At 32.4% G+C, this 142,405-nt stretch overlaps 14 protein-coding genes and 2 non-coding genes across 19 annotated transcripts in view; 12 read left to right on the top strand and 4 right to left on the bottom strand.

The window, feature by feature from the left end:
* The window catches only part of LOC145759367 (ovochymase-2-like), a 9,850-nt gene extending 1,439 nt beyond the window's left edge, over window positions 1-8,411 (bottom strand). The window contains exons 1-16 of one of the 2 annotated variants that reach the window (XM_082573182.1): window positions 8,273-8,411; window positions 8,005-8,170; window positions 7,728-7,825; window positions 7,421-7,579; window positions 6,671-6,800; window positions 5,854-6,014; window positions 5,487-5,525; window positions 5,292-5,407; window positions 4,750-4,842; window positions 3,868-3,994; window positions 3,194-3,303; window positions 2,502-2,588; window positions 1,973-2,099; window positions 959-1,279; window positions 721-836; window positions 143-232 (exon numbers count right to left, since the gene is read on the bottom strand). In XM_082573182.1, the coding sequence (XP_082429308.1) occupies window positions 143-232; window positions 721-836; window positions 959-1,279; window positions 1,973-2,099; window positions 2,502-2,588; window positions 3,194-3,303; window positions 3,868-3,994; window positions 4,750-4,842; window positions 5,292-5,407; window positions 5,487-5,525; window positions 5,854-6,014; window positions 6,671-6,800; window positions 7,421-7,579; window positions 7,728-7,825; window positions 8,005-8,170; window positions 8,273-8,360 (2,028 nt within the window). In that variant the 5' untranslated portion in view covers window positions 8,361-8,411. Of the gene's footprint in view, window positions 1-142; window positions 233-720; window positions 837-958; window positions 1,280-1,972; window positions 2,100-2,501; window positions 2,589-3,193; window positions 3,304-3,867; window positions 3,995-4,749; window positions 4,843-5,291; window positions 5,408-5,486; window positions 5,526-5,853; window positions 6,015-6,670; window positions 6,801-7,420; window positions 7,594-7,727; window positions 7,826-8,004; window positions 8,171-8,272 lie in introns of those variants that run through there. The other variant, XM_082573183.1, reaches the window with a different exon arrangement.
* A 1,558-nt stretch (window positions 8,412-9,969) lies between these two features.
* On the top strand, window positions 9,970-11,418 carry LOC145759137 (uncharacterized). The gene is made up of 2 exons (XM_082572892.1): window positions 9,970-10,310; window positions 10,523-11,418. Exons 1-2 carry the CDS (start codon window positions 9,992-9,994, stop codon window positions 11,002-11,004), a joined length of 801 nt encoding a protein of 266 aa, XP_082429018.1. The 5' UTR covers window positions 9,970-9,991; the 3' UTR covers window positions 11,005-11,418.
* Window positions 11,293-20,881, bottom strand: LOC145759135 (protein CFAP20DC-like). The gene is made up of 10 exons (XM_082572891.1): window positions 20,651-20,881; window positions 19,151-19,413; window positions 18,335-18,480; window positions 16,278-16,347; window positions 15,480-15,571; window positions 14,459-15,319; window positions 14,231-14,335; window positions 13,922-14,110; window positions 12,561-12,692; window positions 11,293-11,982 (listed from the first exon to the last, which is right to left on the bottom strand). Exons 1-10 carry the CDS (start codon window positions 20,860-20,862, stop codon window positions 11,779-11,781), a joined length of 2,274 nt encoding a protein of 757 aa, XP_082429017.1. The 5' UTR covers window positions 20,863-20,881; the 3' UTR covers window positions 11,293-11,778.
* Window positions 20,882-23,696: 2,815 nt separating this feature from the next.
* Window positions 23,697-25,643, top strand: LOC145760170 (uncharacterized). The gene has a single exon (XM_082574050.1). It carries the CDS (start codon window positions 23,697-23,699, stop codon window positions 25,641-25,643), a length of 1,947 nt encoding a protein of 648 aa, XP_082430176.1.
* Window positions 25,644-29,864: 4,221 nt separating this feature from the next.
* Window positions 29,865-30,728, top strand: LOC145760169 (uncharacterized). The gene has a single exon (XM_082574049.1). The coding sequence runs from the start codon at window positions 29,865-29,867 to the stop codon at window positions 30,726-30,728; it is 864 nt and encodes a 287-aa protein (XP_082430175.1).
* A 93-nt stretch (window positions 30,729-30,821) lies between these two features.
* LOC145760168 (uncharacterized) lies at window positions 30,822-31,439 on the top strand. Its single transcript, XM_082574048.1, has one exon. It carries the CDS (start codon window positions 30,822-30,824, stop codon window positions 31,437-31,439), a length of 618 nt encoding a protein of 205 aa, XP_082430174.1.
* A 290-nt stretch (window positions 31,440-31,729) lies between these two features.
* LOC145760167 (uncharacterized) lies at window positions 31,730-32,413 on the top strand. Its single transcript, XM_082574047.1, has 2 exons — window positions 31,730-32,072; window positions 32,178-32,413. The coding sequence occupies exons 1-2, from the start codon at window positions 31,730-31,732 to the stop codon at window positions 32,411-32,413; spliced, it is 579 nt and encodes a 192-aa protein (XP_082430173.1).
* A 13,369-nt stretch (window positions 32,414-45,782) lies between these two features.
* Window positions 45,783-49,078, bottom strand: LOC145759242 (growth/differentiation factor 8-like). Its single transcript, XM_082573018.1, has 3 exons — window positions 48,249-49,078; window positions 47,451-47,824; window positions 45,783-47,333 (listed from the first exon to the last, which is right to left on the bottom strand). The coding sequence occupies exons 1-3, from the start codon at window positions 48,904-48,906 to the stop codon at window positions 46,935-46,937; spliced, it is 1,431 nt and encodes a 476-aa protein (XP_082429144.1). The 5' UTR covers window positions 48,907-49,078; the 3' UTR covers window positions 45,783-46,934.
* Window positions 49,079-53,677: 4,599 nt separating this feature from the next.
* LOC145758985 (autophagy-related protein 9A-like) lies at window positions 53,678-73,567 on the top strand. The gene is made up of 19 exons (XM_082572696.1): window positions 53,678-53,831; window positions 54,858-54,966; window positions 56,077-56,238; window positions 56,841-56,982; window positions 57,525-57,640; window positions 58,202-58,379; window positions 58,937-59,148; window positions 59,482-59,592; window positions 59,934-60,084; window positions 60,868-61,002; window positions 63,101-63,280; window positions 64,380-64,523; window positions 64,992-65,090; window positions 66,188-66,296; window positions 69,874-69,987; window positions 70,552-70,685; window positions 71,061-71,399; window positions 71,869-71,943; window positions 73,355-73,567. The coding sequence occupies exons 1-19, from the start codon at window positions 53,723-53,725 to the stop codon at window positions 73,358-73,360; spliced, it is 2,625 nt and encodes an 874-aa protein (XP_082428822.1). The 5' UTR covers window positions 53,678-53,722; the 3' UTR covers window positions 73,361-73,567.
* A 7,199-nt stretch (window positions 73,568-80,766) lies between these two features.
* On the top strand, window positions 80,767-80,839 carry Trnav-aac (transfer RNA valine (anticodon AAC)). The gene has a single exon. It is a non-coding gene; the product is annotated as a tRNA-Val (tRNA).
* A 249-nt stretch (window positions 80,840-81,088) lies between these two features.
* On the top strand, window positions 81,089-81,161 carry Trnav-aac (transfer RNA valine (anticodon AAC)). Its single transcript has one exon. It is a non-coding gene; the product is annotated as a tRNA-Val (tRNA).
* Window positions 81,162-85,724: 4,563 nt separating this feature from the next.
* Window positions 85,725-98,582, top strand: LOC145759691 (uncharacterized). 2 transcript variants are annotated; one of them, XM_082573541.1, is made up of 7 exons: window positions 85,725-86,321; window positions 91,082-91,129; window positions 93,160-93,245; window positions 94,223-94,297; window positions 96,831-96,947; window positions 97,685-97,798; window positions 97,890-98,582. In XM_082573541.1, the coding sequence occupies exons 1-7, from the start codon at window positions 85,900-85,902 to the stop codon at window positions 98,237-98,239; spliced, it is 1,212 nt and encodes a 403-aa protein (XP_082429667.1). In that variant the 5' UTR covers window positions 85,725-85,899; the 3' UTR covers window positions 98,240-98,582. The 2 variants fall into 2 exon arrangements, with proteins under 2 accessions (XP_082429667.1, XP_082429666.1); XM_082573540.1 differs by having other exon boundaries at window positions 97,872-98,582.
* A 1,018-nt stretch (window positions 98,583-99,600) lies between these two features.
* Window positions 99,601-104,288, top strand: LOC145760166 (uncharacterized). Its single transcript, XM_082574046.1, has 12 exons — window positions 99,601-100,058; window positions 100,145-100,373; window positions 100,460-100,611; window positions 100,852-100,959; window positions 101,072-101,246; window positions 101,463-101,612; window positions 101,803-101,864; window positions 102,037-102,305; window positions 102,733-102,911; window positions 103,065-103,179; window positions 103,472-103,555; window positions 103,876-104,288. The coding sequence occupies exons 1-12, from the start codon at window positions 99,601-99,603 to the stop codon at window positions 104,286-104,288; spliced, it is 2,394 nt and encodes a 797-aa protein (XP_082430172.1).
* A 2,802-nt stretch (window positions 104,289-107,090) lies between these two features.
* LOC145759645 (uncharacterized) lies at window positions 107,091-116,236 on the top strand. 2 transcript variants are annotated; one of them, XM_082573492.1, is made up of 10 exons: window positions 107,091-107,178; window positions 107,987-108,373; window positions 109,078-109,270; window positions 109,872-110,148; window positions 110,670-110,803; window positions 111,338-111,488; window positions 112,321-112,506; window positions 113,512-113,759; window positions 115,058-115,234; window positions 115,939-116,236. In XM_082573492.1, the coding sequence occupies exons 1-10, from the start codon at window positions 107,156-107,158 to the stop codon at window positions 116,095-116,097; spliced, it is 1,935 nt and encodes a 644-aa protein (XP_082429618.1). In that variant the 5' UTR covers window positions 107,091-107,155; the 3' UTR covers window positions 116,098-116,236. The 2 variants fall into 2 exon arrangements, with proteins under 2 accessions (XP_082429618.1, XP_082429617.1); XM_082573491.1 differs by having other exon boundaries at window positions 112,321-112,527.
* A 703-nt stretch (window positions 116,237-116,939) lies between these two features.
* LOC145759128 (cytochrome b-c1 complex subunit Rieske, mitochondrial-like) lies at window positions 116,940-119,749 on the bottom strand. Its single transcript, XM_082572880.1, has 5 exons — window positions 119,612-119,749; window positions 119,390-119,531; window positions 118,611-118,766; window positions 117,789-117,963; window positions 116,940-117,354 (listed from the first exon to the last, which is right to left on the bottom strand). Exons 1-5 carry the CDS (start codon window positions 119,663-119,665, stop codon window positions 117,060-117,062), a joined length of 822 nt encoding a protein of 273 aa, XP_082429006.1. The 5' UTR covers window positions 119,666-119,749; the 3' UTR covers window positions 116,940-117,059.
* Window positions 119,750-120,622: 873 nt separating this feature from the next.
* Window positions 120,623-141,720, top strand: LOC145760063 (protein flightless-1 homolog). The gene is made up of 27 exons (XM_082573928.1): window positions 120,623-120,831; window positions 121,345-121,608; window positions 122,030-122,115; window positions 122,383-122,544; window positions 123,164-123,384; window positions 124,127-124,185; window positions 124,396-124,553; window positions 125,359-125,498; window positions 127,091-127,195; window positions 127,502-127,641; window positions 128,089-128,298; window positions 129,034-129,213; window positions 129,771-129,853; window positions 130,222-130,380; window positions 131,457-131,628; window positions 132,302-132,458; window positions 133,413-133,552; window positions 134,023-134,187; window positions 135,095-135,234; window positions 136,687-136,777; window positions 136,963-137,073; window positions 137,407-137,502; window positions 138,131-138,244; window positions 138,802-138,930; window positions 138,997-139,212; window positions 140,003-140,068; window positions 140,798-141,720. Exons 1-27 carry the CDS (start codon window positions 120,772-120,774, stop codon window positions 140,924-140,926), a joined length of 3,753 nt encoding a protein of 1,250 aa, XP_082430054.1. The 5' UTR covers window positions 120,623-120,771; the 3' UTR covers window positions 140,927-141,720.
* Window positions 141,721-142,405: the final 685 nt, after the last annotated feature.

Here is a 142,405-nt window from a genome sequence, read left to right as displayed (position 1 = left end):
AGGAATAAATAAATATATCAAATTAGCCTCTATTTCTACGAGACACAAAAAAAACTGAAAAAAATTATAAAATAGGTTTTCGCTACATGGTTTAATTAATAAAGAAATCTGTATTTACTTAAAACAAGACACCGAAACTTACTTGATCATTATCGGCAATAATCAAAAAATCGTAGGAACAAAAAGGGTGACTTTCAAGGTTGAATGCAGTGAAAATTAAGTCAACTTTTTTCTAGAATTGAAAAAAAAAGGTGTATTGCTTTTTACAAAATCATTTTTTTTAAAATTTAACTATGTACAAAAACAACAAGGTTTTTTTTTCAAATATATCTTTATCCTCAAAGTGGAAAAGTCAAATGCGCAACCTAAATATAGAGTAACAACTGCTACTCTGACCCAGTCTCGAGTTGCTTTTAAAAGTTTGGGATATTATAGATTATAATTGCCCGATAATTGAGCTGCTAATTAGGTGCTGGCTCATCAGGAGTTTATACCGTTTATAGCACCTTACTTTCGAGCACTACAGCATGAGATAACTGGGGATCCAACCCAAGACCCCAGGTAATGTAGAAAGTGTTTTTGCCACTATGCCACAGTGCTAGTTGATTTTAATAAAGTATTATTAAAAAGTGCTAATACTATTATGAAATTCTACTTTAAATATTTTTTTTTTAATTATGTTAAGCAATAGGTTTATTTATTTAAAATAACTCCACATACATTTGGCTCAGAAACTTGAATAATCCAATCACAACGAGCATTATTGGGATAATTTGACGGGTAACCAGGTGAGGTTATAACTCCTGTTGGTGAAGTTTGTATGCTTACACCACAAGCTACGTGCAAAAATATAGAAACTTAAAAAAAATAATCATAGGCATATTCTTTTTTTGGGTTTTACTAAACCCATTTAACTGCCAAACCAAATAAATAAAAGTTAAATTTTATTTTAAATTACTAATTTTAGAAGTTTCTGTTGTAGTTGTTAATGTCGTTGTAGTAGTTGTTGTAGTCGGTAATGTTGTTGTAGTCGGTGATGTTGTTGTAGTTGGTGATGTTGTTGTAGTCGGTGATGTTGTTGTAGTTGGTGATGTTGTTGTAGTCGGTGATGTTGTTGTAGTCGGTGATGTTGTTGTAGTTGGTGATGTTGTTGTAGTCGGTGATGTTGTTGTAGTTGGTGATGTTGTTGTAGTCGGTGATGTTGTTGTAGTCGGTAATGTTGTTGTAGTCGGTGATGTTGTTGTAGTTGGTGATGTTGTTGTAGTAGTTATTGTTGAGGCTTTAACAAAAAAGTGACGTCTATTACAAGTGGCACGATTCATTAATTATAATATTCGATTTCATCATATAAAGTCATGTGACTCTATGTCATTGCCAAATATTTTTTTTGTATATATCTTTATCCTCAATGTGGAAAAGTCGAATGCGTGACTTAAACATAGAGTAACATTAGTTACTTCAACCCAGTCTCGAGTTGCCTGTGGCAGTTTGGGATATTATGGATTATAATTGCCCAGAAATTATGCTGCTGATTAAGTGCTGGCTCAGCAGGAGTTTATACCGTTTAAAGCACCTTACTCAAGAGCGCCACAACATGAGATCAGTGGGGATTGAACTCACGACCTTATATGTGGTGTAGCAAGTGTTCTTATCACTACATCACGCTGCAGGTTTTAAGGCATTATACATGCTTTATAACATAAGCAGAGTGTTAAGTTGGCAGTTGGTAGTGTGATATATCAGTCATGGCAGCCAATTATGAGCCAAAAGGTCTCGGGTTCAAGTCGATACAATGTCACACTATTTGCCCTTAAGTCACATCAGCACACTTATAAACAATAAAAATACCTATCCCCTTTAAGTGATACAAAAAAGTGCAATTTACTGATTAAAATATACTAGTAACAAAAAAACACAAAAGGCCGTAAATTTATATTTAAAAAAAAATAAATCAATATAAGTGTATATTTACCAGGCAATGATTTCCAAAACACTTTGAATCCTGTCGCAGTAGTTTCAGAGTCTGTTACAAAACTTAAGTATATAATATTGGTTGAGTAAGTCATTGCACTTATTGTGCCTCCACAATATGATGTATTCTAAAGTATATAACAAAAATGAATTGGATCAATAAAGTTATACATATTATGTTATATTTTCAGAATTTAACATGCCAATAGTTTAACAATCAGCAGGTGGTGTGGTGGTCAGAATACTTTCTACACTACATAACTTTTTGGGTTTGATTCCCAGTGATCTCATGCTGTAGCGCCTTCAAGAAAGCCGCTATAAACGGTATGAACTCCTGCTGAGCCAGCACCTAATCAGCAGTTCAATCATTGGGCAATTATAATCTATAATATCCAAACTGTGACAGGCAATTCAAAACTGGGTCAGAGTAACTGTTGTTACTCTATGTTTAGGTTGCACATTCTACCTTTCCACGTCAAGAATAAAGATATACAAAAAAAAGTCTAGAATATTTTTAACATATCACTTACACTGCTACGGTCTGATATAGTTAAATAATCGGACAAACAGTTGGTTGTGGATTGCACATCAAATGCTGTAAAGTTTAGTTGTATTACCTGTAAGAAAAAAACCAACATATTTGTAAATTATCAAAATATATTTTATACATTTTTGGGAGGAGAACATAGAAAAGAAAAATAACATAAAAGCTAAAAGAACAATCAGTTAAGCAAGAACGCCTATGCCAAAACAAACCCATTTTTGTAAATTCGTTTACCCCTAATGCAGAAAGGCCGGCCTGATGCTCTAAACATAGAGTAACATTTGTTACCCTGGCCCAGTCTAAAGTTGCCTTTGCCAGTTTGGGATCTTATTGATTGTAATTGCCCGGTTATTATAAGCTGTTGATTAAGTGCTGGCTCAGCAGAAGTCAATACCCATTATGGCACCTTACCTAAGGGTGCTACAGCATGAGAGCAGTAGGGATCAAACCCAGTACCTAATGCAGTAAAGACAAGTTTTTTGACCACCACACCATGCTGCTAGTCAGTCATAAGACAATAATGCAATTTCTTAACAGTAAGTGATAACCATTTAAAAATGTACAACCTCATTAGATTTTTGTTACTTTAACCTAGACTTCAGTTTTAATTCATTAATTAAATAAAATAAATTTAAAAAAAATTTAAGTTAAAAAAATGATTTTGTTCTTGTAAATTACCATCTCTGAATCGATCGTTATAGTCCAAGCACAGGAATGGTCGTTTCGATAATTAGAAGGAAATTGAATAGAAGACACATTTCCTGCTGCATCCGTGTATTCAGAACAGACTATAAAAAATAAAAAATCTTTGGACTGCTTGTACTTTATAGTTATCAAAAAAACTTTCAGGGTCAGGTTGTCCAGCTCTCGACAAAACAACATGTTGTTTACTATAGGAGAGAATCCATAATTCGTAGGTAATAATTCTCTCGCAAAGGTAATCCAGACGAGAGAATTTAGAAGAGCCGTAGTGTAATTATGTTTTGTCTAGAACCGGACAACATACGTGATCCACCTTTCATACTTTACACTCCCAACTAATTTTCCCTCTTATTTTGGGGTCCTTGCTAATTTTTTTCTTGTACCTAACGGTTCCACCTAATCCACTCTTGTACTTTATGGTCCTATTTCCTTTTTAAACCTACTGTTTTTAGCTTATTCTCTCTTATATTTTGCGGTCTTAGTTTATTTTTTCTAAAACTTTACAATTCTTCCCACGTAAGGTCAAAAAAATAAGTAAAAAACCCTTCATTATTACCAGATGCAATGTGAATAGTTAAAAATATGCAAATAAATTGTTTATGAAAAAAGTGTTATAACAGTTAACTGTTTTTATAAACTGTTATAAATACCTGGGACAAATTGCCAGTTAATTTCAAAGCCAGATTTTCCTAATGTGGCATCAGTTGTAAAATTTATTACAATTTGATTTGTTGTTGGGTAGTAAGTAGGTAATGTTGACCCACAATATACAGTGTTCTGTAAGGTACAGAAAAATTATTAAAGTGTTATATTAGAGAGTTTTGCAATTTTGTTAGTAATGTATATAGCACGTTGGTATAGTTGACACTGAATCAACGAAATGCCTTTAGACCTTTAAAAATGTCTGTGGTACTTACAATTTAATTTTCAAAAAATATTGAAAATAATGAACACCAAAAACAGGTTACCATATTTTATCGTGTGATGTAGAGTGTACTAAGTTAGCATAGTAAGTGTAAACAAGCTAGTACCTTCTACGTCATCACAAACAAGGCTTCCCTTTTTTTAAGTTGTATAACTTAAAAAGTAAGTAAAATTATTTGAAGTTAAAACCATTTTTGTATACAGTAAAACAAACTTTATCATTTTTTGAGTAACAAAAATTACCAATAAAATACTTTAAAAAAATAATTATTTTTTTAAATGCTTTAGAGCAGTTTTAATTATATAGTGATACCACGCAATAAAATCTTTATTGCTGTAGTTTTAAAAAAGAAATTAAATCACATTTTTCCATTGATTTAGCCCCTACAAATCTATATTTAATGAAGCTTGGAGGAAACATATATATTATGCATTCCCAATTTATAGACATTAATATAAATGCCATATGTGGTATGCAGGTGAATTATTTGATTATTGTGGGCATGTGTTAGTTTGAAGTTGCGACCATATTTAAACAATTAAAATGCCGACTGTAGAGTGGGCTATCGACTTAATAAAACAAAGGTTGTTTTCTCATTATAAACTACCTTGCCATCCTCTGTAATAGTTAGAGCATCATAACCACAATGTTCAACTGGATTTTCTTCCACATTGAACGATACAAAACGAAGGTTTATCCGCTAAACAATAAATTAATAAACAATGCTAAAAATTGTGTAAAATAATTGTATATCTTTATCTTCGATGTGGTAAGGTCAATTGTGCGACCTGAACATAGAGTAACAATAGTTACTCTGACCCAGTCTCGTATTGCCTGTCGCAGTTTGGGATATTATAGATTATAATTGCCTGATAATTACACTGCTAATCAAGTGCTGCCTCAGTATAGTTTATACCATTTAAAGCAAATACTTAGGGGCGCTACAGCATGAGATTACTGGGAATCAAACCCAGGAACGCATGTAGTGTAGGAAGTGTAATGACCACTACACCACGCTGCCATTAAATTGCATTTGCCTAAAAAATATTTAGAGTAGAGCCTACACATTTTACTGAAAACTTACTATACCTAAATTAAAATATTCAGTTAATAACAAGAGTTTCTTTATTAAATTTTCAACTGTCCTACCTGGTAATGTGAGGCACTTAAACTCCAAGAGCAGTCCACATTGTTTGGATAATTTTCTGGGTGAGAAGGAGACAAAATTATACCCGAAGTAGCCCCTGATGTTATACCAATACATGCTAAAATTGAAAAATTAAGGTATTTTAAATATTAGTAAAAAAACAACAATTTTTAAGCGGAGATTTTAAATGTATTTACTTGTAGGAGTTGAAACCAAATTTCCTGCTTCTTCTGTTTCTGCAAAATAAAATCATTTCATTAAATTAAAACAAAATGTTTTATGAATTTCTCGATATTTTGAATTATCCTCTATGTAGCAAGTTCGACTTATAAACTAAACATAAAGTAACATCAGTTACATCAACCAAGTTTCAAGTTGCCCTTGCCAGTTTGGGTGTAATAATTGTCCGATAACTGAACTGAGGATTATTTGTTAGCTCTGCAAAAGTTCATACTGATGGTGGGAATTGAACCTAGGGCCTTATATAGTAAAGGTGGTGTTTTAACCCAAACACAATGCTACCGGTTGTTATAAACAGATTTTAATACAATCTTAAAAACACACCTTTTATCCATGTTACAAACTCAGAAACACGAGTGTAAACCCCTGGATAGTTTTCTCTAGCACAACCAATACCAAAACTTGTAACACCTTGCAACACATCGTTGCAGTACAGTGGCCCACCACTGTCGCCTTGACAAGTATCTATTTGTCCAGTCTGAAAGCTAAATTTAAAATTAATTAAAATAAATAAGTCAAAGATGAAATTTTAAAGTGATACAAGTGATAAAACGTATACATACTTTTTTTATTGTTAAGGAAACTTCTTAGCCTAAACTAAAAGTATTGCTGGATAGTTGTAACTATAATATTTTAATAGTGCCTTTGTTAATAGGGCCTTAATTAAGTGGGCTACAACATGGTAGCAGCAGAAATCACGCCTAGGACCTTGTGGAGTAGAGACCCTTTTATTATAACCACTACATCATGCCGCTGGTGTATAGGTTTACATAATAAGATTGGTTTTCTGAGGAGACTTTTTATTACAAATATAACAGTCACTGATGAAACACTTTTTTTTTAGTGCGAAGTTTGACCGGCAGCGTGATATAGTGGTAAGAACACTTGCTACACCACCATAAGGTCATGGGTTCAATCCCACTGCTCTCATGCCCTTGAATATAAACGGTATGAACTCCTCCTAAGCAAGCACTTAATCTGTAGTGTAGTTATCGGGCAATTATAATCTATATAATATCCCAAACTGCTAAAGGCAACTCTTTGTGTTTGCGCATTCGACCTTCCCACATCAAAGATAAAGATACAAAAAAACAAACATGCTGAACCAAAAAAAATTTAACAAAAATGATTAGCCTTTTACCCAGCACAAACTTGTGAAGACAAAATTGTAGCTGTTCCAGCATTACCATTATTATACCAAGTCTGGCAGTTTACATTGCTGACGATTGGTACAATTGCATCCATTAATTCATTTGATGAAGTCCCACTCTCTAAATTGAACAGATACATTAAAAAAGAAGAGTTTCTATTGAGATAAAAATTGTTCGCTTGATTTATTTCTGGTAAATACACATAACAAGCAACACACAAACTAAAATAGATGTAAAAAGATAAAGTATCCAATATTGGTTTGCAAAATATTTAAGGCTAATATTTATTTAACTTTTTTTACCTTGAAGTTTTGTTTTTACATTTTAGCATTGTTTATGGTAACAATAAAAAATTAACTAAATTATTATATATCATCATAAAATGCAACTTAAATAAACCGAAATGATCGAAAGAGCTTATTTATGGTTACTATTAATTGTAACAGAAAGCAAACAGGTTACCAGAAATATTGCCGTCAAAAAGTGTTGTCAATTATTTATTTAATTAAATTTTTTTTAACAAATAACATTTGTTCGCACCAAAGTCATCCTCAAGAGAGCTGGTGGTATTTAATTTGTTAATTTTGACACCAAACAGAAAGGTAATAATCACGTAAAAAATAAAAAAGGTAACTCGAGACTGAACCAAGGTAACAAAAGTATCCTACTCAATATTCTGCAAAATCATCCTCTTCACATCGGAGATAAATCAACATAATTTAAAATAATGAATTACTAACCCATGGTGTCACCCCAACCTACGATAATACAGTCGGTTCCAACAACCTCGTTTTGACTCTGGATAGGCAATAAGACCGGCTGTACGTTCGTCGTAAATGTTACACTTTCAGTGAACTTAAGCAAGCTGATGTCGTTTTCAAATGTAGTTGAATCGTAATCTGTTATAATAAAACTAAGGGCCATTAAATCTAGCACTACTTCGGTCAAAAATTGTGATTAGTAATTACACTTTTTTATATATGCTAAGACTTAACAGAAATGATTATAAAAAAACTAATAAATCCATTTTTTAATTTTATTTTTTACTTTCGTGATCTAGTATAAGCTGTACACTATATTGATCAAATGTGGTAGAACTAACTTCTATTAATCCAAATCGAACGAAAAGATCTGACGCTGTTCTTCTACAAACAAAATTAACGCAGTTTAGGTACAAGTCTCATAAGGTTTTGATTTAAAAGAAGCAACCAAAATGATTTAAATATGGCAACCAAAGCTACTCTTTGAAAGCTTAACATTTAAAAAGACAACGAAGCTACCCCCAAAATTAAAATGCAACAATGGTGAATAACTAAAACAATACCCCTCTGTACAATGGGCTGCTGTGACTGCATATTTACTGTCAAGCAGTGTACAGGCACAACTTGCTGCTAGCGAACCACCACTAGAAAATAATAGCAATCCAATAGACTTATATTGGCCCAGACTAGTGATAGAACCTCCAACGATCCGTAAATGTTTGGAGTTGCCTATAACAAGTAAAAACTCAAGCAATAATTTACCTTGGTTCTGCGTTGTTTAGTCCGTATTTTTACATTAACAATAAAAACGTTTTAATACATTCTACTTACCTTTAATTTGAACTATTTCTTTTCCTGCTGCGAAACAAAGTATTTCAAAAAATGCGACTAATATAACGATTTTAATTCTTAAACTCATTGCTTTTTTAAACAGACTTGCGCTAATTATTTCACTTAGTATTTAAACAAATGAAGTTAGTGGCAAAAACGTTGTTGGAATGAAGAAAGGGTATTTAAATTAAACAATAAGTGACTTTACTACACAAGACAATGGTACCCTAGTTTTATTTCACAAGAATGGTAATTCGATTTCATGAAGTGGCGTTTGTTAGTTTGTTTTTATACTTACGTATTCCCAGTATCTTGCGTAGGTCTATATATAGAGCAATTGTTCGTTCGAAATCTACAAAAAGCAAAACACATTAATAAAAGAGGTGTCGTGTTTTGAAAAAGACAATGAATCCACCACGCAAACTGTGTCGCGACAACGCTTTACGAACATTGAATATAGTTACAGTTGCCAATGCAAAAAATAACAACCTAAAAAATGGATCATGGATCTAGTGTAGCCTGTATTCTGTGTACTCCGTTTTTTATTACAAAAAAAACGTTTATAACTTCTTTTAGACCCTCCAAATGTTTAATATACAAATCCTAATATTTAATTTAGACTTTACACATATTTAATTACCTAGGGTATTTAATTTAAATCAAAACCAATAAACTTGATAACACTGTTTGATTTTAAATTTCGAACACAATTTCGAACAAAGACTTAACATACCCTTTTTTTTAAGAAGGGCTTTATCGCAAACAAAATGGATAAAATATGTCATTTGCACTGGGCTTTGTTGATAACAAAATAAATATCAAACTAAAGCCAACTCACGCATTTACTTAAAGTATTTTTGAAAACAAAAATAACGAATCAAAAGAAAGACACCCTGTTGGGGTAAAGTTAAAGTCGGCATTTTACAAACAGACATACTAAGAATGCTTTTTTAGTTGCGTTGTTACAATAGAGAAGGAAAACAAGAAAGGTTTCGGTTTACGAGTTGACCTAATAACATTTGCAGTCAGGCTGTGTTGGTTATTTATTGTAATTATTATGACTTGAATTCCGGAAATATTTGCTTCAAGTAAGTTTTATGTGCGCAATTGTGGTAAAATTGGTGCTAGCCTGCTGAAAGTAATTAAACTGTTTTCTAAATATTGCAACAATTGGATTTCATCAGAACTTGCGACGTTCCTAAAACGAACTTTAAGAGCTGCGACGCATGTTTTTATAAAAAAATCAGAAAAGGAGAAATTTGACATTTAACAAAAGCGCGTCTGGCTGGCTGCAAAACTTGCAGGTGCAGTAATATATATGTCGCATTTCTCGATTAATAAAGAGAAAACAATTTTGGTTTGTTATATTAAAAATCTATTTTTTTTTAATAATTGAAATAAAACCTAGGGTAGATACTTAGGAACAAGTAAATTTAAAAAGAAAATATAAAAAGTCAAACCTTAGTTTTTTTATTAAATAATTGAGCTATAAAACAGTTCTATACGAAAAACTTAGACGTATCCTAAGTTAAATATTCGTTGGCATTAATTGTTAGGTTTATGTGACTATTTAATTTGATTAACAATAGTTTAAACTGGCACAAGCAACTGGACTAATTATGTAGTTTTGGCAACATTAAAATACCAAATTAAAACAAAACTTATTTATCAACTCCATTCTGTTGCATCTTAGAGTTAATAATATAATAATATACACATATGTGCAAAATGCGCTTTACTCTTTTGTTGATTTGTGTCGTCTGCCTGCTGGCATTTACTGTGGAAGCAGGCCGCAAAGGCAGGCGTGAACGAGTCGACAGAAAGCGGGGTGCTGGCCGGCAAAGCAAACGTCGAAACATGAATCAGCGTGAACAACTAGCTAGAAAAATAGTCAAACTGCAAAAACGACTAAAAAATATAATTAACTCTGACCCAGAAGATCGCATGGAAAGTATGTGTACTGACCAGTGCAAAACGGAGTGCTCTGGTATTCGAATATGCAAGCAAGATTGCAAGCGGTCATGTAGATTCGAACCACGTAAGATTTTTATATTTTAAAATTGAAACACTTTTATGGAAATACTAATTTGTTTGGAGGTAAACTTTACGTCTTTATCGCAAAAATAACTTTGCTAACCACAAATCCAGTCTAGACTTTCCATTGCCAGTTAAAATATTATTGACCTTTTAATTGGAATTTTCCATTTGATTTATGTTTTCCTATTAATTTTATATTGCGTTTTCTGACAGGCAAAAGGCTAAAAAGTGCATGCAAATCCAAATGTTTTCTGGACTGCAACGTGACGCGGTGCGTGAATTGCCGAAAAGATTGCCACAACGAAGCGGAGGCCAACATACAGCAATGTAAGATCAAAAACTGTGCAAACAAGTGTCAACTCCCAGGCATTGGCCGTTACAGTCGTTCCCGTTTAAGTCGCCTAAATCGCGATTGCGGGCAATGTGTATTGACGAACTGTACGCAGCCTCACCGTGTAGCAAGAATGATCAAACCAAATGATATCGTTTTGGTGGGACAAGCGTACGACGACAACAGTCTTTATTTACATAGTGACAACGCTCGTAACATAAAAAGCAAAACAAACGATCTTTCCCGTATTTTAAAAAGTTGGGAATTTGCAACAAACGACAATGGCGTCGCTGAAACCGGATTGGATGGTTTTGATTTGAAAATGGCGGTAAAGGAACCAGTTGCTCCAGGGGATGGGTATTAAACTGATTTTGAAACATTAAAACTCCCCAAATATTGTGGTAAAAAGGTATAAAAAGTTATCATCGACAAGGACAGCTAATTTTAAAGACAATTAATAGTACCTGCCAAGAGATTGCATTTTTTAACTTTTGTAAATATAAAAGTGAATTACACACATAAAATATTTTCACTAACTTCATACAAATTAATTCATCTTTTAATCTTACTTAATTTTTAGGCTAAATATTAAACAATGGTCGACAAAATGTATATAAAAATAGTTTTATTTAAAAATAAAAAGTATGTGTAGCACAGTAGTTCAATTGCAAATGCAAAATACGATTTTGAAAAATAGAAAAAAAAATAATAGTTTAACAACGATAATACAAAGTAACAAATGTAAAAGTTACAAAAGCTGATAAACTTTATCTAGGGGGTTACTCTTTGCATACTGTTATCATTAAAAATATAGTTTACTATAAATTATGTATAATAAATGGCTTTTTGCTAGTATTTTACAAAGGGTTACATATAAACCCATTTAAGGCACAAAAATATATTTTGTTTAATAATGAACTAAAACAGATTTAAGACTCTGTAAAGCATATATGCAAAATATGTTAAAATATATAAAAGAAATATAAATAAATGAATCCAATAAACTATTACTTTTTTTTAATTAAATATAAAAAACAACTAAAAAATATTAAAACATCTTTATTTTTTTGGTTCACGTTAATGTTTGTAAGGGTGTTTAAATTTAAACATTTTTTTATTTTTTTTCATGTCAAAAAAATTAATTTCTTAGCTCATAATATTTTCCAGTCTTCGGATCAAAATAGCAGTTGAGGCACGGATCATACATTAGCTCCAGCATTTCCTCCTCCTCTGCATCGGTGGTAGCTGAACTCTTCATACTTGCTGTGCTGCTTCCATCCGAGAGTCCCATGATGTCCAACTCGTTTCCCATTGAGTCGCTTCCAGAGAGACTCTCCTTGTTCTAAAAAAAAAATTTTAAATTTGGTCTTGGTGTAGCACTAAAGTTATTTTCTACTGCTAAGAAATCGCATTTATAGGTATAAAAAACATTATCAATTGACATCAATTTTACCAAACCAAGAAACAAATATTCAGTTTAGTTATTGAATAACTAGGAAAATAGACAATGCAGCTTAAAACTAATATAGGTCTAAAAAAGTAACTCTATGATTCTACAAGATATATCTTTAATCCTTGATTTTAAAAGGCCAACTTTATGGGTTAACAAAGAAAAGCAATTGTTACCCCATTGCAGAAGTGGCTACTACCGTTTATGGCACCTTATTTAAGGCTGCTACAGCATGGTAGCAGTGGAAATCGAACCGAGATCTTATGTTGTAAAGTTTTTTAATCACCTTACCATATTTTAATTACTATACCATGATACTACCAGCACTCATTCTGGTCTACATATACAGTTTTTTTTAAATTAAAAGTATACAACAAAAGTTTTTAACTTTTATTAAAAAAAAGATTGTAATTGTTTCTTTAAAAACTATTTAAAATTAAAAAAAAACACCAAAATTGTAATTAATTTACCTGCCGTGTGCGCTCAGATGGTAAAACAGTTGGTGGACTCAACAAGTTAGCCCAGTCTCGAGGATTTGAACAATCCAACAATGAGTTGTTATTTATGGTAGCCGGATCATTTAGCATTTCATTCTCATATGCCTAGAAAATAAATATACATTACAAAATATGTATTAAGATTGAAAAAGATAACGCTTTCAAGAATTTTTGTAAAAATTATCAATTTTAAATATTTTAAGTGTTGTTATCTTTAACCACTATAAAATCATAGTTTTATGCAACTTTTAGTCAATATTTCAGAAATATTAACAGACTAATTAAAAAAAAGTTATTAGGGTAGTCAAATTTAAACGGGATTATTAATAGACAATCAAGATTTTAACTGACGTAATATGGTTGCAACTTTCAACTAATATTTGTTGGCAAAATTTACTCATGCACCACAATCAGCAGTTTTATTTGTTTTGTAGGGCGGGAAAGTGAACATACACATATATATAGTTCACTAAGCTTTATTTTTTAAAGATTTTGGATTTGAGCCGCACCAATGCCACACTATTCGCCCTTGAGTCCAGCGTTTACGGATAGCTCAGACATGCCCCCAAACCGCACACCCTTACCCGATAAAAATATCAAAAAACCTATCCCGTTAAGGGAATATGGAAAAAAAAGATGATAATTGTAAATGCAGTTTTGCTAACGATTTCAACGCTAGCTAATCAAATAAATTAAAAGTAAACTCTATGTGTGTGGCTATGTAATTAAATTTAAAGTGCCATGTTAATTAATACAGAGGTTAAGTACTTGTTTTCAGGGTGCGAACAGTGTCATAAAGCAAACATTTTATGCACAATCACTATTTAACAAATTAAACAAGACTAAAGAGATTTAACTTTCAAGGTGTGCTGCTATCCAATACCTCACAAAGCTACTATTTTATTTATTATTTATGGAGAACTTTGGCACTGTGCCTATTTTTGAGCCTTTCGAATATCTCTTACTTTTTTAATGTTGTTACTAATATTACCAAGCTAGTTTTTAAAAACAATAATCGATAGCTGGTCGCAATTTTAATTGTCGTAGTATAGACGCAACTATCAACAAATATTTGCCCGCAATAATTAAACCTAGTGCTTAGTGAACTCCTACATAACAACAGAAAAAGATAATTTAGGGCAACTTTCATTTGCAACAACTAAAAACGTTTAAAAAAAACATTCTTCCTACATGTAATATTAATCTACATGCTATTAAAAATGAACTTGTTGACAAATATTTACTAATTTATTTGTTTTTATTTGTGTTGTCGAACACATGGTTTACAAAACTTTATTATATATCGACTTGGTTTGAATTCAAAATAAGCTTACCTGTAATGGCATAGGAGGAGGATTCTTATAGGTGCTCCAACTTGCTCCGAAGCTCTCATCCATGCTGTCCTGGAACTCAATGTTTAATCCCATCCGCTTCTCCTGTTCCTCTCTCTTCATCTCCTCCTCGTTTTCCCGCTTCATACTCTCCAACATCTCCTTTTCAAACGATTCACTCCAAGTACCAACCTGGTCATAAAAAAAGTTTTATGAAAATCTTAACACACATTTAAATGGATGCAGCAAAGCTTTTTACTATAATTTCTTTCTTTCAATTAAAAAATTGTCTCTTCCAGATGAAAAATGTACCTGAAATCCATTGGATTCAGGAAGAGTCAGAGTAGGATTGGGTATCGACTTGATGTTCCTTCTTTTTAAAACAACACTTTGCGTACTTGTATTCATTGATTGTTCCTAATAAATTTTAAACTAATTATTACGATAGGAATTTTGATTAAAAACTTCACTATAAACATAACTTTATTTAATTTAATAAGAAAAATATTTTTAAATTTTTGCACAAAACGTTGTGATCACCTGAGAGACATTAAGGCATGGAGAACTTGTGTCATTGGCTATTAGAGGAGCAGAATCGAGGTCGTCTTCGCACGATAGAACGCTTGAGTGCTGCACAAGCGTGTCCATGGATGCGGTAAGAGTCGCATCGGAGCTGCGCAAAGATTTACGGAATATGGGAGGTTTCTGAGACAGGGTTGAAGTGGAGTTCGCAGGAGGGTCTGCATAGTTGGAGCTAATGTACGCCTGATGTGGAGGAGATTGGAAGCGGGAAATATCAGGAGAAAAAGAAGATTGAGGTTTGGAAAGGTCTCGAGAATTCAGAGCTGCCGAACGAATTCTTGGAGAACGGGAGCCTCTCGGACTAGGAGTGTTCCTTATTACTTTATATTGCGCATTGTCATCCGAATCGGAGGAGGATGACCTGATAAAGTCATGCTCTTTGTCATTTTGGGAGTAAACAGATCCAGAGTCTGTTCTTATTCGTGGAACAGAGTGAGGCTGGGAGGAAAATGTAAAGCAAGTTAAAGTGGGGTCATCTTCCGGAACATAGTCCTCAATATCATCAACCAAACTCAATAATGAAGGTGGAAGATCCGCATCCGGGTTGGGAGATGAAGATGCCTCATTGGACTTCGTCTTTTTTGAGACTGTGGTTATTGGTTTAACTTTGTGTTTGGTAACTCGCGGAATAATAATCGGTCCTCGGAGGTTGGTCTCCTCAATGTTGTTATGGGAACGACCAGTCAGTCTCGGATTTCCGGAGCGTACTTTTCTTGCAGTGACAACTTCTGTTGAGGAGTCAGCTAGGCCACTCAGTTCACGTCGTGCAGTAATCGATCCACTCTTTGATCTGGAACTTTTTATAGGTTCGATAGGGACCTACAAAAACACATTTATTTAGAAAAAAAAAGGATTTTGGTAATAATAATCAAAAAACCAAAGCGTTTTTGAAACCAAAATACTTTAAAAGATTTTATTTAAATAATTGCCCAAATCTTAATATTTGTTCTAAGGAAAAAAAAATAATTTAAAAAAATACTTTTGTGCCAAAAGCGATGTGGGTTGGCAGTTTTTCTCTTGCCGAAAACCTTCGACTTGACCCCAGCTCTTCACTCGACGACGACCAATACCCTAAAATTTTTATATATTAAAAAAATATAACCCCCAAATAGTATATTAAGAGAAAATATTGGTGCAGATTCAAACTTTAAAATTTAATTTTAAGTGTTTTGTTTCCAATTTTATTGTAGATATGTTAAGTACTAGTACTGTAACTCAGTTTGAAAAGTATAAAGAATAAAAATATATTACTAATATAGTGTACAGCATAATACTGAACAAAAAAAACACATAAAAAATTCAAGAATCGATTTTTACATTCCTAATTTTCTACTAGAGATGAACGAATTTACCAAACATAAAATATTTTGCACACTTAAAATAGTGGTTCCATTTTTTTGTATTATCTTTATCCTTGATGTGGGAAGGTCGAATGCGCGACCTAAACATAGAGTAACATCAGTTACTCCGACCCAGTCTCGAGTTGCCTGTGACAGTTTGGGATATTATATCGATTATAATTGCCCGGTAACTTTGTCGCTGATTTAGTGCTGGCCCAGCAGGAGTTTATACTGTTTAAAGCGCCTCACTCAAGGGTGCTACAGCATGAGAGCAGTGGGGCTTAAACCCACAACCTCATGATGGTAAAGCAAGTGTTCTTACCACTACACCATGTTGCCAGTCAAATCACTTATCTACTACTCAATAATTATCATTGTATTTTATGGCTAATGAATTAAAGAGTTTGTAAAATATGCGACAAATCACGAAAAAATACCTGAAGTATCTCTTTCACTTCTCATTGATCTTGCCCCCAATCTTTGACGTATTTTTTCGACATTTATAACCTCAAATTAAAAAATAAATAAATAAAGTTATATATATCCATATAAAAACACTTTTAAATACATGAGTAATCTATTTATAATAAAGCTTTAGAGAATGGTATATCAATATAAAGTATAAAATAAATAAAACTGCCTTTCGTAGACTATGGTAAAATATCGTCGTCAAATATTAGTTACAAGTGGAAATATTTCAATAAATAGAAAAAAACAGTCATTGAGTGTGCATTCAATTGGTGGTTCTTAAAATTAGTAAATGGGCAATTCTTCGGTAACGGAATTACAATTACTGTGGTTTACAAACTTATAATTATTATTTTTAATATATTGAAATCATTATTCAAGTTAAAACAACCCATATATTGCCATTCTAAATTTTTATAAGCATAGAAGTTCAGTTCGAACTTCTATGCTTCATAAAAATTTAAAAATGTTTGGTAACGGAATTACGCCAATAAATTAGATATAAAAAGTTTGGTAATACTTAATCCCAATTTGTCTGAATTTTATAAAAATTTACTTAAATTAAACATGTGTAAATAATTGTCCTTATTAAAAGCAACAAAAAGATACCAAATTTTTTTAGTTGAGGTTTAAAAAATATTTTTATTTATTGACAAATTAACTTAAAAAAACCTGGTAACGGAATTACACTTTAAGTAACAGAATGACACTGTCTAATTTTGGCATGTAACTTTAGTCTTAAATCTACTCAATTTTAGATAAAATTTTAAAAAATGGTTTTAGGTACTGTTAAAATAAGAAACAAACCTAACTAAAAACTTTAAAAAAAATCCTGGTAACGGAATTACAAAACTAAAAACTACTAGTTTTTTTTTTAAATAAACTCTAAAACAGAACAAAACAAACCAAATTTTAAAAACTCTAACTACCATTTTAACAAAAACTATAAACATAATTGCAAAAACAAAATTAACAAACAAACATAACATGTTTAAAATTCTAAATGGCTAAATTCTAAATTAGTAATAAAATTGATGTCGCAGAAACAATTTGTTACACCTAAATAAAATGGATAATTATACAAAAACAATAAGTCTAGTGGGTAAAATAGTTTATAATATTGTTTGAATATGCCAAATATCAGTTAAAAATCAACTTGTTAACTATGAATATTTTTACTTAATTTTATTTAGTAATATATGTACCCATAAAACAAATTTATAAATTTCAAAACTACCTTCTCACAAAATTTAAAAAAACAGATATTATATTACAATGCCATTTCATTTTTTTACTAACAAAAATAATTATATTATTTTAAATCATTTAAACCAGGCAGAATAAGCATTTCTACAAAATTCCTGATGTTGTAATTCCGTTACCCGTAATTCCGTTACCATTATTATAGATAAAATTGATAAGGAATATTAAAGTTTAGTTTTTATTTATACTTAATAACTAAAATCAGAGAATTAAAAATATTAAAAGTCGTATTGGATTAAAATTTAAGTTATAAAACTTTTCATGTAATTTCGGTAACGGAATTACCTATATTTTACAAGTTAAAAACTTAAAAATTGCTGATTTTTAAATTGTAATATAGAATTTGTTGTTGAACTTATGTTAAGCATATGTTTGAACCTCTTATACTAACACATTACAAATCTGTTGTAATCTGTTTTGTAACTTTTATATTAACTTAATATTATTGCCTAAAATAGCCATAAAAGTGTAAAAAAATTTGTACATTTTAAATTTAAAAATAAAATCACTTATAAAAAATTATTTGCCTAAATTTTTTTAAATTTAAACTTTAAATATCAAAACCAAAGAAACAGGTAAGTTAATTAAACAAATAATTTAAATTGATTTTTTTTTAAAAAACACTTTCCCAATAAGAATTGCCCAAATAAATTATGGTAAAAACTAATATTTAAAAGATATTTATTGGAATCTTTAATAAATATTTTTTAGCGTCGCATGTGATATTTTGCTTTTTAAAGTACAAATATGCTTTTATATTTACCTGTGTTTCATAGGGCACAATCGAAGAAAACTGTAAAGAAATTGGAATGTTTACGCATTTGATAGTGAAATGGTTTGAGTTGTTGGAATTGGTTGAGTCACGGGGCTGGTCCTTTAAGGTAAAAACACGCCGCACTTTAAAATTACCTAAAAAATTAAAATATAAAATTTTTTTTTCAAATGAATTTTATTTTCTGGTTCGCTTAGCTGTTAATGGAAAACCAAATGCAAAGTAGCCAAAAGCAAAGGACTCGAGCGTTCAAATTATAAGCTAAGTTTTTAAATATAATTATTTTGCATTGTCCCGAAATGAAAGAATAGGCTACTTCACAGTCTAATCATAGGGAGACTAAAGTCAAATTATAGGGTATACAAATATAGGTCCCAAGTCTCTAACAACCCTTATGTATTCATATCATAAAAATTGATTTTTAACTTGCTAAATGTTTTTTAAAAGTGGTAGTTTATGATAATGCAATACTTAAAAAAGAAGTTTAAACTTTTGTGCAAGTCTGGTAATTATGGTAAAAACAACAATTTACTTTTGACTTTGTAGGTTACATGCGAAGTAAAATTTTAGGTATATGCCAAAAAAATACCAATATAAAAAAATCTGGTGTAAAAAGTATAAAAAAAAATGTCGAAAAATATTTTTTACAGCAAAAAAGAGTGCTGAGACTGAAATATCCTACAGAAATTGAAAGAAAGGTACAAAGCAATGATATACAAAAAGGGGGGTTGTTATTACTTAAAAACAATTGCATAGCCTAATTAAAAGTAAGCTAAAAGCTAAATGTCAACATTTTTATCCACGAACCTTGTATTGTGAAGGAGTCCAAAGATTTGTAAGTCTGGCTGCTAAAAACATCTGAAATCAAGGAAACGAGATCAAAACACAGATTCAACCAGGTATCACGTTTAAGTATGGATAAAGGAAGTTTTGCATGTAAGGGCGAAGAGGAAATATCTTTTACGGAAGTCGACATTAGAACACGACGTTTGTTGTTGTTTATGTCCGACATGTTAAGCTCCACAGCGAAATCTCTGGATAAGGGAATGTAAACTTGCAACACAAGGTACCTGAAATATACAAGAAAAATTAGTGAAAAACATTGTGTAGAATTGTTACCATAAATTATGTGTATATTATAGCCCATAGAAAAAAAAAGTTTAATTTTAAATTATCAATTTTTTTTGTTTCAATGGGTCGTCATTTGTCTTTATTATCAAATTCGAAGTTATGGCTTTAAAAAACTCAAAATACAAATGAATAGCTTTAAGGTAAATGCAATAGTATGAAACTAAATACCAGCAAAAGGCTACAAACAAACCCGCTAAAACCTACATTACCGCCAGCGTGGTGTAATGGTAAGAACAGTTGTTCACCACTATGAGGTCGTGGGTTCATTCCCCACTGCTCTTAAGCTGTAGCACCTTTAAGTAAGGCGCTATAAACGGTAAAAACTCTTGCTGTGCCAGCACTTAATCAGCAGCATAATTACCGAGCACCTATAAACTCTATAATATCCCAAACTGCTAAAAGGCAACTCGAGACTGGGTCGAAGTAACTGATGTTACTCTATGTTTAGGTCACGCATTCAACCTTCCCACATCGAGGATAAAAATTTATACAAAAAAAAAAAAAGTTAAAATAACTCTGAAACCTGTACAACTTTAGCAACACTTGAGACACAAAATATGCGACAAAAATTCCTATGACAAAAAATCATTTTCACAACAGAATATTTTAAACTTTACTATTTTTAAAGCAGTATATTTGTTTTTAAACCTTAAAACATCTCAAACTAGTGGATTGGACATTTTACACTTTGTTTTAATACAAAAATTGCCATATTATATCGGAACTGCTTCCATAATGATACTTACTTCTTTAAAGCTAAAAACCAATTTGCAGGTTCATAATCAAAAAGTATCATCAGAAAAATAATATCAAAAATTGTTAAAGGCATTTATAGAGAATGCAAAAGGCAACTAGAGAAAGTTATATTTATATATATTTGAGGCATACTCTATTCACAAACAGAATATAGACAAAAAAACAACCAAAAATTTTTTTAACTTTTTTTTGAACAAAACGCACAAGCAAACTGAAATAATAATTGGATACATTAAATGGATTGCATGGATCAAATAAAACAATTGAATGGAAAACATTAAATAAAACAAAAGTATCGCATGGATTAAACCCGAACTCAAACCCTCGCCGATTTAAAATATACTTAATCTTTCAACCCTTTTAATTCTGTATATTTTATAGGTACTGTATCATTTATTTAAAAAAAAAAAACATAATTACCTTTGAATTAAACACAAGTTTTGTTTGTTATCTTTGATTGGAAAAGAAAGCTTAGCAGTAGCAGTGCTGCCCTCTAAATTGTAAATATATCCTTTTACTTCCTTTTCAAATATTCTATGCACTGCCGGGTTTTTCCATTTGTTCAGCGGGTCTTTTCCGTTAGCCCCAAATACATCGACAGCCGGTCCACCTTGAAACTCATTCTTAAACATTTTTATATTATCGTAAAAATGCAAACTGCAAATATAAGATAAAAAAAGTGAAATTACATTTTTCTTGACATTATTTTTTGCACATGTATTTATCCTTAAAGTTTTTTTTGTATATCTTTATCCTCGATGTGGTAAGGTCTAATGCGCGACATAAACAAACAGTAACATCAGTTACTTCGACTTACAGACTTCGTCTGAATTGTTTTACAAATTATAATTGCCCGAGAATTAAACTGCTTATTGAGTGCTGGTCCAGCAGGAGTTTATAACGTTTATAGCGCTTTACTCAAAGGCGTTACAGCATAAGTGCAGTGGGGATTGAACCCACGACGTCATGGTGGTGTAGCAAGTGTTCTTACCACTACACCACGCTACCGGTAAAGTCAGTCGAAGGGCCGGAAAAAAACACACAATGCGGCGCCGCTGGTCAAAACAAACTTATTAGATAAACATACAATTCTTTACAGGTTTGGTACAAGTTATACCTATGCACATATGCCAAAATAAATGTTGTTTTGCGAGTTCGTAAAGAAATATTTCAAAGCGAACCTTTAATTTACGAATCATAACAAAACACAACAGAACAAATATCGTGGCCTAGCGATGCATAAACAATTTCACCCACCATGTGGCGCTACCAATTTTTTATTTTTTTATTTTTTTTATTTTGGTTTTTCGCACATTGATAAAACTAAATAATAAATACAATATACAATTAATATTACAACAATGCGACGGAAAAAAATAACAAAATCAATTTAATGATTTAAAATATGCCAAAAGTATTAATGTTTATATAAAGATTTTAAGTACGTTTACATAAAGATTTTAAGTATGCATGGTCACCAAACGCAATATAAATTAATTCAATATTAATCACGATACAATAATACACATAAAAAAAATAAAAATGAGATAAAATAAAGAAGTGAATAAATTTTTAAAATCATCCGCCCATATTACTGAAAACTATTTAACAAAATAAACATATTCCTAAAAAGTAAAACTTTAAAAACACTTCATGCTAAAATTTAGGTAGTTTTCTAAAAGTAGAGTAGGGTTAAGTTGAATGGAAATATTAAAAAAAACATCTGAATGTAGGTAAAATAACCTTTTCAATAAAACGTTTTTTCCGCTAACTAGTTTTCGGTAATATGTAAGTAAACTAATTATAAACGTTAACACTTTTTTCTATAGAATTGAAAAAATATCGCAAATGAAAAAATATTTAAAAATTGTTAAATTAATTTTATTTTAGGTGATTGTTGTTGATCGTGATAATCAGTATTAGTTTGCCTAGTTTACATAAAATATTAAAATTTAGTCATTGTTAAGTTAGTATTGTTTTAATATTTTTGGTTTATTAAATTTAAAAATTAAAGATATCTTTTAAATATGCGTTTTATATTTTTACATTTGGCAACCCTGAGGTTTGATAATCAGCCGTGCGTTTCACTTGATTGAAAGGTTTTTTAATACTTACCGTAATTTTCATGGCTATTTTTTTATCGTTATGAATCTAGACTGATAGGCTATTTAAAAGTGATTTAAAGTGTTATATGTAATTACTGCCTTCCCTACTGTGAAACTATTTGGAGTAGTGAACTGATACGAACGTTTTTTGATCCATAATTCGGGCTTGTAAATTTTCGGGTAATTACATTTTGCATTATTACTAAGTTATTCTGTGTTCATGTTTTGACTTATTCTAGAGATTATTATGTTTTGTCATTTATACTAAGTGTCTCTTTTACCTTTATCAGGAACTTATTAGGTAGTTTTATCGTCTGTGCCGTATATTTTCATGTGCCAGTACCTGCCATTTATTAGGTATTTATTCTTTTTATTGTTAATGTGCTTAATAGGGCTTTGCTAATATAGCCTTTTTCATTACCTTACCTTATCAATTGCTAATTACAGATTGCTTGAATTAACCACGATTACACAAGTTGACCTTTGTATCCATTGTATAAGTGGCTTGCTAAACGTGTCGGTAAGATGTGTTTTGGCTTTAATATTTTCTGTATTATGTTTTTTATTATGTGGTAACAATTAGTTATATTGTGATCGCTTATTTTTCTATAGCATTATTGACTATAGATGATTTATTTTTTGTAGAAACTGTGTGTGTGTGAATTGAATAAAATTGTTTATTCATGTGTGCGACTAAAAGCGGGGTCAACTTTATTAAAGCAAAAAATAGTTCAATCAGTACATATAGTCTTATGCTAAATACCCTCAGTGCATGGCAACTTAGCACTAGAAAAAAGGGCATTTAACATCGTTTCGACACGAGCATTTTAAATTTTTGTTTATCTGCTCGTTACTGAGTAATCAATTAAAATCATGACTGAACAAGAACAGTTTAATAGTGCTGCCGCCATATGCAGGCTTAAGGCACTATATACTCGGGCAGAAAGTATTATGTTAAGATCTGATGGAAAAGGGGATTTAGAATTGCTATTACCCGAAATTGACAAAGCATACCATGATATTCATAAGCTGTGTGTTGATTTGGAGGAATCTGCTTTAGTGCCGGACAGTCAGTTGCTATTTGTTGATTGGGCAACTGCCAAAACTGAGTTTGATACACGTGTAAATGAGTGGCTCGAGCAATGTCAAATTCAAGCAAAGGAGCTTGTTTTTTGTTGGGCCTGGTCCATCCGGGATAAAACCCCACTTGCAAAGTGGGGGGAGTCAAGTGTCATCTATTTTATTTAAGGGCAAGAGACTTAAAACTCAAGAAGAGGCTAAAAGAGGCTCAAATGGATGCTTGAAAGGCACAAGAAGAGGCTAAAAGAGAAGCCTATGAGGCTGAGCAAAGAAATATTGAAATGCGCAATGAGCGAAAGAGACAGCTAGCATTACAGGAAGCTACAAATGAGTATCTAGATGAGTTGTCAAATGCATCAGGTAGCATAGGATGTGATGTTGTTTCGAAGAAGAATGCGGTTGATGTGCCCTGTTCTGTGAAAGAAATGACCTACCAAATGAAGGTCGAGCCAAGTTTATCTTTTTTGCAGTCCAAGAAAGATGTTGTAAGGGACAATTTAAATGAAAATTTCTATGAGCCTGTTTCACTTCATGGATTAGATGAGAAGAAAAGGTTGCGGGAAAAAGCTCAATTAAATTGGTCGCCACCACAAATCTTAAAAGGGCGTTGCAAAGAAGAGTTTGGTGAGAGGTTTTTGCCAAAACCGAAGTTAGAAATGTTTACTGGAGATCCTTTGGAATACAGGACCTTTATAATGAAGTTTGATGTTCATATTGCTGTTAATGTAAATAGTAATGCTCTTAGGCTTGTGTACTTAATGCAGCACTGCAGTGAAGAAGTAAGAAGTGGGATTAAGCACTTTGTTGATGAGCCAAATGATGGGTATGTTAAAGAAAGGAGATACATGGAAAATGAATATGGGGCACCACATCGTATTGCATGTGCACGTGAATCAAGTCTGCTTACAAACCCAAATGTGCCAAGAAATAATCCAAAGGCACTTAGAGACTTTGCTATAAAAGTTGGAAAATGTGTAACTGCTCTACAGAATTACAAATACGCTACAGTATTAGACTCAGTAAAGTTTATTACATCCATTGCCAAGAAACTGCCAGAACCTCTACAAGCTCAGTGGGTTGCATATTCTGCCAGGATTGAAAAACGAGATGGCAGGTATGCCATGTTCGAATTTTTAAATGAATTTGTTGGAGAGGCTGCCGATGTAGCCAATTCAACATTTGGTCGAACAATGTTGTTATCCACAACATCCAGGAAGTCGAATGATGCTGTTGTAACGACAGTGCGAGTTCACAATGTAATGGTTTCAGATTCGGGAACGAAAATCGGTTCAAATGTTGCTAGTTCATTGAAAGCTAACAGCAGGACTTGTCATTATTGTTCAAAGGAACATTATTTGAGCCAGTGCAATAGTTTCATTGACTTGAGTCCGGAAGATCGAAGGGACTTTGTTCGTAAAAAACGTTTGTGCTTAAGTTACTTTAGTTCCTTACATTTTCAAGGGGATTGTACGAAGAAGAAGGCATGTGCTGAACCAGGCTGTGGCAGTGACAGGCATCATAGGTTGCTGCATCTGTTCAGCCAAAGGTCTCCTCGAAGTGATGCTAAAGAGGTTACAGCAAACACCATGACTGTCCAAGGGGTAGCATGTTATTTGAATGTGGTTCCTGTGACTTTATCTTATGGTGAGAAACGCTTTAGCACCTATGCTCTAATTGATTCAGGGTCCACTGGGACCTTTCCTTCGTGTGAGGTTGCGAACAACCTTGGTTTAACTGGAAAGGCAGTGGAGATCATGCTGTCCTCATTTTTTGGGAGAGAAAGAAGGAAAACTTATTCCTATTCATTCACTGTGCAACCTTTCAAGGAGCAATTGCCGGTTTATCGTGTTAAGGAGGTAATGTTGACCGATGTTATACCTGCAAAACCTAACAACCTTTCAGAGGCAAAGAGGAATTATGCATATTTGCGTGACTTTGAATTTAAGCATATTGAAGGGGGAAGAGTAACAATGTTAATTGGTACAAATGTTCCTGCTATACACATATGCGAAGTTTTGGCTCAAGGTGTAAGCCAAGAGGATCCTATGGTGGTTAAAACTTCGCTAGGGATATCGTTGCTGGGTGGTAGATCGAACACGCTTTCAATGCAGGCGAATAATGCTGTGCTGGAAGAACTGGAGTCTAAAGTCATGTGCCCAGATGAAAGTTTTAATGTTGTGGCGGAAATAGGAAGAAACCAATCACGGGAAGATCGAAAGGTTTTGTAAGGGTTTAGTAAATTCAGTGAAACTGAAAGATGGTCATTACTGTTTACTGTAACGGGTTTTGTTATAAAATCACTCAGTTTTATTATGTAATCACAGTTGTATTAACTTAATTGTCCTTATTCAAATAGAATCAAGGTTAAACACAATACATATATACAATAACGCAATATAATATAATATCCCTATTCCAAATTTAACTAAAAGATTATACTAAACTATCAGATCAAAAGCATACACTAAAAGTACCAACACTTTACAAAAACGATAAGAAAAGTGGCTCATAGATAAGGTAAATCAGAGCCACAAGGTAAGTTAGAGCCCCCGAGGAAGTGTTAGCGTCAAAAAGCGCACAAAGTTCGCTACATTCCTCCCTTCCCAATATTTAAATAAGAAGATAATCAATACAATACATAAGCGATATACATTAAAACTACATAAACATTAACACGCACCACATAATACAAATACTAAAACGATAATCAAAATGCGAACTTTATAAAGACGAAACAACAACCATTTAACGAAGAGAAATAATGATATATACAACGATAATAATAACAATGAAGTAAATACGATAACAATATTAAATATATATTTATAAAGGAAAGTACGGTAGGTTTTTAACGATAACGATGTGGTATATTAATGTTGCGGCCTCTGCGCGAGGTTGGTAATTTAATACCATCAGATAGGATGTCTGTGTTTTCAATTTGTGGAATAATAGTTTGTACCGGTGTATTGCTTTGGCCATTATTGTTTCGATACCAGTTGGTTGGCAACTTTAAACTATAACGCCATAACCGGTTTCGATTCACGACTTTTGATTGATGTTTTGGTGAACGTCTGATCCGGTACACCACGTAGTTAATACTCTTAATTATCTTAAATGGACCTTGCCACGGCGACGACAGTTTTGGGGATAGACCCTTTTTTCTTTGGGGGCAATGCAGCCATACAGGTTCCTGTTCGTTTAGTAACTTTGTCGCAGTTGAACGATCGTAATACTTCTTCATTTTTTGGCCGGATAAATGTAGTTTTGTTCGAGCAAATTCGTGAGCTTCATCAATGTTGATTTGAGCTTTCTTGGCAAATTCCCACGCTGAATATTTAGTGATTTCCGGTCGACCGAATATAAAGTCTGTAGGTAAATTTATTTCCCTGCCAAACATTAGTTTGGCGGGGGTATGCTCTGTACTTTCATGTACTGCTGTACGATATGCCATTAATATATATGGCAATTGTTGATCCCAATCGCGTTGGCCTTTTTCTACGGACATTGCTAACGGAGCCTCCAAAGTTCGATTAAATCGTTCGACCATTCCGTCTGCTTGCGGCCAATATGGTGTAGTTCTGGTCTTTACAATGTCAAAAGCTTTCATCATCTCTTTAAACAGGTGGGACTCGAAGTTGGAACCTTGATCGCTTATAATTTCGCAAGGCACTCCGAACCGTAGAAAGAATTGCTCTATAAGTAGTTTAGCCACCGTAGCAGTTTCTTGGTTCGGCATCGGGTATGCTTCTGGCCACTTTGTGAAATAATCCATTACCACAAGAATGTATCGATTACCCAAATAAGATGTCGGTAATGGCCCCAATACGTCAATGGCTACTCTTTCTAATGGATAGCCCACCTGGTGTAATTTCATTGGCTCTTTTTGTTTATTCAAAGGTCCTTTTCTTGAAGCACACTTGTAACAGGTTTTGCAATGAGCTGCAACATCCGTCTGGCTATTATTCCAATGAAATTTTCTCCGCAATCGTTCTTTTGTTTTTTTGATACCAAAATTTCCGGAGCTTGCATTTCCGTGCATTAAACCCAAAATAAGTTGTTGGTGGCACTTGGGCACAATTAGCTGCATTGTTGTTTCTGTACCACTGGAGTTTTCCCATGCCCGATACAATATACCGTTTTTTACGACAAGCGAAGCCCATTGATGGTAATATGATTTAGCTGTTTGGCTTAAGGGTGACACTTGGCACCAGTCGGGTCGAACATCGCTGGCTTCCTTCCACAGCAGAATACATTTTATGTCAGGGTCGCCTAGCTGAGCCTCACGCAGATCAGTGTCGGAAACGGTGTTTGATATACACGAATAAACACAAGTGTCAATTGGTAAAAATTTACTTTCTGCTCGATTACAGTAGTTGCAGTTATCAGCTATGCACGGTCTGCGCGACAATGCATCTGCATTATTATGTTGCATACCAGGACGATGAAAGATTTTTATGTCGTATTGCTCCAGCCTTTCAAGCCAGCGAGCCATTTGACCATCTGGATTTTTAAAATTCAAAAGCCATTTTAGGGAACCATGGTCACTCCTTATGTGCACTGTTCGACCGTAAATATAAAAATGAAAATGTTCTACGGCCCTAACTATTGCCAAAAGCTCTTTCCGGGTTGTGCAGTAGTTTCTTTCTTGTCTTGAAAAGGCTTTTGCATAATATTCAATAACACACTCGTTACCGGTTTCGTTGCGTTGGCTCAACGCAGCTCCTATGGCGCTGTCACTAGCGTCAGCGTCAATTATAAACTGACCGTTAGGGGTTGCAAAGCTTCAAACTGGTGCTGTGATAAGTCCAAGCTTTAAGTTTTTGAAAGAATTTGTGCAATCCCGCGTCCAAACAAACTTTTTATCTTTTTCCAAAAGACCATACAACGGTTGAGCTAAATCCGCAAAATTTTGTATAAATTTTCTATAGTAGGATGCTAATCCCAGAAAGCTCTGCAATTGCTTAAGACTGGTAGGTTGTGGCCATTCCTTAACAGCTTTTACTTTTTCTGGTGATGTTGATATTCCACTGGCCGAAATGACGTGTCCCAGGTATTCTACTTTATTGCAAAATAAGTTACACTTTGCTGAATTTAGCATGAGGTTAGCGTTCATTAGACGTTTAAAAACTACTTCCAGGTTTTCATAAAGTTGTTAAACGTTTTAGCGTGAATTAATATATCATCCAAGTATACGAGACAAACAGAGGATGTTATACCTTGCAACACTTGTTCCATCAATCTCTCAAACGTACTTGGACTACCACAAAGTGCAAATGGCATTACGTTAAAATGATATAATCCATTTCCAGTTGAGAAGGCTGTTTTTTCTTTGTCAACTGGGTCAACCAGCACCTGCCAATAACCGCACTTCAAGTCAAGCGTGGCAAACCATTTTGACCTACTGACTGCATCTAATATAACTGGCGGTAATCCACACAGAACCGAGTTGTGCCATCTTTTTTCTTCACCAATACCACTGGTGAGCACCAAGGACTAAAAGACGGAGAAATTATTCCGTCTTCTAGCATTTTTTTTACAAGCTTGTCAGCTTCTACTTGCTTGGATTGCGGCAACCTTCGCGGCCTTTGTTTAATTGTACATTAACTTCTTCTAATTGTACATTAATTTCTTCTATTATTTTTTTGTGTATTTCATTAGTCTTTTCCTGAAGCAAATTTTCTATTTCTTCGTGCAATTTAAAAGAAATTTCCGAATCGTCCAACACATTTTCTTGAGATCTCGGCAGGACCTCCATTGTAACGGGTTTTGTTATAAAATCACTCAATTTTATTATGTAATCACAGTTGTATTAACTTAATTGTCCTTATTCAAATAGAATCAAGGTTAAACACAATACATATATACAATAACACAATATAATATAATATCCCTATTCCAAATTTAACTAAAAGATTATACTAAACTATCAGATCAAAAGCATACACTAAAAGTACCAACACTTTACAAAAACGATAAGAAAAGTGGCTCATAGATAAGGTAAATCAGAGCCACAAGGTAAGTTAGTGCCCCCGAGGAAGTGTTAGCGTCAAAAAGCGCACAAAGTTCGCTACATTACCATTGCCTTGGCGTAATAATGAAGTTGTTTTACCGGACAATAAAATTTCTGCTCTCAGCCGTCTAAAATCTCTGGCCCGACGATTTTATAAGGATGACAAGTTGAAGAGAAAGTATGTGGAGAAGATGCAGCTTTACATTGATAGCAGGCATGCGGAAGTCGTTCCTGATGATGAGCTTATCTTCCACATCATCCAGTAGTGAACCCGCACAAACCAGAGAAGCTTAGAATAGTTTTTGACTGTGCGGCAGTGTGCCACGGTGTATCGTTAAATGATGAACTTTTGCAAGGACCGGACTTGATAAATTCTTTAGTTGGCGTGCTGTTGAGGTTTTGTCGTGATAGAATTGCTATTGCTGGTGACATTCGCCAAATGTTCCACCAGGGGTGTGTAAACAAGGAAGATTGTGATGTGTTTCGCTTTCTTTGGTGGCCGAATGGGGACATTAGGAAGGAGCCAGTCCCTCATCGTATGTTGGTGCATATTTTTGGAAGCAGAAGCTCACCCTGTATAGCAGCTTTCAGTTTGTTGCAGAGCGCAAAGGATTTTGCCTCACTTTATAAACATGATGTAGCTGATGCTGGGAGGCATAGCTTTTATGTCGATGATTGTCTGATTTCGATGAAGGACGAGAACGAGGCAATACAACTTGTTAAAGGGTTAAGAGAAATGCTTCAACGTGCTGGGTTTAAGTTAACCAAGTTCATATCGAATAGTTCTTCAGTGTTGAATTCCATTCCAGTGGAAGATAGAGTAACTAGTCCTGGCGAACAGGAGCTAGAGCATAATATGGATGAAAGAATCCTTGGAGTGAACTGGAATGTTCAGGATGATGCATTTAAGTTCAAGGTTCAGTTAAAGGAGAACAGCTACACATGTCGTGGAATTTTATCAACATTAAATTCACTGTTTGATCCGTTAGGCTTTGTGGCGCCTGTGACGTTGGAAGCAAAAATTATTTTGAGGGATTTTGTGGATCAGAACCTTGGATGGGACGACCCGATTGGTGAGCAAGAAGCTACAAGATGGGAAAAATGGCTTCTTCAATTACCCAATTTAGATAAAGTTAGTCTGGAACGGTGTGTTAAACCAAATAATGACATAAAAGTTGCCAGGCGGGAGCTACATGTTTTCTCTGATGCCTCTAGTGATGGTTATGGCGCTGTGTCTTATCTCAGGTTGATTGATGTTGAGGAAAATGTGTTCTGTTCATTTCTAATGGGAAAGCTTTACTAACAATTCCACGCTTTGGAGTTGCTAACAATTCCACACTTGGAGTTAATTGCTGCTGTGGTCGCTGCTCGAATGCACAGTTTTCTAAAATGTGAGATGAAATTAGGCGACTGTGATACAACCGTTTGGTGTGACTCACAAGCGGTGTTACATTGCATTCGTAACAACAAGAAAAGATTCAAGATATTTTTCGCTTACCTGTTAAGTGAAATTGAAGAAACAACTGACATAAATGCATGGAGATTTGTGGCAGGAAAGTTGAACCCGGCAGATCAAGCATCTCGTGGCATGACAGCTGTGTCATTTCTTAAATCGGAAATCTGGTTGTCTGGTCCATCATTCTTAAAGCTTAGTTCAGATGCTTGGCCTGAAAGAATGGCAAGTACAGTTGATGCATTGAATGATAGTTGTGTCATTAGATCTGAAGTTTTATGTCAAGTGGGGGTTGAGCTGTTGGCTCCTATGGATTGTTTGATCGACCGTTACTCTTCTTTGCATGCTCTGTTGAAGTCTACAGTGTGGTTGACTAGAGCCTGCCAATTTCTGTTGGATCGTTGTCATGAAAGAAGAGTCAGTTCAATAAATTTGAGTTCAATTTCTAAGGTGGAGCTGGATAAAGTTGAGGTTTTACTGGTGCAGTATGTTCAACGTCAATGTTACTCTGCCATGATGGACAGGGATTTCAAGATGCAAGGACTATGCCTTTGTCTTTGAGAAAGTGTTTTCCAATAATTCAAAATGGGGTTATTCTAGAAGGGGGTAGACTGGATTTGGCTCCAATCCCTTATGAACAAAGGCACCCTGCTATTCTTCCTAGAGACTCAAATTTGACAAGACTTATTGTCATAAAATATCATTGTGAGACCGGCCACGCTGGATTAAATCATACTGGCTGTGCTTTACGTCAAAGATACTGGATTGAAAATGGCAGTTCTGCCATTCACTACGTCTTAGATAACTGCCTTTATTGTCGTAGGAAGTTCGGGAGGCCTGGGCAGTAGTACATGGCGGATTTGCCGCCTGTGAGAGTCCAAGTGGGTGAACCACCTTTCACCCATACGGGGGTTAATTGTTTTGGTCCCAATGCGGTTCAGACAGGACGCAGTTCAATTAAACGATGGGAAGTCATATTTACGTGTATGACGTCACGTGCAATACATTTGGAAGTCGCCTATGATCTGACAACGGATTCCTTTATTATGTGTTTTCGTCGTTTTGTGCTAAGAAGGGGTTCTGTATCGCATATGTATTCCGACAGTGATACGAATTTTGTTGGAGCTGAAAGAGTGTTACGAGAAGCTGTTGCATCTTGGAACAAGATGTCTGGTGGCAAAAAGTGTGAACAAAGTCATTTAATTTGGCACTTTAACCCGCCTGGAGCCAGCCACTTTGGTGGAGCTTGGGAGAGGCTTATTCGGTCTGTACGACGTGTTTTGACATCCACATGAATAGGAAAATCACATACTGATGGGACGTTGTCATCTTTGTTTGTGGAAGTGGAAGCTATTATCAATTCAAGGCCACTTACTCCAGTTTCGTTTGTGTCGGGAAATCAAAAACCAATAACTCCCAATAATCTGCTGATGGTAAATCCAGACAGGAATTTGCCAATAGTTTGTTCCTCCGAGAAGGATTCCTATGTTGTGCAGCGGTGGAAGCAAATACAATTTTTAGCTGATAATTTCTAGAAAAGATTTGTTAGTGAATACTTACCTACAATAAATCATCGAAGCAAGTGGCTTTTTGGTCGAAGAAATTTTTAATACAATGATATTGTTCTGGTAATCGACAACACGATGCCGCGTTTGCAGTGGCCACTAAGTAGAGTGGTAGAAGTCTATCCTGACAAACATGGTGTTGTACGAGCAGTTCAGTTACGAACACAAAATTCCTACATAAAAAGGCTTATTGCAAAGCTGTGCCTTCAGGCCGAGTCCAAGAAGGGTGTTTCCTGTGATCGAGGAGCAGCGGAAGATGATGATAGCAGTGAGGGAGACTGCCCGGATGATGATCCTAGAGTTCGAGTCGAGATTCTAGTAAACGAAGATCCAGAGGATGTCCAGAAAGAGAACAGTCCCAGTAAAGGGGCTGCTGAGTCGCCTTAAAGCGGCGCTAAATAACTTTTGTGTTTAAACGCATATGTGTTTTGTAAATATGTACTCCTTTCTTTCGTTCATATTTGGGGGGATTGTTAAATATGCATTTTATATTTTTACATTTGGCAACCCTGAGGTTTGATAATCAGCCGTGCGTTTCACTTGATTGAAAGGTTTTTTAATACTTACCGTAATTTTCATGGCTATTTTTTTATCGTTATGAATCTAGACTGATAGGCTATTTAATAGTGATTTGAACTGTTATATGTAATTACTGCCTTCCCTACTGTGAAACTATTTGGAGTAGTGAACTGATACGAACGTTTTTTGATCCATAACTCGGGCTTGTGAATTTTCGGGTAATTACATTTTGCATTATTATTAAGTTATTCTGTGTTCATGTTTTGACTTATTCTAGAGATTATTATGTTTTGTCATTTATACTAAGTGTCTCTTTTACCTTTATCAGGAACTTATTGGGTAGTTTTATCGTCTGTGCCGTATATTTTCATGAGCCAATACCTGCCATTTATTAGGTATTTATGCTTTTTATTGTTAATGTGCTTAATAGGGCTTTGCTAATATAGCCTTTTTTATTACCTTACCTTATCAATTGCTAATTACAGATTGCTTGAATTAACCACGATGTAGACTTATGAACGACTTCTGAACGACAAGGTAAAATGTGATAACTAAATTTTTTTTAAATATGACACAGATAACTTTCAGCTTTCTTTCTAAGGTTTCAAAGGCGATCTCGTGAACCTGGGGGATCCCGTGATCAATAGAAGAACATCTGGAGGATCTGATGATGATCTGATAAAGAAATGATGATCTGATGAGGAAATGAGAAAGATAAGTAACATATAGTCTTCTTAACGACAAGGTAATATGTTAACTAAATTTTTTTTTTGTAATTAGAATTGATAACTGCTTTCCAGCTTTCTTTTTAAGGTTTCAGATGACTATCTCGTGAACCTGGAGGATCTGATGGGGAACAAAGGAACATCTGGGAGATCTAATGATGATTAGATGAAGAATGTTGGAACATCTGGAGGATCTGATGAGGAATCGAGAAAGATAGGTAACATATAGTCTTTTGAACGACAAGGTAAAAAGTTAACTATTTTTTTTAATTAGACATAGATAACTGCTTTTCAGCTTTCTTTTTAAGGTTTCAGATGATGATCTCGTGAACCTGGAGGATTTGGTGATCAATAGAAGAACATCTGAAGGATCTGATAATGATGTGATAAAGAATTGGTGATCTAATGAGGAAATGAGAAAGATAGGTAACATATAGTCTTCTAAACGACAAGGTAAAATGTTAGCTAATTTTTTTTTAATAAGACATAGATAACCGTCTTTCAGCTTTCTTATTTAAGGTTTCAGATGACGATCTTGTGACCCTGGAGGATCTGGTGATTAATAGAAGAACATTTGGACGATCTGATGATGATCTGACATAGAATGGATGATCTCATGAGGAATCGAGAAAGATAGGTAACATATAGTCTTCTGAACGACAAGGTAAATGTGTTAAATAAATTTTTTTAAAAACTAGACATAGATAACTGCCTTTCAGCTTTCTTTATGCAAGTTCGTTATTGCGGATGTTCTTAGGCCACTTCTTGGTGCAGATTTTTTGCGTAAAATCTCCTTCCTAGTAGACATAAACGGCCAAAAGCTTTTGCTAAAACCAGTTTTAAAAAACGATCCTCAGCAATAATCGGTATTGCAAGTCAATTCAACATATACATCGTTATTGCATCAGTTTCCAGAGCTAACGTTGCCACGTTTTGATCAAAAGGCCACTAAGCACAATATCATGCATTACATTCCTACCATCGGTCCACCTGTTCACGCACGAGCTCGTCGATTGCCACCCGAGAGGCTTATTATTGCCAAAAGGGAGTTTACAAATATGTTGGAAATGGGCATAATTCAACGCTCCTCTAGTCCTTGGTCTTCACCTCACATTTGGTGCCCAAAGCTTCTGGAGGTTGGAGACCGCGCGGTGATTATTGCCGTATAAAAAGGGTTAAAAATGCTGCACAAGCTTTCCAGCGACTCATGGACAGTGTATGTCAAGGTCTTAATTTCGTGTTCGTCTATCTGGATGACATGTTGGTAGCAAGCAAATCTCAGAAAGAGCACTTTGAACACTTAAAAAGTCTCTTTGAAATTCTGTCACTAAACGGCTTAGTCGTTAACATTGACAAATGTCGATTTGGCAAATCAGAACTCAACTTTCTAGGGCATTTGGTTAACAAAGCTGAAATAATTTCTTTACCGGATAAAGTAAAAGCTATTACGCAAATGCAGCCCCCTAAAACTGTTAAAGGACTACAGGAGTTTGCCGGAATGATCAATTTTTATTTTCGTTTTATTCCTAATGCCGCACGCAATTTATAAAAGTTTGTCAGGAAAGCCAAAAAAGTTGATCTGGAATAAGGACACGCAATTCGCCTTTGACAAGGCAAAATTATCACTTGCTAATTGTACCATGCTTTATTACCCCAAGCACATGCCACAACAGCCTTATATGACTGATATTCAACATATTAATGGAAAAGAAAATTATGTCGCAGACGCATTGTCACGGGCTATTATTTCTTGCATTGAAAATAACGTTATTGACCTCGATTTTGAGATTTTTGCCGCAGACCTACTTGTACCGGAAGTACAAGCATATCGTACCGCAGAAACTAATCTGAAAATTGCTGATGTAAATATGGGCATCAAGACCGCAACTGTTTTGTGTGATGTCTCAACTGGTAAGCCTCGTCCCATTGTTCCTTTGTCATGAAGAAAGAAAATATTTTATAATTTGCACGACTTATCACATCCTTCAATCCGAACTACCCGCAAATTAATTGCTTTAAAATTTGTTTGGTCGGGTCTCAAAAAGGATGTTGGCACATGGGCAAGGCAATGTTTTCCTTGTCAGAAATCGAAAATTCAACGGCAGTGCAAACTCCCTTATCTAGATATCCAGACGCAAAAGCTCGTTTTACCGATATAAACATTGATATTGTCGGCCCTCTTTCCCTATCAGACGGTTACACGTATTTGCTAACCATAGTCGATCGTTTTACCAGATGGCCAGAAGCAACTCCGATGAGAAATTCAACGACAGATACATGTGCAAAAGCGTTTTATACAATTGGATATCGCGATTTGGTGTTCCTTTAAATATGCCGTCTGATCGAGGATCGCAATTTATCTCTAGTGTCTGGAGATCTATAAACGCCTCACTCGGCAATCAATTACACCTTACATGCGCTTTCAGGCCGCAATCTAATGGTTTGGTTGAGCGATTACATCGCTACCTTAAAAGTTCGTTAATGGCGCGGATGACTGGACCCAACTGGACAAATTAACTTCCGTGGGTGCTTCTAGGTATAAGAACCGTTCCTAAAGAAGATTTAAAGGTGTCGTCGGCGGAGCTAGTATACGGCGCTCCAATTACTGTCCCAGGGGATTTTATTTTTCATGACCCCGACAAAACAAACAGCGAACAAAAATTAAAGCTTATACGCGAAAAAATCAGCCAGTTTATGCCACAACCCATGTCACGCCACGCAAATCAAACTACATATGTCCCTCAAACTTTACAAACTTGTAAATATGTTTTTATTCGAAAATATGCTCTTCGCCCTCCACTGACAGCACCTTATGAAGGACCATATTATGAAATAAAGCGTGATATAAAAACTTTTATTTTGGATATTGGTGGTACCAAACAAACTTTGTCCGTTGATCGTTTGAAACCAGCCAACGTTGATTTGACGCAGCCTGTTTAAGTGGCAATACCCAATAAACGTGGAAGACCAAAAACGAAACAAAATCAATTGATTTTCTTGTAATTTTTACTACGCTTCTGGGGGGGGGGGCTTTATTGACATACGAAGCGTAGTATGTGTGTGTACGTTATACGCATATTGTTATTGCCATTTTCCTAATTACTTTAGCGTCCCACTGTTATCTTATCTTTCATTCATTCTGTAAATCACCGTTAAACTAGTAAGACGCTTTCTCACTTCTATTTAACTGCTACCATACTAAATTTTTTTTAATAAACAAACAAAAATTAAATTTTTAATCCATTTTCGAGTTGTTAATATTAGGATATATAACTGACCAAAATTTGAAAACCCATTAACGATCTTTAAATTTTAATAAATAAACAAGCAATTAGTAATAATTAAATTATGAAAAAGGGTGGATTGGAACACAATAATATTATAAACAACGTACTAAAATTTTAGAACTTTATATACTCAAGATCAAAAATTATTTTGAATCAAAATTCGGATAAGTAAGAAAAATAAAAACTAGATTTATCTGATAAATAAAATATGGTTCGAAATTTTTCGATTATTTATCATAAGTTTTTATAAATAAAAAAAGATAGCCTATGCATAAACATTAACTAAGAATATTACATATCTTTAATTTTCAATTAACAAACAAGCATTTATTTACATTATACAAACAAAAATTAATATTTAACCTAGTTTTACTTATATTATCAAATACATCATACCAAATTTTTAATGCTTAATATCAGACTTTTAATTTTTAATAAACATACAAGCATTTAAATATAATAAACAAACAAAAATTAAATTTTTTATTTATTTTTGAGTTATAAATATTATAATATATAACTGACCAAAATTTAAAAATCTAATATCAATTTTTAAATTTTAATAAACAAACACCTATTAATCGGTAATTAATAACAAATATTAGAATTTTAATTCATATTTGAGTTACTAATATCATGATATACAATTAACCAAGATTTGAAAAATTTAGAACAATTTTTAAATTTTAATAAACAAACACCTATTAATTAGTAATTAGTGATAATTAAATATTGTGATTAGGAGGCCTGAAAGGCAATATGATATTATACAACATATTAAAATTTTAGACTTTTAAACTTTAAAAAACAAAAGTTATCTTCTTTCAAATTGGGACTAGTAAGAATGAAAATAATAATAATAAATACACTGACAATAACAATATGTTCCGAAATCTAAGATTTCGAACCATAACTAGATTTATTTGATAAATAAAATATGGTTCGAAATCATTTGATTATTTTTAAAATTAATCTCTATTAGTAAATAAAGTTATGCATAATCATTACTTTATCAAGATTATTAACTAAATAAATAAACCAAATATTACGTATTTAATTGTTGTTAGACTAAAAACGTATTAAATTATTAAACTAAGAAAATTTTAGAACAAAATTATTTTAAAAGTTTTAAAATATCAATCTTTAACTTTTTAAACAACAAACAAAGTAATTAATTAAATATACTTAACAAACAAAAATTATTTTTTTTTACCCAGTTTTAAGTTGTTGATATCTAAATATACATTAGACCAAGTTTTGAATGCCTAAAATAGATTTTTGATTTTTAATAAATAAACAAGCATTTAAATATAATAAATAAACAAAAACTATTTTTTAAATATGTTTTTTAATTACTGAAATTATGAAGTACATTATACTAAATTTTAAATGTTTAATATTAAGCTTTAATTTTTAATAAACAAACAAGAATTTAAATATAATAAACACATAAAAATTAAATTTTTAATCCATTTTTGACTTTATAATATTATAGTATATACCTGACCAAAATTTGAAAACCTAATAACGATTCCTAAATTTTAATAAATAAACACCTATTAATAAGTAATTAGTAATATTTAAATTATCAAAATAGGAGGGTTGGAACACGATATGATAATAAACAACATATTAAAATTTTGAAGATTTATATACACAAAATCAAAAGTTATTCGATTTCAAAATTCGGATTAGTAAGAATAAAAATAAAAATACGGACAATAACAATATGTTTCGAAATCTAAGATTTCGAACCATAATAATAAATATACGGACAATAACAATATGTTTCGAAATCTAAGATTTCGAACCATAATAATAATAAATATAATGACAATAACAATATGTTTCGAAATCTAAGATTTCGAACTATAACTAGATTTATTTGATAAATAAAATATGGTTCGAAATTATTTGATTATTTTTAACATAAAATTTTATAAATAAAAAATATATGCATAAACATTAACCAAGAATATTACATACCTTTGATTTTTAATAAACAAACCAGCATTTAAATATAACAAACAAACAAGAATTATTTTTTGATTTCCTTCAAATTATAAATATTATAAGATATAACCGACCAAATTTTAAAAACCTAATAACAATCTTTAAATTTGAATAAACAAACACCTATTCATTAGTAATTAGTGAAAAAAATTAAAATTTTAATTCATTTTTAAGTTACCAATATCATGATAAACAAATGGCCAAGATTTAAAGTATAAATAACAATCTTTAAATTTTAATAAATAAACACCTATTAGTTAGTAATTAGTGATAAAAATTAAAATTTTAATTTATTTTTGAGTTACTAATATCATAATGTACAAATGGCCAAGATTTAAAGTATAAATAACAATCTTTAAATTTTATTAAATAAACACCTATTAATTAGTAATTAGTAAAAAAAATTAAAATTTTAATTCATTTTTGAGTTACCAATATCATGATAAACAAATGGCCAAGATTTAAAAAATAAATAACAATCTTTAAATTTTAATAAATAAACACCTATTAATTAGTAATTAGTAATAATTAAATGTTGTAAATAGAAAAATGAAAACACAATCTGATAATAAACAACCTACTAAAATTTCAAAACTGTGAATGTTCACAAACAAAAGTTATTTTAACTCAAAATTTACAGCTTATAAGACACTGGAAAAGAATAATCTGAAGAATAATAATACTGACAATAACAATATGTTTCAAAATCTAAGATTTCGAACCATAATAAAAAAATGGCTGACTAGTGAGAGATTATGTGGTTATTGTGATTCTATAGTGCGTAATACAATTTAGATATTAATTAAATTTATATGAGAGGCTGGGTTTTTAATAAAATAGTGTGAGGGCCTAACCAACGTTTTGCAAATCATTCATATTATATCTGGGTTTGTTGACCATGTTGTATTATATTTAAAATCATTATGCAAACCATTAAAACCTATGGCATGTTTTAAATCACAAAATTGTTTTTGTAATTTTGCATAGGCTAGGTATAATTAGATTGTACACATTTTTTTAATTTTATTAATGCGCGATAAACCTAAAAAATTGATATATAAAACTTCATTTTAAAAACTCGTAAACAATTTCTTATGATTTATCCTAAACGGCTTAATAGGATATTTATAAACTAATTTTCGATTTCAGGAACCAACACAGAGCTGTAGCCTTTTGTTTTATTTTCAAGAAATGTCTTTTAAATATTGCTTTATCTTTTGACTGTACCATTTTTGATTTTCTTTATTTTTTTAAGTTAATGTAGAATAACAACGTAAAAAAAGCTAGTTTCCGTTTTTTAATACAGATTTAAATGTAAAATTGTTTTTAATGTGAATATTTGTAGTAAATATTTGATAAATCAGTGATCATCCGCAAACATAATCCGCTTTACCAATGTTTCTGAATACAACTTTAAGCGCACTTGAAAATATTGCGTGCATAACATACAAAACTACATAAAGTTCACTAGCTACGTCAATGCACCTACTCAGATCTCATGCGAAGATATTTAAAGCTATAATTACCCAGGTTTAAGGCGTCTGTGGTTAGACTTAATGTAGATTTTCCTTGCCACGGCTGTGTGTGTTTTTGCAAGATGTTGGCCTTACGAACAAAGTGTTTTTGTTTCAACTAGGCTCGTTACATTTTAATCCCATGTAATCTGGTCCGAAGCCTATACTTCGGGTCAAACTTCGGCGGCTAATTATAACTTTGGACTGTCTGCCGATTTCAAAGCAGATGTTCTGTTGACAGATAGTCACCAAAAATTACAAAGCACCATTCTGAATATACATGTCAGATACATTGACAGTTTTAATTGCATACCGGAACAAAAAAGCAGCAATCTTCATTTACATTAAAGTATTTCCCGTTGGTTTTTCGTCTTAAAACCTGAAAAATTTCATGCCGTTTTTTTCCATTTTTCAAACTTGATTAAGTTATACCTACTTTAAATATACCTACTTTAAAAAATTTTCTATTTCAGAGTTCGGCCTTATATTCTGTTTATGTCTAGCGTCGGCAAATCATAACAGTACTGTATGACTTTGTTTAAATATTATTCGTAACAAATGTTAATACATTACAATGATATAGTTGTATTTATTTATGGCTAGTCACCAAGAAATATATATCTGCCAAATAATTTTAAACTATAGATTTAAACAACTGCATGATTTTGTAACTTTTATTGTAACCAATTTAGATTAAAATTAATGGCGGATTTTGGTAAAACTATAGTTCTTAGAATTAGATTTCATAAAAGACATCAATAGACAATAACTTTGGCTTCACTAAAATTTCAATTAGAAGAAACAAAAAAGGCCATTGTTTGAAATAAAATAATTTTTTTAATAATCCGCGCAAAAATTTTGCATTAGTATTTCAAGAATCCACGATTTGACCAAGTTCAAGATGGCTGTGGTTTAAAAATTAAGAATACAACGTACAAGATGCGTTTGAACTCTATCAAATCAAAGATTAAGTTTTAAAAGTGCGCGTATTTTTAATCCGATTGATTGATAATTAAAACAAGAAATCGTCGAAAAGCCTTTCGTCGCGCGACGAAAAAAAGCTTATTTTCAAGTGTAATCAATTTCACATTTCTGTGGCTAATTTGGGAATTGCCCGAGCCGCCGGCAAAATTTTAAAATATGTGGCACAACACAACTCCGATATCTTATTTGAAAAATCCCAGCCGTAAATTTTGCTTCTAATTCGTAAATTGCTTTAACCTATTTCCTCAATAAAATAAAATTTGATAAACGACAATTGTACAGATATGTATCTTAAATTCTGTCAAAAGATCAATGAAAATAGGTCTTAAGAACCAAAGTTTATGGAAATATATAAAAGCGTAAAGGCATGAAAATGGTAAAAGCATAAAAATGCATTTTTAGCTTATTTGCCAACTAAAATTCAGTAAATTTTTTTAAAAACTATTTTTAAACGGTACACAATAATAATTTGTATTTTTAGAAATTTCAAGGGTGTTTTTAATGTGTTGGACACGACCGGCCAAATTATGTAAACATTACTATCTGGAATCGTAGGACTGGCCGCTAATTTAGTTCGGGGACAACTATTTTTAAAAAGAAATTAAAATTTCGTCACGCAAGATCGCGATTAAAATGACGTAATATATATAGAGGGGGGCGTGACCAGCACGTTAATGAAGATCGTGCACAGGTGACGTCATGACCCTGTAGTTAAGGTTAATCTGCGTTAATATTAACATTATTTCTGATCTGTCGCACCACATAGTAGACTGTGACCGGGAAAATATCCAATTATGTAGGTAATATAATCAACCTAAACATAAACGTTTTTGTATTACAGATGTCTATATTTTTAGCTAATTTAATTATTAAATTTATGTAGTTTACCGAACTAGAAGAATGCTTGTACATCATGCTCTTTTGACCGTCCCACTTCATGCAAACTAACCCGGTTAGAATGTCAAACATTAAGGCCTGACTGTTAAAACAGTAGGCAACGTAATTAAAAAACTGAAGGTAAATATTTTAAACCGGTTCGTGGCAAGGCTTTCTACGAAGGCTGACTTTGTGATATTTAAATCACGTTTAAGCATGCCTATACATTTTATCTTAAAAACAACATACGTATTCGTTTTTAACGCATAAGTTTATTTAACGTAAAAGTTGATCTGTAAACTTTATATAATATTATGTTTTCTAGCAAAGTAATTTGATATTGGTAGTAGCCGCCTCAGCTGACATTTTAGGGTTGGCTAACGTGTTTGTTTATTTGCTAATGGGAAGCTTTGTTCCGGTACAGCAACCAGTAGGTGCCACTAAACCTGGGTTGGGTGACGTTGCACGTTTGATAGATGTGCTTGTGGTCAGTTGGTGACCAACCCTATGTGAAGCGAGGGCAGTGATGTTAAGGATATTAAAACAGTTTAACGCGAGCCGTCAACAGAGAAAACGTGTTCGCAGGCTACTAAATTTGGAAAAAGTGCCGACGCATGCCTAATCTCTCCTTAAGCACATCGTTAATTTGTTTCGTTTCGAGGGCAAAGCCGGTTCGTGAAAAATTAGCCGAGCGGCCGGAAAAAACAACAATGGGTCGAGCTAATTAAATTGCGAGCGCATGCCCCAAAGAATGCAAGACATTTTAACCCGTGTTAACGAAAACAACTATGCTTGATTGACACATGCTGTACCGCTACGGGCCCCATATAGGCGCTGCACCAGTTTCAGTATAAACCCGCGGTGAACTATATTTTGTTTAGCCTTGCTTGACTATAATTTGCAAATTTACATTGCTGCATTAAAAATCATTTGTCAGTAATAACACTTTATTTGTCGCTACGTATTGGGTGGGTCGTGTTACTTTAGTATACGCATTCGCTTGGTAGCAAGGTAGCAACACATCCATGGTTGGTAGCAACGGTTCACCTACTGCCAGGCGATATGAACAGATTCTCGTCACGTTTGGCCCCAATATGACTTAAGCCTAATTTTCTCACGGTTAGGTCGCAATCATTAAATGTACACATATGTCCTTATTGCCGGCATGCTCTTCAAAATAACCGCACACTTAACAAGCTTCCTACGTTACATAAATTCGCTGTATGCCCGTAAGACTCGATGCTATTAGGGCGTTTGATTTGCATCTTTAGCTGAACAGGTATGTCATTAAAGAGTTGCGCAACAAGAATAAACTATCAAAGAAAGCCTTTAATATCTGTAATTTTTAAACTGCATGACACGGCATAGACTTTTATTGTGCCAGTTAACACGACATTGTTTAGGGTAAACAGTTACTTGAAAAAAATGCGGTATTCCGTTAGCCTGAACGCTCTGACCTCATTACACGGGTCATAATTTTGCCTTGCTTCCACTCCTGTTACCCAGCATAAATTCAGGGCACATGATCCCTTTTGCTTGTTTCTTTTATTGGCTGCTGGTCAAACGAAATAACAGTATTTAAATCGTGCGGTGCTGGGCATTCCATAAAAGGCCAAAATATTTACGTGTCAGATTGCTCAAAACTTAAATTCAACTAAACTTGTAAAGTTATAAACGTTTGCTATTGCATAATTAAATAAATTTAGAAATAAAACAAATTCGGTAAAATTCATAAAACACTTATTTTAGTTCATTTATGTTTGGTGTTTTTATTTCAATATCTTTTTGTTTAAACTAAGCGGCGCAATAAAAGAAACCCCCTTATTGCGTCACAAAGCGTTTTCGCCATTTTGTGTGCAACTTTCAAACCGCAATTGTAGCGAGTTAACAGCCTTAAATATTAGCTGATGTTGAATGTTTTAGTAATAATGCTTTAATAGTAATTTTTTTAAAGGACACAAATTAATATGTTAACTTTGTTAAGTTATTAGTCCTGAAAATAAATATATTACCTACAAAAAAATATTTTTTTATTTGTTTATAAAGTTTTTAACATGTCATTTTACATAACTAAAGATTTTAATTATAAAATACTTTATTTTTGTTGTTGATTTAATGCCTGATAATGTTTTATCATTGCAAAAATTGGATTAAAATTTATTTTAAGACAATTTAAATGACAGTCAATTCTCAAAGAGGTTTATATTATAAGCTGTAAGAGATTAAACTACAAATCTTTTTACAGTTTATTTTGATTATATTTTTCAAAATGACAAATACGTCTTATTGAATCATTTAAATTTCCAAAATGAACATTTTTTAAAATATTAAGCAGTTAAATTTCAAAAGGTCTTGTTAACTGAAATTATTTATTACAATTTTTTTTATAAATTTAGCAAATGCAAAAAGTAAAAATACACTTTGTAATATACATGTTGTTAGTCTTGTTAAAAATGTTTTTAACATGCTAAATTTATAATATTTATAGATATATAAAGTTAATCATTTATAAACAACCTAAAACATATTCGACACAGACAACTATATATTGCTTGATGTGCAGTTCATATAAACTCCCGCTGAAAACTGTCTAAAAATCCATGTACAACAATATTATGCTGTTAGTTTAACTACGCCTATCAAGGGTGATGTTATCAGGCAAAATTTCCACATTTCATTGGCATAAATATTTGGATTAAAGAAAACCAAAGTACAGACACAACATTGCAGCATGCCTGAAAAGGTATAATCTTTTAGCCTAGCCGCAAAACGGGTACACCTTCTCTGCTGGTGCCAATTACTTTGTGGCTTTGGTTTTTTGGTTCCGATTTTTTGTAAAGCTAAATATGTAAATCCAATAAAAATTTACACAATATACATTCTCTAGTTCGGCTCATTAAATTATCTATTTTTACTACGACAGCCTAGAACTGATTTCTTCAAGATTGCGAAGTAGTTTTGCGTTGAATCATCAGCAGGTTCTATCTATGATCAAGATTGTACCTGGTAGGGTAAACTACGCTCATGTTTTGTCAATATGTTACTCTGTCATCATTGCTAGGTTTATTAATATAATGACCATTTATTAGGGGATTAGAAGCGTACTGATCTTTTTGTTAAAATATTCAAAATCGGCCATTTTAGAATTTTTTCAAATAAAAAAATTGGCAATCAAAATATAAGTGTGAATAATTTAGTTTGTTTTGTGTTGTGCAATGTAGGTTTGTTGTACTTTGTAAAAACTTACAAAAAATCATCTCAATATTGTATAATTTGCATAAACTAAACAGTTAGCCTTTAATGACCTTACTAGAGCATAGACAAATGTGTATTATTCGCAAATATTTAACCTACATTAGGTTGCACAGCCTTGGGCTACAAGGTAAAAACCTAAACAACTCAATAAGTTATGTGTTGACACACGCATCACTGCTTTTTAACTTTATTTAAAAATGTTTTATAATATTTTTGTGTTATTGAACTTTAAAAGGAATTCAAAATCAGTAATAACAAGTAAAAACGTAGACGGATAAATATAATAAAAAAAAACTAGACAAACAAACATGCAATTCGAATCGCTTTACGAAATAAAATACATACTTGTAGATCAAAGTAATATAAGAAAAGCTGTAATCTGGCAATTTGTTCTTAGTGGGAGTTACGAGTTTTTGATTTACCAACATGTGGTGAACTTGTATAAATTACTAGGCTTGTTTAAATTCGTCACATATGAGAAAAAGGCTGACTTGTTCTTAGTAAAAATACTTTGGTTTCAGAAAAATGTCAACATTGCGAAATGAAGTTATTTGCCAAATAGGACAATTAAATACATGCATGAGTTTAAATAAACAAAATGAACGTGTAATTACAGGTTTCAATGCTGTTTGTTTTACATAATATTTGCATTCCTAATGAAACTGGTGATAAAACGATAATTATGTATTGCATAGACGCTGGGAAAGCAATCACTACCTAGTAAAGGTCATGTCAACGCAGTTGTAAGTAAATAGAAACTGACACAACGACGCAAACACTTGATATTTTTTCAAAATCGTATACAAAAAACTTGGTTGGATTGCCAGCCGTTCTAAGCAGTGATTAAACAATTCGAAAAAAGAAATGAACACTATAACGCGATGAAGGATTTGAAAGAAAATAATAAAACAATAAAAAAAGAGATTTATATAATTTAAAAAAAGCACAACGAACTGCACTCACTCTACAGTGTTACACATTTTGGCAAGCTATTACTGCGCCCAGCTCTATGACGTCATAAAAAATTAAAATTAATAACCATATTGATTACAGAAAAAAATTAAGCACTTCGAAAACTATGCAGAACTAAATAGAGAAAAGTAATAAATATTGGAAAAAGCACCTTGTGTGTTTAAATAGAAAGTGGCCGTTTTAAAATAACCAGTGAATTTAACATTTGCCTACCTTGCAAAGTAGGATGCAATCAGCTTCAACCGTTCAAAATCTTTGGCTTACTGTATTCACGCACATGAACCTTGAAGTGCTTGCTGCGCCACGGCGAATTTTTTTCTATGGCCAGGGTTATATGCATTTCGGGCTACATACAGTCGCACCTTCTTATCTGCATGTCGGGCACGCTGCTGTAAACAACAGTTTCCGACTCGTCGAAATACAAAAGACTTACTGCGACCAGCTTTTTCGGGACGCAGCAATTCGAAGTCTTGTTCTGTCTGTTGAAGTTTGCTTGCCGTATTAGCTTACTGCGCATCGAGCCAAGTTGCAAAAACGCACATTCGCCCGAACAGTAACGCGCATTGTACGTGACTGGGTATATAATCCAATCCCATCCTATCTGTTCAAAGTTTACGCGAAGGTCGTACATGCAGCACCGCGTCTCGTCTTGGTTTCGCTCCGCGTCACAATAGAGACCTGAATGAGCATCCCGCTTATGTCGTCTTCGGTGTCCGGACTTCAGCGCCACGTCCAGAACAGGTGTCTGTAATAAACAAAAATTTAGCTGTTGTCAAATCGCGTGGTAATTAAATAATCTTTTTATGGTATTGAAAAGTTAAACGACCCAAAATATGGGAGAAAATTTGTACAAGACACTTACATAATCCGAACTCGGGTCATCGGTCATAATCAAATCCGGAATTTCTCTAGAAATAATATCCAGTCCATAGTTGTCCTCTGGATGAAGAAACCAGTGCCTGACGATATCCAAATTTACCTGCAGCCAGTAGCCGTGCGTGATTTGCAGAACCCTTAACATTTTTATCTTTTGAAACGGAGGTGGGCTGGCTGGGTCGAGGGGACGTAAATATCTCCGTATAATAACCAAGCTACTTCTATGGCTTAGGTTTGAATCAAGGGGTAGAGGTCGTACGTAGAGCATAAGGTGGGCGGAGGTAACGTCGTATTGTAGTTCGTCTTCTGTAAAGCTGAACGAACAGCATTTAGTTGTTTGATTTGGCCGCTGCAATTCAGCTGCGTTAAAAAAAGTTACGTAAGCAAAAGATTTTTTGAAAAAGGTTGCCACTGAAATAATTTTTTTTTATAATTACGACAAAAATAACTTTACCCTATGATCTTTTGAAATTAAAAAAATTCGTGAACTACAAAGCATTTTAACAATTTTTGGCTGTATGCTTTTTTTTCTGGGAACTTATGGGAAAACTACCAAAATATGCTTTGCGTCATAAAAAAAATTTCTTTAATTTAAACAATTGCGTCATTGAAATTTTTCGCTTATTATAATAGCTCCCGCAAAAACTGGTCTGTTGCTATTTAAAAATACGTGCCAATCTAGTGTTGTCAGAAACTGGTATTACTTAAAAGCCGAGTTCCTTTAAACATTAGGGTACACACTGTAGCCTTGGGCAACACTATTCTAAATCGTCAAAAAACTTACGCGCTTTTGCAATTTTCATAATCCTCTTGTTGCTGACTTCGTCGTCATAAAAGTCGTCCGTGTTGTCGTCAAGCATTTCTTGATCATCGCGTATGTTGTATCTCCTTAACCAATGCTTGATTGATGACGAGTTTAAATTAGGTCTTGTCACATTTGGAGGGGCTACCATGTTGAGCTTTTTAAGAATATCTCGCTTTAGCATTTCCACGCGCATGGCTCGCGAAGTTTCTCGAATGGCACATGCTTTATGTCTTCCACACTCTGACCCCTCTTCGGAAACCATTTCGTGGACCGGCCCCCCGGTTTCAACCACGGCGCTGATTTGCCTACTTTGCGCCGGCCGACTTGAGAGATTTGCCGTAGACGGGTTTTCAGATCGCTGGGATTTTTGCGACTTGGCAGCTGCCAGACTGGTGGGGACGTTTGAATAATATTCATCTTCATCAAAACTCGCAACTGTTTTTTTTCTTAGACTTACAGTAGGCACTGATAGCGCGGTAAGATTACCTTGTGTTTTACCCCCGCCGTGTCTTCGATTAGATGATATTAAGGCGGACACTGTTCTACTTTCGGTAAAATTAATAAAATATGTTGCGACGATTAGTATTGTCAGAACGGTTGTAATCTCCCTTGCTGAACTTTTCATATTTAATTTCATTGTGCCAAATTTTGAACCCTAAACACTTGTGATGGCGTGCCTGCAACAATATCAAAAATGTAAGAAAATACCCCGGTTAAATTTTTAAACGACGTTGCTAAAATTTCGTCTCGTTGGCGCTGCGGCTTAAGTGTTTCTCCAAATAAACGAGAACCACTGAGTTTTCGAAAAAACCGACTGCGAAAAAACTATTTTTTTCTATCGCCCTGCGATCTTTATACCTAACTACATGCAAGAAACAGATACCATCATGAACATGGCATATTTAACGTATGCTGATTTTCGCTGTAGTCAAACATTTACTAAAATTCTGCTGAAGTAATAGTTTAAATACTAACAATATATTGAATGATTCAGCGCATGTCGGATCGCTGGCTAAGTGTGAACTTGAAAAATATTAAACCTAGGAATTTATACGAATAAATTCGGCCTACGGCATCGTCCTTGACGTTTTCTTATCTGACATCATTATAATATTAGACTAAAATAAAGGCGTTGTTACTAGCCTTAATTACAAGCTTGTAGGAAGCGTTTTCACAAAACACAGAGCAGTAATAAATAATAGCTGATTATGTTCCACCCCTTAATTCTGTCATAAACGAAAATAAAAAACTATTTTTGACAAGTACGCCTTAACTAATTTAAAAACGAAGCTTATCTAACGTTATATGCAATACACACATAGTAACTGACACACGAAATGGGCAACAATTCTCGCTTAAATTTCGATTCTCACAACCAACTTTTCAGCAATTGTTTATAGTTAAAATTTGGGCGGGGATTTTTGCTTTTTTTAACGCGGCCGCCACCTTAAAAATCGTGAATTTAGACGTGGGCGTCCGGTCTACACGATTATAATTAGACCGATCCAATGTCTGATTCGACCGCTGCCCAATATAATTAGACGCTCATCAAAGCATATATAACGTTTACTTACGTATATTCACAGCATGTCTATGCGTTGGCCTGTGTAATAGAACAAGCAATAAACATATAAATGTCCTTATTTGAGGCGGGACGTGTTATTTCGCCTTACACGATCGAAAATTTATTTCGCTTGGTAAAGTTAAAGCCTACTTACTACGTCATTAAAAGCATTTTAAAAATCTATCTCAAACTTTTTTATTTAAATTAAATTAGAACAACCCACGTTTAATGTGGCCTTTAAAATACGTCTAGGACAACAATTAGAACTCACTTAAAACGTTTTCGATAAGTTTTTTCTGGTAATCGAAATTGCTATTGGAATGAATAATAAAAACGATATTATGTATGTCTAAGGTGTTATCTATCTAATCTTACGTTTTAAAGGCCAATTAAATGGCTTTAAAGCCACGAAAAAAACGAAAATGTAAAGGCCACAGTTAGATAAAACAGGTGTATTTGCAAATTCTCCCAAATTTAATAAAATACCTGGAATTTTATTATCCGACTCTTAACAATATTTCGAATAATTACAATAAAAAAATTCCTAAGCAAATAGCAATCTACTTACGACATAACTTTTATATTTAATTTGAACTCTGAAAAAATGTGCGCCCTATTATTTCAAGGCTGCGTAATAGCACGCAATATGCTTACGCAAGAACTTGATACTGATTCACTATTTTGGTCCTGACTTTACAAAATCTGTTTAAAAAAACAGAATTTATAGCATAGCACCGCATAAGTGCCTTTCTTCGCAAATTTTTGTATTTTTTGGTTTTATAGGCCAAGGCATTGCGCAAGTCAGCCTTTATTTCTTTCTTGACTCGTACCCACTTCAAATCGAAATACAGCAAGGGAGGGGCCGGCACCGTTTTGCTACTGACTGACAGTTTAAGGCTGTTGGATTATTTTCCGGTTAACCTAAAGCGGGGAAACGCATACGTCAAATACGTAACCACAAGTAAGCTATTTAAGGTTTCATAACAAAAATTCACCTCGCCCAATTGGCCTTGTCTCGCAGAAACCCTAAAATAGTTAAAAAATCCCATTTAAGCCATCGTTGCCTAATTTTAGATGACTAATCGTTACGAGGTTAGGCTTATGAGTGGCTTGGGTAATATAGGGCGGCTTGACTGTATAACGTAATAACGGTTTGTGCTTTTCTTGGAACAGCATTAGTCGGGAGTTCATGTCGAGTTTCAGACCCGAGCTGTGTTTGCGTATCATAAAAAAGCCCTAAACACTTTCGTTTTACATGTTGATGTAAGAGGTTAGAGCGGGCTTTAGAGCGGGTGCTGATTTGCGGTCACGGTTCGAAGGCATCGGTCTCAATACGACGTTTGACAGGCGCCACACTTCGCTAATACAACACACTTAAGCCCCCAAACGATCGATCCTAAACATAGTTACATACCCAGCGAACTGTGCATACTTAAAATTGCTAGATTGAGCGAAAACCCATTACTCAACTTAATAGGTACAAAACCTAATTAGCTGTTATGTAAACTTGGTTAGTTAGATTCTAGCAGTTCATCTTCGAGCTGTTAAAGCATGAATCAATTAAAATGTTTGAAAAATTTCGAGCAATATAATTTATGTAAAAAGCGTGTTTTTTCGTTTGCCAAAAATGGTAACACTTGTTTTAAATTTTCATTCCTAAAAAGTTGTTCGTGGAATTTATTCAACAAATAGTTTAAGATTTTGAAAGCATTTGGCGTGATTACGCTTTTAAATTACGCATATATTAATTTAAAATTAGCAATTTAGTCTTCTGTAACAATGGCTATGATTGGCGAAACAATGACCAACTAAAATACTTCTTATCAAAAAAAATCAAATCAATTATTTTCTTTAATAAAATTATAATTAAAAAACTGACAGTGAGCGTCTGAAAAAAAAATACCAAATGATTTTATTTAAACCAATTGATCTTTAACGAAATGTTGTTTTTATTTATCCTTATTGTATGTGGGCCAACTTTATAGCTTTAACTTATAGTCACACTTTTACCTTGACCCAGACTCAAGTTAACTTCCGCAGTTTAAAATATTTTTAATCATAATTGTTTAATAATTTTTAATTGTTTTTTTTTGTTAACAGGAATTCATACAGTATAGATCGCCTTACTTAAGAGTTCTGTAGCATGGTAATTGAGGGTTAAAGTCTTTGTTACATCGGTTCAGATAGCATTACCTAAAGTTAAAAATGCTTACCTGGTTTCGAATAGACTGTTTTAGATTTTAATATTTGGTTAACTATGTAACATTACTTAGATGTTTTAAAAAACTGAAACCACATAAAGCATTTAGTGTAATTATTGTGACTTAATATAAGAAACAACATACAGACGTATAAATAATGTCTTACACAACACGACCTGGAGATTAAAGTAAAACAAATATAAGTTAATTTTAGAAACAAAAAACAATTGACAACATTTTAAGGTATAGCGTGTAATAATTCACGGGCACCGTGGTGTAGTGGTCAGAACATTTCCTACGCTACATGAGGTGTTGTTACTTTATATTTAGGTGGCGCATTCGTCTTTTCTACATTGAGGATAAAGATAATATACAAAAAAAATTGATACGCTTGAAGAAATAAAAAATCAAAACAAAGCAAATAAACAGCTGATCAAGGGCGATCAACCGACCAAGAACCAAACAAAAGTACAACTAGGGAAGTAGTAGTAAACAAATGAAATAGAATATTGCAAGGTTAAATATCATCATTTAACAACAGTTCATTTAAATATTGCTTTTCTAAGGACATTTAAATTCGTTTTTTTAGCAGATTAAAATATATAAAAAACTTACTACGGACAAAACTTTATTTTTTAATAAAATGTTACTTTTTTTTTAATAAGTTGTGTTTGTTAAGTAAACTAATTTTAAAAGATTTATTATTTGATTATTATTTTACTGACAAACAACACTTAACAACAAACGCATTTAAATAATTATAACATTTTGGGTTATACTAAAATATGGAATACAGGATCAAAGATAGTGGCATATGTAAATGTTAAATAAACTTTTTTTTGTATATATCTTTTATCCTTGATGTGAGAAGGTCCTATGCACAACCTAAACATAAAGTAACAACTGTTACCCTTACCCAGTCTCAGGTGGCCTGTGGCAGTTTGGAATATTAAATAGATTATATTTGCTCGGTAATTATGCTGCTGATTAAGTGCCGGCTGAGCAGGAGTTTATACCGTTTATAGCGCCTAACCTAAGGGGCTACAGCATATGAGCAGTGGGGATTGAACCCTCGACCTCATATGATGTAGCGAGTGTTCTTACCACTATACCACACTGCCAAAATGTAGAACAGAATAAAGTTTTTATACTTTGCTGTGGGGTGTGGAAAACGGGAAAAGTTGTATTTATTTACCTAAAATGACAAAGTGTGATCGACTTCAACGGTTGACAAATTATGTTGAATTAACTTTAAAGCACAAGGAATAATGTGAAAAAATATAGAAAGGGTTTCTCTTTCCACATTTTGCGAAATTTTTGTTACATTTATATACAGTCATGTTTGTTTTCGCGTCCATTACTTCAGTAGTATTTTAGGATGTGAAAAATGCGGTTTTTACCTTAAATGACAAGGGATAATGTGGGATTGACTTTAAAGGTTATGGCATGTTGCAGGTTTAACTTAAAAGATAAGGGCAATAAATACGAATTTTTTTTCTTGCTGTATTCTGTAAATTTTTGTAAATGTTTACTTGCTGTCCTACAATTTACCATACCCACAGGTTTCTGAAAAAAGTATTTATTTGACATATTTGTCACCATAAAGTTCTTATTACCTATCCTATTTCTATAGATATATTTGACTTACTAAAACTGTCTGTTGGTAACTTGAAACTTGTTTTTGTTTAATGATGAGTGAATATCAAACAAGTTATTATAAGTTTGATTCTCCAAGTGATGAAGACCAGCCACAAAATGAAGAGGCTTATTTAATGCACGTTCCTGACAAAAACAAAGGTAACAAAGTTGATTTTAAATTTTGCATATTATGTTAAAAGCATGATGTTGTGGTAAAAACACTGGACTTTTAACATGAAGTCATAGGATCAATCCCCACTGCTACCATGTTGTAGTACCCTCGTTAAGGCGCTTTAAACGTTTTACACTTTTGCTGAGCCCAAAACCAATTAGCAGATTATTTATTGGTCACCATTTTCAATAACCTCTAAAACTGCCTAATGCAACTTAAGACTTGGTTAGGGTTACAAATGTAACCCTTTATTTAAGCTGTTCGGTCGGCTATCCCACAATAAGAAGCTACCCAAAAATAGGGGAATTTACATTAAAATTATTTAAAGGGTCTTACCTTTTAATATGTTAATAGTTGTTCTTAGAGTTAAGTACCATTTGACATTTTGGATCATCTTGTTTTTTTTGCTACCAATTATTTTTTTTGTATATATCTTTATCCTCAATGTGGAAAGGTCGAATGTGCGACCTAAACATAGAGTAACATCAGTTGCCCCGAACTAGTCTCGAGTTGTCTTCGGCTGTTTGGAATATTAGAGATTATAATTGCCTGATAATTAAGCTGCTGATTAAGTGCTGGCTCAGCAGAAGTTTGTACCGTTTATAATGCCTTACTTAAGAGCACTACAGCATGAGATCACTGGGGTTCGAACCCAGGATCTTGTGTATGGTAAGAGAGTGTTCTGACCACTACACCACGCTGCCGGCTTTTTGTAAACTTTAATATTAAGTAGATTATTTCATTTCTGACAATATTAGTTAACTAGCTTTTTTTTGAATTGCTGATTACTCCTTTTTAAACAGTAAACTTTAGTGTTATTAAAGCAAATATTATGATTAGTATATTGAAAACTGGGCCGGGATAACATATGTTATTCTATGTTAATACTGTGTAAACAGTCTTTTTAAAAAAGGAGTAAAATGAATATCATAAACTCATTTTAAATTAGAATATGACTACGTGTTTTTTTAATTGACGTTATATTTAATACCTATATGTTTTTTTTTATTTAGCTCACTGGCATCATATTGAAGACTTGGATGGATTTTTTGCACGAGTTTATCAATATCATCAGAATCACGGATTCTCTTGTATTTTTTTACAACAATGTTTTGAACTAATGTAAGTATTTTAATATTGCTGAAATTCTTTCAATAAATTTTATTAATTAACTTTCTTGCTATAGTTTGTTAAGGTTTATCCTAAATTTTGATTTAAAGTTTAAGATTTTTTAGTAAAATTGTCTAAATAACCTAGCTCAGTGAATGATATATTATATATAGAGTTTTTTTGTATATATCTTTATCCCCGATGTGGGAAGGTTGAATACCCAACCTAAACATAGAGTAACATCAGTTACTACGACTCAGTCTCGAGTTGCCTGTGGCAAATTGGAGTATTAAATAGATTATATTTGCTCGATAATTATGCCGCTGATTAAGTGCTGGCTCAGCAGGAGTTCATATCGTTTATAGCGACTTACTCAAGGGCGCTACAGCATGAGAGCAGTGGGGATTAAACCCACAACCTCGTGTGTGGTGTAGCAAGTGTTCTACTACTACACCACGCTGCCGATTTAATGTTTAATAATGGTTATAATTTATTGGCCTTTAAAATAACAAAAAACTGCTTTTTGTATTGTGCAAGTAAAATTGTGATCGACATAAGAAAAACAGCTAAAATGCAGCCCATTAGCCGGGCAGTTGATTAGTTTTATTAATAATGTTTAGCTTACAATTTCTTGTTTAATTGTGTTGCAAAAACTTGTTGTAATACAATTCATGATTTTTAATTATGTTACTTGTTAATCTGCTTTTTTTATTAGGTGTTAGTTTTGTGTTATTGTTAAATTTTTTGTTTTTATAAGGCTGTTATCACTAACAGGATATTACAATATACACATAACAAATGTTAAATTAATTATGCAATTTAAAAAAACACTATGAATGAGTTGTTTTAAGAATGTTTATAAATGAAAAAAAGTAATTAAATAAATAGATTTTTTAATAATTTTTTGTATGTAAGTTAAAAGCATAATTATATATAGGCTATATATATAAGCGGTATAATTTTTTTAAATTTTTGCTTACTTCTGGTTGTTTTCCAATGTGATAAATTAAACAATATTTTTTTGCGTTAACTTGTTTTATTAGAATCTGTCAAATGTGGGAGATTTTTAATATTTATTCATTGAAGTGCATTTAAAATTAACTTGATTGCATTGTTTTTTAGACAATTCGTATTCATCGTTGCATTTGCAACATTTCTTTTTATTTGCGTCGATTACGACATCTTATTCGCGAACAAGTTACCAGAGGGGTTCGACGGTTACAACAGAACTGAGAAAGTTACGCTCAGTGATGCAGTTCTGTCAGCATCGGTCTGTTCTGCAAAGTAAGTTTTTTTTCTTTTCTTTGATGTAAGAAGATTGTGGCAGTTTTTGGTCACCTACTAAAATTTCCTGATTTTACATCTGGATAGAGTATTGGGCTTTGCAGGAGTCAATACTGTTTAAAGCCTTTTTATTAAAGGATGTTGTGACTTGAAATGATTAAGAACAAACTCAGGTCCTAGACATGTCTACTTTGTTGTTCTGTTGGCGTGTGAATGGCAGGAATTCCTAGATATTTTCTTACAATATAAAGTGTATTTCTACAGTAAAATACCATTTATTCAAAATTAACTCAAAACTTTGTTCAACAATACATCGTATGTTACACTGTTTTACATTGTCATCTAAACAGGTCTAACAAAAATAAAACAGCGTGGTGTAGTGGTAAGAAAACTTGCTACACCACCATGAGGTTGTGGGTTTAATCCCCACTGCTCTCATGCTGTAGCGCCATTGAGTAAGGCAATATAAATGGTACGAACTTCTGCTGAGCCAGCACTTAATCAGTGGCCTTTCCACATCAAGGATAAATTTACAAAAACAAAAAAAACATGTTTATTCTGTTGGGTGTTTCGTTTTTAACGTTATTTGTATACTTAAACAGGGTTGGTGAAAATGGCCTTATTGTAGTTTTTATTTTAATTGCATCATGCTTCTGGGTGCTACGGGCTATAAAAGTGTTTTACAACGTTTTCAAACTTTTGGAGATCAGAAGGTTTTATCATTTGGCGTTAAAGGTACAAAAGGTGAGAGAAAATTTAAATAATTTGTAGTTTTTTGAATATTTTTATACAGATAGGTTTTTATTCCTAAATTTGCTGTTGCAAATTTTAAATTGATAAGTTAATAACTTTATTAGATTTTATAAAAAAAATTGAGTTTCTTTTTGTGATGGTTTTTTAAACACTTTTATAACTTGTATATAAATATTTATATTTATTTCAACCTTTTTAAAGTTTGAAAGATTATTGCATTATTTTCTTACTTTTTCTGTCTAACACTATTAAACCCAACTTGTATACCCTAGTCCTATATTGGATCTAAGTTCTATGTTAATTTTATGTGAACGTACATGGCTAATTTAATGGGCTTTAATATAGTAGCATATACCTTAAAATGTTTTTGTAAATTTTTAGAAATTTTACATAACTTTGTATAGGGTGTAAAACTTATTATTGTTGAATTTTTAATATAAACTAATAGGCCAGTGCACATTTGCTTTGGTTGAGGTGACAAAAAAATTTCTGGCAAATTCATTTGGTTTTCTAAAATGTAATTTTTTTTTGAGGATGAAATTGATAATTTAACCTGGCATGAGGTCCAACAACGTTTAATGATTGTACAAGAAGAACAACAAATGTGTATACACAAGCAACAAATTACTGAACTTGATATTTATAACAGGTAATATTAAGAAACTTTTAGAATGATTTTTTATAAGGTTTCATCTTTATAATGACAGTTTTAGGACTTTTAAATTTCTTACATCTAAATATGTTAGAATTAAACCTCTTAGTTTAAATCTTTTTAATTTAAACTTTGTTTTTGTGCTTCTTTATTCACATTTGGACACCATACAACTGAACCCTTTATTTAAATTCTTTTTTTTTAAATTTTTTTTATTTGATCTCCTATTATTTAAATAGCCTACATCTAAAGTTTTTTTATTTAAATTTCTTTTATTTGAACTCTTTTCAAATGAGCCCCTTTATTTAGAACTTTTTACATTTTACCCCTCACAAATGAACACTTTAAAACTTTTTAGATTGAAGTCTTTTACATCTAAAATTTTTTTTTAACCCCTTAGAACTTAACCCCCACCATTTAAGCCTCCTAACAATTATTAAAAAAAAAACTTGAAAAAAAAAATTATTTACAAAATCTTGTAAAGTCACTTAAAATCTTTGTAAAATTTTCTAATTGTCAGTAAGATTTCATTTCAACAAGTTGTATAATCTTTTTTAGAATCCTAAGATTCAAAAACTATATGGTAGCTATGGTTAACAAAGGTTTGCTCCCTCCAAAATTTTGCGTACCCTTTGCTGGCGATGTCGTCTTTTTCACACAAGGATTAAAATATAATATCGAACTTATTTTTTTCTGGGGGCCAAGAGCAGTTTTTGCAAACAGTTACCACATGAAGGTGAAACAATTTTTAATGTTTATAAATAAGTAATATGTATTGATTTTTTCTGTGCATGTTGTAATGGAAGACTAAATGATGTTTTGATTATTTTTAACACTGTTGTGAAGTGGGGAAACTTAACAAATACGGAACTTGGTTTGATTCCCACTGCGTCGTTGTAGATGTGTTTTAAAAATATATGTATAAAAGCATTTTTTATAACTTTTTAACTGGAACTTAATTACATTTTTTGCTTAGTTTAATTTTTGTATACTTTTATTTTTGATGTGGAAAGGAGGACTTTATTATCTAAAGGTTGGGTTAGTTGTTATACAGACCCAGTCTTGGGTTCTTTTAGCGAAGTTTTATTATTATTGAGAATGTTAACTGATTAATTAGTCTACTGTTTCATTTCCAGCTCGACTGGAATTTGTAAAACATGAAAGCAATGGGGATTAAAACTTTGACTTCATGGTGTAAAGTCAAGTTTTCTAACCACTACATTATTTTTTTATTGACATTAAAGTTAACAAAAATGCCAAAAACATTACGCTATCATATTTGTGTCATTTTAGGATCAATTCAAGTCCAAAGCTCGGAGAGAAGCATTGGCACACCAGCTGTCGAACGACTTTTTGTTGCTTGGAATAATAAATCTTGTTCTGTCTCCAATTATTTTGGTTTGGCAGATTTTGTACTCCTTTTTTAGTTATGGTGAGGTGTTAAAACGAGAACCTGGAAGTTTTGGGGCGAGAAAATGGTCGATGTATTCAAGGCTTTACCTCAGGTCTGATAAAGTTTTACATTTTGTAAATGAATTTTTAAATAGGTTATCTTTTATAAACTAATTTATAGTATTGAGTATTTCTGTTTTCTATTTTTGATAATAATTTGCTAAAATAAATATTACTGGAATGTCAATTTTAGCAATTTTTTGAAGAAAATAACATTAGTAAGATTTAATTGGTGATATACAGTACTTCTAAGGTTTAAACCCAAGACACCTGGCATTTAAAAGACTCGCAGCGTTTATTTCTGCAGTCTGACTTTAGGGTTATTAAACATTGTTTTTTTTTTAAATTTAATCAAAAGTTGTTTTTTTTTTAATTTTTTCGTTTAGACATTTTAATGAACTACCACATGAATTTCAAGCAAGATTAAATAGAGGATACAAGCCTGCTACTAGTTACATGAACTCATTTAATTCACCTATAATGACTGTACTAGCTAAGTAAGTTCAAAATTTAAATTTTTGTTTGTCATAAAATGTTTTTCTCAAACAAAGTTATTTAAAAAATATTCTTTAACAAAATTTATTTAAAAAAATGTTACTAAATATTTTTATTAAAATCTAAATTTTAGCTAAATTTTAAATTTTATTTTTTTAAATTTTTTTGATTTGTTTTTGGGTAGCCTATTTAATTATTTGGTTTAAATTTGTCAAAAACATTTTTAAGCGTGTTATTTTTTTTTTGTAAAAACGTGTTTTTTTTAACATTTTTAAAAAAAAAAAGGTTTTTCAATTTTTGTTATTATTTTTTTTTTGTAAAAAAGGATTTCTCTTTTTTTCAGGAATGTCACCTTTTTTGTTGGTTCTCTTCTAGCTGTGTTGTTGGTTTTAACAGTCTGGGATGAAGATGTACTAAGTGTTGAACATGTTTTAAGTGCAATTACATTGTTTACAATTATCATAACGATATGCAAGTCTTTTATTCCTGATGAGGTAAAAATAAATTTATATTTATATAACAAAATAAATATACTATTCACACAAGTTGTTATAATGTTCTAAAATCAGCATTTTTATTTATTTTTTTTTCTTAATTTTTTTGTATATATCTTTATTCTCGATGTGGGAAAGTCGAATGCGCGACCTAAACATAGAGTAACATCAGTTACTCCGACCCAGTCTCGAGTTGCTTGTGACAGTTTGGAATATTAGATTATAATTGCCCGATAATTAAGCTGCTGATTAAGTGCTGGCTCAGTAGGAGTTTGTACCATTTATAATGCCTTACTCAAGGGCGCTACAGCATGAGATCACTGGGGATCGAACCCAGGACCTTGTGTATTGTAGGAGAGTGTTCTGACCACTACACCACGCTGCCGGTTTATTGTTATAATATGGTCATAACTCTCAACTAATTTTTGCCCTTGATAATTTACAGGCGCCCCACAAATGGCAGTTTTATTTGTATTTATTTTAAAGGCATATAGATTGGACATAAATGTATAAATATGTATATATATCATCCACTACGCTTCATTATATATAAATTCTATATGTTGTTTAAAAAACAAAAACGTTTTTTAAATTAGGGAAATTTTAAAATGTTATTAAAATTGTTTAAACAAGTGCATTTTAAATAAATTAGTTTTTTGGGGTTGGATAGGTATTTTTCATTTTATTAAAGTTTTTTTTAATATATTTCTATTTTTTTTAATGTTTCTTTTAAAAAAAATTTTTTTTGGTTATATTTATTTTTATTTTTTAAAATTTTTTTAGCACACTGTTTCATGTCCAGAGCAATTGATGCGTCATGTTATCGCTCAGGTTCATTATGCGCCAGATTCTTGGAGAAACCAGGCTCATACTTATCAAGTGATGGATCAATTTGCACAACTATTTCAATTTAAGGCTGTAAGTAGATAAAACTTTAATTTATATGCTTTTATTAAACAAAAGTGAAGCATTTTGCAGTGGTTAGAACACTTACCTTTTCTAGGTGAGGTTTTGTGTTTAATTCTTAACCTTTTTCTGATATGACACTCTTAAAAGTGCTATGAAAGGTACAATTCTATGCCAAGTCAATAATCAATCGGCAGCATAATTACCGGGCAATTATAGTCTCTATAATATCTCGAACTGCAGGCAACTCGAGACTGGTTCAGAGTAACTAATGTTACTCTATGTTGAGGTCGCGCATTCGACCTTCTCACATCGAGGATAAAGATATACAAAAAAAATAAATAAAAATTGTCAAAGCCAACTTATGACTGGGTCAAGGTAGCAAAAGTTACTCCATGTTTAAGTTGTGAATTCACTCTTCTTACATTAAGAATAAATAAATCAAAATAATATTGTACTGCTGTTACTTACAGGCTAGAGTGGTCTTTGTGTATTTTTTTTTACTTCCAATTAGTAGTCGATTTGCTATAGTTATATAAAACTAATAAATGAAAGGTAAAAGTACCATTTGCAATAAGCAATTAAAAATTGTCTTTTGTTTGTGGAATTGACTTTTATTTTGCGATATTTTATCTCAAACAGCTTGTGCAAAAATGATCAAAAAATTAAATTTATTAGAATGAAAATTAAATTAGAGTTTTTATAAGAATTAACAATTTAATAGTTTAAACAATTTCAAAAAAGATCTGTAAAGTTTATCCCCTTTTAAAAAAAGAAGGACAACAGTAAAAATTTGTTGATAAATTTTGTTGGTTTAACATTTTTACAAAAAGGAATTTACCAGAATTGTGAAAATAGTTTCACTGTTCCTTTTTTCCGATTTTTTGTTGTTCTAAATGTAACCTGTTAATATTTTGATATCTGATACTTTGTTTTTAAACAACATTCTGTTCCCCTATTCTCTTATTTATACTTGTATCTCCAAACTCACTGATTTTTTAAACAAAATTATCCTTGACGTAAATGCTGGGGTGTGGTATTCAATGGGTCAAAGATAAACTGTAATAATTTTACTAATTCTTAAAAGCAAATCGGTTTGGGTTTTTGAAAATCGCCGAGGCTAAATCTAACAGAACAAAACATTGGGTACAATCGTTTGATGTTGGGATATTACAGCAAAAAATTGTTACGCGCCTCGTAAAACTATTTTGGGGGTTCAACAAATTTCTGTGCACATTTGTTATGCTTTATTTGTAAAACAGGTGTTACTAGAAAATAAACTTTTTTTCTACTTAACTACTTGGTGCTTATGGTTAGGAAAAGAGGTTTACAAAATAAATAAATGATCAAGCTACCCGTGTTGTTAAAAATATTTTATTAAATCCTTTTTTTAACTTTTTTTTAAAAACACTATATTGTAAACATTACCTTAAATTAAATTTGGAATTCAAATTTTTTAGATTTTTTTTGTTTAAAAAATTTTATTATTTTTAATTTTCAAGTAAGTAAAGCATTAATTGGGATAATTTATGGGTTAGGGTGAGTTTGTTGTTAAGATACAAAAAAGGGGTAAATTGTAGATTGGGTACCAAACAGGGTAAATTTGTTTTTTTAAACATCAGATGAGGGTAATTTTTTTTGTGGGGGCTGATGTCCTTTCGACGCGGGACATTTTTAGGGGTTACACACTAGTTTTTGCTGTTTTATAAAACCGGTCGATTCTTCGCTCTACGAACTGCATTATAATTGTCGAAATTTGGTTGCAACTCACAACTAATATTTTTCCGCCATAATGTAACCCCGCACCGCAAATGGCAATATTTTTATTTTAAAAACTTGTAAATACATTCATTTTATGTGTATATATCTTCCATTAACTTTTATTATTAATGGATTTTATATATAGACTAGTCGAAAGCCAGCTTTACTGTCGACATTTGTCGGAATAAGGTCGAATTTCCAACTGATATTTGATCGTGACAATTTACCTGCACACCACAAACGGGAGTTTAGCTGAATTAAACACCTATAAATTGGACATCCATGTGCTCCATTATATATAAATGCAGCCTATTTTAGTGACTATTTTAGTGTTCTTATTTTTAATTAGGTTTATATTCTCGAAGAACTCTTGTCTCCAATCGTGACACCGTTCTTATTAATGTTTTGGATGAGACGACACTCTCTAGAAATCGTCGACTTCTTTCGAAACTTCACTGTTGACATAGCAGGAGTAGGAGACGTTTGTTCGTTTGCACAACTCAATATTAATAGACACGGTGATCCAAAGGTACGATTTAATAAAGAATATTTTTCATGACTGATTATGCCACGTTAAATTAATTGACCGTTTAGTATTTACATTTTTATTGTGTTTTAATTTTTTAAAGTTTTTTTTTAAATAAGCTGATTTTTTACGAATAGATTTTTATGTACTAAATTCTCACAAAAAATGTTAAAAAATTAAAAGGTGATAATAGATTTAATTATATTTTACACAGTTTGTTTCCTGTTAAATATATATACTTAGTTTTTATATAACTTTTTGGATGTTACTACAATCTAAATAAGCTTAAATAATTTTTGATTTGATAATATGCATTTATTTAGACAATCGTTTTTGCAAAATAATTTTTTTCTTTAAAAAAAATACACCAAAGGATTACTTGTACTTCACCAACCTTGATAAAATTAGAACTGTAATTTACAAAAGAAAATTAGCGAAAACAGTAAGTTACGTGAGAGAATCAGCGGGGACCATAAAATACAAGAGACAATTAGCGAGAATCGTAAAATACAAAAAAAGTTAGCGGGAACCGTAAAATACTTGTGTGCGAGGACCGTAAAATAAGGGAGAGATTTAGCTAGAGCCGTATAGTACGAGAGAGTTATCAGGGACTGTAAGGTACGAGAGAAAATTAGTAAGGACCGTAGAATAAGGAAGATATTAAGCTAGGACCGTAAGGTACGAGAGAGTCATCAAGGACTTTAAGGTACGAAAGGAACTTAGCGAGGACCGTAATATACATGAGAAAATTAGCGAAGATCGTAAAATGTGGGAGAGACTTTGTGAGAACCGTAAAATGTGGGAAAGACTTAGTGAGAACCGTAAAGTACGAGAGAGTCATCAAGGACCTTAACGTACGATAGAAACTTAGCGAGGACCGTAAAGTACAAGAGAAAATTAGCGAGGACCGTAAAATAAGGAAGATATTTAGCTAGGACCGTAAAATGCAATAGAAAACTTAGCGAGGACCGTAAAGTGCGATAGAAACTTAGCGAGGACCGTAAAATACAAGTGATTTATGCCACTCGTAAAAATTAACCTTTATATGTTGGCAAGGCCACATAACTTTAAAAGATATTTTTAAAATGTTACATTTATTTAGTGGCATGATACTGTGAAACAGGAGCCCAGCTGTTCGCAGCAAGCTGACCAAGGAAAAACGGAGCTTTCTTTAATGCATTTTGCTGTCACTAATCCAAAATGGACGCCACCTCAACATGAAAATCAGTTTCTTGTCAGCCTTAAGGTAGTTTTAGTTTTACTTTTTTTAAATTTAGTTTAAAAAAGGTCAACTTTATTGATTGAATAGGGGGTTAATTTTCTAGGTCTAATGGTTTGAACTTTTTTTAATTTTTAAAAAGTTTGGTAACTAAAAAAATTTTATTATTGGTAAAAAATGTTTTTTTTTTTAAAGAAAAATTGACATTTTTTAATGACAATCTGTTTTATATATTATTGTTATTAAACACTTTTCTTTTGCCTTTTGTTGGTTAAAAAAAATCAATTTTTGATTCATAATTTTAAAAATAAAAATTGCAAATATTTCACACTTTTACCAAAATTTTATTCAATGCCGTTTAGTATCATTATCTAAATTTGAAAATATATAAAAATGCATGTTTTTTCTAATTCAAAAAATGCCCTAAAATAAGGGAATTTAAAACTCAATAAAATTTACACAAAAAAAAAAGCTTTTTTATTGTTTTTTTTCAAGGTGCAAGCACAAAAAGACGTAAACACAGTTTACGAAAAACAAGCCACCCAAAATCCCCTTCTGGCATCTCTTAACTCACTCGGATCGGTCGATATGCTGGTAAAAAAATTATCTTAAAAAATAATCAAACTATTTTTTGATCAGGTCTAGAGGCAAAAAAAACGTTTTGAGAAAATCGCGCGAAAAATCTTATGAAGTTTTTTTGTTTATTATATAAACAAATGTATATTCGTTAATTTAGTTTAATCTTGATTAAAATTTGATGCTGGCATTTGATGGTTAAAAAAAAAAAAAAAATGATGAGCTAGTATTTCGATTAATTAAGGTGATTAATTTTAAAGATCAAAATACATTAAAGTCATATATTAGCGATATTTTTATATTCAAAAATTGATAAAGTTTGTGTCACTGAACACTAAAATGGTTTAACTTTAAATAATTTCACCTACTTTTTAAGTTATACAACTTTAAAAAAAACTTAATTTAATTAAAAAAAAGAAAAGGGAAGTCCTGTTTGTGATGACGTAGAAAGTACTAGCTTGTTCACATTCACTACGCTACTTGGTACTTTCTACGTCACACAAAAAATATAGTAACCTGGTTTTTTGTGTTAATAATTTTCCAGTATTTTTGAAAATTAAATTGTAAGTTTTACAGACATTTTTTAAAGGTTCTAAAGCCATTTTGTGATTCATTGTCAACCATACTAACGTGCTATATACATCACTTACAAAATTGCAAAACTCTCTAATATAACACTTTAAAAAAATAGTTTGAATTATCAAAAAAAAAATATAATAAAAAATACATTTAGTCAATCACCACAAATGGCAGTTTTTTTATTTTTAATGTCTATTAGCATTTATGTATATGTATGTTCATTTAATATTAATATATAATATATTATATATGTATTGTCCACTAAGATCCATTATAAAAATTTTTTTAAAAAAGAACAAAAACATTTTACTAAATTAAAAAAAAAACTAATTACTAAAAATTAAAAACAAAAACATTTTTCCTGAAAATAAAGGATATTTTTTTGATTAGGGTTAGGGTTAAGGAGATTTTATAGAAACTGTCTATTGTCGGTAAATCGACGTTCTTGGGCACTTGGTTTTCGGTCAAACGTTTATTCGGTAAAAATGGTGTTTGGTCTTATAAAAATTTTATATATATTTTTAAATTTATTTTAGCCGGATAGTATATTCCACCAACCTCACAGCATCATGATGTCACCTAATCAATACCAAAAACAAATTTCTAAAGAAAATCCTGAGGAAAATTTCCAGTCTTATCAACAAGGTAATTTAAAATTAAAAAAAAAATTACAATATTGAAATCGGTAGTGTGGTATACTGGTCATGGCATCGGACTACGGGCCGAAAGGTTTATGGTTTAAGCCCCACCTTTGCAACCATAATTGCCCTTGAGTCTGTTTTTTAATGGATACCAATACATACGTCTAAACAGCACATTCTTTTTTAATAAAAATACAAAAACCTATTACCTAAAACGTAGATGAAAAAAAATAATACAACCGTTCCGCAAAAATATAATATTTAAACACAAAAAAATTTTTTTTTTGTTTTTTAGTTTAATTTTTGATATGAGTTGGCTCTGTTTACAGCTAAAATTGTTTATAATTTTGATTAAAGTTTAAGCTGCTTTTGGTGTTTTATTTTTTTGTTGATCAGGTGTTTTTGTCTTTTTCGGCTTTTGGATTGTTTTTTAATTTTTTAAATTCAGCAAAAACGAAATGTCATTAACTTATAACACGTCTATGCCTCGTGGATAAAGTTCAATAAAAATCGTTTAGGACTTTATTATTCAGAATGCAAAAGTTTTACACGAGACTTTTTTTTATATCGCTATGACGTTAAAATCATTTTTTTCGAGGGGGTGTGGGTGCGGCTCGAACCCCAAACCTTTGGCTTGTGATTTGATGCTACGGCAGATATCACGCTACCTGTATAATGAACGTATAAATTGCAAAGAAAACTTGATTTTAATAAAAAAAACACTCAAATAAGTAAATGTTAAACAAAACCGTCGCGCATGCGCAGTGTTTTTTTTAGCGTTACCACGCTACTATAAACTATGACATCACAATCATATTTATTGTCAATCCAAGATTTCCGCTTAATTTATCAAATGCGACTGGTACTGCGCGATTTTGTTATGTTTAATCTTCTTAAAAACGTATTGCCTAGCCCGCTTTAATCGTCAATATTTATGTAATGGATAAATCAGCAAAGAAGGCTGGGCCCAAAATTTTTAAGGTTAGAATAAGCCCATGGTTGTTATGTACACTTGATAAATCAAAAATGCAGAAATAATGACGATGTTTGCAAATCCTTGCAAGCTTTGATCTTAAAACATCTATGACTTCTGGTTAAAGGCGTGTTGAATTTTAATCTTTATTGATGTCTGACTTTTTTTGGCACGTATCAAAGATTCGTTAATTAAAAAAATTGGGTAAAAGGTTGCGATTTGAATTTTTCTTGACGGGACGGGGGGTCCTTTTTTGTTTTTGTGTATGAAATATTGCAGAATAAATGCGTTTTTTCGCAAGGTTATACAAGGACGAATTCCAACATTTTCGTCACTAACTCCCTTGGCCAGAGTAGTTTATAGTTGATAAATTTTGCAAGACTGACTCCTATTTTATCGGTTACCCGCTAATTCGATAAAAGTTTTCAAAACCAGTTCAATTTTTTACACGGTTAAGTCTGTTTTTGCCGTTGGTTGATACGACAATGCTGTTTACAATTGCTTGCTAAAATTAAAGCGCTGATTGGTTGTTTAAGAGGTAATGATTAAATCGTGTTTTTTCCAGGAATTTTGACTTGGTTTTTATTTGTTTTTGGTGCGCCTTATTTTTGGATCAAACTTGCAATTTTTGGTGCTGTTTAAATTATGAGGTTAATAGTATTTCACGATTTTCATCTTTGGATTTTTTCTGTTCCGATTTTTTTTCAAAACGTGGACGCGCAAAAATTTTTTTCCTATAATTTTCAGAACGGGATAAGCTGCGGTTGCTAGCTCGGCGTGTTGCTAAATTTTTTTGCGGCGGATTTTTTCTCAAAATACCTGATCGGCGGGCGATAGCACGTGTTTAGGTGATTAAGTAAAATGCGATTTATTGTGAGCGTAAATAGGAGAAGAATAGGATTTGTAAATAATCTCTTTTTATGAACTCGACGACTTGTGGATATTTTTATTCGTGGTCGGATGATTTAGATTTTAATTGTGATATCATTAATTGTTTTAAAAATGATTCATTGTCCCACGTAAAACTTTGCAAAAAAACTCCAGTTTTAGGTCAATTGTGGTTCACATTTTGTCCAATAATAAACTCAGCTTTACACCGCTTAAAATTTTGTTTTGAAGTTTTTTGAATTATAATCAGTAATTTTTTCGTGTTTTTATAATTACGGAATTTTAAACGTAAACAAATTGTTAGAACATTTGTTCGTTAGCGGATTAAACTTCCGTTAATTTTTTGCGTTTAGTGTTAACGTAATATTAACTGTGTTATGACGTCAGCAAAAAAATTACATGTTACTTAAATCAATTATTTATTTTTTGCATTTTTTAAATTAAAAAAACACATTGTTTGTGATATTCTGACGATTTTACGACAACCGATTTAATGGTAACCGGTCAAATAGGGCTAAAATATTAGTAGTGAAAAAGGCGCGCCCGTAGATATCATAATTTGCTGTTTAATTTTGTTTATTAAAGTCATATATTAGCGATATTTTATACTCAAAAATTAATAAAGTTGGTGTCACTGAACACAAAAATGATTTTAATTTTAAAATAATTTCACCTACTTTTTAAGTTATACAACTTTAAAAAAAAATTTAAATTAATTAAAAAAAAAAGAAAAGGGAAGCCCTGTTTGTGATGACGTAGAAAGTACTAGCTTGTATACATTTACTACGCTACTTAGTACTTTCTACGTCACACAAAAATATGGTAACCTGTTTTTTTATATTAATCATTGTCCAGCTTTTTAAAAATTAAATTGTAAGTCCCAAAGACATTTTTTAAAGGTTCTAAAGATATTTTGTGATTCATTGTCAACCATACTAACGTGCTATATACATCACTTACAAAATTGCAAAACTCTCTAATATAACACTTTAAGTATAGTAATGGTTAATTAATTATTTTTACCACATCTTGTATACAAGTTATTTAATGTAGCCTAAACTTTAATAGTTAACGGAATCACATGATCTTGAAGCGTAATCTAGGTTTAAATTTATTTATCAAATGCGTAGGACACATTTTTTTAGTTGCACGATAATTATTAGGGAAAATTTCTTTCTTTTCTTAAATTAAATATTTTTAAATTTTGACCCTAAGGTAATTTCGTTAAAGGAATTTTATTTTTACGTTTATTTAAAATAGTTATTATTTTGTGTAGTCAATACTATAATTATACTAACCAAAAGTCCATTACGTAGATTTAAAATTTGCGTATTTTTAACGTGTATTCGTGGTTTCTTGTTTTAGGCCAAGTTTTTTATAGAATCGATTTTTACAAGCTGTATTTTAATTGTCATTATAAGTCACCTTTCTAAGTCAATGTTCGTTTGTGGTAATTTACCTGCGCACCACAAACGGCAGTTGTTTTATTTTGGACTCCTTTTATCGAACATTTATATATATTGGTTGAGCTTCATTATGTATAGCATACCTTAATTTCTTTGTAATATTAATAATGTTAGCATATATGGTAGTATAGCGTACTGGTTAAAAAAGGTTTTTGGTTTCTGGTTCAACCCACATTACGAATGGGTCAAAATCAGAACCCATTTACACAATATTGCTTTACAAAAATTCATTTAAAACACCTGTCGTGATTTAGGTGTTTCTGCTCCACAGCGCCACCGCACGGGATTTGTGAAAGGAGCACAGGCGAGCGAAGGTCCGCTTGAGGGCAACAACGATGGCTTAGTATCAAGCATACTTTCACATCAAGGTAACATAAAAAAGGCTTTTAATAATAATAATCTAGCACTTTTTAATGTTTTTGTTAAATAAACATGCTAGTCTTAATGCATGTTATTGCATTTTGGCACAACTGGTTTTGTAATACTATAATAATATTGGTTACTGATTAATAATATTTTCAATAAAAAATATCAATTCGCGTAGAATAAAAGAGCTTTGTGGTGTAGTGGTAACAACACTTGACTTACAGCGTGAGGTTGTTTGTTCGAATCCCACAAGACGCTATAAAAATATACAAAAAAAGCGCATTTAATTCTTTTAAGTGTGTGGTATACTAGTTATAACACTTGCTACACTACTTAAGGTCGTGGGCTCGATTCCAACTGTTTCCATTCTGTAGCGCCCTTGAGTAAGGCGCTATAAACGGTTAAACTCTTGCTGAGCCAGAACTTAATCAGCAGCATAATTATTGGGCAATTATATTGATCTCAAACTATTAAAGGCAACTTAAGACTGGGCCAGGGTAACAGTTGTTACTCTATGTGATAAAAATTTATAAAAAAAAATTTAAAATAAAATTATGTTTTTAAAGGGTCGCTGCAAGAATGCATTCATCAGAGCCAGTCGTTACGCCCGGGCGGTTTGCAAAGCGCATTCAACCATAGCGAGTTACGTCACGATGTTGCCCAAATCGAAATGAGCGTCAGCGCCTTGTACATGCACGAGGTAATTCTTCTGCTATTTTATTTTATTTTTATTGTATTTTGGCTTAAATTGTTATGGTATTAAACATGGCATCTTCAACTACAAAATTTGTTGTATTATTTCAACTAGAACATTGCTTTCCCTTTGGTCGGCATTTTAATTGTCAAGGCCTTTAAATTTGTCATATTTATATTATTTATGGCTCGTTGTTAAGCTCAATTATACATTGACTATTTTATAGCTCGCTTTATGATAATCATTGATTTGTCCAACCATGGTCGAAACTAGCAACAAATAAAAGATTGTGATAATTTGCTTGGGCACCACAAACGGCAGTTTAATTTGTTTTGTAGGGCTATAAATAGGACAGTCGTTGACTTTTATTTTTCAATTTAGCTACATCATCAACGTATAAACGATCAACACGCACGATTGATGTGGGAAACAATACAAGATTCGGAAAACGCCGGAAACTTATCCGGACCCAGCCACTCCACGCGCCCAAAGGAACCCGAATGGGACCGGAAACCCGGGTCCGGTTACGCTGCAACAGCAACCCTAAAACGCGAGGACGTTTTCGGTCGAAATTTCGGGCAGGAAGAGGTTTCAAAGCAGTCGCCTTTTTTGACCGTCGATGTTCACCCGCCGCTAGAGGCGCACAGTCATTTTGATGATGACGTCATGTCGTCAGATAGTGACGCAGCGCCGGGCGAATTTCACTTAATGGATACCGAGGTAATTTTTTTATTTTTTTTAGTTGTTGGTAATTTTTTAAAAAATTTTAAAATTATTAAATTCTTTTTTTTTTAATTTGTCTTTCAAAGGCGTGGGATAGCTTTTTTTTAGAAGAATGATAATTATTTAAAAAAAAATTATTTTTACTTTAATTAAATATAAATTTCAAAAATTCTACGATAAAGTAACTCGTTAAAAATGGAATTTTATATTCTCGTTTATTTAAATATTTTATTATTTTAGTAGTCAATGTTAATATTTCGTTAACAAAAAATCCATTACGTAAATTTTAAATTAATTAAACAAAAAATGGTAAAGTAGCCTTTGCCATATTTTCATACAACCAACCTGGCAAAACTGCGCAATTAAATGAAAGTAGTGGGATTCGAACCCATGGCCTTGTGTGGTAATACCTAGTGTCTTTAACTACTCAACTGCGCCACTAATATTACATTGAACTTGTATGTAGGTCGGGGACGAATCTAGATCAGTAATTGCCGCAGAAGAAAATAAGAATAAATCTTACGAATACCAACCTCCTAGGGTGAGATTTCAATAAAATCTTTATTTTGTAGCAATTTTTTTTCTTTTTTTAAATAAAGCGAATGCTGTTTCATTACCAAAAACGATTTTTACCGAGTAAATATTTGACCGAAAACGCTGTTTCACTGACAGTGGGGCAATTTTTACCCCTTTTAACCTTTAACCTCTTCTGGATAATTAATACTGGCTTAAATTTAAATTTTGGTAAAAAGTTGATTTTGAAGATTTTGGTTTTCTGGTTATTGTTTATTCGGTTATATGGGCGAATACCTAAAATTAGAAAACAATGCGTTGGTCCTATAAAAAAAATAAAAAAGGTTTTTTTTTGATTAAAATGTGAGTTATTTAATTCAACGCAGCCTACACAAAAATTTTTGTAATTCTGCCTACGAAAATACGTTATAAAAGACTATGTCACGTGAGTAGCAAGTAATATTATTTTTAAGTTCTTGTTAGTGGTTAGCCCAATTTTGGTAGGCTGTTATACATTTTAGTGAACTGGGTAAATTTTTAGTTAATTCGTATTAACAAAACAATAAAAAAATGATTTTCTTATATTATGTATAAAAGATTTTGTACTAAATTAGTATCATTTAGTCGAAAACCAATTGACTGTAAAACAATATGTTTAAAAATGCAATTTGAACAACAAAAAGGAATTTTAATGTACTATAACTCTTCCTTAGGGCTCTAATTTCTGAAAAATGTTGGCTTAAAATTTTTTTAAATTGTCGTTTTTAAAATTTTAAGTTTCCGGCAAATGTTCATTCGGTCAAACAGTTTTCGGTCTTTTGAGCAGCTACCGATTTTTTACAAATAATTTAAAAAAATGACAAAAAAATAAGTTTAAAATTAGTTTGGCGTTTTTTCCAAACAAATTCATTATTAAAAACTTTATATTTTATTTCGTATATCTTAAGGTGATAATTTTGCCTAAATATACAGTCAAAGGGTGTTTTGTTGGGACGTGTTTAAGCTATCCGTAAACGCCGGGTTTAAGGGCAAATAGTGTGGCATTGGTGCAGCTCAAACCCTAGACCTTTCGACTTGTAGTCTGTTTTCATCACTGGTATAACCACACTACCGGATTTTTTTAATTTCAGTCGATTCGGTTTATCAAATTTTTGCTACGCCCACTATTGCGTGTTTGCTTTTACCTTGCCAATTAGATAAGGTTATGTTAATAAGATTACGGCGTTGAGTGTTTTAATCGGAATTTTGTGATATTACTCATTCCATGATTGCTTATAGTAATACAACTCATAATAAACACTTTTACCGCGTTTTTAAATTTAAAAAAAAAAAAAAGTTAGTATGATAGTTAAACACGTTTATTGTAAAATAAACATCGTAATATTTTATTCGTTTTTTTTTATTTTTGCTTGGTCGTAATTTAATATTTTATTTTTTAGGCTTGATAATACAAGAAAAGAAGAAAAATAAGAATTTTGTTAATTATTCAAATTTGGAAAATTATGCTGTTATGAAAGCTTAATTTTATTTTGAAATTCCGCATATTTTTAATTACATTATATAAAACTAAAAATTTTATTTATTTATAAAAAAAAATTACAAAAAATTTAAAATGACTTTTAAAAATAGGTATATTCAAGGCTTATTATATAAAACAGTAAAATATTATTTTTTCATTAATCTTAAAAAATTATATTTGAATTCACCATATCTTTTGGTACTGATTTATTAAAAAAAAAAATACCTAATTTTTGATATTTTGCATGTATGTTAACGTACAGGTTTAAAAACAATTTTTTTCGTAGTTCCATTGTTTATTATATTACTAAATAAAAAAATAAAACCTTTAATTTTTTTAATTTTACGCAACAAAAAAGGGATTTTTTATTTAAATTTGGTAATTTTTTTTAATATGCTTGTGTATCGCAGTATTAAAGCTTTGTTATTTAGTTTTACTATATGGGGACTTAGACTGATCTCTAGCGCTTCCATGTCGTAGCGCTATTTAAGGTAACCAATACATGTTAATAATAAGGAATTATAACTCGGGCGGTAATATTCAAAACCGGCTAAATACAACTCTAGACTGGGTAACAAATATTAACTCGAGTTTTGGTGCCATATTTTTGAGCTTTTTAATAATCAGTTATATTATAACGGCTTGTATGGCTACCTACCATCTTATACCCGAAAATTATTCTACCAAAACGGCATTTGAGCGAAAACGCAATATTAGCGACAGTGGGGTATTTTCTGTTAACCCCCTCTTACCCTTGATCTTAGAAAAAAATTCATTAATAACTGCTACCCTTAAAAATGTTGACTCAAATTTTGGTAAAATGTCGTTTTCGAAACATTAGGTTTTGGAAAAAAATATTGTTCTGTCTAAATTTATTAATACTTTTTGACTGTCTGTAAATTGTTACAAAAAGTAAATCAAAACGGTACACTTGGTATACTAGTGTATTCAAGAAAAAATATAGGACTAAAAAATAACGAATAAACGAAACGAGGTTAAAAAATAGTAAAACTATGTTATTGGTTATGCAAGAGAGGTCTGGTAATTATTTCGTTGACCTTACAACCTGGCAGAAGAGATTTCTTTGCATCTAAGTCGAAGTTATCCCATTCCAGTGAAGAGTTTGAGGTATTGGCGACCATCGTCTCTTCTGTAATAAAAATGTGGTAGTAATGTAATAATTATTACATGATGTTTGCATTTTTTTGTTAGGTAGGAAATTAATAAAGGGAAAAGGCGCACTTATGACCTTTAAGAAATTTTGAATATTAAAACAGTGTTATATTAATATGCAATTTTCTGACGGCGCACGCAAAGACGGGCAACTCTAAAATGCGTACAGTAGCTATAACACATATACCCATTCTTACTACTATTGACACTAGTAGTAATACCACTATAAATTTACTACTTTTTGCCCATAGTTACAGTGGTAACTCAGTTTTTAGAAGTCATAATAACAGTAGTAATGCGCATTCAAAAGATAATGCATAAACACGTTCAAAAAATTAAAATAAACAATAAACATAAAGTTTTAACTTATTCTCAACCGAAAAGTTTTTATATTTAATGTACAACGTAATGGAAAAAATTATTTAAGTTTTGATTTCCGTTATTGAGTACTATGCTTGCCTTTTAAACTTAATTTCTAATCACTTTGTATATTTTTTTATTTTTGGGGACAGGAAGTGTTATACAGGAAGTGCTATTGTGACGTGTTTAAGCTAGCAGTAAATTTCCGACTCAAAGTCTGGTAGTGTGTCAATTAGGTGGATTAATCTCAAAACCCTTCGGCTTACAATCCGTTGAGATAATAGATTTATATATATTTATTGAAAAAAGGGAGTGTGGTGTTGTGGCGTGTTTATGTTATCCGTAAACGCCGGGATCAAGGACGAAAAGTGTGGCGTCGGTGGGGTTTAAACTCAAAACTTCTCGGTTGCTCAATGCCATAACTAATAAACCATACCCCGAATAGTTTTAAAATTAAGTTGAAAAATATGTTACCAGATCCCGTATCACTGCTCGTGGCTGTCGCATTAGTTACAGTTCGTTCGCTTTCCGACTCTTCCACTTCTCTGCTTACGACCACTGGATCGAGCGAGACAATCTTAATGCCTTGTTTTCTGAACTCTTCGCGCAGGCAATCCTGTCGCTTTTTACGTTCAATAGTGCTAACAACGTCATTAAGGAGACCAGTAATATATTGAGCAATATATTCTTCTTCTGTGGTCATGTCGTTTTCTTCATCGGTCGAAACGCTCCCATAATCTGGTAAAACATACTGCCATTAATCTTAAAGAGCTGTATAAAGGTCAAGATGACGTCATATGGTTAACAAAAGGTGACCATGGCGTCAGAATAGTTTACGGACGACTGCGATGACGCAAGCGATTATCTAATTTAGAAAATACTTCGTAAAATATTGCACGCGTTCTTTTTTTTATATTAAAAAAACAAAAACGGTTTTAATCTGATTAAAATGTGTTTATTATGTGTAGGTCACGCGGCCGCTGTTTCGCAAGACTATTTTGGTATACGTGGGCCGGTATAATCTATACATTTGTTAATTTAAAGCTTTTATCTGGTTGGAATTTTTTCAAGATATTCCTGGAGATTGAAATTCAAGGCCGGGGTAATGGCAATACTGGCGTAGTAAAGGTTGTGGTTACGATATGCGTTTTATATGCGTTTGTATTTATTTATTTTAGATGGCCGACTTAACAGGCTAAATATAAAATTACATCCGTTTTTTGTGATCCAAATCTCGAATTAACTTTTTTAGTTTAAGACATTATCGATTATATTGCCTGTTAATTCTCCCAATATAAGGTAAAACAAAAGTTGCTGCAAGATATAATCTTTTACTCAAAGGTGCTAGAACATTATGTAATGCTAAGTCACTTTACCATTACGCCACGCCACCAATTGAAACTCACCTGACGACGTTTTTTCACAGGAACTCGACGGTATTTGCATTGCATGTAGACTATTATGAATGTTGTTTGCCGCTAAAGCGTAAGCAAGTGCCGATTTGATGACAGCGTTTACAACGCTCTTTGCCAGTACCTCGAATGGGTCGTTTTCGTCGGCATGTAATTCCACAGTAATGTTATTTTGTGTAGGAGATTGTACTTTCTCCTTGTGTGGCGTTTTTCGATAGGCTGTTACGTTTCCAATTGGGTCCAACACATTAGAACTGCACGATTTTAAATTGTCGAACTTAACAGCTTTTTCTAATTGAGTTTTCATTTCTTCTGATTGCGTTTTGACTGGCAATGGTTTCTCTTGCAGAATTTCGGTGGTTTTGCCTGAAAAATTTAATTAAATTTAAATACAAAATTGTAATACCTTTTCAGCCCTTAAGATTTGGGATATTAAATATATTATAACTGCCCGGTGATTATGCTGCTGATTAAGTGCTGGCTCAGCAGGATTTTATACCGTTTATAGCGCCTTACTCAAGGGCGCTACAGCACGAGAGTAGTGGGAATTAAACCCACGACGTCTTGATGGTATAGCAAGTGTTCTTACCACTACACCACGTTACCGGTTTTCCTATTAAAGTAGGGCATATAAAAAAGTAAGACCTCAGTTAAAGTAAAAGCAAAATCATCGCCAAAAAAATCAAGTAGTATAAGTTTAAAGTGTGTGACCCCTTTTTGCATACATCAAGAAAAATTAAAACCAAAAAAAGTAAAAAATAAAATGATAGTCTACCGTCCAACGCAGTCCCAGTTCTGACTTCTGGACATGCTGCATCACCTGCTTCTGACATTTCCTATATTACAAAAACCATAATTTGAACTCGTTTTAAATAGCCACGTGGTTATACAGAAAGGTGCCTATCTATGTCTACATTACCAAAAATTATTTGACCTAATGAACATTGCTCCAAAAACAATGATCTGTGAACGTCACTTTACTAAAATTGGAGAAACATTTTTTTTTTTTTTTTTAGGGGAGCATTTTCCAGAGGAGTATTAGAAAAAGAGCGGTTAATAAAAAATTTATTATAGTTGGAAAATGGTATTCTTTTGAAGTTATTGTTTTCGGTCAAATGTCTATTTGGTAAAAAAATCCTATTTATACGGTGCTATTGCAAGTCTAATCTATACCTTACAACCTACATTATTTATGTCAAATGTAATTATATAACACAATCTGGCTTCATTTTTATTCTTAACCCTTGCGTTTGCACAAAATGCATTAAATATTTAAAAAAGGCTCACCTCAACTGTTTGACATTCAGTGTCGTTAGTCATTTTCAGTAAGCGTCGATTTTCCTGAACAACGTGTTTTAGCTTTAATTTTATTTAAGTTATTTTGTAACAAAATAGGCGTTAAATGATATTGTCTAATTTTTAAAATTTGGTGTGCATTTCACTTACAGCCTACTAGGCTTGGTGCAGGTCGTCTTCAGCATTCTGTATCAAATAAGACTAGCACACTTTAATTTACCAAAAATAAAATGTGTGCTGCATAAAAAGTACTTATATGTCAATCCTGTTATTTTTTTACCTTTTTAAGTCGTCTGTTAACGCAACAGGGAAACGTACATTTGATCTTCAATTTTCCAGGCATTTTTAAAATCAGTTTCACAATTGCTTGTTCAATTAGTGCTTTTAAAAATACTATAAAAATGTTTTATCATAAAAATGATTTTCAGATCAATATAAATCCACACAAAACTAACTTTGAATCAAACTCTAACATCAAGTAAGTATTTACTAGTTGCTTTTATTTGAATTAGCTTGTATGCAAAACTGTTTACAATTCTAAAGAAGAAATAATCGACATATTGTAAAGGCATTGTGACATATCTAATATAAGATAATAGAGTTTATAAACTTAGTCTATAATTTAAAAAGTTCGGCCATGTTTATTTTGAAGTCTTTTTATTAACTGATCGCGTTTAAATAATATTTTTTAAATAGTTTTGTTAAAAAAACAAAACATTTTAATAAAAAATGATGAAACTAAGAAACAGACACATTAAGGTCAAAAAATTGACGAAGCCAGCATCTGAGCAGGTCGAGGCTGCTTCTGTTTCATCTTGTTCATCTATGTCGTTACTCCAAATCAGATGCCGAAATAATTCTTTTGAAAAAGTAAATGCGTGGCTAACTTGCGAAGACTCAAGGTAGGGTATTAACCCTATCCCAAAACAGCACTGACAGCTAGTTGATCAGAACAGCTTTAGTTTTTTTAAATTATATATCTTCTACTTGTTTAATAAACTATTTTCTTTTCAAAGACACTATTTTGCTTAGAAAGAAAATTATGTGAAAACGATATTAAAGGAGACTTTCGTAACATTTTTTCGGACAAAGCTGAATGTACAATTCTACACAACAAAGTACAGGTAAAATATAAGAGTATCATTAGATACTTCGACCCAGTCTCGAAAAATTTAGTTACTTCGACCCAGTCTCGAATTAACACTTTATACTTGACCCCCTTTTTGAGTATAATTGCCCGATAATTATACTGCTGATTAAGTGCTGGCTCAGCAGGAGTTCATACCGTTTATAGCGCCCTGTAGCACACACTTTGCACGCGTTTACCTGTTGCATCATTATTTGCTAAAATTGACGTGTTTTTGGTTAGATGTTGCTAGAATATGGCGAATATACTTTATTTAACAAGTGGGAAGTATTTGCTGAGGGTGATTTCGTCATTCACAACACGGCCAACAAATTGGAGCAGAATTTTAACCTTTGCAGGTATTAATTATCATTTTTCTGTAATTTTAGCTGACTGTGTTGATGTATAGTCGGAACACTTGCTACACTACATGATGTCGTGGGTTTGATCCCCACTACTCTCATGCTGTAACGCACTTTAATGAAGCGCAATACGGTATGAACGCCTTCTGAGCCAACACTTTATCAGCAGCTCAATCATCAGTAATATGCCAAACTACCAAAGGCAACTGGAAACCGGTTTGGGGTAACTGATGTTACCCTATGTTTAGGTCGTGAAATCGACCTTCCCACATATAAAAAAATTTAAATATTGTAGCTTAAAATCATAGCACTGTTTTAAATGAGTCTTCTACATTCTTTGCTATCTGACAAGTGCATTTGTTCACTCAGCTTATTTACTTAAGTTTTACAATATGTTTACCTATTACACAAATTTGCACATTGTAATTGTATACATTGTACAAATTGCTCGCATTTTACACATACAGCCTATTTTTTTTTTACACACACAGCCTATTTAAAAACATTGTTTTAAATTGTCCTTTTGTGTACGTTTTATATGCTTTGTATTACGTTTAGTAAAGGTTATCCATTACATGATATACGCACTCTCGGACTGACAAAAAACTGGCTAATAATTTGTGGAATGCATCGAATGTATCAGGTCGACCGAGCCCGTCTTCTACCGGCTGGTGTTGCTTTAAAAATACGACGCTTGGTGCCGCTAAAGTATCTGAGCATCACTATTTCCAAGACGGACAAATGTGTCATCGGTAAGTTAACTTCAGGTATTTTTTGGAATGTCGATTAAATTATAAATAAATACAATCCGTAATTTAAGGTTATAACGAAATTTCTACATTTCTATATATAGAAACCTACGAAAATTTGTTTTTTTTGTAGCTAACAATAATTTTTTAAGCAACAACTTTAATTTGAAAAACACAAAACGATGGAAGCACATTTTAAAAAATGACTACTTTTATGAAACTGTTTAAATTTTTTGGTAAAGTTTAAGAAAATAATAGTGAACGGTAGGGTATGTCGGAAACTTTTTTAGAATACAATGTGTCATTTTGGTGATAAACTAACAGAACCGCAAAATACAAGTGAGAATTTCATAGGACCGTAAAGTACAAGAGCTTTTCGGAGAACCGTTAAGTACGAGTTGTCCTAAAATTCTACAAATTTGTTATAGTTTTTAGGGTTACGTTAAATTATTCTTGCGTAAGATCAATTGTAAATTTTAAAAATAAGTTGTTTTTTATGCAATTGCTTGTGTTAGTGACTATAATATTACATTTTTACATCCTTTCCTTTTTTCAAGATTTTTGCTAAAAAACAAACACTCCTTTCTTAAGTGCGTTTGCCGCGTAGTCAAAATCTGTTTTATTTAACAATTTGAAATCTTTAATTTTTTCCATGTTTTCTAAGTGATAAGCTTTAATTTTAAAACGTGTTTGGGCCATCCGTACATGTGTTTAAAAGCGAAGTGCGTGTTATTGGTGCCAGTTGAACTTGAAACCTCTCGGCTCGTAGTCCGATATCATGACCGGTTTATCAGATTAATGCGAGTCACGTGACCCTTTCGGTCAACAAGATATTTTCGCTATGCGTTGACGTCGTTTCCGTAGTGTAGTGGTTATCACGTTCGCCTAACACGCGAAAGGTCCCCGGTTCGAGCCCGGGCGGAAGCATGTTATTTTTTTTTGTTTAATTTAAGAGGGATTCAATATGAAAACGGGTCTTTTTTTAATAAAATTAAAAATGGTTACTTAAAACAAAAAAGTATTATTTTGTGTCGAATTGGTGCGGCTCGAACCTAAAACCTTTAGGCTCGTAGTCCGATGTCATGTCTGGTGTACTGCACTACCGGGCAAACGTAATGTTTTGCGGGGTCACGTGACCTTCTCGTCTAGCAGATATTTTCGGTATGTGTTGTCGTCGTTTCCGTAGTGTAGTGGTTATCACGTTCGCCTAACACGCGAAAGGTCCCCGGTTCGAGCCGGGGCGGAAACAAGTTTTTATTTTTTTTGGTTTATATTAACGAAGAATTAATGACATTTTTAAATCTAAATTAAAAATGGTGCATTTAAAATTTAAGTTAAAACAAAAAAAATCCTAAACGCTTAGGTAAGTTTAAATACAATTTATTTTGCAAAAGCATTTTTGTGCAGTACTTACTTGATTACTGTCTTTTTTGTAGGAATTAAGAACCAAGGTGGTCTTATGAAAGAATATCAACTAGTTGAAAGCTCTGATCGAGATGAATTGTTTTTAAATTGGAGAAAAGTTATTGCAAAAATCGACCCCCAACACAGCGATCAAAAGCTGTTTGAGACTCTAAAAATGTTTGAGAAGTGGTCAAAGCAGCACAGTTGCAAGTAAGTGTGTTTACAAGACGGTAGGCTTTACAGTTTTTTTTAGCTTTAGGTTATACATTACTTGCTATAGCTATATACTAAAAAAATAATAACCGGCAGCGTGATCTAGTGGTCAGAGCACAGTGATCTTATGCTAAAGCGCCCTTGGGTAAGGCGCTATTAACGTTATAAACTCTTGCTGAGCCAATACTTAATCAGCAATTTAATATCTATAATATCCCAAACTGTTAGAGGCAACTCGAAACTTGGTCGCGGGTAACTAATGTTACTTCTCCATGTTAAGGTCGCGCATTTCACCATCCCACATAGGGATAAAGATATAAACAACAAACAAAATAACTATGAGGTTACACATTACTTGTAAAAAAAATAATAACATTTTTTGTCTAATACGGAGTTTATTGATTTTTTTTATAATTCTTGCAATCGCATCTAAAGGGTTATTAACAGGCAGTTTGTGGCTATTTAGTAAGCTAAAAATTGTTATAAAAAATATTAAACTGAAATTAAAACTTGATTAAACCATATTACCGAAAACCAGATTATTTCCCTGAAAAACAAAATTTTAAAAACTACATTTTACCAAAATTTTAGTCACAATTTTTTCAGAAATTAAAAATCATTCCTCAAAATTGGGTTAAAAGAAAATGTAGTAACGGTAAAATGGCGTTTTCGGTTAAAATGTCTTTTCGGTTAAATGGATCTCGGTAATACGACAACTTATTTAAAGCCACATTTAACTTTTTAGGGTAATCTTAACATCATAATCACTCTTAAAACTTTGTACAACAGTAAAAATAGGCACAAACTGTTTACAGAAACTACACTTATTCTGGCTATCTATATTCCAAATATTTCTTAAATAGACTTTTTAAAAGTTCAGAGTAATTAGTTTAATAATTTGTTTAGAATAATAACGACAATGTTTAAGTGGTATAAAACTTGAACTTTACAAATTTGAGTTTGTTTATTTAAGTGTATCCGCTTAATTCCATCAATCTATTTTAATTGGGCAACTTTTTATATTTGTCTTTAGCAAAGCTGCGCGTTATAAATCTTAAAAATAAACTAATAACAAATCGGTATTACTATTTATTTTATTACGTTCTTACTGGTAGACCTTATATTTTTGATTATTTTTAAAACCATTTTTAAAAATTGTTGTCTAGCGACATTGTCCAATTATTAATGTACACGTAATAGCAATAGGAAAAGTCCGGTAGTATGGTAAACCGCTTATGGCAGCAGGTTCAAAGGTTTAGGGTTCGAACCGCACCAACGCCACACTATTTGCTATTAAACATCGCGTTTACGAATAGCCCACACTTCTCCAATAAAAATACAAAGAGTAATACGAAGAAAAAAGGCAGTTGGAATCTAACACAAGACCTTATTTATTGAAAATGTTAACTTAGACACAAATAAATATAACAAAAACACAAAGGACTATATCTCCTAACTTGAACTCAGTGTTGTATGTAATATGGGTTATACCGGATATAGATTGTCGTTTCAATGTGTTTTGCAATATCTTTTTGTCATGCTTTGCACATGCACACAGGATATGTGACGTCATCGTTGCTTAGCTTAAAATGGAGATTCAATTTTTCTCTATTTGGGATATAAAAGCGTAAGATAGTATAACTTCAATACACCTTTAATATTTTTAAAATTGGGAAAAAAATTTGTAGTGTTTATTGATAGATATTAAATAACTTAGCGCTCAAAGTGTAGGAAAAAATAGGTAACAGAGAACAATATTGGTTTTAGGAAAGATGTATTTGCTTTTAGACTTCGATGTGTTGTTAACAGACCTTTAGAGTCTTTAAATTTTAACTTTTTGCATAATATTTATACAAACGCTGTAAAAGTCAGTCATTTTTTCCCATGCGCACATATATATTTTTTATTTTTCCGTTTCTCACGCCTTGTAAAGGTATATTGAATAATAAGTTATTAAATCATGTTTTTTTTTGTGATATATATATTATCTAAATAATAATTTTATTTTACAACATGGCACATTTTTTAATATTCTTAACCTTTACAAAAAACGATCGATATACAAATACCGTTTACAACTTTAAATGTCAATATCTCCTACCAAGAATTTGTTTTTAATAGTCGAAATACGGTTTTGAGATATAGTTATTATCTGAACTTGTGTTTATACGTTTTCGAAAGAGCTATTCGCATCTGCCTAGTAATTATTGACTGGCTTCAGAAATTATTTTAAAGTATATTTATTTTCTATTGTCGCCACGAGGCAGTAATGAACAGGTATTATCGTTATATAAAAGCTCTGAATTAAAGGTCACAGAACAGTAGTCGTATGCCGTGATTATTCTGTAGTAAAGTGGATAACCTATAGAAGTATGATAGAATTAAACATAGAAAAGTGAATATGGTAGTATAAATGTTAAAAAGAAAATTCTGAAAATAATTTTGCCTAGATATGTTTTTTTGAGTAACACTTATGGCAGAAAAGGGGAAAACGGAAAATTAAAAAAAATGAAAAAATTCGAAAAAATTTAAAAGGAAACAAACCTTTAAAAAATAAAAGTATTTAAAAAATTCATCTTGTAAAAGTTTTCGAAATTTTCGGTCATTTTTTTTGTTTTACGAACTTTCAAAAACAAAAGTAAGACTATAGCATAAATTAAGTAAAGTAAATGTAGCTATCTACATCAAGAAAAAATTACATATATACATGAAAAAAGAAGTATATGGTTATATTGAATATATTTTGAATTGAATATTAAAATATCTAATTTGCTTAATAAAAATACCACAAATAAATTATGTTAATTAGGCGTGTGAAGATGACTCATTAATTCGATTATTGTATATTATTGTTTTAAAATGATGACTCATTTTTACGTTAATCTAAAAAACACTATGCAAAATTTAAAATAAACAGATCTAATGAACTACTGCCCATTAAGTCTGTTGTTTTGGTACTTGTTTCATTTAAAACCGATTAATAATCATTTTAATTAAAGATAAATTACAAAAATTTTCCGCAAAACATAAAGTAGTGTTAAAAATTTAAATTTTTGGCATAAAAATCTTATAATTTTTAATTTAAAATATTCTGTTCATAGACATCACACTTATTTGCGAACGCCTTTAATTACTTATTTGCGAGAACGTATTAATTATGACGTCACATTACGATTTGGTTAGCAATTGCGCTTATATTGTGTCTTATGTAGCGACTTAACTAATCACCTTAGGTTAAATGGGTAATTATTCAGCTAATTTGTTAAGATAGCTAGGCTAAAATAAGATATATGTATGTTGTAAGCTAGTTTTACCTTATTAGTAAAGGGGTAATTATTCGAACACGTGTTTGTAAATTGTAATAGTGTTAATAGACTAAGTTGTTTTTAACGTGGCTTTGATATTAGGTTATATGAACGTCTGTAGTAAGGTTAGGCTTGTGTCTGATACCTGCTTTTTAAGGTGAAAACGCATGCACGGTATATATCTTAACGGAAACGCTTTAGTTTTTACATTGGCACTATCTTATTATTTAGGAAGTTAGGAAAGGGTTTTTTTAAAGGTCAAAAAGTTGTAAGGGAAAAAAAAACAAAAATAAATCCTTTTAACTTATTAACATATTAGATAAACATTAGTTGAGTTCTAGCTTCAGTGCCGTAATTATGCATTGTTTTTTTTAACGATGATAACATATGACAAATGTGTTTAATGCAGTTTAATTACAACATACTGGTTAAACGTCTTAGATACTGAATAACCATATTAGGAATAAAGCATTTTTATGATAACGGCAAAAAGTTGTTAAGTTTTTTTGTTTTATCACCGAAATCTATTTTACGGAATTGACGTTAAACTGAAACCCCCATTATACCAACAATGGAGCATTTTTTATTTACCCTAACCTTTTTTTGAAAAATGCCCTTAAATTTAAAAAAAAGTATATCCGAATTTCGATAAAATGGCTTTTTGAAATTTTGGTTTTTAAAAAAATGCGTTTCGGTCAAATAATTTTCGGTAGGCGATTGTCGGTATTTAGTAGTCTACAAAAAGGTTCATTTCATTAATATTTTACGAAATAAATAACTATTATCAGTATATATTGTTTTTTTTATTAAAAACATTGTTTAAGCCATACAGTTTTTATTTGTATTAATTTAATGCTAACTTATATTATTATCACAGATTGGTACGAAATTAAACAAATTTGTCACTAACTAATAACTTTGACTCTGTAACAATTTAAGGACATATTTGCATATTTGCAAACGGAGTGTTGTTATTTGATTTGCTGTTTTGGGCAGGTAAAAAATTGTCGAAATTTTATTATCCGCCTGTCGGCGCTAAAGTACGACCTAAAAGGTATTGAGAAAATGGCCGATTTTGGGCAGGATCGCCCCCGGTCACACTCTGTGGACACTGAGCTGTTTCATCGCGCGATAAGTCGCAAAAAGGCTCTCAAGGAGTTTGACGAGACTCTCAAAGTACAGCTTCCCTGCATTCCGGACATAATACAGGAGCAGGAGGAGACCACCAAGGACACGGAAGATCCCGGCCCCAGGGGATTTCCCTACAAGCGATGGCACAGCGAGCACGGACATTCGCCCCATCACGCACTGGCAAAAGCGGGGCTTGGAAACATGCGCCCTAGTGGCGAGATCACGGTGGACGAATCCTTTGTGTCCCTGGATGCAAGTGGAGTCAGCAAGCCAGGAGTAAGGAGGTGCAGTTTTGAGACCATTCTGCATCCGATAAACGGTCAACACAAGAGGATATTACGACTTAAAAATGAACAGTAGGTTCCTAACTAATTAAGAATGACTAATTCCGCTTAAAACGTTTATAGTTTAACGTGAAACAAGCCTTGTTTTTTTTAAAGCGGTTTTAACCCTTGTTTCAACTGGGGTAAAATGTTAGATTTAATGTGACTTAAACCTAACCCTTTTAAATCGTAACCCGACGGGTATCTGCTCGTATTACCGTACAACCATTTGACCAAAAAGACATTTTCTCAAAAACTAAAACTTTAAACACGACATTTTACCAAAATTTAGTTTTTTTTAGAATTCAAAGGGATTTCCCAGAGAAGGGTTAGGGTAAGCTAGGCTGGGGTTAATAGAAATTGTTCCTTTTTCGGTAAAATGACATTTTGGGCATATGTTTTTTTGTAAAATGACGGTAAACCAACCATCAAAACCAGTATTGCAAAAAATTAATAAAGAGAATTCAGGGGTCGGCAACTTTTTTCGCAATGCGGACCGATTTAAAACTGGAATCTTTTTCGCGGACCAGCCTTTAAAGAAAACAATTTTTTTTTTGCGTTTTCGGGGAAAGAAATTAATCAGTTTATCTAATAATGATGTTTCAAGAAACTTAAATAAGTTTAAAGCAATTTATTCCTTCATCAAATCGATAATAAACATTTTTAAATGTTTCTACGACAAAATAAGCTTATAAATCAAAAAGAAAGGACGTTTTTGTTTCTAAGCATTTAACCTGGAAAAAATACGGCCCGGTGGTTGCCAACCACTGCTCTATACGATTGTTGTTAAATTACATTTTCGTAACGTTTTAAATAACGTATTAAAAATTAAAGCGTCGCTCACTAACTTACTATCTGTATATTCTAGTTCTCTTCTCCCATTGAGAAATAGACATATGTGAACAGCAATTAATGTTTATGAGAAATAAATACGTCACCCGCTTATTAAAAACTAATAAATTATTGACGAAACGGACTGGTTTATAAACAGAGAGTTGTTTTAAGAGCTACCCGAAAAAAAACGAGGATAAATTTAATGATTTTTTGATATTAAATTTATTGCGCGGTTTCTTTTTAATAATCTTAACAAATTTGTTTTACTATATTGCCTTAGCTTAATAGCTAGAGCCAGAAACTGGATCACAAGTATTTGGCGCACCGTGCTAATTCTGTCTCATTATTTATGGTATTTGCTAATTCTCTTTAGTTCTTTACAGTTCTATTTAATTTTCGAGGACCGTAAAGTACAACTGACCCGAAAAACTAATTTATTTAAAGTCCTATATTAGCGATATTTTTATACTCAAAAATTGATAAAGTTGGTGTCACTGAACACGAAAATGATTTTAACTTGAAATAATTTTACCTACTTTTTAAGTTATACAACTTTTAAAAAAATTAAAATTAATTAAAAAAAGGGGAAGCCTTGTATGTGATGATGTAGAAAGTACCAGCGTGTATACATTCACTACGCTACTAGATACTTTCTACGTAACACAAAAAAAATTAATTGTAAGTACCACAGACATTTTTTAAAGGTTCTAAAGCCATTTTGTGATTCATTGTCAACCATACTAACATGCTATATACATCACTTACAAAATTGCAAAACTCTGTAACATAACATTTTAACATTTTTTAAAAGCTATTTTTGTATTACCTTAAAGTAATAGTTTTTTTTATATATTTATTGGGAAAGGGTGTGCTGTTGTGACGCGTTTGTAAGGTATCCGTAAACGCCGGCTCAGTGGCAAATAATGTGTTATTGGTGCGGCTCGAACCAGAAACTTTCGGCTCGTAAACAGCCAAGACGATTATTTTGGAAAAAGCGCCTTTAACAACAATTTAATGCTTTATTTAACTACAAGTAACTTTAAAGTGTTATATTAGAGAGTTTTGCAATTTTGTAAGTGATGTATATATAGCACGTTAGTATGGTTGACAATGAATCACAAAATGCCTTTAGAACCTTTAAAAAAATGTTTGTGTGACTTACAATTTAATTTTCAAAAATACTGAAAAATGATTAACATAAAAAACCAGGTTACCATATTTTTGTGTGACGTAAAAAGTACCAAGTAGCGTAGTGAATGTATTCAAGCTAGTACTTTCTACGTCATCACAAACAGGGCTTCTCTTTTAATTTTTTTTATGAATTTTAATTTTTTTTTTAAGTTGTATAACTTAAAAAGTAAGTTAAATTATTTAAAGTTAAAACTATTTTTGTGTTCAGTGACACCAATTTTACTAATTTTTGTGTTCAAAAATAACGCTAATATATGACTTTACGTTTTTACAATTTCTCGCTGCAGCGAGTTTTTTCTATCGATTTTTTTGTTTCGCGACAACGAAACCGCTTTCACTTCTTTTTCTCAGCCATGTGTGTATTTCAGGTTATGGGTTTAATTAAAGCGTGTTAAACGCGCGTTGAAGTGACGATCGATTTTCGTGACATCATCGTTTATTTACTGGTCTCTTATCAATAATTAATGCGTTTGGCTCGTCTCAATATTACGACAACCTCCGTAATTCGATCTTTCATTGCTTCTATAAGCCGCAAACAATTTGCAGATTGCAGACGGCTTGTATTACAAAATTGTTTGTTTTGCTTATTTCCGTATGGCTTTCAATTTATTATGTAGATTATTTTTAGAATTTGATCAAAAAAGCGTTTAAATCGATTTTAATTGTTTTTTAATTAATGGAAATAACCCTTACCCCTTAGATTTTATTAATGGAAATAACCCTTACCCCTTAGATTTACTCTTTTTTTTGTTACCCCTACCTTTTGCAATTACACCTCCTAAATTACCTATTTTTTTACAGTTACACCCCATGTAGTCACCCTTTTTTACAGTTAGACCCCCTTTAGTCATCCCTTTTTACAATTAGACCCCCCTTTAGCAATCCATTTTTAAAGTTACACCCCCTTTAGCAATTAGACCTCCTTTAGTCATCACTTTTTACAGTTAGACCCCCTTTAGTCATCCCTTTTTACAATTAGACCCCCTTTAGCAATTAGACCTCCTTTAGTCATCCCTTTTTACAATTAGACCCCCTTTAGCAATTAGACCTCCTTTAGTCGTCCCTTTTTACAGTTAGACCCCCTTTAGTCATCCCTTTTTACAGTTAGACCCCCTTTAGTCATTCCTTTTTACAGTTAGACCCCCTTTAGTCATCCCTTTTTACAATTAGACCTCCTTAAGCAATCCCTTTTTACAATTAGACCTCCTTAAGCAATCCCTTTTTACAGTTAGACCCACTTCAGTCACCTATTTTTACAGCTAGACCCCTTTAGTCATCCCCATTTTTTTATTTACCCTTTGTAGTTACCCTTTTTGCATTCATGCCTTTTTAAATGCCCCTTTTTGCATTTAACTTCTTTTTTTACACTTCTTTTGATTAATGTTTGTAAAGCAGGATAGCTCATGTAAATTAAAATGCAAAATTTTCCAGTTTATAAGTTCAAATAATTTTATTTTTTAGTTATGTAATAAACAGATTAAGTAGAAATCATAAATTTTACAAATCGTCAAAAAGATCAAAAAAAATAACAACACAGTGTGTAAAAAAGCAAAATCCAAACGCAAATAAAATATCGTTATTGAAATTCTAAAATTAAACCCGACCGCTATTTTCAAAGCGCATTAATATCCTTCAAAAAGCGGTTTTACAGCTAGACAATTGCAACGTGCGTGCACCCGTATCTATTCTATTTTAAAAGCAAGTGAAAAACAATTGTGTGGTTTAGGGCATTCCTGTGACGTGGGTTCAGCGTGAAAACAAGATTTCCTGCGCTGGCCAAATGTCACGCATGTGAGTATAGCGGGAATCGATTTTCGATATTAAACGAAATATGAAACAATTTTTAAGGCCATTGTGGTACAGCTAAAGGCCTGTTGTTTATCTAGTACTAACTGGCTTGTTTGTCTCGCGAAATTCTAAGGCCCAAAAATCGATAACACAATCCTAAACTGCTGCTGACCGTATTAGTCCTATTGTTATCCAGCTCTTTCGGGCTAAGCGTATATAAATCCCCGTTTTTCGCTATTATTAAAAGCGAAAAATATTGGCTTAACAAACGCATGCTTTTGTATGATACCCTCTTTTGTGTGGTAGTAGATGGAACATGCGTAGTTATTATGATATACCTGTATATTGTATACCATTTGTAAATTTAATGTAAGTAATTGTACGTCATAAATATTTTTTTATATTTGATCCAAAATAATTATTTAAACAATACATAAAAAGCAAGGAAATGACAAAACAGTTAGATGGTTTAATGGCATGACATTAGAATTTTCTACATTGTTTTTTTTTGAGTTTATTAGAACACATGGGGACCAAGTATTTTATTTTTTAATTTTAAAATTTCTTAAATTCTTGTCTTTTTATCATTACACATTTTTTTGGCGTTTAATAATTCATTTCTGCCAAGCTGATTAATGTTATACATCATTTTAGCCGACAGTCTTGTGAAGTGGTTAACATACTTGGCCTTAACCACACGAGGTCCTTAATTCGATCCCCACTGGTTCTATTCTCTGGCAGCCTTAAGTAAAGTGCTATAAACGGTGTAAAATTTTGCAGAGTCAGCAATTATTCAGCAGATAATTGATCGGGCAATTACAAACCATATTATCTCAAACAACTAAAGTTTGCTCGAGAGTTGGTCGGGGCAACTGATGTTACTCTATGTTAAGGTCGCGCATTCAACTTTCCCACATCGAGGATAAAGATATATACAAAAAAAATTTCTTAAAATTTTAGCAATTAATTTTTTTTTTCAGAATCACAATTTATCCTGGACAGAAAACGCACAAAGAAAATCAAGCAGGGTCAGTATGTAAAAGATTTTGTTAAAATTATTAAGTTTTGCAAGTTTTTTTACGCAAACATGTAAAAGAAAGAATGGCTTTAATATTGTAGTAGTACCGGCAGTGTAGTGTATTAGTTAAAACACTTGGCTTCACTACATGATGTAGTATGTTCGATTCCCATTGCTTCAGTAATGTAACACACTTTGGCAAGGTGCATAAAAAGATACAAACTTTTTCGTATAAAAATGGATTATAAAATCCTAAAATGCAAAAGGCAACTCAAGACTGGTTCGGGTTTTTGAATAGTTAGTATTTATTTATTACCCCAATTATAATACAATAATAACCTAATGTTCAAACATAGTATTTATATAGTTAGAGTTTATATAGGGTAACAATATCTAAATACATTTCATTAAACCGTGAAAGTAATAAGAAATTTTGCTAAGACTGTAAAGTTTAGGGTTTTAAAATTTTTGTAATTTTTGGGGTATTTTTGTTTGTCGTCATTCTGCTTTCAGTCAGTTTTACTACGTTTTAAATTCATCAAATATTTAATTAAAATATCACCTAACTTGGAACTGTAAGATTACAGCTATTAATTAATTAGTTTTATTTTTAAATCCCATTGATTTTGGAGGGATAATTCGACTAGCCTTTATTTTAAAATGTCAGTCTTACTACAGACCAGTCAAAAAAAAGCAGTCTCGCGCTAGAAAAATGACCTAGCATATTTTTTTCCCTTTTTCTGAAGATCGCGGCGCTTTTTTGAATACTGCGTTTTTCCGTTTTGTATTTAAATATCACGAACAAATTATATTACCGGTTAGTGCGCTGTTTTAAAGTCTGCAGCGAAATTTTAAATGTGGATTTAAAAGCAGGCTGTATAGGATGTAGAATTGTTACTAAAATATAGGCATAGTATGTAATAGCAAAAATGACTTTAATAAAATCTCATAGGCTAGACTCTAGCCTACTCCAGCCGCTAGAGTATTGCACTAATAAGTAAAATGCATAGATTTAGTTTTTTTGCCTCGTTATCGTCAAAACTTAAATTAGTTTAGCCTGATAACTGAATTCTCGCTGTACCAGGCGTTATTTGCCCATATTACCGAAATTTTGTAAGTTTGACATACTTTAACAAAAAACAAAATTCCGAAAACGATACTTTACCGAAATTTGAGTTACCAATTTTATATAAAATTAAAACCTATTTTCTAGATAAGAGCTTAGGTAAAATTGGGTAATAGAAAATAAATCGTTGAAGGTAAAATTGCCTTTTAGAGCAAATTTTTTATCGGTGAAATGTCTATTCGGTTAAATGATTTTCGGTTTTATGACAGTAATCCGTATTGCGCTTTGGCAAAGTTTAAAAATTACCCTTTTTACTTTTCCATTGTCGAACGCTTAATCCCATAGGTTTAGTATATTGGATTATATTGTGTAAACACAAGGTAATGTACAAGACTCCATCCCGATATAGATATGATATTTACATAAGAATTATAAATCTTTTTAGCTTAAAAGTAGGCACGAGAAATCAAAAACGGCAGTTCCAACAAAAAGATGTGCCTACACGTGGTTTGAAGCGTTTTTTTGAATCAAATTTCGGCGTTTTTTTTAATTCTGGTCGTCGTAATTTCAAAGTTATTTAATTAAAAAGTTAAAAATAGAAATGCTATTCTATAGGCCTTATTATTATTTAATTTTCTTTAATAATGGTATTAGATAGCAACCTATTATTACCATTAGGTTAGTAGGGCCATCATTAGGTTTTTTAATAAGTTTAATTTAATTTTTTGTGGTTTTGGAAAAAGAAATTCGTGTCAGTGTGTAATATTAATAAATTGAGCTTTAGCATTGTATTATGTTATAAATATCGTGAAGAATAGATAGCCCGTATCGTTTGCAGAATATAGCGCTTCATTACCTATATAGATTACATTTACAAAAGCATTTTTTTTATTTTTAGTGCGTTGTTAAACTTGAAAACGGGTTTAAATAAATTAATAATATTTGTGTACTCAATTTTAAACTTTTGTATAAAGTGAGCGAAAGAAGCAACCACCACCTCCCGAAATTGTGTTACCTGTGAACGTTAAACCAGTAGCCAAGACCCCAACTCTTTCAGAAGGTAAAAATTCGTTAATTTACATATTATAGCTTTAACAGAATAGTATGCTTATGGGATCAGACTGCGAGACGAAAGGTTTTGGGTTTAAGCCGCACCAATGCCACCCTTATCGCCGATAAGCCCGGAGTTACCCCAATAAATAAACAAAAAAAAATTACTTTTTTTACGAGATATTGGGTTTCTGATTCAAGCCGCGTCTACCCCATACTATATTTACATTTTAGCCCGTCGTTTACTGATATGAAAATAAAACGACACATATTCTTAATTTTTTTTGCCAAATTTAAACAACCAAAGTTTAGCTTATAATATCAATAGTTAACTTAATAATAATTAGACAGGTTTAAGATTTGGTTGAATCCATTTAAATTTATAATAAACCATCGATTTTAGCTCAAGTAATCCTTTTTTCCGTCGGAATATCTTGTTAGAATTTTTTTTCTCAAGGCGCTATGATCGATTTCTATAGCATCTTAATCTATTGATAATAACTGTATCTCACCAATATTTTCTCATTTAGAGCATTGATTTTCTGCTATTCCTTTAGGATAATTACATGCATAATAACTTCACTCATTCATTAAAGCTTAGTCCGGCAGCGTGGTGTAGTGGTAAGAACACTTGCTGCACCACCATGAGGTCGTGGGTTCCATCCCCATTGCAGTTCCCTTGAGTAAGGCGCTATAAACGGAACGAACTCCTGCTAAGCCAGCACTTAATCAGCAGGATAATTACCGGGCAATTATAATCTCTATAGTATCCCAAACTGCCACAGGCAACTCGAGACTATGGGTCGTAGTAACTGATCTCACTCTATGTTTAGGTCGCGCATTCGACTCTTTCACATCGAGGATTAAGATATATACAAAAAAAGCTTCTAACTTTCCGCTTCGTAAAATGTGCATTTAAAATTCGGAAATAGGTTTAGATTTAATTTTTTTTTAAAAAAAGCTTTTTTTGTTTCTAAATTATTTTAGAAAGTTTCGAATACATTGACGGCTGTCAAGCAAGCGTAGGAGGAAGTGACGTCATGACCCTTTCCCAAAAATCAGGTAACACACTTTTTTATTGTAATTTAAAATAATAATTTTGATTTTTTTACTTTTTTTTAATTCTGACTTACCGTGGGTAAAAAATGAAAAAAAGACGAGTCGTTAAAAAAATTGGCAAGTCTATTTATGGTTTTTTTAATATATGCCCAGTAAGCAATATTATAACATATTTAGCAGTTATTTTTGAAATTATTCAAAATGGTTTGCTAAATGTTATTTTTTTGCCTTTAATGTAGTTTTTTAAACTTGTGAAATACAGTATTACGTGTCTTCAACCCTTTAACCGCAGTGTCACATTATTACGTTCATGTCGTCGTTAAAGAGTTCGGACATCGATCGTATGATAATATGATAAAAAAATGAATGTCTATTATTTGCTAGAAATTCACGGCCTGATTGTTTTATCAATATTTATTATATATAGTTCGACCGTTTTTCAACGAATCGATATGCGCCTCAATCATATTTGCACAAAATATTGCGCGCCTAAAAAAAGAATTACAATTCAATTAAGACTAAATTCGTTGTCGATTTTTTAATTAAAATTGGCAGTCGTCTTTGCATTTTTTTATGGCGAAATGCATTTGAAATAGTTTTTTTTTTTCTATATGTTTAAGCGTTTATTTATAGTTTTTGCAGGCAGGCAATATATTTACTAATACAACAACTACATGAATAATGTTATCTTTGAAATATTATACATGACTTAATAAACACCATATCGGAATAGAATTTTTATATAATATTTGGTACAATAATATCCAAATTAAAATACCGCTTTTATTAATTAGATTTAATATAAACATATTAGGTATTTTTTTTAGTAATACTATTTATGCAGTGATTTGCTATTGACTTTATATATTCAGTTTAAATGTAATTTAATTCGTTAAATATCTTATTTTTGTATTATAGTGGCGCACATACCGGCAGCGTGGTGTAGTGGTAAGAATACTTGCTACACCACCATGAGGTCGTGGGTTCAATCCCCAGTGATCTCATGCTGTAGCGTTCTTGAGTAAGGCGGTATTACCGGTATGAACTCCTGCTGAGCCAGCACTTAATTAGCAGCATAGTTACGGGGCGATTATAATCTATATAATATCCCTAACTGCCACAGGCAACTCGAGACTGGGTCGGAGTAACTGATGTTACTCTATGTTTAAGTCGCGCATTTGACTTTCTCACATCGAGGATAAAGATATATACAAAAAAAAACTTATAGTATGGTACCCGCATAGGTTAATTAACAAAATAAAATAAAGTAAATAATTGCAAACACAGAATAAAAATTAAAAAAATACTTAAAAACAATTAAATAGTTTTTTTGTAGGCTTGGCTAAATTGTATTACATTTTAAATTCAAGTTTTTATAATTTTTTTTTTTTACAATTTTGTTGTTTTTCTATAATTATTGTCTTTGACAATGAACTTGCTTGCCCGAAACGAGATGACGTTTTAAAACATGAATTATTAAAATAAAATTCAAAGCAAATAACGACTTTTTACGCTCGTACAAATTACTCTGCGTATTTTGCGGCCACGTTTATCCGAGAAAGAGTCGGATTAATTGTAGTTTTTACGTAAAATGAATAAATTTCTTTTTGTATTATTAAAATGTATTGAAATTCCAATAATTGTGTTTTTACTTTGTGTACAAATTCAACGCGTGTAAAAATACGCCATAGTTGACGTAAATTTATTTCGCGACTATAATTTTGGGCTTTATCTATTGCGTATTGGATACGTGTAAAAAAGTAAAAGCGAGAGGGCGGAAAAAAACGGAATTCCGAATAGGCGGAAACTCGGAAAAAGGGGGGAAGTAGTCCCCAAATAAATTAAAAACAGTTATATTTACTCTTACCCCACATTGTAAAAGGGAGTTTTAGGTTTTATCTTTTAATTTTTTGGGGGGATTTAAAATGCTCCTCCTTATTTTTTTTCATTATTTTCTTCACTACGTTTTGACATCTGACCAAAACCCATAAACAATTGTTACCCCGCCCACAATAAAACATCTTCTATTAAACTCTTTTTACCCTAACCCCTTCTCCATAAATTACCTTTTAATCTCTAAAAGCATTTTAACTTAAATTTTGGTAAAATGTCAGTTTTTGGAAAAATGTTTATTCGGTCAAATGATTTTCGGTAATACGAACAGATACCACACTATTATAATATAACTTTACATGTTTTTTTTTGTATATATCTTTATCCTCGATGTGGGATAGTCAAATGCGCGACTTAAACATAGAGAAACATCAGTTACTCCGATCCAGTCTCGAGTTGCCTGTGGCAGTTTGGGATATTATAGATTATAATTGCCCAATATTTATGCTGCTGATTGCTGCCTCAGCAGGAGTTTATACCGTTTATAGGGCCTTACTCAAGTGCGTTAAAGCATGAGATCAGTGGAGATTGAACCCACGACCTCATGTGTGGTGTAGCAAGTGTTATTACCACTATACCACACTGCCAGTTAAAATCTATATTTCAAGAAAATATTAAATTCTTTTATTTCTTTATTTTGCAGATGAAGTAGATGGAATAGAGGCGAGTTTTGGACCGAGTAGACCAATGTCACCTGATCAAATAGGAGAGAATCGAGCACATGACCATAACTCTACTAATCATGATGCGCTTGATCATAGTTAGTATACTAAAAAGTTCTTGGTATATAAACTGGTATCTGGCCTTTACTGCTAAACGGCCTTAGTTATTATGTTGATATGTTCGACCGGGTCACTTGTACTTTACGGTTCTCAGAAAAATTCTCGTAATTCACGGTCCTAGGTAATTTTCTCTCTTTCTATACTGGCCTGGCTAATTCTTTCCCTCGTATTTAACGATCCTAAGATTTTTGAACCGTTAAGTAAATATGATCTGTTTGGCCTTTTTATACTTATATATTTTAAATGGTAGCTTCCCATATTACCAAAACCGAAAACCAAAATTTCGAAAACGACATTTTACTGAAATTCAAGTTTAAGGCATTTTCCGGGGGGATAGTTAGGTTAAGACGCGTTTAATAGAAAGTGTCTTCTGATTAGTAAAAAAACGTTTTGGGGCGTAAAGTTTTTTGGTAAAATGCCTTTCAGTGATATCACAGTGATTCAAATTTGACTACGCAGCCTTTTTATAGGGTAACTCAGTTATAAAGTTGCCTTTGTCAGTTTCGGATATTATTATCTGGTCATAATCTTTCTGGTCAATTTGGGCGGGGGTTAAAGTTAGTAGCTTTTAAGCGCAGTTCTCAGGAGCGTTGCATTATGTAATCAGTGGTGATCAAACCACAAATCTCGCGTGGTGATGGGCAGTAGCATCGCTACTATTTGTAACTGCGATTACGTCAAATATTTTGCCTTGCTATAATTTTCTTTTTTTTAGCAAAGAAACGTAAACGGAGTGTACGGGATGTGTTTAAGATGGGCTTGTTTCTTTCCAAGAAAAATAAAAAGAAATCACCACCGCCACCTGCCGGCGTTCCAGACGACGACCAAGGTTAGAAATTTTATTTTAAACTTCGACTTTAGCAAAATTTTAGTTTGTCTTTAAATTTAAAAACACGCTTTAGACTTCTTATTGTCCGCAGCTCCCCCTAGCGACGAAGTGCCGAGGGTGAGACAGCGCCGCATGTCGCGCCTCGAAATGAACGAGCCGATCGAGGACATCTTCGCTGGGGTGAAGTTTGAAACCATCGACCGGAATTCGAACCCCGTCGACAACCGGTCACTTGACACCGACGACAGTGACGTAGACGAAGACGTCGACGTCGTGGTGATGACGTCACTGCTCGAAAAGCAATGCAGCACGACCTCGGAAGATCTGTCGCCCACCACCGATCGCTACTACGGCGACGACTCGATCGTGCCGCGTGACGTCATCAACTACCAAAAGGGAATGCGACGTAGCGGTGACGTCACTTCGGTGGACTTAACCTAGTCACATGGTTGTATAGCTTGACAAGGTAAGGATGATACAACAAAAAAAAATTCAAAAGATTTTTTAATTTTGTGTTGTTTATAAAAAAACGGGCAATTTAAATAAACAATAGCAATACGTTATAAACTGTATCTGATTTATATTTATTGATATTCTACTGCTCTAAGTTTGTTTTTATTTGTAATAAGCGTGGTCGTTTCGTGCAAATTTTTTTTTATTTTAAAGTGCGTGAAATTTTTTACGCTTTTGGAGTTTTAGCGACACCTTACGACCTTTTTTAGGTTGATTTTAATTTGATATTTTGCTTGCTGTCTGTATGATTTAAAATATCGCCCTTTGTTTTTTATGCGCGGTTTTATACATCTATATAAGTAAAGATAATTTTATAAATGGTTTATAGATATTTTTGGCTAAATTTGTCAAAATAGTTATATTATTTTGTAATGTTATTGTTCTATTTTGCAATAAGTATGGTTTAAATATTATTTTGCTTAATTTTTTTAATTTTTTGTTTTAATGTTTTTTTTTGTGATTTAAATACCAAAAAATGCCAATTTATTAACATAGTAATGTTAATTGAGCTATATTAACTATGGGCGTTTGCCGGTTTCCAATTAGAAACTTTGAATTTAACTGCCCGACATATATGTTCTACTGTATACTAAATACATTTCAATTGATTTGTGTTTTGTTTTTGTTTATCTTAAATATAGCAACAAAAAAACAATTTTTATACAGAAATAGAAAACATCTCATATTGTGCAAGGGTTTACCTTAGTAAAGGCAATTAAAAGTTATATATACTTCAGTACAATTTAAGTATTTCTTACCACTTAATTCCATTTTTTAAATTGATGGCCAGTGATACATCTAATAAACAAGCTTCCAGTTCAAGATATTACATAACCGTTTGCATATGCTTACATAACTTTTCATATCTTGCCAAAATGCATTTTAATTGCTGCTCTAAAAAGCCAAAAAAAAACAAGTTAATCTAACGTCCACCTGTGCAGTAATAACGTCTTATCTTAGCCGAGCGGCTATCTAGATTCGGCCACGCGTTATCGATTAGCGATCACGTGACTTAGAAAGGGCCGGTTGGTTTAGAGGCCGGATTTAAGGTGTACAGGTGACGTAGTTGATAAGAAAATGCTTTTGCTATCTCCGGTTAATTGTTTTGTTTTGACCCGCGTTTTACTACGAAGTTGTTTTGTTTTCCCTTATCGGCTAAGTGATTCAAATATAAGCGCGCGAATTTCAAGTCAGAATCATTCATTCTAAGTCAAGTTTCAACTGAACAGTTAGTCAGAAAGTTTCAAAGTATCGAATTTTAATACAAAGTACAGACAGACTTTTTGGGAATGGCATTCTCAGAGTTGCAATATAACTCTCAGCATTGTGCTGTTGGCAATCACCAAATGCAATCATCTATGTATTTTCCCACAATAAACAACGGCTACCAGGCTCCGACACATAATCAAGGACCTCCACAACCACAGCAGTGGTATCAGGACCACAACGCCAATGAAGGATACCCCGGTTACAATATGACAGGCCACAGACAACAGAACATGATTCCTAACTACCATCAGCAACAGAATTCGAGAATGTGGAACCAAAACCAGCAGAGATGCGACGTTTTTGGTGCGAACAACGAATACATGATGCAAAGCAACCCGCACCAGGTAGCGTACAGACAGCGCATCAACAGCGCCGCAAGCGACGGCTGTCCAACACAACAACCTAACCAGTGGATGTCGGCACCGAGTCCAAACACGTGGTCGCCTAACAGCAACGCACCGCGATCCAGACAAGCAAGGTAAGCCTTTTAAATATTTAAACGCTCGACCCTGGTTGTTTAACCACAATGTTGCAACTAAATTATGCTTATTTCTTTATTTTTAGTTTTACGGACAACCCTGGTCATGTGACTCCCGACAATTTATTTCACCCCGCTCCCCAGTACAACCCGGCACCGCCAACAATGGGGGCTTTCCCGAATCAGCACCAAACAACTGGAATCAGTAACTCGTACATGGGCGTTCAGTCCCCTGGGTCGTCAAATTCGAATTCACCCCCACTCTTACCACTTGGGGCTCTGGAAACCACACTCCCAAATACAAATATCCAGCAGGTGGGATTTTAGACCCTTTTAATTTTAAATTTCAATAAATTTCGTTAAGTTTTAAATTTTAAAAAGTATCCCCTTTATGTTTTTAGAGCTCTCTTCCTGTTCAACCAATACCCCAGTCTGGCAAGGCGAGCGACTGGGAATTAGACTGCATGGGCGTGTCGATGAAACTGGCCAATCAGGATCTTTGGAAGAAGTTCGAAAACGTGTCAATCGAAATGGTTATTAGCAAGCATGGACGGTAAATCTACTTAATGTTTAAAAATTTACATATTGTATGTCGGTTTATGTATAGCAAAAACCGTTATCTGGTATATAGCTTAATCTGTTACACTACAACAGTAAAAAAGTGTACTAACCTAACTTATTTTAGACTATAACTAACTAAACACATAGGCACATCTTATACCTGGCAAAGTAATATTGTCGTAGTATCAGTGTCTGCTGTACGTGCACGAACTAAATGTGGTTACTGTTTTAGGCGTATGTTTCCTATACTTGATTATGAACTAAGTGGCTTAGATCCGAACAAACTTTACAACGTCTTTCTTGACTTTGTGCTTGCGAACAACTACGTGTGGAAATACGTGTAAGTGTTTTTACTTGTTACGTAACAATTAATATCATAGATATAAAAAATATGATTTTTGTGTAGCGTGTACATTCATTATAAAGTAGTTTTAATTTACTTTTTTATTTAGAAATCAATCTTGGAATGCCACCGGTTTAGCCTCGAGTGAAGAGCCCGGGTTTCACCCAGGGCAACGAGTATACCTTCACCCCGAATCTCCGGCCCCAGGAGACGTATGGAACAAAAAGGGAGCCAGTTTTAACAAAATGAAGCTGAGTAATCATTTGCACAACGAAAAAGAAAAGGTAGTTACAAACGTTTGGCGTTAAAATGAAATATTTTTTCTTCTTTAGTATACGTTTTTGTTGGTTAAATTAGCCTAACCTAAAATAGTCGACTGCACAACTTAAAAAAGGGTTAATGTTGCTTTCTCGAAACCTTTCGCAGGTTTAAGCACAAATTATTGCAATACTACTTTACTAGCATGTCATATCCTCCTTGTCTAATACCATTTTTTGCAGATTATCACCCTTCGTACCTTGCATAAATACCAACCCCGGCTTCATATCGTCGAAGTCGATCGAATGAATCCCAATTTCCAGAGCAATCTTAGGACTTTCGTGGTCCCTAAAACTACATTTATGAGTGTGACTCTATATCACGATACTGATGTAAGTGAAATACATTAGCTATCTTGCATATTAGCGTCCTGTAATCGAGGATAAACAACTAGATACAAATAAACCGTAAAATTTTATACCAAAACATGCTTTTAAGTATTGTAAGACAGTCTTTATTGGATATAACTACTTATACGTTTGTTTATAAAAATTAAAGATTAGTTTATTGATTTTTTTTTAGGTTGCTCAATTAAAAATTAACTTGAATCCGTTCGCAAGATCTTTTCGCGACAAAACAATAAGGTAAGGAAATTTAACTTTTAACAGATGTTACTATTTAAAAAAAGCGCTTTATATTGTTTGTTTTTCCTTAAATTTTTTAAATTACTGTATTTAAAACTGTGTTTGATTTTTTCTTAAACAGTTAAACACTTACTCTAAAAAATTTTAAAAATGTTAAACTTTGTAATTTTAGCATTTCGTCGAAATCTCACGACGGCAACAGCTCTTCCAACTCTTCCACAATGTCGCAAACCCCGTCCCCTCTCACTCCCTGTGACGACAACGACACGTCACAGACGAGTGACGTCAGCAGAAGTCCCAATCAGATCGTCAAAACCGAAAATCCGGTCAATGTAATGGACCTGGAGCGAGCGAAGCAGTTTCTGAACAAGCAGCTAAGCGTGATGTCTCAATTAGTTCAGAAAAGTGAAGAACTTGAAAGAAATTCGCAGCGAAATAGTGGTTAGTTATTCTTTATATTAAATGATGTGTCAATCCTAAAAATAAACGTATTTTAACTGGTGCAAAAGCTATTTTAGTTGAAAAAAAAGCAACCATTGACTGTAAATTAGTATTGTTCTTTTTTTGTATATATCTTTATCCTCGATATGAGAAGGTCGAATGCGCGACTTAAACATAGAGTAACAACTGTTACTCAGACCCAGTCTTGAGTTGCCTTTAGCAGTTTGGGATAATATATAAATTATAATTGCACGATATTTATGCTGCTGGTTGAGTGCTGGCTCAACAAGAGTTCATACTGTTTATAGCGCCTTACTCAAGGGCGTTACAGCACTAGAGCTGTGGGAATTGAACCCACGACCTCATGTGGTGTAACAATTGTTCCTATTTCATTTTTGTTATCTAAAAATATTTTACTACTGTTCAGGTAAGACACCAGTCAATCACAACAACAACAACACAAACAGTTTGTTTCAACCCGCTACCAATCAAAATGGTGTAAAAAGCGAAACGTTGGAAGAGCTTTTGAAAGCTCCGACTGTGCACCATCTTCCGCCAGGTGGCAAACAGAAAAAGGAAGCCAGTAAATCGAACGGCTCAACCATCGTAAGTTAATTCCTCGTTTCTTAATTTTAAATAATTCTATTATGTAGATTTTAAAGTAAGATGCTATGATCTCTACAATAAATAGGGATAATGTATCTTTGACAGGGTATTTTATTTTTAATAATATATTTATTTAGTTTAATTTTTTTTCAGGCTGACTACCAGTTGTTGAACGTCGATCGCTGCTTTCCACCAAACGCTATAGCACCACTCAGCAAAAGTTTGCCGTTCGACCTTGAAACACTAAAATCGAAGTTAAACTCAGCGGGTTAGTTTCTATCTTTGAATCTAGTGTTTGTGTTTAAATCTATATTTAAAGGAGCCTAATGGACAATATATATCCATGTTGATCTCATTTGACGGCCTGTAAAATCAATAAAACCGAATAAAACATACCGTATAGCTATCGCCTTAGTATTTAAACAACCAAATGAAGATTTAAAACAAGTTATATTTATTTTAACAACTGCATCTTTTGTAGATATTTATATTGATAAAACATGTATAATAAAACGATTATTTAATTTCTTAATATTTGTACACAGGTCTTAAAAAGGAAGGTTTGCCAACTTTTTACGAATGTAGTTACTATAGAGAACAAGCGGCAGCCGAAGCCTCGAAGCGCCAATCAAGCGAAAAAAACGGTAAACTATTTTTTTTTTTTTAATTTTAAATGAGATTTTATCAAATATACGTTTTACCGAAAAAAAAAGCCCTAAAACACCATTTTACCGACAATGAAACATTTTCTATTTGCCCCATAAAACCCTAACCCTTCAAAAGGACTTTGATTTCCCAAAAAAATGTTGACCTAAATTTAGTTAAAAGTCGTTTTGGTTTTTGGCAGAATGCCATTCGGTCAAAAGGTTTTCGGCAATATGAGCTAGTAACTTGTTTTTTGTAGTTTCCTATTGCACTCAGTATAAAATAATTGGATTAATAATATGAATTTTTTGTTTTGCAGGTTCACCGACTTCTGTTCCTGTAGTTTACGTTCCGTCGATAAATTCCCAAAGCAACTCTGCAACTGTCTCCCCCAACAACAACTCCCAACTCGCCGCCGCCGTGCCCAATAGCAACGTGACGTCATTCTACGTTCCTCCTGCTGCCCCAGTGACGTCACACGCGCCCGCGCAGTTGACTCCGGAGAAGACGGACGCACCCAATTTTCTTCTTCCGACTCTCTCGCCCGGATGCCTTCGCGACATTTTTCAAGGCGATGAATTTCAAACGCTGCCCGAAGATGTGACGTCATCGAAGAGAAAGCACTGCATGAGTGAGTTCGATGACGTAGACGATGACGTTTTCCTGGGTTCGCCGCAGGATTTTGACTTCATAGGTTCCCAGGCTAAACGAAGCTGCTTCACCAATATTTAATAATCTTTAGCTAAATTTGTAATTTTTATTCACATTTTTTTCCAAAAAGTTCACCCAGTGCCTTTTATTGCCTTTTTTACTATTTGTTTTTTGCGTGTTTTTCTTGATAGGATAATTTCGTATTTTTTCGTATTGTGATTTTATAACGTTTTGTGTTGTGAATATTATCGCTCAATACAACACAAAAATGACGCAAAACTGTTTAAGTTGAATTTAATGATTATGGTTTTTTAAAAAACCAAACTGCAATCAAATTTAGGTTATTAAACGAATTATACGAACTTAGAATTCGAGTCGTGAAGCTCCATAGAAATAAAAAATAATAATTACAGAAGGCTACAGGAACGCTTCAATGATTACGCATGGAAACTTTAAAAAAAAGTAATTATGCATTCCTAAAAAAATGTTTCTACCAAGTTGCAATTGTTTTTTAGTCTTGTGCCCTTAGCATAAGTGCAGCACGTTGCTCTAAACCCAGCAGTACTTTAACAGTTTGCTGGTTTTAAGCTTTTTCAGTAGATTTACAGTGTAGCAGTTAAGTGTAAACGGTGTTATAGCAAATCTTTGGTAGTGTTTTTTTTTTAGTGTTTTTGCAAGTTTATTAAGCAAAATGCGTCCAGCATTTATTTTTGTTTTTAAAGTTAGTAGGTAAAGCGGTGTACTTCGGTTTTTACTAAATAAGGAATATCGCTTCATCTTCATAAACATTAAGGCAAGGTTCATATGCAAGTTAAATTATAAGAACAACTTGTGACTTATGGTATTCCTATACAAATATACGTTATTGCCTGACTTAACTATGTTAATTTAATTCAAGTCCAATCGTAGAGAGTTTTTTAAAACAGTATAAGGTTGTAAATTGTAAATTGAATTTGCAATAAGGAACAAATGTATATTATTTTAAGAATAACTTTAATCAGGTCGACCTTTCCACCTTTTAAAAGTGTTTGGTTTTTTAGTTTTTTTGCCGATGTAGTTTTAAATTGAACTTCGCACAATCTTGATAGAAGAGTTATCACCAATATAGCAAGATAATTACAAACTTCATATTGCTATTGTTTTATATAAGAGAAATGATAATATTTTTTACATTTCCGTTTTTTCAATTTTTTGACCTTTTTATTACTTTTCAGTATTAGTTACATTATTAAAGTTTCGCAATCAAATTTTTTAATTGGCTTACGCTTTTGTAAAATGATATCATAGCCAAATGTAAAAACGCCTCTATTTTACTCGTGCAAAGAGCTTTTTATCAAGAATTTTCAAGCTTTATGTAAGTTATCAAACTGCTATAAATATCAAATATCAATTTTTGTAAAAAGGGGCGATATACAAAGCAGTTTTATATTTTTATATTAAACTAACATCTTAACCCGACCAAACATTGGATAGAAAAGAAGTAATCAAAATCAGAAAAAAAAGGGCGGAGCAAAATCTTGGATTTCAGGAATCGATTCTAGGCAGCTATTCGGTCGTCGTGTTGTCAAAATACGTTCTATTCTTGCTGAAAGCAAAGATACCCGGTATTTAAAGTTTAAAGGGACAGTGCAGACCGCATTTTAGTCTTTACGTATTATTGTATACCATAAAGTCGTACACGTATTAAATATATTTTAGTTTTTGATTTTTTAAGGTTTGTTATTATAATTAATGTATAATTTACAAAATTTAAATATAAGTAAATGTTGACTTATATTACTTTTAGGTCAATATTAGTTTCTGATTAAACTCTTAACAGAAGCCGAAAAAAGCAAACACAATCTAAGAAGCTAGAAGCATTTGACTCGCAAGGTAACTAGTTAAATAACTAATAACTTCGTCATAAATCAATTAAATAAAAATACTTTTGAAAGATTGATTAATAACCTGAGAGTAAGTACAGGTTGAAAGCCTGTTTGATTTATTATTTTATTGTGGTTTTCTATTGATAGTTCGACGAAATAGCGCATTAGGTATAAAGCAAATACATTATATTTACGTTGCAATTGAAAATTAAATACGTTCTAATACGTAAAGAATATAGACCCATTAAAACCACCTTGCCGACTTAAGTTATAAATTTAGTTTTCGTTATTTATTATCCTATAGCGAAATCAGGGCATAAAAATCTACAAAATAGAAACTTAGTTCGGGCAATATAATGTGTTATGTTTTTACGTGTAGAGGTGTCAATATATAAAGCTGTATTTTATAGTACATGGTATTTGAGTGAGGTTGTGATAATATATAGCCGCTTGTAGAGATATGTGTATTTATTGACCCGTGCCTAAAAGTTAGCGCTGACAATGTTCTTATTGAAAGATTTCTGTAATATGTAACACAGAGAATAAAAAGAACTTATTAAAAATCTGCAAAGGACTAGTCATGAGTAGTAGTGTACTAACGAACTTATAAAATTAGGAATTTAATATAAGAATTAGGAAAATTAATACAGGTGTCTTTTAATGCCCATTTAAAAACAAACTATTCAATTATTTGTAATTATCATTTTTAAACAAAGAAAGGTTTGGGCTATCAGCTATTGTCCGATATTGGCAATTGTTTTGGGCAGCCTTAGTTCAAGCTATACTTACAAACAGCTTATAGAAAAAATGTTTAAATAGTTAAAAAAAAGGCCCAATTTGAATTTGAAATCGGCTAGATTAGGTTAACTATGTCTAGTTAACTATAGTTTAAAAAAATTAAACTGTTTATTGTAATTTGAACATTAAATATGCCTAAACGATTTAACCATATATATAGTTTTTTTGATTTTTAACTACAGTTATATTTTTAAACTGTTGTTTTTTCAAATACTTTGTAGCAAATTAAGTTTAAACTGTGTTAATGTTTCGTTAATTAGCATAGCATAGATAATACCAAAAATAATGGCTTCCAAATTGGAATTACGGTAAGTCAATTTGTAACATTTCTAAAAACGAATTGAATTATGTAAACACCAACTAATACATCAAACCAATAACTAAGACAACAAATTGGTCAAAAAATGTCGCAAACACATCTGCAAAAGTGTTTTTGGATTATTAGAATATAAAAAGGCCGTGTGTTTTGACAATAATTATTGCCTTTCGAACATAAGCTCTCCCGTTACAATACGAAACAACTAATCCTTCAATATAGAAACCGTAGTAGAAAGCACATGTAATCCTACACTAAACACCCTAGGGTAACTAGGCGAGGGCCATTATACTGTTTCGCTTACCCAAAACACGACAACGTGTGTAATCCGTAATCCATCTGTGTTATTCCAAAACTATCTCGCTCAAAGTAAGATATGGCACGTCTTGTTGAATTTTATAACGTCACTTATGTACGGTAGTAGGAAATCGTATAATTTTTGTTATATGGCATTAAGAGTGTTGTTGTCGTACCGTGATTCGCATAAAAACAAATTTTTGTTATAAATATTTTTGCCAATTTGAAAATGTCCGTATTGTTGTTTAAACTTTAAACATGGGTTTTAAGAGCGTAAATTTTTGATGTAGTAAATTGAATAATTTTAAATTTGGGCCATTCTTTAACCATGTCGCCAACAAAAGGCCAAATTACTATTACATATAGTCCAAATGCTTGCTTTTTTTGCTTATTTTTAACGTAAAATAATTAATTTTTAACTGAAATTTAGGTTGTTTACTAAAACCGCAAATAACACAACAACAAAAAATTTGTTGTCTAAAATTTTTTTTTCTTATTAACAGAATCGATTTGGGGCCAAAAGTAGTCGGGGAATTCACTGGAGAACCCAAGCCCAGCTCAAACCAGCTCCAGCGCCCCAACCTTTCACCCGAGCGCCGAGTAAAAAGCACAGGTTCGAAACCCAACCCCGGCGGTTTGGACGACAGCATGCCTGCCCGTGTAAAAATCGACGAAACGAGGGTGGAGAAGTCACCCCGAAAGCTGCGGGAGCCGAAATTAGGGGGCGAAGTCGCCCCAAAAACTATCTTGCGGAATAAAGACACCCCGACATCGAAATCGAGGGTCGCAATAAGGGAAGGAGAGAAGGCGGCGCAAAATAGAACGACCCCAGCTGTAACAATCCCGAGTCCCCTACGTGGAGATCTAGACAGTCCACTTAAGCCATTCAAGTAAGTAGTTAACATTTATTTAACATTGCAACGGGAACGATCCGAGAGGCCTTTTGTTCGAATCGCACCAATGCCACTTTTTTTGTTTTTAATTTTAAAAAATACTACCGTACTATAGTAACATATAAGTATAGTTGCAGTTGTTTTTGACATCGGATTACATGAATTACTGTCATAACCGAAAACCACCTTTCAAATAGACGTTTAACCGAAAACCAAGTGCCTGTAAACTCAAAAAAAAATGTTCACCTATATTTCGGTAAAATATAGTTTTCGAAATTTTGGTTTTCGGGTAAATGTTCATTCGGTCAAATGGATTTCGGTAATATGGGCAGATAACAAATTGCTGTTTACAGAATCGCAACAATTCCTTACTTTTCTAAACTAAGAACCGGCAGCGTGGTGTAGTGGTAAGAACACTTGTTACACCACACATGAGGTTGTGGGTTCAATCCCCACTGATCTCATGCTGTAGCGCCCTTGAGTAAGGTGCTATAAATGGTATAAACTCCTGCTGAGCCAGCACTTAATCAGCAGTATAATTATCGGGCAATTATAATCTATATAATATCCCAAACTGCTAAAGGCAACTCGAGACCGGGTCGGAGTAACTTTTGTTACTCTATGTTTAAGTCGCGCATTCGACTTTCCCACATCGAGGATAAGAATATATACAAAAAAATTAACTTTAAAATAATACACAGGTACAGGTCTGGCCGCCAAGGTATGCGCAGTTCTTTAATGCGCCTAACAACCCCAGCGACAACAAGTCAATCCGTGCGATCTGAAGATAGAAAAACAACCTTGGATCAAAAAATAGGGACGAAAGCGCTCAAAGAACTGTTTGATGCCATTGGGGTAGGAACGAGAATGTTGGAGTTTAAGGACATGTTAGAGGTAAATTTTTTTATTTTAATAAAGTTCGTAGAGCTAACTGCAGCTTTTACTTTACAGCTTAAGCGTAATGTGAATTTTATCGTCCCTTACCCTAACCATTGGTATTAAGTAACATGTATAATATATTGGTTTACTGTAGTTTCTATTTCTATAAATACAAGGGAAAGTTATGCGGAAATTAGAGTATCCCTAAATAACACCGAAATACGATCGATCGAATTGAAATTTGCCTGTAAACCAAAACTTCGAAAACAACATTTTAACAAAATTTAGGTCAACATCTATTTAAAAATTAAAGGGCATTTTTAAGAGGCAAGAATGGCTTATAAAGAATGTTTGATAAAATGGCGTTTTCGGTCAAATGGTTATCGGTCATTTGTCAGTATTTTTAAGATATAACTTAAACCTTAAAGTGCGGGCTTACAATTTTCGTCCATTTCAACACTTTTAAATAAATACACTAATAATATTTTACTAAATATAACCCAGAAAAAATTATATTTTTATTTCTTATACATTTGTTGTACTTCAAATTAAAAAAAACGCTTCGAAAAAATGCTTACTAAATCGCTTGGCCTAACTACCAATCCTATATATTTAGATTAAAGTTGCTGTGGGTATGGCACGTCACGTGAGCCACTTAATATTAGAGGACCTCGACACGTTCGAAAAAGTAATAGAGGAGCTTTCTCTGGTGTGGAAAATCAATCGAGTCGACTTGGATTTGTTAGAATATCTTTTAACCAAAGTTGGGATGTTTGAGAGATTTTCAGCCGACATAGAGAAATACAAAAGCCTGGTAAACTATCATGAACTGTCAGCGTCAAGTGAAAGAGAGGTTACCACAATTATCGGTTCTCTCCACAATCTACTACAAGGTATTTCTAGGATTAAATTCTATTTTAATATTTCTTTTGTAATTTTATTTTAGTGTATCAATTTTCAATATTAACAACATACCCTTAATTTGTTAGAATTTTTCAAATACAGCCTACCTAATTAAAAATACTTAAAAAGTAACAACTGACTTATATAACATGGCTAAATTTTGCTTTTAAAAGTTTGTTTTCTACAAAAAACATTAAAAAAAAGTACAACAAACGGCTCAGAAAGGGCAAAATGAGGTTATTTTCTTTGTCTGCTAGCATATGAACTTACGACAATGACGTCGTGCGTCACGTGACTCGCGAGCGTAGAGATTTTCCCTATTCAGAACATTTACCTTCAAATCCCGATATCTCAAAAACTACTTGACCAATTTTAAAAATAATGGTATCCTCGTGCAAATTAAAAAATTCCAACATAATTAAAAAAAGAAACTCTGCGATCACACCATCTCTTTCACAAAATATTTTTGACTAAAGATTTCTTGTGTGCTAAACGTTAATTGTATTTTTAGGGGCGGAAGAATCGAGTGGAACTTACACCACGATGTGTTTTCTACATTACGGTGACGTGTACAACTTTAGTAGAGCAAGATTGTCGTGCATGAAACAGGATTTGGCCTCACTACTGTCAATTCACCAAACACAGGTAACATATTGCGAGACAAACACTATGCTAAATAGACATTTCTCTGGACAATTTAGCATTTTTACACCCATTGTTTGTTTATTTTTAATTTTTTTTCGGTTAAGTTGTCTCCAAGTTAAGTTTTCTCTAAATTGAGATGTTCAGGGTTGAGTTGTTTTCGGGCTGGGTTCTTTGGAATTTAGTAGTGTGTAGATTGAGATCCCCAAAGTTGAGTTGTCTTCGGGCCTGATAAAGTGGTAGACATGTTTATTAAATGACTACTTTATAAAAGAGCTGAAAATGCCTTATAAAAAGGGAATTCGGTTGCAATAGTGGGAACCAAACCTAGAATCTTAATTGTTTAAATTGCTGCCGCAAAAAATATTTTTAAACGTATTATATTCGAGTATTAACCGAACTATATTATATTTGCGATTCAATATGTAAAAATACTAATAACCCACATAGATATGTGTGCATGTTATATGTATTTCAGTTTAAAGGCATTACGTGAGTAATCGACTGGTATTAAGTTAATAACTTACATTTTTGTAGCTAACTTACCTTGCCAAGGTCGCAACCAACGGCAGTGGTTACGTCACTGTTTTCCAAATGCCGTGTTCCGTAAGCAAAAAACTGGTGCTGTACGCTCGCAAGAACCATGATGTCTTGATGTCTATTGGGTTGAAGGGAATACAAATAACAGGTTAGTAGCTCTATTACATAAGTTATTATTTTTTGCCGTTTTTGTTTCGCTTACTGATTACAGCATTTTTCCTTTTATACATTTTTTTCCATATCACTCTAAGGTTAAAGGTTTTAAATATTTATTGGAAAAGGGTGTTCTGTTATGACGTGTTTAAGCTATCTGTGAACGCCGGGCTCGAGGGCGAATAGTGTGGCAATGGTGCGGCTCGAACCCGAAACCTTTCGGCGTTTTAGCACTCTAATTAAGGGCGCCAGGCCACGGAAGCAATGGTAATCGAACCAATGACCTCGTGTTGTGAATCCAAGAGTGGTAGGCACTACAATTTTTGGAGTTAGAATTATAACTTAATTGACCATTTTCCATATCACCTTAGAATAGGTTCTAAGTTTTATTGAAAACGGGTTTGGATTTGTAACGTGTTTGTTTAAGTTATCTGTAAATGCTTGAGTTTAGGGCTAAAAAAGTTGCATTGGTGCGGCTCGAACCCGTAACCTTTTGGCTATTGCTATGACCAGCCCAAAACCTTTTTTTTTTTTTTTTTTTTTTTTTCATATCATCCTAAGGTGATGGGTTTAAATTTTTTATTGGGGAAGGGTGTGCTGTTATGACGTGTTTTGAGCTATTCGTAAACGCCGGGCTCAAAGGCGAATAGTGTGACGTTGGGGCGGCTCGAACCGAAACCCTTTGGCTCGTAGTCCAACGCCATGACCGGTTCGCCACACTACCGGACTTAAAACCTTATTACACTATTTACCACCAGCGGTTTTACATTTTATCTTAAAAGCGCCGCTTAGCGGATTTTTAAAATTAAAAATCTAATTTACGCCAGGTTCGGACGGTTTGCGATATACACAGAGCATGGGATATTTACAGGACAAAATACCTGTAAGTACGCAGACTGCGACAGACGACATCAGAATATCGAGCAGGAATGCAAAAACAGCTCCAACCATGTCAACATTTCCACCACTTGGTCAAAGGAGCAGATCGAATGTGATTCGACCAAGTTTACGACGTAAGTTAATTAACATATACTGTTCTTTTTGTTCGATTATTATCATATCACCAAAAACGGTTTTAAAGGGAAACTCAACAGAAAAATAAGGCCAGGCTATATGTTTTTTTTGAACTGTTCTGAGTTTAAAACTGTAATTAAAAATATTTTTGTGTCTGTATTAAGCCTGGTTCGATGTTTTAAACTTCGACGGCAAACCCTTTATGACGTCACCGGGTTGTACGCGAATTTGTTAGCTATACGTTATGATGCGGTCATAAGCTGTTTTTAAAGTGGTACGAGTTTTCTAAAAAAGTTAAACTATTATAAAAACGTTTATAAGCTTCCCTAAGGATGGTCCTACACTACACAAGTGTTTTTATTCGTTAAGATGCAACAAAAAAAATGTATGCCTATTATAAAACTTGTTCTATTTCTAGATTTTTGATTAAAGTTTTAAACTTAGTACATTTCACAAAAACATAATAGCTGGCCTTATTTTTTTGTTGAGTTCCCCTTTAACGTATAGAAGTTTGACCGAAACCATATGCCCGAAAATGGCAGTTTCGGATTTGAAAATGGCAGTTTCGGATTTGAAAATGGGGGGTTCGAAAAGTCTCAATTTGGAATAGTTTTTAACATAATACCCTAAGTGTTACAGTTATATTAAATAAACTATATGTCCATGTTGTTTTTAATTTTTTTGTAATAATATTATAAAAAAAAAACTTTGCTTTACTGCCTGAGGTTCTGTGTTCGATCCCTACTGATTTTAAGCCGAAAAGCCTCTTTAGGCCTAATAACGAAAGCAAACTTTTGCTGGGCCCTTAAAAAACGATTTACTATTTTATCATTGGTCATTTATATTCTGGAATATCCAAAACTGCCAAAGACAATTGAAGGCTGGGCCGAATTAACAGATGTTACTTTATATATCTTGACACACATAGAAAAAGTAACTACAATAAATTCAATATTCTTAGTTGCACCAAAAATCCGATAAATAATTATCTTGTTTTATTGTAGCCGAAAAATCCGCTAGAAGCAGCGTCGCGTCTTTAGCCCGCACTGCGCATTCAAGTGACGTCATCCACCTACCCGGGGCAGACACAGCCCTTGCTCTGGCCCCTCGCAAAATTGAGTCCCCTCTTGACTTGAACGAGATGGACCCTAATGAAGCTAAATTTGAGAGGCGAGTCAGGCTTATGAGGTCGACTTTAACCCAACTTTCTAAACCTGAAAGTGAAGAATTGGTCAACGTTTTATTAGAACAGGTAAACCAGAAGATTATTAATTTACCATTGAAATTCTTCAGAAATTTAACAATTTAATGTCAGATTTTATCATGATTTTTTTGTATATACTTTTTTTATTTTTTTTGTGTAGATCTTTATCTCGATGTGGGAAAGTCAAATGCGCGACCTAAACATAGAGTAACATCAATTACTTCGACCCAGTCTTGAGTTGCCTTAAGCAGTTTGGGATATTATAGAGATTATAATTGTCCGGTAATTATGCTGCTGATTAAGTGCTGGCTCAGCAGGAGTTTATACCGTTTATAACGCTTACTCAAGGGAGATACAGCATGAAAGCAGTGGGGATTGAACCCACGACATAATGGTGGTGTAGCAAGTGTTCTTACCACTATACTATGCTGCCGATTTTATTGACTTGAATCGATTTTTACTATAAAACCCATTCTTTAGTTATAGCAGGGTACGAATTAACGTTTAAAAAACAATTCGCTAAAATGAGGTCGCATTTTTAGAGTAATTATTAGGTTTAAGTCATAATCTTTGTTTTTTTGTAACACTTGACGCGCTGGCATTTTTAAAATGTAACGTATTGTTAAACAATCGTTAAGAATATTTTGCACGAAAAACGAAACATTTTTAATTCTTTTAAGGCTGTGTTATGCATTTAAAAAATTGCGCAACAACTGAACGATCTCGGGAGCGAAATTTACGCATTGCCAAAACATGGAAAGTTATTGTTATTAAATGCCCTATAGTAACCTACATTTACGCAGGATTATGATGATGTAATTAAATTAGTGTGAAACCGGTGTAAAATAGATCCTAAAAATATACACGAGAGTTTTATCACTGCCTGAACCTTTTTTTGTTGATTCGCTATTTCTAATATATTTGTAAAAAACGATTCGCTAATTAAAAAAAACGATTCGCTTTTAGCGAATAGCGACCCGTTATTTCGTTCCCTGGTTATAGTAACAGTATATCATCTTGTTTTTAACTTAAAGACCAGAGTAATTATTGAAAAACTACATTAAATGGTAACCTATTAATTGCAGAACTATATCGCAACAAAAGTGTTTTTTTAATACGTAATTTTCGTTAATGCATTCTACTATGTTGGTATATGCCCATATAACAAAATACCATTCGACCAAATGAACATTTACCAAAAAAACAAAATTGAAAAAAGCCACCATTTACGAAAATTTATAACATTTAAAAATACAAATGTCTATTCGGTAAAACGGTGTTTGTAAAATACAAGTAAAACACGCCTTAGCAATTCTTAACTTGTTGTAAATTATTTTCTTTGAAAGATTGAAAAACTACACAAGAGCATAGTCTCGCTTAAAAAAGATCTCAAGGACAAAACCCGCGAGCTTAATGCCAGTCAGAACTTTGTGTCAAAAGCTGAGATGGAAATTAAAAACATGGAAATGCGCTTGGAAGCAAAGGCCCACCAAATAAGCGAAACTAATCAACACTTGTTAAAGGTATTAATTTTTGTATTTTTTGAAGAATGGTATATATATTTTTTTTGTATATATCTTTATCCTCGATGTGGGAAAGTCGAATGCGCGACTTAAACATAGAGTAACATCAGTTACTTCGACCCAGTGTCGAGTTGCCTGTGAGAGTTTGGGATATTATAGATTATAATTGCTCGATGATTATGCTGCTGATTAAGTGCTGGCTCAGCAGGAGTTCGTACCATTTACAGCGACTTATTTAAGGGCGCTACAGCATGAGCTCAGTGGGGATTGAACCAACCAAAACTCTGTCGACTGGTTTTGGGCTTGGTAGAATTAAGCCCTCTGCTTGTTGGTGGCTTTGCAACTAAAAAGCAGTAGAAATCGAACCCATGATTTTGTGTTTGATGCGGCCTTATATTGTCCTACTTAGTTTTGATGTTAAAAGGCCGACTTTACGGCCTAAATATAACGCAAAATTTGTTACCTCGATCGAACTTCGAGTTGGCTTTGAAAGTTTAAAATATTAATAGTTACTTTTGCCTGATAATTGATCTGCTGATCGGTTTTTGGCTCAGCATAAGTTTGTACCGTTTTTTTCGCCTTATTTTAGAAGGCTGTAGAGTAAAAGTTGTAAGCATTGAACCCCGGACTTTATAGTAAAGTCAAGTGTTTTAACCACTACACCGCGCCACTGGCTTGAGATAACAACTTTGCATATTTTTCAGAGAGTTAAAAAACTGATGAGCGAAAACACTCGATTGAAAGACGACGCTCAACGGATGGACGCCGAGTTAGACATCCATAGGCAAATTGAGAAGGATAGTCGCTTTGGAAATATGATCAGAGCTTCGCGCTTAAGTAGATTGCAAACCGCAATAATTTAGAAAAAGCTCAAATTTAGTACTGAATTTTTTATTTCTGTAGTTTTTTTAAATATGATTCTCGAAATAAATTTTGTACCGTTTTTTGAGTGCCAACAAAAATTGTTCTTATACATATTTAATAAACTATCTTGTTATACGATTTAAGTGCTTTGTTTTAAATGAGAAAGTAGACAAGGTTTGCTTGCAATGTTTTCCTTGTAGGAAAGCTACAATAATCAAATTTTATGTAGAGGTATTAGCTGCTATCAACACTTTTATTTATATCTGTTTAATTCGCACATCTATATAAATATATTTATTTTGTATATATCTTTATCCTCGATGTGGTAAAGTCGAATGCGAGACTTAAACATAGAGTAACAAATGTTACTCCGACCCAGTCTCGAGTTGCCTTTAGCAGATTGGGTCATTATATAGATTGTAATTGCCCGATAATTATGCTGCTAATTAAGTGCTGGCTCAGCACAAGTTCATGCCGTTTATAGCACCTTACTCGAGGACACTACAGCATGAGATCAGTGGGGATTGGATCCACGACCTCGTGTGTGGTGTAGCAAGTGTTCTTACCACTACACCAAGCTGCTGGTTTTATACATATATATATATATTCTTAATTACTGTCTTATAATCAAATAGCATTTAACCAAAATTGATGTGCCTGAAAATGCCATTTTACTAACCAGGCATTTTCGATTAAGTCCCTCTTACCCTAAACCTTCTTTGGAAAATGTCCTTTAATAAAAAAAAATGCTGACTTAAATATAGGTAATGTCGTTTTTAAGATAAATGTCCATTTGGTCTGCCTAGTAGCTCTTGGGCTTAAAAGTAAAAACAACACTGTATAACAGAAAAAAGATAATTTATTGACAGGCTTGAACGTTAATGAATTTGTACGAAAACCGAGTTTGAAAAAAAATCATAAATATTATTCTAAATATTAACTATCTGAACCCAATTTTTATTTAACCCACACGAACGACATCATCATTTAAGTACGCGTGGTCGGGGACCTCTAAATTAAGGGGTGCAGGCCCCTTTCTGATTCTCCCTGAGCAATCGTAGTGGGAACCATGACAGGGGCAGTAGTAGCCTCCAAAATCACCCGCATCAGCAATGGGGACACACCCCAGATGGGTACAAATTCCAATTAAAATAAGAAACTCAGGGCGTTGGACCCGGTCGGTGTCGAGCTGGGGGTCCCGTAATTCGTTTAAGTCGACAGCGGCTTCGGTTTCGATTTCAGCAGCTGTCCGGTGCCTAAAAAATTATTTTACATTTTTAGATCAGATTTCATGGCAGAGTTGTGGAATAACTTTGTTACTTCTGGTCTTAAGATTAAACAACCTATGCCAGTTTTGGATATTATATTATTGACATGGTGATATTGGGTAGGACCCTATAGTATGGCAACAGCAAAATTCAAACATTAAAATACATATAAAGACGGCAGTTGGGGCCTTAACCACCACTGCAACAAACCACAGTTATTTTAAAGTTTGGCAAAAACTTATAGCAAACTTGACCTTTTTCAACTGAAAATGCTCTTAGATTAAATGCAAATAAAAATTCTCAAAATTTATATTCGTATGATAGGCTTTTAATTATTTTATCAGAATGACTTACACAAGACAAAAAAATATGTTAAATTAAAAATTGTTAACGAAAACAAAAATAGTAAATTCTGGGCCTACCTTACAAACAAAGGCTTTCCTCTCCATTTAAAAGTGACGCTTTTTCCCTCAGGAATTTGAGAAATTGGGACCTCAATGGAGGCGAGAGCCAGGACATCAGCGGATGCACTCATGGAGGATAGAAAGTTGGTAACAGTCGATTGAGCAAGATATACTCCACCCATCCAGAGACCGGCTAAAAATGACATTTTCGTTTTGGAATATTAAATTAAAACACAACTGTTGCAGTATTTGGTCATAAATTTATAAACAGGTTACAATGGTTATAGACTGGGGTAATGGAATAAATCCATGATTTTTTAATTTTTTAAAATCCTGAATCTTTTTAACAAGATTTTCCAAATTAGTTTAAATACCACCATCAAAAATAAATTTTAACGCTTAAAATGTCGTTTTTAGCATTTTGAGCGCATTTAGGCCATGGAACAAACAGCCTATTACTATGTAAGTTATGCTACGATAACCAATGTAGGTTAAAATTACAAGAGATTAACAAGAATAACTTTGAATCATGCTAATGAAAATATAATTTTATTTAATTAAAACATGCCCAAAATATACAATAAATTATCTGAAAGAATTACACAGCCTTTAACAGCATTAGGCATCACAACATGAGGTTATGAGTACGATTCCCACTGTTTTTTCCTTTGTAGCATTATTAAGTAACCTGATATGATAATGGATTTAATTATGTCAACATAAAATAACGAAACAAATAAATGTTAAAATTTAGCAATAACATGAAGTTTAAAATATCCAAACTGTTAAAAAGTCTATCCCCAAAACAAGGATAAATAAACATAAAAATTCCTTAAAAACCTGAGATTGCGTAGTTGTAAGCCCGGTTTTCCTCTTTTCTAATTTGTTCTCTTTCACGAAAGTCTTTCCCCGATTCCGGTGTGATATTATTGACTCGATAATAACTGAAATCAGGAACCGTCACATCAGAATGGGCGTATCTCACTTTCATTGCACCTTTAAACCAACAGAACAAGTTTATTTAGTGTTTTTTCATACAAAATTGCAACATAAGGTTCATTTTGGAAAAAAATTTGGTACTACCCTTTTGATGGGGTTTACTGCAGAAAAACAGGGGTTTAAAAAGAAATCATGGAAGATTTATAATTTAGAAAGTTAAAGAAAGAGGTTAATGTTATAACCTTTTTTAACCTATCAGCCTTCTAATTTTTTAAATAATTTTAAGTGGTGTAGCGGTAAGAACACTTGCTAGACCACTATGAGGTCGTGAGTCCAATCTCCACTACTCTCATGCTGTAGCGCCCTTGAGTAGGGCGCTCTAATCATAATTATCGGGCAATTATAATCTATATAATATCCCAAATTGCTAAAGGCAACTTGAGAGTGGGTTGGAGTGAATGAGGTTTAGGTTGCGCATTCGACCTTTCCACATCGAGAATAAAGATATACACCAAAAAAAAAGTCATAATAAACAGTTTGAACTCATGCCAAGCCCAAAACAGTTAGTAGGTTAATTTTTGGCAAAATGCTCAATAATATTTAAAGCTGTGAAAGTCAACTTGAGACTGGGTAAGGGTTTTAAATTTTTCTAAATGTTTAGACCATAAATGCCTTTCCACCTGACAGGGAGGTTGTGGCATAAAGTTGTCCCGTAAAAAGTCCCTTCGAGGATAAAGTTAAGTTGTTTTTCGGGAGATGTTGAACTTTTGTTGATTTTTTGATTACAGCAGCTGTCACAGGTTGAGCTTTGCTGCCAATAATCTAAACCATAAAAAAATATTTTTGTTGTTCGAATTAAAAAGTTTAAAATCGAAAATAAATTATAACTTTTATTTCAATACCTGTACAGTATTTGAAACTGCAGAACTTAAAGCAGTTCGGGCAATAGAAGACATTTTGTTTTACAGTCTTCAATTTTTTAACAAATTGAAACCAATTTTCTAAACAAAAAATGATACAACGTAAATTAACAAAGTTTTAGTTAAAAGTTATAAACTTGGAATATCTGACCCTTGACACAGCTTAAGAATTGGAGTGTTGATTATAATTAGTTTAAGGCAACAGTCTTGCATTGTCACAATGGCACAAATTTTTTCGTTATTTATTTTAATTAAATACTATATTAAATTAATATAACTGTTATTGATTTATTTAAAAAAGTTTTGTTATTTTAGGAATTATTAAAATAAAAAATGACACAAAACATGAGTTTTTTTCTTTATTTAGGGCTACTAAGGGCATTTCCCGGAAGAAGGTTTGGGCTGGGGTTGATAAAAAGTTTTTTATTGTTGATATTTAGGTTTTAATTAAGACAGTATCCCCAACTAAACTTTTAACGCGTTCTGTATACAAGTTTTGTGAGGTAAATAGCGCTTTAATATGAGATCTTCGACGTTTATTTGTTACCTGTGCGGTCCTGTGCGGACCTGTGCGGTAATTAGTACGACCCGATAGTTTACAGACAAAGGCAAATACGAAAGTTTGAAAGTATGTGTTTTAAGTCTCACTTAATTAAAATTGATGTACAATTTCGAAAGTTTATCAGTTAAAAAACAACCTAAGTGTGTTTAGGCTAGTTTATCGTATTGCCAGATTTGTGGTCGTAGGTACATAATAAAATATTAAACAGTTTAAAATTTACAGCAGGCCAGCAGGCCCAGCAGCTACCGTCCGACGTTTACAATGTTCAGAACGTTTTAATTTACTCTCCAGACTTTTTGAAACTATGTTTTGCTAATATTTAACGTAGTTAAAGTTAAATGACCTATTTAATTATCGTATACATTTCTATATAAAAATTTTAATAGTTTACTGTTTATTTAATAACACAAAAACATTTAAAAACAGAAAAAGTAAATTTAAAACCAGGTTACTGCATAAAACTAAAATCTGAATATAAGGGTGTATAAATTTATATATTGGTTATGTGAATAAATCAATCTACGAATCAAGAAAAGAAAAGAACTAAAAAGAAACCCATTCAACAACTTAACAAGAAATAATGGTGTCTGGTGTTTTACCATTTGTTAGAGGAGTGGATCTAACAAAATATGACTTTAAGGTAGACTCTAATAAAACCGGCAGCTTGGTGTAGCGGTAAGAACACTTGCTACACTACATGATATTGTGGGTTCAATCCCTACAGCTCTCATGCAGTAGCGCCCTTAATTAAGATTCTGTAAACAGTATGAACTGGGTCGAAGTAACTGATGTTACTCTACTTTTCCACATCAAGGATAAGGATATTTACAAAAAATTAAAACATTACAAAACAGTATCTTAATTGGAAGAATACATTTGATCATGTGTAGTTTATAATCCTTCAAAAAATTATAGACTGTAAAAGTAAAAAATGTTCGGACAACTTGGTTTACAACATGAGGCACTGGATTTAATCCCCACTGCCCTCATGCTACATGGTAATTGTAAAACTATAACATTCAAAACTGTAAACAGCAACTTGAGATTGGGATAAGGTAACTGATGTTACTCTATGTTTAGATCGTAAAGTCGACCTTTTCATATCGAGGATAAATAAATGAGAAAAATATTTAAATTTTAATATAAATTTCAGGGGGGATTATTTCCTGATCGCACTCGCAACATGACCGGTTTGCGCTGGTTAAAACTCGACAAAACCAGGATGTGCTACTTGCCTGAAGAGCTTGGTGGTTTGAAGAAGTTGGAAGAGGTCTCTGTCTCCAGGAATGAATTGACTTCTCTTCATGGGGATCTAGGATCACTCCCGAGGTTAAAATCAATTGTAGCAAGTCACAATCGACTGAAAGATGCCTCGATTCCTTCTGACATCTTCAGCTTAGAAGATTTGTCGACTTTGGTAAGAGCTTTTTATTATTTTTTACAAAAATTTGAACAAAAATTATTTTTTTATTTTTTAACTGTTTTACTAAATTTTTAATCACACTAATTTTAATAATTGCATTTATGTGTATCTTTATTTTTAACTTTGTTAAGCCAAATTTGCGAGCTGAACTTAGGGTAACCAACTGACCCAGTCTCTACTTTTTTAGCAGTTGTAGATATAATTGAGAATATTGCGAAATAATTAATCTGCATACTAGTTTTGTGCTTTCTAGAAGTTTTGAAGCATTACAACATAATAGCAGTCAGAATCGAACCAATGGCTTTATTTTGTGAACTGTCATAATCACTACAATATCTTTAAAGGCGAATCCTATTCTTTAAGTGCCGAAGCCTATTCTATAATTTTTGTTGATTTTATTTTTTTTATGTATTAGGATTTTAGTCACAACCAACTTACAGTAGTTCCTGCCGAACTTGAGAATTGCAAAACAATTTTGGTTCTCAACCTAAGTCAAAATCAGTAAGCAATTTGTTTTTAATAAAACCAAAAGCATGTACATATATATAAAGTAAAAAGGTTTGTTTGTCATGCTATATGTAAATAATGAAGCCCAGTGGATGAAATATATTGTCGCTTGTAGTGCTTAGGTAAATTATTGCAAGCAAGTATTTGTTAAAAGTTGTGACCATATTACATTAAATAAAATAACGCTCATAGGGTGAGAACTAGTGTATATAGTTATTTTTTAATTTAAAAAAATGTTAAATCATACCTAATAATTATTAGAATTGAAAGCATTCCACCTCAGTTATTCATCAACTTGACTGATCTTTTGCATCTGGATTTAAGTAAAAACAATTTGGATTCTTTACCACCTCAAATGAGAAGACTCGTTCAACTAAAAATTCTGATTCTAAATGATAACCCACTACTTCATGCCCAGCTAAGGTAGGTTCTTTTTTTATACAGTTTTTTTCTTTGGGACCACTTTTTTCACCAAATATTAAACAAAAAGGTTATACAAAATTAGTGTTAGAAAACTAATTAAAAAATTACAGTTTAAGAGGTAACATCTTGATTACCTAAACCTAGTTTTGGGTTATTAGTTTATTAGGATATATTTTTTTTATAAAATTTGTCTCGGTAATGTTATCTTATTTGAAAATTTGATTGTATATATTTATTTACCAGCAACATGGTGTAGTGGTAAGAACACTTGCTATACCACCATGAGGTCGGTGGTTTAATTCCCACTGCTCTTATGCTGTAGCGCCCTTGAGTAAGGCGCTATGAACAATATGAACTCCTGCTAAACCAGCACTTAATCAGCTGGATAATTACTGGGCAATTATAATCTATAATATCCCAAACTGCCACAGGCAACTCGAGACTGGATGGGAGTAACTGATGTTACTTCATGTTTAGGTTGCGCAGTCGACCTTCCCACATCGAGTATAAAGATATATACCAAGAATTTTATAAAGAATATTTCTATAAAATTATTAAGCAAGAATTAGTTTTGTTTTTTATTAAAAAAATTTTATTTAACTTGTACAATCTTACCTAGGCAATTACCATCAATGACAAGTCTTACGACTCTTCACTTACGCAATACACAACGCACAGTCACAAACTTTCCAAGCAGTCTTGACGCGTTAAAGTGTCTGGCAGACGTCGACCTGTCTTATAATGAGCTTACCAGGGTGCCCGAATCACTGTACGCCGTATCAACACTGGAAAGGCTTAATCTATCTAACAATGAAATACAAGAGCTTTCTTTGCTAATTGGTAGGTCTTTAATCAGATTTTAAGCCTTTCAAGTTGTTGTGTATTTAAGTTTTTGTTTTGAATATCTCTTTATCCTCGATGTAAGAAGGTTGAATGAGCGAGCCAAACATAGAGTAACAACTGTTACTCCGACCCAGTCTCGAGTTGCCTTTAGCAGTTTGGAATAATATATAAATTATAATTGCCCGGTAACTATGCCGCTGATTAAGTGCTGGCTCAGCAGGAGTTTGTACTATTTATTGCGCCTTACTCAAGGGTGCTACAGCATGAGAACGGTTGGGATTGAACCCACGACCTCATGGTGGTGTAGCAAGTGTTCTTACTACTACACCACGCTGCTGGTTATATTTTGTTGTTAAGTGGACAATAAAAAATATACATATATTTTTGTATATTTTTATCTTTGATGTAGAAAGGCCACCTTTATTGCCTAAACAAAGGTTGGCATTTGTTACTCCAACCCTGTCTCAAGTTCTGTTTGGCAGTTTCGGATATTCGGATATTCTTTAGAATGTTGACCAATAATTAGATTGCCAATTGGTACCATTTAAAACGCCTTACTCAAGGGTGCTATTCTGTGCCAGCATTTGGGAATTAATCTCAAAAATCTAAATGTTGTAACCATTATGTCATTGTTTTAATTCTAGTTAAAAATCTGTTTAATTTGCACACTTTTTTGAGGGTGATTTCTATTAAAACATTTTTTCAAATTAATTTATACATTATTATAAATTTTTTTTAGACACTTGGACCAAAATGCAAACTTTAAAATTGTCAAACAATCTTCTTACTTCATTACCAGTAAGCGAAAAACATTTAACACTTTGCGCATTTAAAATTTAATATTTAAACCTGTTAAAATCGACGTGAGACTGTCTCACAACATATAAAATTCTTACGGTAGGGCATGCTATCAACTAGTAAAAATTATAAATTTAAGATTTTAAACTTAAAATTAGAAAACAATAAATAATAAAATTTTTTGAAATCAATTTTTTTATTTTAATGCAGGCATCTTTATGCAAGCTACAAAGTCTTAAGCAGTTATTTATTAACGACAATAAGCTCGACTTTGAAGGAATACCGGCTAGCATTGGAAAACTGATCAGTCTCGAGTGTTTTTGTGCAGCTGACAACAATCTAGAACTTGTTCCTGAAAGTTTGTGCAGGTACTTTGTAGTTTTTTAGTTGATACGATTGTCTTGCAATTATTTACCGGCAGCGTGGTGTAGTGGTAAGAATACTTACTACTCCACACATGGGCTCAGGGGTTCAATCCCAACTGACCTTATGCTGTAGCGCCCTTGAGTAAGGCACTATAAACGGTATGAACTCCTGCTGAGCCAGCACTTAATCAGCAGTATAATTATCGAGCAATTATAATCTATAATATCCCAAACTGCCACAGGCAACTCGAGACTGGGTCGTAGTAACTGATGTTACTCTATGTTTAGGTTGCGTATTCAACCTTCCCACATCAAGGATAAAGATATATACAAAAAAAAATTGAGCTTCTTGTTTATATAATAATATGGGTTGAATATGGAGTTGTTTTTGTAACCTAATAAATGGGACTTAGCGTGCAATTTTTTTTTTTGAATTGGCAGTGGTAGATTTTTAAAGAAACATTTACCCTTTTAAATAAATCTGCTTTTTAAATAGTTTTAAAATTATTGTATTAACCGGTAGTTTAATTAAATAATAACAAATAAATAAATATTTTTTTGGGTATGTTTATCCTTGATGTGAAAAATCCATTTTTACGACCAAAAACATTGGGAAACACCCTAACCCAGTCTTAAAATTTGCTTTGGCATTAGCTTTTTTCTGCTTAAAGTGTGTTATTTATTGGTGCTACGACATGAAAGCAGTGGGAATCGACCCAATGACCTCAGTGAGCTTCTGTGAACCCAATGTTTTAACCACTACACTTTGTCGCCGAATTATAATTAACTTTTTATTTTATTTTTATAGATGTAGCAGACTGAGAAAATTGGTTTTAACAAACAACAGGCTAGTTACATTACCCGAAGCTGTTCACCTTCTATCCAACCTACAACTTCTGGAAATAAGGGGGAATCCCAATTTGGTTATGCCCCCCAAACCAGTACCAGGTAAAAAATAATTTTGTTTTTTATAGCCTTACAAGTTTGGGGTATAATTGAATATAATTTTCAATAATTAAACAGCAGATTGTTTTTTTTTGCTCAGTGAGAGTTTATACCATTTATAGCACTTTACTCTCAAGGGCAGCATATACACAGTAGGGATTGAACTAAGGACCTCATGTAGTAAAGCCAAGTGTTTTAACCACTACACCATGCTGTCATTCACTGCTATTTGTCATTTTAAAAGTATAAAATTTTATTTGCAACCGCAACTATATATTTCTAAGTTTGAGTCATGCAGCAATAGTAATTACTCATGGTACAGTAATAAACTAATTAACAGGTAGATGTAATACCAATAGATAAACAAATTTAAATTAATTTAGGTCAATAGGTAATTAGCTTTCCTGCCATTCTAATAATACTATATAATCTTTGTAAACATTAATACTTATGGCATATTTTAAATCACGAAATAGATTTTTTCACTTTTTTTCCATCGCATTTTATCTTTTTATTGCTTAATGTAGTGCACAAATCCTTTAAAAGAAAACTGAGGAATTCTGATTTTCTAGGCATTTTAAAATATTTTTGACACAATATAATTAATACTTGCATTAAAAAATGAGTAATAAATAACTTAAATTGAATTTTTTTTCTTATCATATGTTTTTATCAACAATTTAAAAAACTGTTAATAAATTATTTATAGGTTTAGAAACTTAACATTTAAGATGCAGGATTGCTTTTTTGCTTATATATTTTTGTGACCGTTTTTGTAATATTTTATTTTTATAAATTTAAATGTTAGCAAAAATTTGGAAAAGGGTTTAGATTTTTTGTTGTATTATAATCTTTTTGCTTAGTTTTAAGGCCCCTAGTTAACTAAGGCAAACCTTTTTGAAGGGTAGACTATGCAATGCAGAAAAAATATTTTTTTTAAATGTAAACAATAAGTAAAAAACTCAGAAACCGTAGTTTTTTAGTTTAACTAGCCAGAATTTTGGTTTTTATGAAATAGCCACTACTTATATTTCTGTGTGATACCCATGCACCATAAACAGCATTTTTTTATTTGAAGGCCTATAGTTTGTCATGCATAAATATATATATATCATTTACAAAGCTTTATTAAATATGTTTTTGCAATTCAGCACAAAATTTTTACTTGTTGCTCAGTTTTTAATAGGGTTCCGGGTTTGATTTTAAACAGTGCCATGTCCTAGAATCTTTGAGCAAATTTTAAACAGAAATTAGTTATATAAAAACCAAGTTCTATTTATCAGGCAATATTATCTGGGCAATAATATTATGAATTAAGCAAAAACTAACTTATATTAAAGTTGTAATTGGAGTTCATTTATATATAATCTGTACATAATATAGCGTAGTGGAATATATATATTAATATGTCCAATTTATAATCCTACAAAATAAATATAACTGCCAAAGTGTTATGTGGGTAAATTAGCGCAGGCATATATTAGTTGAACGTTGCAATCATAATATGACAATTAAAATCCCGTCTGTAGAGTGGGCTTTCGCCTAGTTTTTAATAAAAAATAATAAATTAAGTAAACTTCTTTTTATTAATTTAGTTGATGAAAACTCAAAGGATAAACTTTACAACATCGATTTCTCTCTCAACAATCAACTTCGCTTGATAGGGGTGGTTCCCCCTGGTGGGGAACAAAGTTCGCAAAGTGAGTGTTTTGTGAATTTTGAAAATTCAAAAAAAAAAGTGAATTTTAAAAATTTGCCAAAAAATTTAAATTTGTGAACAACATTCTTTTATTTAAATTGTGGGTATTTTCCAAAGAAGAGGGTTAATAGCAAATATCCTATTGTCGGCAGACTGGCAATTTTGGGCTTATGTATTATTCTAAATGGTTTTATATTAAAAAAAATGTTGATTTTTGCATAGTTAGGTGTCTATTTTAGTCTAACATTTTTTATTTATTTCTGAAATTTTTTTTAAAGTTTTTATTTAAAAATTTTTTTTGACTTAGGTTCAGCTAAAGATCCTGTTTCACGACGAATGAGACTCCGTCGGAGGAGGGAGGAAGCAGACACACAAGCTCAAAAAGTCCTGAAAGGAATGACGGATGTTGCTCAAGAAAAACAAAACACTTCCACTGAAGAATTCCAGGTATTAGTGGGGTCTGTGGGATAATTTTAGGTTTTTTTTATTTTAAGGGCTTATGCTTATCTTTTAACTTAGGGGGTGTCTAATTTTATGGGTAAAGTGGTACTTTAACTAATTAAGGCGGGTTATTTTAAAAACTGAGGGGAAAGGGGGGGTCAATAAACAACTATTCGTCAGAGAAAAAAAATTCAAAAAAATTAGAAAAAAAAAAATTTCAAAAGATTGTGATAAAATTAAATTTTTCGTAACTTGACAGCTTATTTAATTTAAACTTACCTTAAAAGCTTACTTTGCAGCCTAATCAGGGGCTAACTTTTGTTTTTTCGTTTTTATGAGTTGCTCTTGCTAATTTTTAATGTTAACAATCCTGCAATATTGTTTTAAGCTATCGATTGTCATTCTCCGTCGCAAAAATTATTTTTTTTTTTTTAATAAAATATGTTTTTTTAGGAACTAAATGAAGAGATGTCAAGATCGGGAAAGAAATGGGACGAATCACTTCACAGACCCGACTTAGACTACAGCGAGATATTTAGTGAAGAAATCGGACAATTTCCTGGGGTGACTATCTGGCAGATCGAGAATTTTTACCCGGTTTTAATTGAGGATACAACTTATTATGGAAAGTTCTATGTTGGGGATTGTTACATTGTTCTTAAGGTATTCAAAAACTTTTATTTTGTATACAAGTTAAACACTAATCAATTGCCAGTCTTATAGGCCGCTTTTTATTTTATTTTTTTTATATCTTTATCCTCGATGTGAGAAAGTCGAATGCGCGACTTAAACATAGAGAGTAACATTTGTTATTCTGACCCAGTTTTGAGTTGCCTGTGGCAGTTCGGGATATTATAGATTATAATCGCCCAATAATTATACTGCTGATTAAGTGCTGGCTCAGCAGGGGTTTATATCGTTTATAGCGCCTTACTCAAGTGCGTTACAGCATGAGATCAGTGGGGATTAAACCCACGACCTCATGTGTGGTGTAGCAAGTGTTCTTGTCATTACACCACGCTGTCGTTAAATTGTTGTAATAGTGTAGCAATCGGCAACTAATATTTGCTTGCAATAATTTATCTACGCACCACAAACAGCAATTTTTTTTAAAAACAAGCCACAACAGCACACTTTTTTCCCAAAAAATATGTAAAATCTTAAGGTAATATGAAGATGAAGAAAAATTATGGCATCGAATTCTAAGCCGAAAGATTTCGGGTTCGAGCCGCACCAATGCCACACTATTTGCCCTTAAGCCAGACGTTTACAGATAGCTCATGCACGACCCAAACCACACACTCTTACTTGAAAGAAAATATCAAAAACCTATCCCCTTAGGGGAAAATGGAAAAAAATAAATTAAAAAAAAGAAATGATTTCAATATTTTTTTCCAGACCAACATGGATGCTACCGGCAACTTAGAATGGTTTATTTTTTACTGGATCGGAGAAAATGCTGCATTGGACAAGAAAGCTTGCAGCGCGATCCATGCAGTTAATTTAAGGAACATGTTAGGGGCAACTGGGAGGACAATTCGGGAAGAGATGGCAGATGAGAGCGAGGAGTTTTTGGAGGTACTGTAACCAGGATTGAATATATCTGGCTAGTTTTTATAAAAAATTGGGGTAAAATGACATAAATTTAATTGAAATTGAAAAGTTTTATTCAATGAAGGTGCTAAAATTGGCGTAAAGCCTAAACTATGTTTTCACTGCGGAAATTGATTCGGTGTAAGAAAATAAAGTTGTGCAGAACTGCATAAAATTAGGTTGTTTTTTCCTTGTTTAGCATTTTTGAGGAAGGCAATATGATGATAAATTTTTTTTGTATATATCTTTATTTTCGATGTGGGAAGGTCGAATGTGTGACCTAAACATAGAGTAACATTTGTTACCCCGACTTAGTCTCGAGCCTGTGGCAGTTTAGGATATTATAGACATTATAATTGCCCGGTAATTATGCTGCTAATTAAGTGCTGGCTCAGCAGAAGTTGGTACTTTTTATAACGCCTTACTCAAGGGCACTACAGCATGAGAGCAGTGGGAATTGAACCCTAGTATTCACCCTAATTTAGTCATAACATTGCATTTTTTCATGTGGCAAATTTTTAATTTTTTTTTAATTTTTTTAGATGTTTAACAACGACATTGCTTATATTGAAGGAGGTAACTCAAGTGGTTTTTACTCAGTTGAGGAAACTGTTTACACAACAAGGTGAAATACAAGTTGTTTTTTATTTGTAATTTAAGTGAATTTTCAAAATTAAATACAAGGATATTTTTTTCTTAATTGAATTTAATTATTTTTTATACGAATTGAAAGTACTAGTCAATGGCCTATTCACAAAATATTTATTTGTATTTTTTTAAAGTTATTTTTGAAGTTGTTTAAACAGCAACAAAAAAATCTGTTTGTACAAAAATAAACAATTTTAAAGCTAATTTTTGTGACAAAAACACCTTTAAACATAAACAAATTGTTTTTAAATATAAACAAAAAAAGTTGTTTTGCTAAAACACTTTAATATTTATTTTAACCCATTTTTATTATTTTAACATGCCTAATTTAACCCTCTTTTAAAGGTTGTATGCTCTTCATGGGGAAAGAACTGTTACCCCTTTTCCTATCCCTGTTGAAGTAACCTCTCTTAACCCCCAAGAGGTTTTGATATTAGACAAGGGCATGACCATTTTCGTGTGGGTTGGAGGCCTGGCCAAAGGGGTGAAAAGATCCAAAGCCAGGTAAAAAAATAATAAAATAATCAAAAATTATAAAAAAATTAATTTATCAATATAATTTAAAAATTGAGGTGTAAAGGGGTACCATTAAAAAGATCAACTGCAGAATAAAATATATAAAATCATATTTAAAGTGCTATGTTAGAGAGTTTTGCAATTTTGGTTGACACTGAATCATAAAATGGCTTCAGAAAATATCTGTGGTACGTACAATTTAATTTTCAAAAATATTGGAAAATGATAAACACCAAAAACTAGGTAACTAAATTTTTTCGGGCGATGTAGAAAGCACTGAGCAGCACAGTCAATGTATACAATCTAGTACTTTATACGTCATCACAAACAGAGCTTTCTTTTTTTTTAATTAAATTAATTTTTTTTTAAAGTTGTATAACTTAAAAAGTAATTGAAATTATCTAAAGTTAAAACATTTTTGTGTTCAGTGACACCAACTTTATCAATTTTTGAGTAGAAAATTATTGCTAGTGTATGACTTTAACATAATTTAATAAAGCCTAGAAAGAACACTATAAAAATAGCATAACTAATATACTTAAATCAAATCCAATTATCGAAAACGTAAATTTAATTTTGATATTTTTTGTCGAACTTTTATATTATTTAATTCCTTGCTAGTTAGTCATGTATATTATTTTAAAGATAACCTTAATTAAATTAAAGACAACCTTTCATCTTAATTCTTTTGTGGTCATAATTTCAAACAAAGCTGTTTATGTGCCGTTAGTTTGCTAAAAAGTTTGTTTTATTACATTCTAAGGCTGAAGCCCTTGTGTCAGTTAAAAGTACTTGTTTATGGTGTTGTATCTTAAGGTCTAGAAAATGATATGATAAATAAATATGCAAAAAATAACCAAGCCCATAATATTAAATAAAAAAAGCAAAAGCATTGGAAAAGTGTCAGCAGATTTTTTGTTTAACCAGTCAATAGACTGCTTTGAGACTAAATTTTAATTGTCAAAAAATGGTCACAATTCTTAATTAATATTTGCTTGCTATAAATTACGCGCTGTGAAATCGTCGGATAAATTCAAATGTGAATAATTAAAAACATTTTTTAGATTAATTGCGGAAAAAATCAACAAAGACGAAAGAAAGAATAATGCAGAGATAATAATGACCTATCAAGGGTATGAAGATTACGAATTCTGGCAGATTTTTGGGGGTATGCCGGATGAAATAGAACCAGTCGAGTTGAAACAATACAGAGAATCCAACCCATGTTTATACAAGGTAAAATAGTGAAAACTTTAAACTTTTTGTACTTTAATTAAATATCGCTTTTTTGTTATAGTACCAACCTTAAAATAGGTTGGTTTTTTGTTGAATTGTGATGTAAATTAAAAATACTTTTATTGGTTTTTAAATCTCATGTTATAAAATGTTGCATATTTTTGGATGGTTGCTTTTTTATATAATGGTTGCAAACTATTAAATTGGTGCTGATCCTTAAAACTGGTTGCAAATTATTAAATTGGTGCCAATTTATAAAAATGGTTGCAAATTATCGAATTGGTGCTAGTTCATAAAAATGGTTGCTAATAAATAAGTGCAAATTCATAAAAAATGGTTGCATTTTAATAAATTGGTGCAAAGCTATAAAAATGGTTGTAAATTATTAAATTGGTGCTAATTTATAAAATTGGTTGTAAATTATTAAATTGGTGCAAATTTATAAGAATGGTTGTAAATTATTAAAATGGTGCTAATTTATAAAAATGGTTGTAAATTATTAAATTGGTGCAAGTTTATAAGAATAATGGAAAATTGTTAAAATGGTTCAAATTTATTAATCTAATGGTTATTAATTAAAAAGTTGCAAATTTATAAAAATGGTTGCAAATTATTGAATTGGTAAAAAAAGAAAAAAATTAAAAAATTAAAAAAATGTATTTCTTATTTTTAGGTTAATTTGGGAATGGGTTACTTGGAATTACCACAAGTAAGATACCAACTTTTAAGCGAACACGAAATTAAACCAAACCCTGAAATTATACCGAGTAAAAGACTCCTTCCTTCTCTACTAAGCACTAAGAATGTTTATATATTGGACAGCCGAACAGGTAACTTTAATTTTTTATTGTAGTTTGTTTTGATGTAAGTTTTTAAAGGCTCACTTAAATTTTCGTGGTGTTTTTGATGGTCAAGATAAGGTGTTTTTGATGGTCTGTGATGTTTTTAATGGTCAAGTCTAAATTTGGACCATACCATTTAAATATTTTGACCGCTATACTATCTTTATTGTGTTTGTAACAAGCAATTGCCCGCAGTGTTTTTATTTCAAAAGAGTTTAAATTGGGCATACATTTGTAATAGCAGTCCAGTAGTGTGGTATAGCAGACATAGCATCGGACTATGATTCGAAAAACATGTTATTATAATAGTGATTCGAGGCACTTGGCGCTAGCATAAACCTGAGTTTATGAATGAGATTTTCACAAATGTTCATAAAAAAACTGGTGAGGCAGTAATTTTGGAATATGCAGGCTAAGTGGAAAGATATGTCAAATTTCTAGTCCTGCTAAATAAAAAAACTGCTGTTTAAGGTGCGTAAACTATCACAGGCAAATATTAGTTGAAAGTTACAACCATGTTATGACAATTAATATTCTGATAGTAGTTAGAGATACCAGCAGCGTGGTGTAGTGGTTACAACACTTGTTACACCATTATGAGGTGGTGGGTTCGATTCCCACTGCTATCATGCTGTAGCGCCTTGAGTAAGGAGCTGTAAACGGTATTAACTTCTGCTGAGCCAGCACTTAATCAGCAGCATAATTATCGAGCAATTATAATCTAATATCCCAAACTGCTAAAGGCAACTCGAGACTGGTTTGGAGTAACTCGTGTTACTCTATGTTTATGTCGCGCATTTAACCTTCCCACATCGAGGATAAAGATATATACAAAAAAAAAGTTATTGACTTGTGTTCATTTTTATTAAAAACTGGTATAAGCATCTATGATCTAGGTCGGAAAAACAAAAGTCAAATAAAAATGTTGATATATTTTTTAAGATGTCTTTGTTTGGATTGGTCGCAAGTCACCTCGGTTAGTAAGAGCTGCAGCAATGAAGTTAGCTCATGAATTGTCGGCCATGATTCACAGACCTTCATTTGCAATCGTCACAAAGCAACTTGAGGGCTCTGAATCTGTAGTAGGTTAAATTTAATTTTTTTAGTAATTTTTTTTGGGGGGGGGGTTTATTATTTTGCTTTGAAATTTAATTTATGCCATGTTGAATGTTTTTATCTTAACTCTTTATTTTTTATTCATTTTTTAAATTTTTTTGTAAGTTTTTTTTTAAATTTTAAATCGATTTTTTAGTTTTTATTTAAAAAAAATATTTTATAACTAATTTATGTTACATTGATTGTATTTTTGTTAATTGTTTTTTTTTATTATTTTTTTATTACGAGTTATTATATGTTTAGTTTTCTTTTTATTGCTGGTCTTTTTAAGGAATTTGGCAATTTCAAAATGTAAAGCTAAAAAAACATTTAAAAGGTTAAAAAAAAATGAAATTAATAAAAATCCCGAAAAATTTTTTTTTCACAATTTTTTTTTACGTTTTTTTTTATCTTAAAAGTTTATCCAACAACAATTAATATTTCAATATTTTTATAGCTTTTCAAGTCATGGTTCAAAAATTGGACCGACGTGCTTAAAGTGGATTACACTAAAGAAGCAGAAAAATTACACGGACCTACCATCCACCAGGATAAGCAAGATAACAAAATCGATCTTTCTGCAATATTTCTGCCACGCCAACCGACAATGCCAGATTCCGAGGTGAATAAAACTTTTAAAAAAATTCACTAGCAAAAAAAAATAAAATTCACCAAAATTTGTCTTAATGTAAGGCTATAGGTTTTTACATGGGGTTTTGGGTTTGCTACAGAAGGTTTCAGGTTTTATTCCGAACAAGTCTAGGTTTGCCTTTTACAGAAGATTTTAGGTTTGATTTCCTTTACAAAGTGTTCTGAGTTAAATTTCTCTTGCATAAAGTGTAAGGTTTGGTCTCCGCTACTTCTGAACAAAAACTGCTCAAAATAAATTGCTAATGTTGATTCTCGTAGCAATTTTAACAATCAATTGGCAAATTATTAATCAGACAATACAACAAAAGGTAGTAATATCTAAAACTGTCAAAGGCAACTTCAGGCTTACTCTATGTTTAGGCTGTAAAATTATCCTTTTTTTGTATATATCTTTATCCTCAATATGGGAAGGTTGAATGCACACCTTAACGTAGAGTAACATCAGTTACTCCAACCTAGTCTCAAGTTGTCTTTATCAGTTTGGCATATTATAATTGCCCGGTAATTACGCAGCTATTTAAGTGCTGACTCAGCATAGCGTCTTACTTAAGGGCACTACAGCATGAGATACTAGGAATTAAACCCAGGACTTCATGGTGGTGTGGCAAGTGTTTTTTACCACTACACCACGCCTTTATATTTATATTAAGGATATAAAGAACTATATATCTATCTAAAAAAAATAAAGAACTATGTAAATATCTGAAACATTAATTTTTGTATGTTCACAAATTACAAAAATATGCAAATAATTATAATTTTGTTTTAAAAAAATTTTGTAATTATCGTATAGAATTATTTTTTGCTAGGTAATCTAAGAATTACATAATTAGTGCAGTTTAACTATTTTTAAGTGTAAAAATCTTTTTTTATCCAAGGCAATGCAGTTAATGGATGATTGGAACGATGATCTCGACATGATGCAGGGTTTCGTTCTGGAAGGAAAAAAGTTTGTGTCTCTTCCACAGGAGGAGTTTGGAAGATTTTACAACGAGGACTGCTATGTGTTTTTGTGCCGGTAAGACAAGTTTTCTTTAAAAAAATTTAAAAAGTAGTGTGTAAAATGTGTTAGTAGTTAAGGACTACAGAAAACAGGGTCTTTGGTTTGATCCCCACTGCTTCTAGCTTTTTGAGTAACATATGGTTCTGAGTTTGATTCCAACTGCTACCTTAATAGCATCCTATGTAAAGCAAGGATTTGACCTAGGTTTGATTTTTACTGCTTTAATGTCATAGCAATCCGCACAGAGTACGAATTAAAATTTAAAATTAATTCGCTAAAAATAAGATCACATTTTAGAGAAATTACTGGGGCCCAGTCAGGATCTTCGTTTTTTTTATAACACCTTACGCCTTGCGTTGCATTTCTAATATGTATTACTACTACTATGCTTACTCAAGTTCAACTTTATTGCGCAACGACTAAAGAAATGCAGGAGTGAAATTTACGCATTGTAAGATTCTGAAAAGTTGTTGTTATTAAATGCCCTATAGTAACTACATTTACGCAGGATTATGTTGATGTGATTAAATTAGTTCGAAACCGGTTTAAAATAGCTTTGTAAAAAATAGATAAATATACATGAGTGTTTTATTACTACCTAAATCATTTTTGGTTGATTTGCTATTTTTAATATATTTGTAAAAAACAATTTGCTAGTCAAAAAAAAACGATTTACTTTTAGCCACCCGTTATTTCGTTTCCTGCTGTGTAATTTAAAGTCTTTGTTTGATCTCTATTGCCTTCATGCATTTTGAAAAGCACAAGGTCTTAGGTTTAATTCCCACTGCTTTCATGCCATAGCACCCTTAGTGACACAAGGTCTTGGGTTTGATTCCCACTGCCTTTATGTCATAGCGTCCCATGTAACACAAAGTCTTGACCCGGTTTTAATTGTCACTGCTTTGATGTCATAGCATTATATGATCCCTACTGGCTTTATGCCTTGCATTCTGAGTAACACAGGGTCTCAGGTTTGATTCCCACTGCTTCCATGTTATATCATTCTGAGTAACCCAGGGTCTTAGGTTTGATTCCCACTGTTTCCATGTCATAGCATTCTAAATAACTCAGGGTCTAAGTAACTCAAGGTCTTTGGTTTGATTCCCACTGCTTCCATGTCTTGCATTGTGAAAAACACAAGGTCTCAGGTTTGATTTTTACTGCTGCCATTCCATAGCACTCTTAGTAACACAAGGTCTTGGATCGTTTTTAATTAATACCATGCCAAAATATTCTGAGTATTACAGGGTCTTGGGTTTGATTCCCACTGCTTTGATGTCATAGTATTATATGTAAATTATCGCCTTTGGTTTAATTCCTACTGCCTTTATGTCCTGCATTCTAAAAAGCACAAGTACTTGGGTTCGATTCCCACTGCTTTCATGTTGTACCATTTTAAATGAGCTGTTACATATGCCTTAGATTCACATAACTTTTTTTGAAATCTTTTAAATAACATTTTTTTAGATACTGGGTTCCTGGTGAACCAAATGAAGAGGAGGAGGAAAATGGTGAGGAACCAGCTGACGATATTCAGTGTATTGTTTATTTTTGGCAGGTATGTAAACTAAAAAAAAAAATTTTTTTTTTTTTTTGGCAGGTATGTAAACCGAAAAAAAAGAAAAAAAGAAAAAAAATTTATATATATAAATCTAAAAAAAAAAATTTTTTAAGTAAAAAAATATAAATATATAAATCTAAAAATAAATATAATAAAAAATTGTAAAAATAAATAAATTTTAGGGTCGTGAAGCCACAAATATGGGGTGGTTACAATTCACTTTTACCCTTCAAAAAAAATTTGAGGCTTTATTTCCTGGCAATTTGGAGATTGTTAAAATGAGACAACAACAAGTAAATTTTTAATTTTTACAAATAATTTTTTAATTTTAAATAAATTTTTTGTATAAATTTTTGTTTTTTTAACAACGCTATTTTATTGTTTTGTTAAAAAAATATAAAAAAAAAACTTTTTAAAATTCTTTCTAATTTTTTTATTTGATTTGTACTAACTGTTCCCGAAAATGTTTTTTTTTTATCTTATATTAAAAACTAATGTACATTAAATACATCATAAAAAAATTTGTTATAAAAAATTGCTATAATCAAAAATTTGTTAAAAAAATTAAAAACGCTGTAGACATAAAAATTTCCAGATTTCGAGTTAATTTTAGTATTGCTTTCTAGGAAAATCTTAAATTTTTGTCTCATTTTCATCAAAAATTTGTTATTTCGAATGGTAGCCGAAAAACTGAAGCTCTTATCAAAAGTCAAAAACTTGAGGTAGTTCAACTAAAAAAACTTAATTAATATTATTTATATTTTAGATAAATAAATAGTAATCAGTTTTATTTTTTTTTAACAATTTTGCGTTTGTTGCTAATTTAAAAATTATGAATCTTAACGGCTGATTTGTATGTCTAAAAATGCCTGTTTGCAAAAAATGCTACTTACCTCTATACATAATGGAGCTATAAAATAAATAAATGCTGTTTGTGGTGCTCGGGTAAATTATCGCGAGCAAATATTAGTTGATAGTTGCAACTATGGCAGCGTGGTTTAGTGGTAAGAACACTTGCTACACCACATGAGGTCGTGTGTTCAATCTCCACTGCTTCCATGCTGTAGCGTCCTTAAGTAAGGCGCTATAAACGGTATGAACTCCTGCTGAGTCAGCACTTAATCAGCAGTAAAATTACCAGATAATTATAATCTTTAAAATATTCCAAACTGCTAAAGGCAATTCGAGACTGGGTCGGAGTAAAAGTTACTCTATGTTAAAGTCGCGCATTCGACTTTCCCACATCGAGGATAAAGATATATACAAAAAAACAACTATATTTCACTAATTAAAATCCTGACAATAATGCGGGCTATAGTATGGGTTTCAATATATTTTTAATTTTTTTAGGACAAAACACAGTTCTATCAAGTGAGGTCAAATTGTGGAATTTTATCAACAAGATGTATAGAGATTGAAGCCAACCCAAATCTACTCAATTCTGAGTTTTGTTTTATTTTGAAGGTAATTTAAACAGTTAAAAGTTCAAAGAAAATCAATTTAATGTTAAGTTTGTAATATAAAGGAGCTTTAATTTAGCTTTAAGTTAATGTAATTTAAAATTAAAATTTTTTAAAAATAGTTTTATGGCAAAATTCTAAACATAGAGTAACATAAGTTACTCCAACCTAAACAAAGAGTAACATCAGTTACTCCAACCTAAACGTAGAGTAACATTAGTTACTCTGACCAAGTCTCGAGTTGGATGTGGCAGTTTGGGATATTATAAAAATTATAATTGCCCGGTAATTATGCTGCTGATTAAGTGCTGGCTCAGCAGGAGTTCATACCGTTTATAGCACCTTACTCAAGGCCGATACAGCATGAGAGCAGTGGGGATTGAACCCACGACCTCATGGTATGATACATTTGCTATAAAAACACTCTATTAAAATTTTAAATACCTTAATATAGCACAGTCATGGCATTTATATATAATGTAGTTGTAAAAAAAATTTGTTATGTGTTCCATAAAAAATATTGTTTAAAATAATATTTAATAAATATCAATTTTTTTTCAGGTACCATTTAACAGTCTGGACAGTGCTGGAATAGTATATGCATGGATAGGAAGATGTGCAGATCCCAACCAAGTCAGACTGACTGAAGATATTATTGCTAGTATGTATGGAGATAAGTACAGTGTTCAGGTAGAAAAAATTTTTTTTTTTAAATATCTTTTTTTTTTTTTTTTTTACAAAACTATTTTTTTTTAGATATTAAATGAAGGGGAAGAACCTGAAAATTTCTTCTGGGTTGGGTTAGGGGGTCAAAGTACGACGTACGATGACAGTGCGGAATTTCTTAAATCATCCCGACTCTTCCGCTGCTCCAACGAAAAAGGATTTTTTTCGGTGTCGGAAAAATGTGCCGATTTTTGTCAGGATGATTTAGCAGATGATGATATTATGTTGTTGGACAATGGAGAATTTGTAAGTTTATAAAGTCAATTGTACCTGTTTGTACACTATATACAAAACAGAATGTCACAAGAATTTCAATCATTTAATTTTATCTATGTTAGCCTATTTTACAAACATAGCATTTGGATTAATGTACAAAGGGCAATTGCAGAAAATTTCAATTTTTTTTTTGTATATATTTTTATCCTCGATGTGGTAAGGTCAAATGCGCAACCTAAACATAAAGTAATATCAGTTACTCTGAAGCAGTCTCGAGTTGCCTGTGGCAGTTTGGGATATATGGATTATAATTGCCCGATAATTATGCTCAGCAGGAGTTTATACCGTTTATAGTGCCTTAATCAAAGGCGCTACAGCATGAGAGCAGTGGGGATTGAACCCACGACCTCATGTGTGGTGTTGCAAGTGTTCTTACCACTACACCACACTGCCGGTCAATTTGTCAGTAAACTGACAATTTCAGGCTTATAGTTTTCGGCCCAATGTCCACACGGTAAATTGTTTTTTAGTAATGACAGTATTTCGGTTTTACCAATATTGTAATTACGCACAAAGTTTCCAAAATTTTATAGCAATATAAAACTTAGTTTACGGTATTACCATCTTTTCTGATCTCGTTAATATCTAATGTGCTAAAAAAGATCCTAATAGTCGAAAAAAATACTAAGGGCATAATGCAAACATAATTTTCTGCTGATGCTGTAAATATTTTTGCTGAATATTTTATACCATGGTAAAATTGGCTTTCGACTATCGGATATTAACGGTTCAAAAATTTTTATATATTTTTTATTTTTAGATTTACATGTGGGTTGGAAGTCAAACATCGCAAGTTGAAGTCAAGCTGGGTCTTAAAACTGCTTCGGTGGGTTTAATTTTTATCAAGATTTAATTAATTTGAACAAAAATTTAAAAGTTAAAAAAAAAATTGGGTATCTTTAAAGTTAAATAAAATTATAAATAATTTTCTAGGTTATTTTAAATTTACGCTTTTTTTACATTAATACTTTATTTGATATTTTTATTATTTGTACAAAAAATCAATACCTATGCCTTTGGTTTGGTTAAAAAAATGTTTGCCTATACATTCCTTTTATATACTTTTATCCTCAATGTGGAAAGCCAGCGTTAAGGCCTAAATATAGAATAACAATTTTTACCCCAACTCAGTCTAAAGTAGCCTTTGGCAGTTTTGGAAATCATTAAGTATATTGTCAGATAATTTTTTGGACTTGGCAGGAGTTAATACAGTTAATAGTACATAACTTAAGGGTTATACAAGGTGTATAAAGTGGGAATCGAAGTTATGACCTCGTGTTGTAAAACCAGGTGTTCCAACTTTACACCACACTGCCGGTAAAACCAGATACCGGCAGAGTGGTGTAGTATACCGGCAGCGTGGTGTAGTGGTAAGAACACTTACTACACCACACATGGGGTCGTGGGTTCAATCCCCACTGACCTCATGCTGTAGCGCTCTTGAGTAAGGCGCCATAAACGTTTAAGTCGCGCATTCGACTTTCCCACATCGAGGATAAAGATATATACAAAAAAAAAGATCATAACATTTCTAATTACGTTTTATTTTTTTTAGGTGTATATCCAACACCTTAAAAGCAAAGGAATAAAACGACTTTTAAGATTGGTCAGAAGAGGAAATGAATCGTGGGATTTCACAAAATGTTTTCATGCATGGGTTCCATTCAAAAACCCAGCTTCATAAAAAATTAAATTTTTTTGAAAATTTTTTAATCACAAAAAATTTTTAATTTCAAATTGATTTTGCTAGCTGCTTTGTTATAAAAAAATTGTAAAGCACAATAAAAGTTAACGTGTTTTGTCTTTTTTAGTAATATAAATACTGGTGTTTTTCAGTTGAATGGTATTTTTTCACTCTGCTTTTTCTTTAAAAAAGTTTTAATTTTCTGTGTTTTTTTTTAGTATATTAAGAAAAGCATGTAAAAAGCAGGCAAAATTATATTTGGGTTATTTTTAAAATGGTCTGTACCATATAAACACTGTATAAGTAACAAAGAAAAAAAATATTTGATAACAATATAAAAAAAAGTAAGAACTTTTTATTTTGATATTTTTGTTTATTATTCTATTTCATTCGAAATATAGTATATGTATCTACAATAATATAGTTGTATAGAATGTATTGTTATATGTGAAAGGCTATTTATTTTCTATAGTTAAATAATTGTAATATTAACTGAATTTAAAAAAAAAAACATTTTAAAATTTTTTTCTGTATAAAATTTTGGTAATTGTTCATTTTTTCTTTAATTTTTGCTGCTGTCGGCATTTGATTTTACCATTAACAAATATAAAAGTAACGAAATTTTGTTTGCATATTTTTGCTTATTTACTTAATATTTAAATGGATATAATATTCTAATACAGTTAAAAAGGTAATTTTGGCTAATTTTAATAAGCTGTTTTTGTGTTTTTCATATTTATTCCACATTTTTGCAAAATGCTTTAAATTAAAACAGTCATAAAATTACAATATAATTAATACTCTAATTTTGCTTTTTATTTTTTCCACTTGTCAAGTAGCTGTGATTTATTACCATTTGCGAATTGTGATTTTTTTGTACAACATTTATTCACAGATTAAAAAAGCAATGAGAATATTTTGTTTTAAAGAATAGTTAGCATTTGCATCCGCTAGATGCTGACAAGGAGCTCACATTGGTATGGAAACATTTTTTTCCGCTAGTGTGGTTAAGTGGTCATTGGTTTCGGGTCGCACCATTGCCACACTATTCGCCCTTGAGCCCGGCTTTCACGGATAGCTCAAACACGTCAAAATATTACACCCCTACTCAATAAAAAAGATAAAAACTTATCACCTTAACGTGATATGAAAAAAAAAAACATTTTTTAGGCCTTGGGTGATAGTGTAGTTAAGCGGTCATGGCAGCGGATTACGATCCGAAAGGTTTCGGGTTCGAGCTGCATCATTGCTACACTATTTACCCTTGAGCCCGGGATTCACGGACAGCTTAAACACGTAATAACAGCTTACCCTTCTTCAATAAAAAAACAACATCGAACTACAAGCTAAAAGGTTTCGAGTTCAAGCCGCGTCAACGCCACAGTATTGGCCTTTGAGCTCGGCGTTGACTGATAGGCCAAAACTCGTCACAACAGCACACCATTTTCCATTCGATTTACAAAAACCTTTTTTTTGTGT

The sequence above is a fragment of the Corella eumyota genome, chromosome 7 (genome assembly GCF_963082875.1).
Source record: "Corella eumyota chromosome 7, kaCorEumy4.1, whole genome shotgun sequence".
In the NCBI taxonomy this organism is placed as follows: Eukaryota; Metazoa; Chordata; class Ascidiacea; order Phlebobranchia; family Corellidae; genus Corella; species Corella eumyota.
This window is presented reverse-complemented; position numbering and strand designations above follow the sequence as displayed.

Bases quoted from the DNA above. Each gene is read 5' to 3' on its own strand.
- LOC145759137 (XM_082572892.1), top strand. From the start codon at position 9,992: ATGTGCAAAATGCGCTTTACTCTTTTGTTGATTTGTGTCGTCTGCCTG. The intron at 10,311-10,522 runs GTAAGATTTTTA...GTTTTCTGACAG, and splicing joins GTCATGTAGATTCGAACCAC to GCAAAAGGCTAAAAAGTGCA.
- LOC145759135 (XM_082572891.1), bottom strand. From the start codon at position 20,862: ATGTTTAAGAATGAGTTTCAAGGTGGACCGGCTGTCGATGTATTTGGG. The intron at 15,320-15,479 runs GTATTTTTTTAA...GTGTTTTTGTAG, and splicing joins ACATCGCTTTTGGCACAAAA to GTCCCTATCGAACCTATAAA. The intron at 11,983-12,560 runs GTAAATTAATTA...TTTTTTTTTTAG, and splicing joins CATCTGAGCGCACACGGCAG to AACAAGGAGAGTCTCTCTGG.
- LOC145760170 (XM_082574050.1), top strand. From the start codon at position 23,697: ATGCGCAATGAGCGAAAGAGACAGCTAGCATTACAGGAAGCTACAAAT.
- LOC145760169 (XM_082574049.1), top strand. From the start codon at position 29,865: ATGTTCCACCAGGGGTGTGTAAACAAGGAAGATTGTGATGTGTTTCGC.
- LOC145760168 (XM_082574048.1), top strand. From the start codon at position 30,822: ATGAAATTAGGCGACTGTGATACAACCGTTTGGTGTGACTCACAAGCG.
- LOC145760167 (XM_082574047.1), top strand. From the start codon at position 31,730: ATGGCGGATTTGCCGCCTGTGAGAGTCCAAGTGGGTGAACCACCTTTC. The intron at 32,073-32,177 runs GTCATTTAATTT...CCACATGAATAG, and splicing joins TGGCAAAAAGTGTGAACAAA to GAAAATCACATACTGATGGG.
- LOC145759242 (XM_082573018.1), bottom strand. From the start codon at position 48,906: ATGAAATTAAATATGAAAAGTTCAGCAAGGGAGATTACAACCGTTCTG. The intron at 47,825-48,248 runs GTAAGTTTTTTG...TTTTTAACGCAG, and splicing joins TATGAAAATTGCAAAAGCGC to CTGAATTGCAGCGGCCAAAT. The intron at 47,334-47,450 runs GTAAGTGTCTTG...TGTTTATTACAG, and splicing joins ATGACCCGAGTTCGGATTAT to ACACCTGTTCTGGACGTGGC.
- LOC145758985 (XM_082572696.1), top strand. From the start codon at position 53,723: ATGATGAGTGAATATCAAACAAGTTATTATAAGTTTGATTCTCCAAGT. The intron at 54,967-56,076 runs GTAAGTATTTTA...ATTGTTTTTTAG, and splicing joins CAACAATGTTTTGAACTAAT to ACAATTCGTATTCATCGTTG. The intron at 71,400-71,868 runs GTAATTTTTTTA...ACTTGTATGTAG, and splicing joins TTCACTTAATGGATACCGAG to GTCGGGGACGAATCTAGATC.
- LOC145759691 (XM_082573540.1), top strand. From the start codon at position 85,900: ATGGCCGATTTTGGGCAGGATCGCCCCCGGTCACACTCTGTGGACACT. The intron at 93,246-94,222 runs GTAAAAATTCGT...AAATTATTTTAG, and splicing joins GACCCCAACTCTTTCAGAAG to AAAGTTTCGAATACATTGAC. The intron at 97,799-97,871 runs GTTAGAAATTTT...AACACGCTTTAG, and splicing joins CGTTCCAGACGACGACCAAG to ACTTCTTATTGTCCGCAGCT.
- LOC145760166 (XM_082574046.1), top strand. From the start codon at position 99,601: ATGGCATTCTCAGAGTTGCAATATAACTCTCAGCATTGTGCTGTTGGC. The intron at 100,960-101,071 runs GTAAGTGTTTTT...TTTTTTATTTAG, and splicing joins AACTACGTGTGGAAATACGT to AAATCAATCTTGGAATGCCA. The intron at 101,865-102,036 runs GTAAGGAAATTT...TTGTAATTTTAG, and splicing joins TTTCGCGACAAAACAATAAG to CATTTCGTCGAAATCTCACG.
- LOC145759645 (XM_082573491.1), top strand. From the start codon at position 107,156: ATGGCTTCCAAATTGGAATTACG. The intron at 110,804-111,337 runs GTAACATATTGC...ACATTTTTGTAG, and splicing joins TGTCAATTCACCAAACACAG to CTAACTTACCTTGCCAAGGT. The intron at 112,528-113,511 runs GTTCTTTTTGTT...GTTTTATTGTAG, and splicing joins TAAGTTAATTAACATATACT to CCGAAAAATCCGCTAGAAGC.
- LOC145759128 (XM_082572880.1), bottom strand. From the start codon at position 119,665: ATGTCTTCTATTGCCCGAACTGCTTTAAGTTCTGCAGTTTCAAATACT. The intron at 119,532-119,611 runs GTATTGAAATAA...TTTATGGTTTAG, and splicing joins CAGTTTCAAATACTGTACAG to ATTATTGGCAGCAAAGCTCA. The intron at 117,355-117,788 runs GTAGGCCCAGAA...ATAATTTTTTAG, and splicing joins GGAAAGCCTTTGTTTGTAAG to GCACCGGACAGCTGCTGAAA.
- LOC145760063 (XM_082573928.1), top strand. From the start codon at position 120,772: ATGGTGTCTGGTGTTTTACCATTTGTTAGAGGAGTGGATCTAACAAAA. The intron at 134,188-135,094 runs GTGAATAAAACT...TTTTTATCCAAG, and splicing joins CGACAATGCCAGATTCCGAG to GCAATGCAGTTAATGGATGA. The intron at 139,213-140,002 runs GTAAGTTTATAA...TTTTATTTTTAG, and splicing joins TGTTGGACAATGGAGAATTT to ATTTACATGTGGGTTGGAAG.